At 40.5% G+C, this 143,686-nt stretch overlaps 10 protein-coding genes, 2 long non-coding RNA genes and 1 pseudogene across 16 annotated transcripts; 8 read left to right on the top strand and 5 right to left on the bottom strand.

Moving 5' to 3' along the window:
* Positions 1-23,015: 23,015 nt before the first annotated feature.
* On the bottom strand, positions 23,016-38,549 carry LOC311501350 (major histocompatibility complex class I-related gene protein-like). Its single transcript, XM_084563113.1, has 6 exons — positions 38,422-38,549; positions 25,294-25,572; positions 24,758-25,081; positions 24,482-24,583; positions 24,355-24,372; positions 23,016-24,229 (listed from the first exon to the last, which is right to left on the bottom strand). Exons 1-6 carry the CDS (start codon positions 38,546-38,548, stop codon positions 24,147-24,149), a joined length of 933 nt encoding a protein of 310 aa, XP_084419239.1. The 5' UTR covers position 38,549; the 3' UTR covers positions 23,016-24,146.
* Positions 38,550-47,558: 9,009 nt separating this feature from the next.
* Positions 47,559-59,174, bottom strand: LOC311500953 (class I histocompatibility antigen, F10 alpha chain-like). Its single transcript, XM_084562588.1, has 10 exons — positions 58,769-59,174; positions 56,887-57,152; positions 56,297-56,575; positions 55,809-56,080; positions 52,368-52,701; positions 48,978-49,256; positions 48,410-48,733; positions 48,130-48,231; positions 48,003-48,020; positions 47,559-47,903 (listed from the first exon to the last, which is right to left on the bottom strand). The coding sequence occupies exons 2-10, from the start codon at positions 56,975-56,977 to the stop codon at positions 47,827-47,829; spliced, it is 1,776 nt and encodes a 591-aa protein (XP_084418714.1). The 5' UTR covers positions 56,978-57,152; positions 58,769-59,174; the 3' UTR covers positions 47,559-47,826.
* A 1,472-nt stretch (positions 59,175-60,646) lies between these two features.
* On the bottom strand, positions 60,647-63,704 carry LOC311500952 (major histocompatibility complex class I-related gene protein-like; the record flags this gene model as incomplete). Its single annotated transcript, XM_084562587.1, has 7 exons — positions 60,647-60,741; positions 60,843-60,860; positions 60,970-61,074; positions 61,167-61,490; positions 61,715-61,993; positions 62,951-63,217; positions 63,656-63,704. 7 exons carry the CDS (start codon positions 63,702-63,704, stop codon positions 60,647-60,649), a joined length of 1,137 nt encoding a protein of 378 aa, XP_084418713.1.
* Positions 63,705-64,871: 1,167 nt separating this feature from the next.
* On the bottom strand, positions 64,872-66,183 carry LOC311501367. The gene is made up of 3 exons (XR_014699511.1): positions 65,837-66,183; positions 65,714-65,731; positions 64,872-65,628 (listed from the first exon to the last, which is right to left on the bottom strand). It is a non-coding gene; the product is annotated as an uncharacterized lncRNA (long non-coding RNA).
* A 5,329-nt stretch (positions 66,184-71,512) lies between these two features.
* LOC311501321 (major histocompatibility complex class I-related gene protein-like) lies at positions 71,513-75,161 on the top strand. 2 transcript variants are annotated; one of them, XM_084563070.1, is made up of 7 exons: positions 71,513-71,931; positions 72,035-72,307; positions 72,842-73,120; positions 73,485-73,787; positions 74,006-74,176; positions 74,474-74,491; positions 74,588-75,161. In XM_084563070.1, exons 1-7 carry the CDS (start codon positions 71,880-71,882, stop codon positions 74,659-74,661), a joined length of 1,170 nt encoding a protein of 389 aa, XP_084419196.1. In that variant the 5' UTR covers positions 71,513-71,879; the 3' UTR covers positions 74,662-75,161. The 2 variants fall into 2 exon arrangements, with proteins under 2 accessions (XP_084419196.1, XP_084419195.1); XM_084563069.1 differs by having other exon boundaries at positions 71,513-72,307.
* Positions 75,162-75,700: 539 nt separating this feature from the next.
* On the bottom strand, positions 75,701-77,538 carry LOC311501366. Its single transcript, XR_014699510.1, has 2 exons — positions 77,439-77,538; positions 75,701-76,877 (listed from the first exon to the last, which is right to left on the bottom strand). It is a non-coding gene; the product is annotated as an uncharacterized lncRNA (long non-coding RNA).
* Positions 77,539-77,652: 114 nt separating this feature from the next.
* On the top strand, positions 77,653-80,120 carry LOC311501339 (hereditary hemochromatosis protein-like). 2 transcript variants are annotated; one of them, XM_084563102.1, is made up of 5 exons: positions 77,653-77,763; positions 77,867-78,139; positions 78,809-79,084; positions 79,250-79,552; positions 79,772-80,120. In XM_084563102.1, exons 1-5 carry the CDS (start codon positions 77,712-77,714, stop codon positions 79,906-79,908), a joined length of 1,041 nt encoding a protein of 346 aa, XP_084419228.1. In that variant the 5' UTR covers positions 77,653-77,711; the 3' UTR covers positions 79,909-80,120. The 2 variants fall into 2 exon arrangements, with proteins under 2 accessions (XP_084419228.1, XP_084419227.1); XM_084563101.1 differs by having other exon boundaries at positions 77,751-78,139.
* Positions 80,121-82,689: 2,569 nt separating this feature from the next.
* Positions 82,690-86,443, top strand: LOC311500951 (uncharacterized protein; the record flags this gene model as incomplete). Its single annotated transcript, XM_084562586.1, has 6 exons — positions 82,690-82,693; positions 83,844-84,116; positions 85,335-85,637; positions 85,857-85,961; positions 86,259-86,276; positions 86,382-86,443. 6 exons carry the CDS (start codon positions 82,690-82,692, stop codon positions 86,426-86,428), a joined length of 750 nt encoding a protein of 249 aa, XP_084418712.1. The 3' UTR covers positions 86,429-86,443.
* Positions 86,444-89,147: 2,704 nt separating this feature from the next.
* On the top strand, positions 89,148-109,274 carry LOC311501348 (major histocompatibility complex class I-related gene protein-like; the record flags this gene model as incomplete). The annotated part of the gene is made up of 7 exons (XM_084563111.1): positions 89,148-89,196; positions 89,332-89,601; positions 90,199-90,477; positions 90,893-91,195; positions 101,092-101,202; positions 108,918-108,935; positions 109,041-109,274. 7 exons carry the CDS (start codon positions 89,148-89,150, stop codon positions 109,088-109,090), a joined length of 1,080 nt encoding a protein of 359 aa, XP_084419237.1. The 3' UTR covers positions 109,091-109,274.
* A 2,820-nt stretch (positions 109,275-112,094) lies between these two features.
* LOC311501353 (major histocompatibility complex class I-related gene protein-like) lies at positions 112,095-117,306 on the top strand. The gene is made up of 4 exons (XM_084563116.1): positions 112,095-112,186; positions 113,325-113,589; positions 116,051-116,329; positions 116,854-117,306. The coding sequence occupies exons 1-4, from the start codon at positions 112,172-112,174 to the stop codon at positions 117,186-117,188; spliced, it is 894 nt and encodes a 297-aa protein (XP_084419242.1). The 5' UTR covers positions 112,095-112,171; the 3' UTR covers positions 117,189-117,306.
* Positions 117,307-119,728: 2,422 nt separating this feature from the next.
* Positions 119,729-123,637, top strand: LOC311501324 (major histocompatibility complex class I-related gene protein-like). Of its 2 annotated transcripts, none has more exons than XM_084563074.1 (7): positions 119,729-120,187; positions 120,344-120,613; positions 121,379-121,657; positions 122,065-122,367; positions 122,670-122,789; positions 123,079-123,096; positions 123,193-123,637. In XM_084563074.1, exons 1-7 carry the CDS (start codon positions 120,139-120,141, stop codon positions 123,249-123,251), a joined length of 1,098 nt encoding a protein of 365 aa, XP_084419200.1. In that variant the 5' UTR covers positions 119,729-120,138; the 3' UTR covers positions 123,252-123,637. The 2 variants fall into 2 exon arrangements, with proteins under 2 accessions (XP_084419200.1, XP_084419199.1); XM_084563073.1 differs by having other exon boundaries at positions 119,729-120,241.
* Positions 123,638-130,622: 6,985 nt separating this feature from the next.
* LOC311500950 lies at positions 130,623-142,290 on the top strand (annotated as a pseudogene). Its single transcript, XR_014699996.1, has 11 exons — positions 130,623-130,759; positions 131,527-131,793; positions 132,051-132,329; positions 132,438-132,591; positions 133,402-133,568; positions 139,615-139,649; positions 139,821-139,881; positions 140,013-140,282; positions 140,868-141,146; positions 141,561-141,863; positions 142,163-142,290. The product of XR_014699996.1 is annotated as an uncharacterized misc_RNA (transcript).
* On the top strand, positions 135,791-139,238 carry LOC311501344 (major histocompatibility complex class I-related gene protein-like; the record flags this gene model as incomplete). Its single annotated transcript, XM_084563108.1, has 7 exons — positions 135,791-135,839; positions 135,978-136,247; positions 136,859-137,137; positions 137,212-137,514; positions 137,728-137,832; positions 138,130-138,147; positions 138,253-139,238. 7 exons carry the CDS (start codon positions 135,791-135,793, stop codon positions 138,300-138,302), a joined length of 1,074 nt encoding a protein of 357 aa, XP_084419234.1. The 3' UTR covers positions 138,303-139,238.
* Positions 142,291-143,686: the final 1,396 nt, after the last annotated feature.

Raw genomic sequence — 143,686 nt, 5'->3', positions numbered from 1 at the left:
TGGAATTCATTTTGATTCATTTATTTGCTGCAACACTGATTCTTAAATTGGAAATAAACTCCTCCATGAAAAAATAGCAATTATAATCAGTCAAGCTTCCTTTTGCAACCTTTCAATCACTGGTCCTTGCTCAACTTTTCTCACCAAAAGCCCAATGCCGAGCCTTCTCACGTGCAAAATCACTTATCAATCATGGGCCCCTAGAATCCGTCTCCTTCCTGTTTTTCAAAACATTGCACATACCAGATATTCAACAGAATATTCACATACAATAAAACATTAATTTATTCATTTTCTGTAACTGCTTGTGTTCTGGAGGGCGGCGGGGGGCTGGAGCCTATCCCAGCTGTCATTGGGGCAAGAGGCGGGACAGGTCTCCAGTCTATCACAGGGCTAACACAGAAAGACACTCACACCTATGGCCAATTTAGAATCACCAATGAACCTAACCAGCATGTCTTTGGAGAGTGGGAGGAAGCTGGAGAACCTGGAGAGAACCCACGCAGACACAGGGAGAACATGCAAACTCCACACAGAAAGGAACCAGTCGCCCGATGGATTCAAACCTGGAACCTTCTTGCTGTGAGGCATCAGCACTAACCACCACACCACTGTGCCACCTCAAGTATATCAGATATAATAAACTGAAAGGTAAATTACTTTACCTGAACATCTGAGCAATCCTTTCAACTGTGAAACTAGGGAAAGTTCACAAGAACTATTTAAATAAGTCTGATGAGTATTCATAAATCAGCTGAAACCACAAACCTATATTATATATTTGTATATTGAGAGATTCTTGTAGAACGAACTGATGTATTTACTTATTCATGTGTGTATGACTTCTATCAGAGTTCAACGTACTACCAACGGTTTGTGTTCAACATTCATCTGAAGCTGCTTCATTCTCATGTCATGTCTTCACAGTGTTAATATAATTTACAGGGAAGAACTAAACCGCCTCCTTTTCTCTGAGCTGCTTTAACTGGAGGTTTGAATACTTGACTTCATCGTGGGCTGGGTGCCGTCTCTGTCTGGATTCAGTCTTTCAGAGAGCTCAGTGATGTTGTCTGGAGCTGTAAGGTTCGAAAAACACAGTTAGACTAGAACTAGAACTGGAATAATATAGATGAAGCTTTTATTTGTTCAAGTTCTACTTACTGGAGTTAGAGCAACTGGCTGAAATGAAAAGGAAAGATAAATATTTTTAATGTTATACTTACAAGTAGGGGACTTTTTATTTTCCCTCCTGAATCTCTCATTCAACTCATTTTTATATAATCTGATAAAAGTAGAAATTCTCACCTTTCTTCTTTTTGTAAACAGTAAATCCTACGACGGCAACGAGGACGAGAACAAGAGCAACTACACCAGAAGTGATGGGGATGATCATGTCAGAGGGTTTCTCTGCTCAGAACAAACACACAAGACAAGACAACACGTCTGTTAGAGCAGAAGTACGTGAACTGATCATAGTTTCATCAAATGATTTGATAAATCCTAGATTGGTCACTGCTCACACACATGGTACAGTCTGTGCGATGAGTTTACATTTTCAGTAACTTAAATGATTGTTCCGACGTACAGAGCTTCTGATTCATGCAGTGACCTCGTTACACTGTTATTCAAACATTAGAAAAATGAGATTGTGTTTCTTAGAATAGAATAGAATAGAATAGAAAGTCTTTATTGTCATTATACACAGTACAATGAGATTTAAGCAGCTCCTTAAAAGTGCACCCAGCACAATATAAATACGTAAATAAAAAACTATAACTATCAAACACTACTACAGTACCCAGACAGACAAATAAAAACAGAGGTAGTATAGAGGCAATTTCAGTGCAAATAATTATGTCAGATTTCAGTGCAAGTTTGAGTTCAGAATGGTGACAGCTTTGGGGAGGAAACTGTCCCTGAGTCTGTTTGTTCTGGCAGATATGGACCACCTTCTTCATTAAATATACTTTTATTTTCCCCCAGTTGGTTCTGATCTGTTCTTCATCCAGTTTGGCGATGATGTCGTCCTCCACACCAGAGAGATGAAACACACAGTCGTACCTCCTCCAGTCTTCAGGTGAGACTGATGAAATGTTCAGGTCAACACTCATCTGGAAGGATCCATCATGGTTGGGGAGGATCTCTCCATGTTCCACTCCTTCATGAATCTCCTCTCCATCTTTCCTCCAGAACATCATGGCTCTGTCAGGGTAGAAACCTGTAGCGTGGCAGCTGACTGGAGAGGAGGGAGTCTTCTGGAGGAGAGACACTGAGGGGAGGTCTGGAGAGAGAGAAAGAGAGACTGTTCAAGATTCAAGATTCAAGATTTCTTTATTATCAATTTCTCAATACGTTCACAACATACAGAAAAATCGAAAAAACGTTTCTCTAACTCTGTCACATAAGAATAATAAAACAAAAATGAAATGTGAAGGAATTTGGCAGTGAAACAGTTACAAAGTAAACATTCTGGATATACAGCTCTGGAAAAAATTAAGAGACCACTGCATTTTTTTTCTGAAAACAGCATCTCTACATGTATAACAGCCATTCCATTCCAGCGTCTGTTGAATTCCAACACAAGCACACCTCATTCTGCGTAATGAGGTACTGATTAGGTGATCACCAGAACCAAATCTTATTTAAGGAGGAAAAGTATAAAAACCACTGCTGTGATCATCACTATCCTGTTGCAATAGGACCAGCTGGATGGCAAAAACAATGCTATTAGTACCTCAAAAATAATTGGAATCAAATAATAACTATTGACCATGCTAAAAGAGTTAAAAAGAAAAGTTTTGAGTGAGGAAAAGAAAGGTTCAATTCTGGCTTAACTGGCAGAGGGATACAGTGAGGATACAGGTTGCTTCCATCCTTAAAATTTCTAAGACGGCGGTTCATAAGAACAAGGTCAAGCAGCAGACACTGGGGACAACAAAGCTACAGAGTGGCAGGGGGCGGAAACAACTCTCCACTGACCGGGATGACCGTCAACTCATTCGAATGTCACTCAGAAACCGTAGGATGACATCAAGTGACCTACAAAAAGAATGGCAAATGGCAGCTGGGGTGAAGTGCACAGCAAGAACGGTTCAAAACAGGCTCCTAGGGGCAGGGCTCAAGTCGTGTAGAGCTAGAAAAAAGCCCTTCATCAATGAGAAGCAAAGAAGAGCCAGGCTGAGGTTTGTAAAAGACCATAAGGATTGGACCGTCGAGGACTGGAGTAAGGTCATCTTCTCTGATGAGTCCAATTTTCAGCTTTGCCCAACACCTGGTGTTAGACGGAGACCTGGAGAGGCCTACAAGCCACAGTGTCTTGCACCTACTGTGATTTTTGGTGGAGGATCGGTGATGAGCTGGAGGTGCTTCAGCAAGGCTGGAATTGGGCAGATTCATCTTTGCGAAGGACGCATGAATCAACCCACAGCAAGAAAACTTGCTTCCTTCTGCTCTGACAATGTTCCCCAACTCTGAGGATTGGTTTTTCCAGCACGACAATGCTCCATGCCGCACAGCTAGGTCAATCAAGGTGTGGATGAAGGACCACCAGATCAAGACCCTGTCATGGCCAGCCCAATCTCCAGACCTGAACCCCATTGAAAACCTCTGGAATGTGATCAAGAGGAAGATGGTGGGTCACAAGCCATCAAACAAAGCTGAGCTACTTGAATTCTTGCGCCAGAAGTGGAATAAAGTCACCCAAGAACAATGTGAAAGACTGGTGGAGAGCATGCCAAGACGTGTGACAGCTGTGATTAAAAATCAGGGTTATTCCACCAAATATTGATTTCTGAACTCTTCCTAAGTTAAAACATTATTATTGTGTTGTTTTAAAATGAATATGATCTTGTTTTCTTTGCATTATTTGAGGTCTGAAAACATTGCATCTTTTTTGTTATTTTGACCATTTGTCATTTTCTGCAAATAAAGGCTCTAAATGACAATATTTTTATTTGGAATTTGGGAGAAATGTTGTCAGTAGTTTATAGAATGAAACAAAAATGTTAATTTTACTCAAACACATACCTATAAGTAGTAAAATCAGAGAAACTGATAATTTTGCAGTGGTCTCTTAATTTTTTCCAGAGCTGTACATAAATATAGTGAATAAATAGAAATGTGTCTATGTACCACAGTGCAATGTATGGTTACAGTTGATGTCATTATTAGGTTGGATGTCATGTGTTTTGAATACATACTGGAGTCAACTTTTCATTATTTACTAAATTAATAAGTAGTCACATTAATACTCCACTAAATAAATAAAATAATACTAACTAGAAATGTAATGGAGTAGAAGTAGCATGTCATCTATGTACCATGATATGTAAACACTATGCTAGAGATATGTTTACTTTACCTTTTCTATTCAGAAAATCCTTCCATTGGCTCAAATACATCTTCAACAAATTAGGATAAACCTCTGTGAAGAGGTTCTTCCTTAACCTATTATTGTCTTTATTTTTGTTCTTCTCCTGTTTAATGAGTTCAGCCAGTGGGTTTAAAGAGATCCAAGTCTCCGTCTTCACATCAAATTCAAGGAAGTCTTCTCCATTCAAACCGTACTTTGTTAAACTGTCAAATATGTCAGTCTCATCATCCCATTCCCAGCCGACAAACTTCTGGACAATGTAAGGACCTGAGAGAGAGAGAGAGAGACAGAGAGAGAGAGAGAGAGACAGAGAGAGAGAGAAAGAGAGAGACAGAGAGAGAGAGAGAGAGAGAGACAGAGAGAGAGATTTTTTTGATTTTTAAAAAACCTTTATTAAAATTTTATTTACAGACAATCATTGTGCAACAATAAGTAACAACGTTCATCATTTCATGAGCAGAATCTACGTGAACACAGTATTAAAGATCAGAACGTCTCCAGACACAGAGCAGATCACATCATTATAGCACCACCTCTGGATAAAATCAGTCATGTTATTTACTGCTTTAAAGAACCTAAAATCAATCCATACTCTGGTTTTCACTAATGACATAAAAATAGGAAGTATTTCCTGCCCAGTTCTGTCCTCCACTTTATTTCTCCTGCTACAATAAATAGACATTTTTGCCACTCCTATCAAAAAGTTTAACAGTTCCCACTTCGAGGCATCAGACTTTTTAAAACCAGCTCCTATAATGAAAGCAGTTTTTGACCATGGCACATTAAAACAGTTAAAAACCATTTCTAAAGTGTTAAAAATGTCTTTGAGTCTGTTGCAGTCATAAAAACAGTGAATCACAGTCTCTGTTTGTCGACAGAAAGGACATTCGCTGGACACTGATGGATTGATCTTGGAGATAAAAGCATTGACTGCAACAGCTCCATGTAAAATCCGCCACTGTAAATCTGCTGATCTCTTGTTTAGAGGTGGTTTATATAAAACTTTCCACGCTGGCTTCACTCCTCTGTCCATTTCCAGTTTCTTCCTCCACACTGTGTCGTCTCGACCAGACAATTTACATCCATTTAATACTTTTACAAAGCAGTTGTACACTGCCTTCCCTTTAGCAGTGTACAACTCTAATGCACATGAGACTGAAGCGTCGTCCTCCTTCTGTGTGAAGCCCAGCTCAGGAAATGGGTCGTCCTCGTCAGGAGTTTCAACCCCATCCTTATACTCCTCTAGCATCTCCAGTTCTTCCTCTGTTAGCCTTCTTCTCCATATTTTTAAGAAGTTGCTGGTCTGTCGGATAGACTTCTGTCCCAGGTGTAGAGCTAGCGCTGGCGCTTCCCTCAGACCGGGTCCAGCTACATCCACTAGTTTTCTTAGTGTCAAGACTCCACAGGAACTCAGCATCCTGGACAGACCCGGTGTTGTGGAGTCCTCTATGTCCAGCCTGGCTCCTTTAATGAGAGGCTCTACTAGGAGCCAGTGAAGAGAACTTGTCTGTTCAATTTTTCCCCAGGGTAAAATACTCCATGTTTTAAAAAGTGCTTGATAAAAAGGAGGTAAAAAAGACACATTTAAAACCTTTGGATCCATTAAAAACAGTGCTCTGTCCAGCCCCAGTCCTTCTGTCTTTTTTAAAATGCAGTTTGCCACGTCTCTCCAGACCAGATCTTTTGGGCCTAAAAGGTATTTCTGTACAAACTGCAATCTGAATGCTGTTAGCCTGCTCTGTATGTGTACAATACCATGTCCTCCTTCACATTTTGGTAAAAATAAAACACTCTGAGGCACCCAGTGCAACTTATCCCAGAAAAAATCAACTAGAACAGCTTGTAGTTTTGCTGTCAGACCTTTAGGTGGCTCTAAAACAGCTAGCCTGTGCCAGAGGGCCGACGCAACCAGGTTATTAACAATTAACACTCTGCCTCTAAAAGAAAGTTTTGGTTTTAACCAATTCCATTTAATTAATTTGGTTTTCATATTTTCTATAGCACCGTCCCAATTTTTCTGTACTGTGTTCTCATCTCCCAAATATACTCCAAGATATTTGAAACCATCTTTTTTCCATTTTAATTGTCCTGGTAGACTTGGTAGTCCTCCCTTCCAGTTTCCAATTATCAGTGCTTCGCTTTTCTCCCAATTTACTTTTGCAGCTGATATCACACCAAAATTTTTAACAATCTTTTCTAGTTTACTAATCTCTTCCTGATTCTGAATAAAAATAATAAGATCATCAGCATATGCAGATAAAACATGTCTCTCATTAAAACCTTTTAAAAACAACCCTCCCATGGTGGCTCTTATTTTGCACAGCAAAGGTTCAATAGACAATGTGTATAACATACCTGAGAGAGAGCAGCCCTGTCTCACCCCCCTACCCACTCTAAAGGGGGCGCTTAGACCTCCATTAATCTTCAGTACACTTTCAATGTCTTGGTACAACACCTTGATCATAGCTATGAGACCAGGGCTGAGGCCAAACCTCTCTAGGATCTTCCAGAGGTAATGGTGCTCAACCCGGTCAAAAGCCTTTTCCTGGTCCAAAGAAATAAGACCAGTCTTGATGCCCAAAGACCCAGAGATGTCCAAAAGGTCCCGAATTAAAGAAACATTATCAATAATAGACCTACCAGGCACACAGTACGTCTGATCCCTCTGGATGATGAGATCCATTACCTCTTTTAATCTGTTGGCTAGCGCTTTGGACAAGATCTTATAATCAGAACAGAGGAGAGAGACGGGACGCCAGTTCTTTATCTCATGCAGATCTCCTTTCTTTGGCAGGAGAGTTATTACTGCCCTCCTGCAGCTCAGTGGTAGCAGCATGTCGTTGAAACTCTCGTTGAAAACAGTCAGGAGATCCTCACCCATCTCTCTCCAGAAGACCTTGTAAAACTCCACAGGTATCCCGTCGATCCCGGGGGCCTTTCCTCCCTCCATGCTCTGCAGGGCTGTGAAGAGTTCCTCCGGTGTTATTGGACTCCCCAGCTCAGCACTGACGTCCTCAGGAACCTGGGGAAGCCCTTCACTGAACGAACTAAACAGTTCTTCATCGTCTCTATATTCAGAGCTAAACAACTCTGAATAAAATGCTGTAGCTCGTCTCCTGATGTCGTTTGAGTCTCTCAGTTCCTGTCCTGAGGGAGAACGCAGAGCATGGATGAGTCGACTCTGTCCGTTCTTCTTCTCTAAACCAAAGAAATATTTGGTTGGCGCGTCCATCAGTGTGGTGCTCTGGTAACGTGAGCGAACCAGTGCTCCTTGGGCTTTCGTGCCCAGTAGGTCTCTAAGAGCTAACTTTTTAGACTTGAGGTCTTCAATATGACCTCGATTTCCAGTGGAATCTATTAAACATTGTAATTCCACAACTTCAGTCTCCAGGTCATTCATAGATCTGGTGATGTCCCGTGTGACATTGAATGTGTACTGTTGACAGAGCTGCTTTATTTCCACCTTCCCACAATCCCACCACTGCCTCAGAGATTTAAAATCAGATTTTCTGTTCTTAAAATAATTCCAAAAGAATCTAAAAACATCTTTAAAATGGAAATCTTCCAACAGAGCAGTGTTAAAATGCCAATAAGCACTCCTGGACTTCAGATTAGAAATTAAAACATGGCTAGTAACTAAAAAGTGATCAGTAAAACCAACAGGCATCATTCTGCAGTCTTTAAAAACATTAAAATGATGTTTAAAACAATAAAACCGATCAAGTCTAGCTAGCGAAATGACATTATCTCTTGCGTGGGTCCATGTGTACTGTCTTTTGTCTCCATTTCTTCTTCTCCACACATCCACCATTTCATGTGTTTTCAGTACATTTTGTAAAGCAACCTGTGATGCAGCATGTGGTTCTGGATGGTTCCTGTCTAGTAAGTGGTTTTCTGTGCAGTTAAAATCTCCTCCCAAAAATAAAAAATCCTCAACATTGACTTTATCTAAAACTGAACTTAAAACCTTTAAAAATAAAACTCTATCAGGTCCTGCAGTCGGAGCATAAACATTTATAAAAACTACATTTAAAAGGTCCACCTTTCGTCTGACCACCAGTAGTCTGCCCTCCACCACCTGCTCCACCTCCATAGACATACCTGAGAGACTTTTAGAAAATAAGATAGCCACCCCCCCACTAGTGGAGGTCTTATGGCTCAGCACTGTGTCCCCCTCCCATTCTCTTTTCCAGTCAGACTCGTTGGAAATGTCACTATGAGTCTCCTGAACAAACATCACATCTGACTTTTTAAGTTTTATCAGCTCGTATAGCAGAGATCTTTTTTCAGCCTCTCTTGCTCCGTTTATATTTAAAGTGCAAAGTGCAAAGTGACTCATAATAAAAAATAATAAAAGTAGACAGAAGAGTTCTAATCTACTAGCTCTATTCATCATCATTATCATAATCAGGGATTAGTTCTTGTCTGATCTTCTGAACTATCTTCTTCATCCTGTATATGTCTTGGTCAGTTAACCCTCCTCTTCCTTTACTGCTCAGGTGCAGTCGATATGAGTTACAGAGCAGCTCCTTGTCTGAGAAATAATCCTCTATCTTCACCCCTTTCATATTTTTAGTTCTCTGTAGAAAATTTTTAATTTTGCCAGCGCTGTAAGCTCTCCTGTTTCCTCGACTCCCGACCACTTTTTCCTCAGTGTTACTATCGCTGTCCATTTCACAGTCCTCTGCAGACACCTCCCTGTTCACTGCTCCTTTCTTAGCTTGAGAACTTCCACTACTGCTCTTGGTTTTTCTTTTTAACCGAGGAACCTTCATGTCCTCTTCATCTCCTTCCATCTCTACTTCACTTTCAAACAACATTTCACTCGTTCTATCCTCTTTGTTACCTTTTTGTTTTATTCCTCTCTGTCCATTAACTGTCTTCTCCTGATTCTCATCTGTTGTCTTACCTGTTCTACTTTGATCCCCTTCACTCACCTGGCTATTCTGTTGAATCTCACTTGTCTCCTCCTGTCCTTCCTCACTCTTCTGACTGTCCCGTTGACTTCCTTCTGACTCCTTCTGTCCTCCCTCATTCACCTGGCTGTTTTGTTGACCCTCACTTGTGTCTACCTGTCCTCTCTCGCTTACCTGGCTATTCAGTTGGCCTTCACCTGGGTCTGCCTGTCCCCCCTCACTCACCTGGCTGTCCTGCTGTCCCTCACCTGCCTCCTCTCCTTCCACACTATCCTGATTGCCTTCAGGACTCTTGTCAGCTGTTTCAGTTCCTCCATTTTGTCTTGTTGTGGACGATGTCTCTGGACATGCTCTGATTAAATGTCCTTCCTTCCCACAGCTGAAACATTTCATGTTATCTGATGATACAAATATGACATAATCAAAGTCATCCACTCTGATTCTGAAAGCTAAATTCAGTTCTTCTTTCTTGTGAAGGATCATAAAGAGCTGTCTCCTGTGAGACACCACGTGCTTCAGAAGAGGAGACTTACAGCCAGAGTGAACTTTTTTCATCTGTGATACTATCTTTCCATGCCGAGATAGTTCTCTGATTAATGTCTCGTCTCTAATGAATGGGGGAACATTAGACAGCGTCACTTTTCTCGCTGGTGATGCGAGAGGTGAGACAGGAACGAACGTGTCCTTAATAACGATCCCGTTCTCCACCACCGTATCTGCTTTTTCCACGGTGTCCACAAAAATCACCACTGCACTATTCATTCTAGCAGCGGACTTCACGCTGTCATACCCGACAACTTTCCCCACTGCCAGACTGCAGTCCTCCACAGAACAAAGGAAAGCCGGCGCTACCTTGATGCCGTGCTTCCTGGTTAGTTTAACTAACTCCATGCTGACCAGCAAGATGCTGGCCAGCCACCAACAACACACACAAACCCCTAAAACCCTAAATATACACCACTGTGATACAAAAAAAAATACACTAATATATATAACAATAACCTGAAAAGATTCAGATAATCGCTCGATACGCTCTCCGCTCAGCGACCTCACTCCTTCCACTCAGAGAGAGAGAGAGAGAGAGAGACAGAGAGAGAGAGAGATTTGATTTTTCAACACATCTTTATTAAATCTGTGTGATTCGTATCATTTTACATCAGCAAAAAAAATGAAAAATAGAATAAAACACTGAAACTAATGGATCAGACCAGCTGATCTGAGAACACAAGTTCATTCTCCTGAACGGAGCACAGTACACCACCATGAGTCCATGTCATTGTAAAACGTTCTAGATCCTGCATCTCTCTGTAATAATTAAAATCAATCAGGATCCTCGCTTTAATCATTCTGCTCAACAACAGAACAATATCAGAGTCCACACTGTCCTCCACCTTCCTCTTCCTACTCACATACACAGCCATCTTTGATTGACCAAGAATAAAGTTCATCATTTGGCATTTGTCCTTTTGAGTCTTTTTATATCGAAAGCCAAGAATGAAGGCCCTGAGAGAGAAAACCTCTCCTGCCTTCCTGAACAAACAGTCCAACATGGCAAAGAGAGGAATGAGACGAGGACACTCTGCAAAACAGTGAAAAACAGTTTCTACTGCCTCACAGAAAGGACAGGTGTTTGGGACAGCAGAGTTCAGGACGGATATAAAAGCATTAACAGCTAAAATCCCATGCAGGAGTCTCCACTGGAGGTCCGCCACCCTCTTGGAGAGTGGAGGTTTGTAGAGACTCCTCCATTCAGGCCGGGCCTCCTCACCCAAGGCCAGATGAGCTCTCCACGGTAGCCGGGACCGGTACTGCAGCTTCTGTCTGTTCAGACACCTCACCATCACAGCAGACAGTTCTTTGCCCTTGGCCTCCTTCAGGCTCACCTCACACTGTTGGTCTGAACTGGGGCAAATGACGAGGGAGGGAAAAGGGTCATCAGAACAGGGGGCAGTTAAACCACGGCTATAGTCTCCCAGCAGGCGACGCTCCTGTCCCGTCAGACAAGCTCTCCAGTGACTCAGCAGTTGGCCGACGATCCTCTGCGATCTCCACCTCAGACCAGCTGCCAAACCTGCTGCCTCCTGTAGATCGGGCCCAGCGTACTCCAACATGACGCCAAGAGTGGAAATCCCTGCTGTTCTGAGGGCCTCCGCGACTGCTGCTCCTGCCCAGGAGGGGGCGCTCAGAAGGCCTCCATGACCCAGTGGCTCCTGCAGCAGCCAAAACAGAGACTCATGCCGAACCCTCTGCCTCCACAGCAGCTTCCACACGCTAAGAAGCCCACGATAAAAACCAGGAAGGGAGAAAAAGTTCACAGTCTTAAAAACCATTAAAAACACAGACTCCTGTAATCCTAGACCTCCAACACTCTGCAGGATCAGCCGAGCCAGAGGTCTCCACACCAGGTCCTGTGGTCCGTACAGCAGCCTCTGAATAAACTGCAGCCGGAAAGCCGCACACCTGCTGGCCAGGTGCACCAGCCCCTGTCCTCCCTCTTCTTTAGGGAGAAACAACACCGCCTGTGGAAGCCAGTGGAGTCTGTCCCAGAAAAAGTCTACAAGAACAGCCTGGATCCGTGAGAGCAGATTAGAGGGGGGGTCTACAACCGCCAGCCTGTGCCATAAAGAGGAGGACGCTAGGTTATTAACAATAAGGGTCCTACCTCTAAAAGACATGCAGGGTAACAGCCACCTCCACCTCTTCAGTCTGCCCTCAATGGACTCCAAAGCTCCTTCCCAGTTTCTCTTTATGTACAGTTCATCACCTAGAAACACCCCAAGGTACTTCAACCCCCCCACCTTCCAACTTAACCCTCCAGGTAAAACCAGCCCATTCAGAGAATCCTTTCTGGTTACAAAAGCTTCGCTCTTGTTCCAGTTGACCTTGGATGAAGACAGTTTATTAAAAAGCTCCACATTTCCCTCTAAAACCTTTATGTCCGCCTGTGTATTTAAAACCACCATGACATCATCAGCATAGGCCGACAGCTTTACAGCTGCAGGACACCCAGGAAAAAACACACCTGACAGTTCCTTTCTCAGTTTATGTAGCAGTGGTTCGATGGCTAGAGAGTACAGCATGCCTGACAATGAGCATCCCTGTCGTACTCCTCTCTGGACAGCAAAAGGCGCAGCCAGACCACCATTAATTTTCAATATACTCGCAACGTCACGATACAAAACCTGGATCCTGGCAATAAAACCAGGGCTGAACCCAAAAGCAGCGAGTGTCTTCCACAGGTACTGGTGTTCAACCCGGTCAAACGCCTTTTCCTGATCTATGGAAATAAGACCAGTGCTTATGCCCAAAGAGCCAGAGACGTCCAAAACATGCCGAATTAAGGTGATGTTATCACTAAGTAACCTGCCAGGCACACAGTAGGTCTGGTCAACGTGAACAACTTCAGCCATTACTTCCCTGAGTCTTAGAGCCAGAGCCTTCGATAGGACTTTGTAGTCCCCGCAGAGCAAAGAGACCGGTCTCCAGTTCTTCAAGTCCTGGAGGTCTCCTTTCTTTGGGAGCAGGGTGATCACTGCCCTCCGACAGCTCTGCGGTAAAAGTCCACTCCTGAAGCTCACCTGGAATACCTCAAACATGTCCTCACCCACCACCGGCCAGAAAGCTTTATAAAAGTCAACTGGAATCCCATCTATACCTGGAGCCTTGCCATTAGCCAGGCTCATGAGGGCCACACGAAGCTCATCCAGGGTCAGATCAGCTGACAACAGAGAATCAGATGATTCCCCAACTTGAGGTAAGTCAGACAGAAAGGCTGATTCCAGCTCTAGATCCTCCACCAACTCAGTTTTAAAAAGGTCTCTATAAAAACATGTGGCATGCCTTCGGATCTCAGTGGCTTCAGTGAGTGAAGATCCATTATCCGAGCGCAGGCAGTGAATAACCTTCCTCTGGCCATTCTTGCTCTCCAGGCTGAAAAAAAACTTGGAAGGGGCATCCATCATGGAGGCGTTCATAAAACGTGACCGGACCAAAGCTCCCTGTGCTGTGATGCCCAACAGGTTGGCTATAGCAGCCTTTTTACTTTTAAGAGCTTCAACATGCCCTTGATCTCCTGTACAGCTCAGTAAGTGCTGTACCTCAGTCTCCAGGTCCTGAAGGGATCTGGTAATTTGTTTGGTGACGTTGCGATTATATTGTTGACAAAATTGCTTTATGACAGTTTTTCCAAAGTCCCACCACTTCTGCACTGATGTGAACATGGACTTCTTCTCCCTGTGTGAAAACCATAAAAAACTAAAAGCCTCTCTAAAAGAACGGTCTTCTAAAAGAGCTGTGTTAAAATGCCAGTAGGCACTGGATGTCTTCACATTCTGAATAAAAATGCTGCACTGAACCAATGAATGATCCGACACACCCACTGGGACAATACGACAGCTTTTAAAAACACTAAAATGATGTTTAAAACAATAAAACTGATCTAGTCTGGCCAGAGACATTGTGTTGTCTCTGCAGTGAGACCAGGTATACTGTCTGTTCCTGCCATTTAAACCCCTCCACACATCCTTCAAATCATGTGTTTCAATGAGACGCCTGAGCCGAGCAGACGAGGCAAGATGAGGCTCCAGGTGATTTCTATCTAGTGACGCATCAGCAGTGCAGTTAAAATCACCCCCCAGGAATAAATACTCATCAGAAATACCACCAATAACATCACATAACATATTTAACAGAGTCATTCTGTTCACACTCAACACTGGGGCATATACACACAGGAAGACCATTTTCACATTTTCATAAAATGCTTTGACCATGAGGACATGTCCAGCCATGACGTGGTGCAGCTCCACAGACTGAGGACTGAAGGCTCTGGAGAACAGGATTCCCACCCCAGCACTGTTGGACTGTTTGTGACTGAGGAAAACCTGCCCTGACCACTCCCTCCTCCAGTCCCCCTCATTTTTACTGTCACTATGAGTCTCTTGGACAAACAGCACATCCAGCTTCTTCAGTTCACACAGTTTAAACAGAGAGGCTCTCTTTGCATCACTGCGTGCTCCATTAATGTTAATGGTCCCAATATTAATGTTCACCATGACCAAAAGACACACAGCAGAAACAGTGACAAAGAATAAAGTGCACATATTCATAAAATCAATCATCATCCTCAATCAAAGCAGCTCTGGCCTTAGTCACCAGCTTCTTGAGTCTGTAAATCTCCTGATCACTGAACACATCTTCTTTTCTGAGCTGATTCACAGACCTGATAAAACCATTTAGATCAGGGAAGAACTGCTCAGTCTTCACCGCCCTATGACCTTTAGTCTCAGCCAAGAACTTCCTGATCTTCTCCACAGAATAGGAGGTGATTCTCTCCTCCTGAGAGACGGTCAGCTCAGCCTCCTCTTCCTCATCAGAGAGGCTCTGCAGAGTCTTCCTAGTTTTACCTCCCCCCTGCCCTTTATCAGCTGATTTCTTTCTTTTACTTAAATTTATGCTGAGACACCGTTCATCAGATATTTCTTCCATCAACTCATCATTCACCAGGTTATCATTGATAGGCCTACTGCTCACTATGTTTCCTGTTTCCCCCCCGTCTATTGTTTTTTCCATTTAACTGTTGTCATGTTCATCCTCAACCGTAGCCGATCCCGAGGTGTCCGCATCCTCCACCGGCCGCCCCGAGCCCGAGGCGCCGGCGTCCTCCGCCGGCCGCCCCGAGCCCGAGGCGCCGGCGTTATCAGCCGGCCGCCCCGCTCCCGAAGCGTCGGCGTCATCAGCCGGCCGCCCCGAGCCCGAGGCGCCGGCGTCTTCCTTCCTGGCCTCGGGACACGCTCGGATGAGATGCCCCTCGGCCCCACAACCAAAACACTTCATATTATCAGAAGTGACAAAGACAATGTAGTTGAAACCATCGATCTTAAACGTGAGTGTCAGATTGAGGTGACTGTCAGCGTCTTTGGGGATCATATAAAATTGTCTTCTGTGACAGACCACGTGTTTTAGTTTGGGAGACTTACATCCCAACAGCACCATCTTTATGGGGGACACTATCTGTCCATGCCTGGACAGAGCTTTGCGCAACTCATCGTTTTTTATGAATGGCGGGGCGTTTGAAATAGTGACCTTCTTTGACGGGTTAACGAGTGGATAGACCGGGGTAAACGTGTCCCTGAGGACGATACCAGACTCGACCACCTGCTCTACTTTACACACCTCATCTAAAAAGATCACTACAGCACTGTTCATGCGAGACGCTGACTTGATGCTGTTAAACCCCACCACCTCTCCTACAGCATAACCGACCTCCTCCACTGAACAGCCGGCCTGCGGTAAAACTTTCACCGCATGCCGGCGAGTGAGCTTCTCCAGCTCCTCCTGACTACCCACAACGGGCATAATGCCCAACTACCCCCCCACCACCACCCCGAAAAAACAAATAAAGAACCCACTAACTTACAAAACAAATCAACAAAGAAAACACATATAAATAAAGAGAAAAAAGATTGAAATCAGAGTCGTTCACTCACCACGCTCACTCCACACTCACCACGCTCACGCATGCGCTCAGAGAGAGAGAGAGAGAGAGAGAGAGAGAGAGAGAGAGAGAGAGAGAAAGAGAGCTTGATTATATGGAGAGAAGAATGGGACAATATTCTAAGTTAAGTTTTGTATTGTTATTATTATCCTGAACATTACAGCACTAGTTGAAGTCTGGTCTAATCTAGGGTTGAAATAAATATAAGAAAAAAATATGTTCAGTAACATACCTCCAGTTTGGTTTGAGTGTTGCATAAATCTGGCACTTCGATGTTTGAGGGTGTGATAATAGTCCAGGCAGCGCTGCATGAGAATTCCCCATTGTTGTGGATCTTCTTCAATAAATTTTATCATTATCTCTTGTCTGAGTTCTGGTGCTTTCATGGTGGTGTCGTAGTAAGCTATGATAATACTGTCAAGACTTCCCACTACCACATAATCTGGGACGTCTGGGACTCCAGAAGACATCATGAAATACAACATCAAAGAGTGTTTCTCTGCAGGGAAAACAGAACTTAAGTCATTTAAATGTATCATTTTATAACATTATTCAGTTGTCCCTGGTATTTTTATTTTTGCTCAATCTCTGCACTCCAGAGCAAAGAGAAAACACAACCAACCTGATTTATTAGTTTTGTCCTGTTGAACATTCGATGTATTTCCTTGTAGCAAAATGAGTTTTAACAGCATTATGATAGTACACAGCTTATGATGGAATTAGAATGTGTTTTAATATCTTAATGAATATGTCTGAAAAGCCACATTGACAATGAACACATCATCTAGACTAGGGTCCATGAGACAGCTGACACATATTTATCTGTGAATACATGCAGTCCCATTAGTTTCCTTTTAGCTCTAGAACACAAACAGCTGCATGTTCAGTATACCTTACTATAATCAAACTAATTAGAAAATATAAATATATGTCTGTACTTATCACGGTCTTACCTGCAGATGCAGCGTGACAGAGGAGGAGCAGAATCATTAGCTTCTTCATCTTGTCCAGACAGCTGGTGACGAGCTGAGAGGAAGAACTGAGATGAAAAGTCAGATGATTTTATCCTCTACGCCCTTGTTGTGTTTACAAGGAAGTGAATATTTGAGGGATGTTCACCTTCCAAATGGGGAACAAGGCCTTTAACCAGAACACATTAAAATGAACTTCCACAATTTATAATCTTTTAGTTTCTTGTTCTACAATATGTTCAGAGGGAAGTCTGTGTCTCTGCTGCTTCATCTAAAGCTGTCTGTCTCTACTTGTCTGCTGCTAGGTACAGGTAACACACAGAACAAGTCTAGCAGGGTTCACTATAGGAGAACAGTTCCATAACACATTACTGCAGTTTTAGCGGTTTGTTTGTGGATTCAATTAAAAATTCTTTTATCTGTTTTTAAATGTGTTCATGGCCTCGCTCCGCAGTATCTGTCCGACCTGCTCCAGCTTTACATTCCCTCACGCTATTCATAAGTCATGCACAAAAAAGCTGGCTCTAAGAGCTGATTCAAGTGAGAGCTGGCTACTCACTATTTTTTTCCTTTTACTCGTTCATCACTGCTTATTAATAAAGACTCTGTGGCTGACAGCAGAGAACAGGGCAGATACTCATGATGAGAAGAAATCTTATCAGCCCATCAGAGCTAAGGTATCTGATTTGAAGGACATTTATACCGTTTGTTCATGGAGTTTGGTTCTGTTTTTGCTTGTGTGGATTTGATTGCAGTGTTTTATTCATTTGTTTGCACAATTGCACAAGTTTTATTGAAATATTACACAAAAGTAAGAATGCTTTTGTAACAGGACAACTGCACAAAATTAGACAATTATCAGGCTTCTCATAAAAACATTGAATGCAAAAGGGCTTGTCAACAGACAAACCATATTTATTTGCTGTGTTGGGTTAAAGTATTAGGCTATAAACGATACTAAATAAAGAGCTGTTCAGGAGCCGAAAGCTGGCTCTTCTTTGGGAGCTGTGTCAAAAGAGACGTCTCTAAGAAAAGAGTCAAACTACCCGTCACTACCTCAGGCTGTCTCAGGTCAGCAGATAAGTCATTGTTGGTTGTCCCTAAGACAAAGAGGAAGTCGAGAGGTGACCTCGCATCAAACGAAACGACCTGCTTTTGACTCACTTCTTCTTTTTAAATTCTCTCTTAAAACACAGTTTTCTCTTTGGCTCTTAACTCAGTTTGCAATGTTGGTTCTTATTGTTTTTATTATTTGATTGTTTTATGATTTCAATTTTGTTTCTAATTCTTCTGTGTGTTTTATCTGTTCTCATGTCTGTGTACTGTGTACTAATGTTTACATCATCTTCATCTTTAGTCATAGTAATCACAATAAAAAAAATAAATAAATAAATCAGTTCAGCAGATGTTATGGCCATTTTATTTCCACTTCAGTAACTTTTAACCACAGCTATAATGAGTTTACGGTTGATTCTGCCCTCTAGTGGAACGTTACTGAAATACAACCTTTACAATAGGTCCAATCAGACTTCCTGATTTTCCAAACATTGCTCATACCAGATACTCAACAGAATATTCACATACAATAAAACATTCATTCATTTCCTGTAACCGCTTGTCCTGTGAAGGGTCGTGGGGGGGCTGGAGCCTATCCCAGCTGTCATAGGGCGAGAGGTCTCCAGTCTATCACAGAGCTAACACAGAGAGACAGACAACCATAACCAGCATGTCTTTGGACGGTGGGAGGAAGCTGGAGTACCTGGAGGGAACCCACGCAGACACAGGGAGAACATGCAAACTCCACACAGAAAGGATTCTAAGACATTTTCTCCACCAATCTAAACTCAAGAAGACAAGTTGTTTCCAGTCATCTTAACACTTTCTGGATCCATTTTCACACAAACCACATCAGATTCATGTGGTTTCTGTATTGTGTTAATCATGGGTCACATTTTGAGATTTGGACACGTGGAGATAAAGCTTTCTATGTTTACATGTTCAAACTAATCAATGCACTTAACAGTCACAGAGACTAAATCCTAAAGAAGACTTTGTAATGTTTATTGTTTTTATTGTTTTAAAATGTAGCTCTATGACCATGACACTCAAGCTTGAGCGTTGAACTGACTTTCCATTGATATAACTCCATAACTCCCTGTCCTTAACCCCAAACTTAAAGTTCCTTACTTAATTTTCTACTGCACTATAGTGTAACTGGAGATGTGAATACTTGACTTCAGTGTGTGCTGGGAGCTGTGTTAATCTGGATTCAGCCTCTTTGAGACTTCAGTGCTGTCAGCAGCTATAATGTCAGAAACACACAGTTAGTCTGTTGATCCTGGGAATATGTCACCAGTAAGAAAACTAAAGAACAAAAACAAGTTCTACTTACGAGATTTCAGGAAATTGTCTGAAATTAAAAAAAGAAAGATAATATAAATATAATTTCAGATTACAGTTAAAATGGATAGATCAAAAAGTCAAATCTGGTCAATTTAATCTGGACAAATTCATCATCTCTGCTTCTTTGATTCTCTCACCTTTCTTCTTTTTGTAAACAGAAAACCCGATGGCAGCAATGAGGACAAGAACAAGAGCAACTACTGCAGCAGTGATGGGGATGATAGTGTCAGAGGGTTTCTCTGCTCAGAAAATAAACAACATGAGAAGATAGAGAAGGTTAAGAAAATGAGTACAGATAATCTGACATCAGTCATCACGTGTACAGTGATTCAGTTTAAGTTGTTGAGGGTTAGGGTTAGGGTCTTAATATCCATAGTAGCAGTGACAGTTCACACATTCAGAAAAAAAGGAAAAACCATATTATTAAAAATAATTTCAAAAACGAACATGGGGATATTATTTTGTGTTTCTCACCATCATCAATTTTAACTCTTACCTCTGTTGGTTCTGATCTGTTCTTCCTCCAGTTTGGTGATGATGTCGTCCTCCACACCAGAGAGATGAAACACACAGTCGTACCTCCTCCAGTCTTCAGCTGAGACTGATGAAATGTTCAAGTCAACATTCATCTGGAAGGATCCATCATGGTTGGGGAGGATCTCTCCATGTTCCACTCCTTCATGAATCTTCTCCATCTTTCCTCCAGAACATCATGGCTCTGTCAGGGTAGAAACCTGTAGCGTGGCATCTGACTGGAGAGGAGGGAGTCTTCTGGAGGAGAGACACTGAGGGGAGAACTGGAGAGAGAGAGAGAGAGAGATGATGTCATTATTAGAGTGAATGTCATGTGTTTCTCGTGTTAGAAATAAATCCAGCACCACTAGTGGGTGCCCACATTCATATTTAATGCCTCTGGTTGTGCTACACATAGACATATATAGATAGACGCGACATTGAGTGCTGCCGTCTACTAGAGCGGCGTGCCTACAGGGCGGCCATCTTGGAACAGGGCCACTCGCTCCTACAGTGCATTACATCTATGGAGGAATGGGGTTTCTACACAATAAAAGTGATCATAAATCGCTCAGTTGAAGTCCGGCATCTTTTCTTTACAATCCTCTGTCAGAAGCTAGTCTGCTGATAACATTAAGTAAAAATTGTATTTGGGTAGTAAAACCATATTTTTATCATAGCTACATGTGTGACGTTTTTAACAGTTCAATACGTTTTGAAATCGGTCCAAAATTCAGCGAATAATTCTACTTTGAGATTGAGGAGTACCTCTTTCCTTCGTATGTTCATGCACCGCTGCTTCTGCGAGCCCTGTACCAAGATGGCGGCGCTTTAGGCACGTCCCTCCACAGTCAATGACGCGTCTATCTATATATGTCTATGGTGCTGCACCTCATAGACTCTGACTAGCCTCTCTAACTAGTTAAAATTCTTGAGGCTGTTTATCTTCATAACCAGAATCATCAGGACATCTGACTTTACCTTTTCTGAGCTGAAAACTCTTATAATACTTTAAAAACTTCTTCAGCCATGCGGGACAAATGGATGTGAGGTAGTTCTTCCAAAAATCATTATTGTCTTTATTTCCGTCCCACTCCTGTTTAGTGGTTTCAGCCTCTGGGTGTGAAGCGATCCAAGTCTCCGTCCTAAAATCAAACGCAATGTAGTCCTCTCCGTTCAAACCGTACTGTTTAGAAGCAACAATGTTTTCGCTCTCGTCATCCCATTCACAGCCCATGATCTGCTGGACAATGAGAGCACCTGAGAGAGAGGAAACAAGAGTCAGATCCAGGATCTATTTTATCCACGAGGAGAATTCATTTCCATACTAATCCATCTTTCATAGTGACACGTGGCAGCTCGGATGAGGAAACTCTGAGGCTGGACATGAGCAAGTTAGCATGCTAACAGTTGTTTACTTACAACTACAACAGATGGGTAAAATTCTTTCAAAGCTTTGTTTAAATATTTAGTTGTTGACATATATTACTATACCACAACCTTTAATCTGGGGCTGAAGTCAGAAGGATTGCTGTGTGTTATAAATCCATTCTCCTATCTGTAACCTACCTCCAGTTTGGTTTGCGTGCAGCTTGATACTGTCGCTTTTGTCTTTGAAGAGGTGCTGATAATGTATGCACTCCTGGGTGATCCTTTCCCATTGCTGTGGGTCATCTTCAATTAAGCGTACAACCCAGTCTTGCCTGGGCTCTCGTGCTTGTTATGTTTACATTCCATGAATATTTCACCTTCCAACAGGTGAACAAGGGCTTTAACCAATTATTATTTATAATCCTTTACAATGTTTTAGCTTCTTTTTCTACAATATGTTCAGAGGGATGTCTGTGTCTCTGCTGCTTCATCTATAGCTGTCTGTCTCTACTTGTCTGCTGCTAAAGTCTAAAACACACCAGCTCCGGTAACACACAGAACAAGTCTAGCAGGGTTCACTGGAGGAGAGCAGTTCCATAACACATTACTGCAATTTTAGTGGTTTGTTTCTGGATTCAATTCAAACTGTATCTGTCCGACCTGCTCCAGCCGTTCACTCCCTCAGCCCATCAAAGCTGAGGCATCTGATTTTTCTCAATGCCAACATACACCAACGATGTGTATACCATTTGTTTACTGAGTGTGGTTCTGTTTTTGCTTGTGTGGATTTGATTGCAGTCTACATTGTGTCATAATTCATTGATTTACATAAAGACAACAGGCTGTAAAACAAGGATCTTCATTTCAAATACAAAACATCTAACAACAACAGAGGTGACACACCTGGTCAGTCTTGGCTTTTGTGTGAAAATGCCCAACAACAAGGATAACTAATAAAATCTGATAACAAAGTCAAAGAGCGAGACGTCACCTCAGCAGCTGATCAGCCAATGATAATGGGGGGGTCTTTGAGGGGAGGAGCCTCTGTGGATCATCCCACAGATACCTGATCAGTTTGGGATCTAGTGAATTTGGAGGCCAGGTCAACACCTTGTGCTGTTCTTCATGTTCTTTTTTTTAGTTGTTCCTAAAGTGTTTTTGTGTGTGTGTCTGTGTCAGGCTGCATCCTGCTGCCATCAAGGAGTGTCATTGCTATGGGGTGGGGGTGCCTGGTCTGGTCTAGGTGGGTGCTACATGTCTAAGTAACATCCACACCAATGAATGCATGATCTTATATGTAATATGGCACCAACAAATATTTTTTATTTTAAATAATTAATAAAATTGTACTACTACAACTACTGCTACTACTGAAGTCATGGTCTATCTTTTCCATCTTCTTTTTTTCTAAACTGCTATACTAACTGTCCTTCTTTGTTTATTTCTTTAATAATTCATGGTTCTTCACTGTAAATTTGCAGCTGAAGGACAAAGTCATCAAATTTAATTATCAACGTAACCTACTGAGAAATAAAAAATACATTTTACTTGGACATCTGAGTAATTGTTTTAATTTATTAACCCTTATATTGTGTTAGGGTCAAATTTGACCCGTTTACCATTTAAAATGTGTAAAAAGTACAGTTTCCTTGTTTTGATTGGAACAAGACTTCATGATATCCTCAGGAACATCTATCTTAACACAACAAAATAGTTTTTCACCATTTTAGTAAATTCTAAAAGCCTCTAAAAAAAAAAAGTGACATCTGTGGTGTTACGGGTCAAAAATGACCCGCCAAGAATATTGGTAGTTGCACGCATCCATGCATCATTTAAACAGTTTTGGGTTGTGTGGATCAAATTTGGCTCAATTTACACTCTCCCCACCACATACCACCCTACCAGACCCCCCACCACCCTTCCACACCCCCCACCATATCCCATCCCCTCCCCATTCCACTACACCTCTCTCCCCTTGGGGCAACTCATCCCATGGCAACACAACTTTCCTAACATGAGATTTAAGCATCTCTGGGGACACAGATGTTCAAAGAGAGGTCTTCAAATACAAAAATGATGACATTTCATCCCCCACTCCACAAACTGATGAAGACAGAAACCAAAGTGACATTGAGGAAGATGTGTCTGAGAATGAGGATGACGTTGAGTATGATGATGAAGAAGGGCCTACCAGATATGCTGTGTCACATGTTCAAGACATCAAGACCACATTTGAGCTGTTTATACCACCATATGTTGAGAACATCTTTCTTGAGATGACAAACACTGAAGGTAGAAGGGTGTTGTGCAACAGCTGGATTGGAAACGAACAAACTGGTCCCAGCTGGTCCCAGTGTAAATGACAAACTTGCCATACATATAACAAACCAGAGTCTATATTTGCATTTGCAATTTTGAGCAAAATAAAGCTTGGTTTAGTGAAACAGACTTTTTTTTTTTACCTCTATCCTAACATAAATATGTACGGGTCAGTTTTTACCCGTAACACAACAGATGTCACTATGGTTAATAATATTAAGTAAAGAAACTCCACATGAAATTTAGTTTTGGTGGTATGTTCTAATATTAATCTATGATAGTCAGGTGGAATATTTGTCCATTGTCTTCACTATAACAAAAATAACAAAATTTTTTCAAATTAAAACGAGTGGTGTATTCTAAGATAAAAGCTCTATTTGGCCAAAAAAAATAACATTTAATACAATGATTACATGGATATGAATGCAAAACAAGTTAGATATGAGGTGAAAAACAAAACTGGTTGACAAACAGTGTTCTTTGATGATTTTGGGCTGGATTAAGCCACGGGTCAATTTTGAACCGCTAACACCAAAGACGTGGGCAGCTTTCTAACACAATATGAGGACAACAACAAAAAATATGATTTTCTACAAAAAAAAAAGTTGGTACAACAAGAACTATACAAAAATGTACAGTAAAAGAAGAATAATAGTAAAACAGTGCAAAAAATGTCCCAGCTTTTCTTACTTATCTTCATAGAAAAATGAATTTTCACCCTCCAATATTGTCCTTGCAGTAGTAATGTTTTTTACAGTAAAGGAAAATGTCCGCCTCTGCTCTGATTAAGCGGAGTTGTGAATTCTTGGCTGGGTGTCGTCTTCATCTGGGTTCAGTCTCTCAGCGAGTCCAGTGCTGTTGTGTGGAGCTGTAAGGTTCAAAGAAACACTTAGATTATAGATATATTCAATAATTCAATAAAAGATTATGTTCACTCCACAGAGTACATGTCAGATTGTGAGGAGGGAAAAAAAGAAAACTAATTGTACTTACGAGACGCTGGGGAGTTATCTGAAATAAAAAGGAAAGTTTTCAGTGTCACAGTTAAAAATGGGGAAACATCATCATCTCCAGTTCATCTCAGTCTGAATAAATTCATCAACTCTTTAGATTCTCTCACCTTTCTTCTTTTTGTAAACAGTAAATCCTACGACAGCAATGAGGACGAGAACAAGAGCAACTACTGCAGCAGTGATGGGGATGATAGTGTCAGAGGGTTTCTCTGCTCAGAAAATAAACACGTGAAGATAGAGAAGGTTAAGAAAATGAGTACAGATAATCTGACATCAGTCATCACATGCAGCAGTGACAGTTCACACATTCAGAAGAAAAAACGAAAAACTATATTATTAATGATAATTTAAAAATGAACGTGTGTGTCATTTGTGTTTCTCACCTTCATCATTTTTATTTTTCCTCCAGTTGGTTCTGATCTGTTCTTCATCCAGTTTGGTGATGATGTCCTTCTCCACACCAGAGAGATGAAACACACAGTCGTACCTCCTCCAGTCTTCAGGTGAGACTGATGAAATGTTCAGGTCAACATTCATCTGGAAGGATCCATCATGGTTGGGGAGGATCTCTCCATGTTCCACTCCTTCATGAATCTCCTCTCCATCTTTCCTCCAGAACATCATGGCTCTGTCAGGGTAGAAACCTGTAGCGTGGCAGCTGACTGGAGAGGAGGGAGTCTTCTGGAGGAGAGACACTGAGGGGAGGTCTGGAGAGACAGAGACAGTTGATGTCATTATTAGGCTGGATGTCATGTGTTTTGAGTCAACTTTTCATTATTTACAAAATTAATAAGCAGACACATTAATACTCCACTAAATACACAAAATAATAATAACTAGAAATGTAATGGAGTAGAAGTAGCATGTCATCTATGTACCATGATATGTAAATGCTATGATAGAGATATGTTTACTTTACCTTTTCTATTCAGAAAATTCTTCTTATGGTTAAAAAACATCTTCAACAAATTAAGATAAACCACTGTGATGATGTTCTTCCATAACCTATTATTGTCTTTATTTCTGTTCCACTCCTGTTTAGTGATTTCAGCCAGTGGGTTTGAAGAGATCCAAGTCTCTGTCTTCACATCAAATTCAAGGAAGTCTTCTCCATTCAAACCATACTTTGTTAAACTGTCAACTATGTCAGTCTCATCATCCCATTCCCAACCGACGATCTCCTGGACAATGTAAGGACCTGAGAGAGAGAGAGAGAGAGAGAGAGAGAGAGAGAGAGAGAGAGAGAGAGAGAGAGAGAGAAAGAGAGAGAGAGAGAGACTGATGTAAACTAGACCGAGATCCAGGATCAAGGACAGTCAGCTGAACTGGTTCATGTCACATCTTCACCAGAGAGGGGCGCTGTTTAAACATACAGTAAGTAGTGCATGACTTCACACAAAACCAAATCCTGTGCTTGATTATATTATATTATATTATATTATATTAAATTATATTATATTATATTATATTATATTATAATGATACACAGGAGAGGCTGCAGAGTGCCTGTTTGCTGCTTGAGAACTCCTGTTACAGAGATATGGTGTACCCCAGTCTCCTGTAGACATTTGCTAAAATGTGTTATGGTCTGATGAGAGACTTAACTTTTCATCCACCAATCAGGAAAGGAAGACCATACCCAGGGGCAGACTTGGGGGGGAAAGTGGCCCGGGAGTTATTGACAGACCGGACCACTTCATGCGCGGTGTGGGGAGCCAGCCAGCCAGCTGGCAACACAAGTTTCATGTACCTTGATGAAAAAAACTGCATTTGATGTTGTTTTGGAACATAATCATATAGTTATAATTAACCTGAACCCTTAAGTAGCCTACAGTAAAATGATTACAGCAGTAGCCTATAGTGATTTTACAGCATGTAGTGATTTTAAACAGGTCATTGATACAATAAAATTTGGCCAACCAATTTGCCAGGCTGTTAGAACTTAATGATACTGACTGTCTATACCAGGGATGGGCAATTGTTTTTCCCAAGGGGCCACATGAGAAACTGTAAATATCTTGGAGAGGCATGCCAATAGGCTGAACTCAATTCTGTGCCCGCAGCATTGGTATGTTTTATTTTGTGCTGGTGGTTTTAGTAAAGGGATGATCAAGAAAGCATTATACACAACTGCCCACTGTGCACTTGTGTCTGCACGCTTAGTCATATTCTGACAGGTTGTAAGGTTAGTCTTTCCCAAGGACGTTACACCTAGCGTCACAATCAGGTACTGAAATGTTTAGCAGCTGCAACTGAGGAAAAATGGGTGAATGTAAATTCCATGGCCATTAACAGAGGGAATAGATGTATTAAGTTTGTACGGGAGGGAGAAAAGACTAGACTAGCAGGCATCAGGCATAACATGGGCCAGCTAAGAGCAGGAGGAGCCTGGGAGATGAGGGCGGATTTTAATGGACAGCTGGTTATTCCAACTGAGATAGCTAGCACCCGTCTATGGTCAGATCTGCTGTTGTGGTCTGAGCCAGAGAAAGTAGTCTATTTCATAGAGCTGACTGTCCCGTGGGAAGATAGAAATGAGGAGGCTAACAAGCATAAGAGAGCTAAGTATGCAGAGTTAGCAGCAGACACAGAACAGAATGGCTGGAGGGCTTTTGTCCAAAATCAGTGATTGCCCTTCTGAGCGAGCTGGGCATACGGGAAAAAGCCAGAGGACTGCGAGTATGTAACATGTCTCGGGCAGCACAGAGAGCGAGTGAGTGGCTCTGGACACGTAGGAAGCATGCTAGCTGGGGAGCACACTAAAGGTAAGGATGGCTATGTAATTTTAGTGTGTTTGCAAATCATTATAGATGTGGTTGATTTGTCCGTGGTTCAGTTTGCATCATCGGGGCGAACCATGGTAGATTTGTTTGTTTCGTGGTTTAGTCCACATCAACGGGGCGAACCACGATAGATTTGTTTGTGTCGTGATTCATAAAAGGACAAGGCTAATTATTGAGATATTAGTTGTTGTCTAATATTAATGGTAAGAAATGGTGACAAAAACAGGTTTTGCAGTGGCAGTGTGGAGGGGGGTGACTCCAGGACGCTGGAATTCACTGTTAAGCCTTCTCGAGGTGTTGTGGGCCTAACTTAACGAAACATCAGTGAAGGGAGGTGCCCACTTGAAAACCCCAATGACATGCTGCATACTGCTGTTGTTTAGGCCAGGTTCCTGATGTCTTCATGTTGCTTGGTAGCTATAGTTAGCTGCTGAGCGGGCCATATAAGCCAGCAGCGTTAAGTTAGCTTATATTTCACAAGGTTTGAATTATCCTCTGCTGCTCTGTGGGCCTATAAGCCAGCAGCATTTACTTAGTTCATTTAGATTGTAGGTTAAGCTAGCCAGCAGCATTTGGTTAGCTTATATTTCACATGGTTTGAGTTAGCGTCTGCTGCTGAGCAGGACATACAAGCCAGCAGCAGACGATTAGTATGATTAGTATGATTGGTTTTTTAAAATGACCATATATAATATTTACATTGGCTAATACTACTGTATATTAAATAAATGATCATTCATAAACCATGTATGTCTCAAGGCCCATAACTGTATCTGGCAAGATAATATTTTCTATCTATCAGAACTGACCCGCAGGTATTTTGTGTGAGTCAGGCAGGTACGTCATTGAGCTCCTCCTCCCAACAAAGACCTACTTCCTGAGGAAGCTTAGGTCTTTTAACATGCGCAGCAAGTTGCTGGAGTTTTTCTACCAGTTTGTTGTTGCGAGCGCCCTGTACTTTGCTGTGGTTTGTTGGGGGAGCAGCACCAGCAAAAAGGACATAAGTACGTTCGACAAATTGATCCAAAAGGCTGGTCATGTGATTGGTAGTAAGTTGGAGACGTTTGTCTCAGTGAGGGACAGAAGGACACTGGACAAACTGCTCTCCATCATGGACAATCAGTCACATCCACTACACCAGACCATAGAGGTGCAGCTGAGCTCATTCTCCAACAGACTGATCCAGCTCCGCTCCCACACTGAACGCTACAGGATGTCATTCATACCATTCTCTGTCCAGTTGTACAACAACTCACCTTTCTGTAACAGATAATCAATGTTATTAATGTTAATGGACACTATTGCACCTTACACCTTACCCTGTATATATAATTTATATTCTTCCTTCTCTATTTCTTGTACATTTGTACCATATGCTAATGTGCTAATTTGTACATTTTTGCTTATACTATTTTTATTTTATCTTACTAGATTTTATTTTACTTATTTTTTATTTCTATTTTATTTGGTTTGATCTTTTTTTATGTACAGCTAAGCTACTGTGACCAAGCAATTTCCTTTGTGGATGAATAAAGTTTATCTAAGTCTAAGGCCTAAATTATGCTTCCGCGTTGATACAGCGCAAGGGGGCGTACGGACCTATTACGGACCTATTACGGACCTATTACGTCCCTGCGGACCCCCGTGCGTCCTCCGCAAGGGCCAGACGTGCACCTCCCAAAAATCCTCGACGCACGTCGAGGCGACGCAACAGCAACGCAGCAGCAACGCAGCGGCATTGGCTGTGATTGGTCCGCTAACTACATCCGCTGGAGACCGCTTTTCCGGTTTCCACTCATAAACATCATTGTCTCCTTTGTCGTGCCCTAATTTGCAATAGAAATATTTCTTCCTCTGCTTGAATAATTTGGAGCTCCAACGCCAGTCTCTCTGTCTCGGTGTCCATCGTACACTGTGACTACGGCAAAAGCCGGAAGGTAAATAACTATACGAGGCGAGATACGTCACAAGAGTCTCGGTCGGTCGGTCACAAAAAATCATAGCACCCTCTACCGGTGTGGCATGCATTTCGACACGTAAACCCCACGCAGAACCATCACGGTCTCACGACTGCGTCCAAGCAACTGCGTGGCCATTGCGTGACCATTGCGTGATCACTACGCGGAAGCATAATCAAGCCTTAAGTCTAAGTCTAACTTTCTTGACAAACTCGTCAGTCTCGTGGTTGCCTTGGCAACCACTGAGCTCAGAAGTTCATAGATTCTGACACAAAGACGTAGTAGCTCTGTACCAGTTAGCAGCGTTACTACGTCTTTGTAACCAGTTAGCAGACCAGTTAGCAAACAACGGGCTAAATCTGTTAGCCTACTGTTCCACGGTAGCACACACCGCTAACAGAAAACTTACTATAAATGACAACACCACTGCAGTTAAACATCCGTCTGTTAACATACATGCTAACATACAGACACACTGAAAGTGACCGTTAGCCAAATAACAGCAGCATGTTTAACACGGCATTAGCATTAGCATGTTAACTTAGGACACCACGCAAAAAAAAAAATAAGTTCTGTCCGGATGATCTGTGGAGAACAAATGCCAAGTTTTACGCAGGCCGGTCAGAGTCAGCAAAAGGGCCGTATACGGCAACATAATTACAACAATAGGCCTATGTCACGCAACGTCTCACTTCCTGCTTCCGGAACGCGGAGTAGGGAAATAGAACTTCCGATCATTGCTAGTAACGCTACTGTAACGATAACAACAATGGCAGCCTCCACCTACATTGATGCACAAAAGACTACGAAAAGCGAGTTAAGCATGTAGTTGTGCATGGGTAGAGCATGATTACAGCCTGGGCATCCTAGCACTGTAACCTGTAGGGTATGAGGCTCCTCGTTTTTCCTCATAGAACAGCAGCAGTTCGCCCGGACTGCCACTTCCATATTAACTAAATCTGACACTGCAGTAATAGAGGGAAAGATTATCACACCATACAGCAACATCGCTGGGGATTGACAGCCAGCCATCTTTTCCCCCGAATAATAATTCTCAACTACAACTAACTCAACTAACAACTAACGTAACAACTTCACGTAGTGACCTGGAGCATGCTAGCGACATTTACACAGCTGCTACCTAACTATGCTAATCTTGGTGCTCGCCAGGCAAGGTTTCGGAGCCTCTGAGAAACTAAATATGTATTCCCACCAATGATTGTAAATAAAACATTCCGCTGACTCCCCTTCGTTAACGTTAGCTAGCTTGAATGTCAAAGTCAAGTGTATTTATATAGCAGAGATAAGTGTAATACATGTGTCAGATGAAACATCCTTTTTAATTAATGGAATTTTGTTTTATTTACAATCATTGGTGGGAATACATATTTAGTTTCTCAGTGGCTCCGAAACCTTGCCTGACGAGCCCCAAGATGGGTAGCATAGTTAGGTAGCAGCTGTACATGTAAATGTCGCTAGCATGTCAGAGAAGCTCCAAACGAAAAACGAGGAGCCTCATACCCTACAGGTTACAGTGCTAGGATGCCCAGGCTGTAATCATGCTCTATCCATGCACAACTACATGCTTGACTCGCTTTTCATAGTCTTTTGTGCATAAATGTAGGTGGAGGCTGCCATTGTTGTTATCGTTACAGTAGCGTTACTAGCATTGGCTATCAGCATAGGCAGTGAGACGTGAACACAGGTGTAGCCTATCACAACAATAGCCGCACGACCCAGCCCCCCAGCAGACCACAACACCGTTGTCCGTTGCGATAGACTTTTTACCCCTTTCTTTTTCTTTTTCTCATGGCCCGGCCCACCAGGGAAATCCCCGGTGTCCCCCGTACGCCAGTCCGCCCTGAAGCAAGGGTGGTGATGTAATGGGTAGAGAAAATGTCCTATTATATTTAATTAACACAGTTACCCCCTTCTATTTTTTTTATTTTATTACATTTAAGTGTTCCATTTATTCCACTTCATGCCGCTAGATGGCGCTGTTTCACTTCTATCACCATAGTGGGTTACTGTGGAGACGGTAGCTCGAGCGCTCAGAAATAAACGTCCAGCGCTTGAGAAAGATTAACTTTGTTCGTCTCCACTGCTTTCTAACCCACAGTGCTATTTAGCCTGTGGCCTTATACCTGCCCAGATTCCCCTAGGTCTGAGGCCGGTAATAATTGGGGGCTCGTCCGGGATAAAGTTTCGGAAAGTGAGCTGAGCAGTCACTGCGACGGTGAGACCAGGTGTCCAAGCTTCAGGGAAGGCTGCTGTGTTGAGCGTCATCCAGAGAGCAACAGCCACCGGTGAGACGTCACGATGACTACAGTAACCCCACGGCGAATGTTGACCTTCCAGATCATCAAACAGCTCCCAGCGCTGGGTTTCAGTCAATTGCAGTTGGTCGCCAGGTCAGTTGAAGATGGCAGCGAAAGCACTGAGGGCCTCAGTGAGCCAGAGCTGTATGACTTCATCATCGACTACACCAGGAGCGAGAGGTTGAAGGCGATGGAAGATGAAGGCATGGCTCAACTCCTCTCCCTCCAGGACCTGCTGCAGAAACTGACATCGACAGACCCCGGGTCTGGTGAGGTTGGTGTTTCTACCGTTCACATGGACGGCATACTGACGCCTACACACCAACTCTTACCTCCCTCCACAAGGGACATCCACACACGTTCATCAGTGGACATTCACACCCACCCGTCGTCCACGGACCTTCACACACACCCGTTGTCCACGGACACTGACACGCGTTTGTCATCAGTGGACATGCACACACACACGTCACTCATGGACAGAGACATTCATGCACCTGTTACTACATGGAGACCAGCCCAGCCGAGCGTCACTGGCACCCGTGGTGCCCACCATGGTAGGACAAGCCTATCCTCAACTGTAACAGACCAGGTAGTAAGACTGTCTGATGTTACGGCACTGCTTCCACGTAGAGAGTGTAAAATACATGGTGGTCAAGTATCTGACACAGGTTCTGACATTTGCTTTAATGGTTTCTGTAAGCAGATGGACGCTGCTTTACAAGAAGGGTTTAGCGAGGCTGAAATTATTAGGGCTGTCCTTAAGATAATTAAGCCAGATACATTCAGGGAAATGCTCACTAACCATGATGATTTAACATTGAGTGGGTTAAAAAGGTTTCTCCGCTCTCACATCAGGGATAAAAGTGTAACCGAGCTCTTTCAAGAGCTCAGTAATGCTAGACAACATGACAAGGAGGGTCCACAGCAGTTTCTCTACAGGCTCATGGGGTTAAAACAGAGAGTTATTTTTGAGTCACAGCAACCTGGTGTAGAGTTTAGCTATGACAAAAGGCTTGTACAGGGTACTTTTTTACACACACTCTACCAAGGTCTAAATGAGAGAAACACTTATGTTAGACATGACATCAAACCTTTTCTTTCTGACATGCAAGTTAGCGATGACTTTCTGTTAGTACAGATGACCAAGTCCATGACTGAGGAAGAGGGGAGGTTAAAACGCCTGGGTGCTGTAGCTAAGTCTAGACCTGTGACTGTAAACATTGCCCAATATGACCATGATGGACAGACTGACAAGACAAAACCGAGTCAAGTTGATGCTGAGTTACAGGCTAACCGTGAAGCTATCAGAGAGCTAACTGCCCAAGTGTCCTCACTGACTAGACACATGACACTCGTTGACAGGTCTGCAGAACGTGTACAGTCTGGCCGCCCTAGCACATCTGGTAGTCGTCCGCAGTCACTGTCAGCTGACAAAAAGGGTAGATGCCACAACTGCGTAGCAAGTGGAACCATGAGCTGTCCCCATTGTTTTGTCTGTGGCCAGGCAGGACACAGAGCTATTGGCTGTTTGCAGAGGAAGTCGTCGGGAAACGGGAAGAGGTCACTGGAGCAGGGCAGCCAGTGACTGTGAACAGCATTCAGCCCACTGTTAAGTTTAAGCCACCACCCATCCTATGCCAAGCAGATTCAAACAAACGCATTGCCCAGCTCATAGGGAAACGTTGTACTGTCTCTTGCAACATCAATGGTGTGCCAATTGAAATGCTTTTAAACTCAGGGGCTCAGGTAACAATGGTCAGCAAAACCTGGGTAGACAGAACATCACCCAATGTCAAAATCCAACCACTTCAGTCCCTCTTTGCCAATCAGCCTTTTGAAATATCAGCAGCAAATGGTACACAAGTTCCTCTTGATGGATGGGCTGAGGTCGACCTGCAGATTTGTAGTGAGCGCCATGGATCTGTGACAATTAGAGTGCCCCTCCTGGTCAGTCAAAATTGCCACTTTCCCCTGTTAGGTAGTAACGTCATAGCTGAGATCATCAAGGAGCATGACAACACTGTGAACGTGACTGCTATCCTGACTGACGCTTTAAGTGTCCCCGAGAATACAGTTGAGGCTTTGGTCTCTGCCCTTCAGATAACAACCACTGACGAGACAGCCCCGTGTACTGTACACACAGGAAAGAAAGGTGTCACTATCCCTGCTGGTAGAATCTATGAAGTCAGGTGCCGGGTTAGGGGGTTGCCAGGGACTCGTACCATGCTGTTCCAGCCTCTTATAGAAAACACCTGCCCTGAGGGTCTAGAACTGTTTCCTGCGTTAGTTGACATTCCTGGTGGATCCTCAAAATGCATTAAAATTCCCATCCAAAATGCAACCCGATATGCCATTTATTTGACCCAAAGAATCACTCTCGGCACTCTTGAGGAAATGGCTGACGTGGAACCTGTCTCGAGTTTGAGCACATGCCACATGATGTCCAAACCTTTTCAGCTCAGTTACGTACAGATCCATCGACTTACCTGAACAAAAAGCAAGACAGACAGACTAGGTCTAAAGCCGAAAACAAGTGGCACCCTCCCGTTGACGTATCACATCTAGCTGAGGATGAACAGAGATTAGTCAGAGAAATGTTGTTTGAGCAGTCTGATGTGTTTGCCAAAGACGATGCTGACATTGGTTGTATTCCTGACCTCCAGCTTAGAATCAACCTTACAGATGAAACACCAGTCCAAAAGTCTTACAATTCCATCCCCAAGCCCTTGTATCAAGAGGTAAAAGACTATGTTCAGAACTTGCTTGACCGTGGTTGGATCAGAAAATCCACCTCAGCATACTCTTCTCCTGTGGTCTGTGTGAGGAAAAAGGACATGAGCCTACGTCTCTGTGTTGACTTCCGGGGGCTGAACAGTAAAACCATCCCTGACCGCCACCCACTTCCACGCATCCAAGACCTGCTTGACAATTTAGGTGGCAACTCATGGTTTTCCATACTTGACCAGGGCAGTGCTTATCACCAAGGCTTTGTTGAAGAGAGCTGCCGGCACCTGACAGCTTTTAGCACTCCGTGGGGTTTTTACGAGTGGGTACGCCTCCCATTTGGCCTCACCAACGCTCCAGCAGCCTTCCAACGCTGCATGGAGGACGTGCTGGCCGGTTTAAGAGATGAATGCTGTTCGCCTTACTTGGATGATGTGCTCTGTTTTTCCAAGAATTTCCAGGGCCATGTTGAGGACTTAAGACAAGTTCTGTGTCGCTTAAGAGAGCACGGTGTGAAGCTGCGCCCGAAAAAGTGTGAGCTGTTCAAACGCCAAGTGAGATATGTTGGACGCCTGGTCACGAGTGACGGTGTTCAGGTAGATCCCAAAGACCTGGAAGCTGTGTTGCAGATGAAGGAGAGAAAGCCAAAGAACGTCGGAGAGGTCCGAGCTCTACTTGGTTTCTTGGGCTACTATCGCTCATTCATCCAGGATTTTTCCAGAATAGCCCGGCCACTGTTTAAGCTTCAAGAACATCCTGCCACGTCCAACAAGAGCCCTGTCGCAGCCAAGTCCACCCAAAAAGGCAAGAGCAGTGGTCAATTACCATCCAGGACACCAGTTCATTGGACCCCCGAACACAGTGCTGTTGTGTCCCGCCTTGTGGACATGTTGATCAAACCTCCCATCTTGGCCTACCCCGACTTCGATTTGCCATTCATCCTGCACACTGATGCATCCAATGAAGGTTTGGGGGCTGTGCTCTACCAGGAACAGAACAGCAAACTCCGGGTTATTGCATATGGGTCCAGGTCACTCACGCCTGCTGAAAAGAATTACCACCTCCATTCCAGTAAGCTTGAGTTTCTCGCTCTGAAGTGGGCCATATGCGATAAATTCCGTGATTATCTGTATTATGCAACAACATTCACTGTGTATACAGATAACAATCCCCTCACCTACGTCCTGAGCACGGCCAAGTTGAATGCTGTTGGACATCGCTGGGTCGGTGAATTAGCCGACTTCCACTTCAACATCAAGTACAGGCCAGGCAAGGTGAATGTTGATGCGGATACCCTGTCCAGGTTTCCAGTGAAGCTCCAAGACCACCTGAGGGAATACACTGAGACAATGCCACCCGAGGTTGTATCTGCCATCTGGCAGGGGAATAAAGCTCAGAGAGATGAGGATGTGTCCTGGGCTGCCGCCCTTCAGATCGCCGCTTGTGATGACAACCCTCCTCCAGTGAGTACGCACATGTTTACCCCAGAAGATATCAGGGCTGCCCAGAAAGGAGATGAGTCCATTTCCGAGGTGATCCAGTTGAAAGGGAGCGGATGGAATCCAAGAGACAAAGTCCAGAGTCCAATACAACCAGGAACACGACGGCTGATACATGAGTGGAACAGGCTCAAACTGGATAATGGAATTCTGTACAGACAGGCAGGAGAAAATCAACAACTGGTCCTTCCCAAAGCACTAAAGTCAACTGTGCTTAAACACCTGCACGATGACATGGGACACATTGGCGCTGATAAAGTCATCCACCTGGCAAGGCAACGGTTCTACTGGCCTTTTATGCAGCGCGAAATCGAGGACCACGTCATCCGTCAGTGCTCATGCATCAAGCAGAAGCGACCTGCCGTACATCAGAAAGCACCAATGGGCTCAATCACAACTAGTGCACCTTTTGAGCTGCTCTCTGTTGATTATCTTCACCTTGATCGCAGTAAAGGAGGCTACGAGTACGTCCTGGTGATAGTAGACCACTTTACCCGTTTTGCTCAGGCCTACCCAACTCGAAACAAGTCTGGTAAAACAGCAGCCGAAAAGATCTTCTACGATTTCATTCCACGCTTCGGGTACCCTCAAAAGCTCCACCATGACCAGGGCCGGGAATTCGAGAACACTCTGTTCCAAAGACTTCAGCAGCTGGCAGGAATCTCTCACTCCCGAACTACTCCTTACCATCCGCAGGGGAACCCTGTTGAACGCCTGAACAGAACACTTCTCCAGATGCTCAGGACGCTCCATGAGGAAAAGAAGGCAGAGTGGAAAGACCATCTCCCCAGCATAGTCCATGCCTACAACTGCACGAAGCATGAGTCTACAGGCTACTCACCATTCTTCCTCCTCTTCGGAAGACATCCACAGCTGCCCATTGACTTTATATTCAATCTGGACCCAGATCGGCTGGCACAGACACGGCAGGAATATGCACAGACCTGGGCTTCCCGGATGCAGGATGCATACCGGATTGCCTCTGAGAACAGCAAGAAGTCTTCAGAGAAAGGGAAAAGGCACTACGACCAAGGTGCCAGAGGAGCCTTGCTGCAACCTGGTGATCGTGTGCTTGTCAAGAACCTGTCTGAGAGAGGTGGCCCAGGCAAACTTCGATCTTATTGGGAACAAAAGATTCACCGTGTCATTGAGAGGCTGGGAGATGGACCTGTATATCGAATCCAAGCTGAAACAGGTGACAAGACCCTCCGGGTGCTCCACCGCAACCTCCTCTTGCCTGTCAGTGACTTGCCAGTCCGCCATGAGGAACGTGACACTGGTGTGGAGCTGAAGCCCCAAAGACAGAGACGCCATATGCCACCCAGAGAAGCAACCAAGTCGGATGGCAACACCTCAGATGATGAGGCGGAGTGCTCCTACAACCTCAGACCCTTGCCTGTGTATGAGAGGAGGACTGTCAGACACCACCTGCCTCAGTCAGAGCTACACAGTGAGCTGCGGGCTGTGGCTCCAGAATACAAACCGTCGAGCCGAGCACCTGAGTCTGAGGATGTGTGGCGGCCAGGATCATCTGACTCTTTGGTGACAGCAGAGCCAACTCCTGCACCAAGGAGTGCCCCAGCTGTGGAAGGACCGGAACAACAAAGGGATGATTCTGAGGAGAGTGGAAGTCCACAGGATCCTGAGCTAGATGTTGTGCCTGTTCCTCAACCAGTAAGAGAGGTAGATCAGCAACTGAGGAGGTCCACCCGACGAGTCAAACCCAGAAGCATCTTCATGTATGACCAGTCAGGAGAACCTTCCTACCAGCCTTGGAGAATGGGAACTAATGCTATGTACTGTACCCCTTCGTCCTTGCCTGCCTACCCAGTGTTTCATTAGATGTGCTACTATCCTCCCCCAGCTGTATGGACGTACGGTAGAACTGACATTGACCAGGACATAAAAGACCTTGACATTGACATACAACCTTACCTTCATACTACTTACCTGTGACTGACATACACGCTTACTTCCTGTTCAGACTGTTGACTGGTTACTTACCTGACCGTACTTACCATACCTGTGAGTACCACTGTAGTTAGTAGTCCAGTTTAGTTAGTTCTGGATGTCAGGGGACATCTTTTAAAGTAGGGGAGAGTGTAATGGGTAGAGAAAATGTCCTATTATATTTAATTAACACAGTTACCCCCTTCTATTTTTTTTATTTTATTACATTTAAGTGTTCCATTTATTCCACTTCATGCCGCTAGATGGCGCTGTTTCACTTCTATCACCATAGTGGGTTACTGTGGAGACGGTAGCTCGAGCGCTCAGAAATAAACGTCCAGCGCTTGAGAAAGATTAACTTTGTTCGTCTCCACTGCTTTCTAACCCACAGTGCTATTTAGCCTGTGGCCTTATACCTGCCCAGATTCCCCTAGGTCTGAGGCCGGTAATAGTGACAGTGTCATGCATTTCTTCACCTGGAACTTGGGCTATAGGAAAGTTGCAGGGAATCTTGAAGAGCTTCAGTTATTTTTAACACGCAACATTCTGACATGCATTAGGAAAATGAACAGAGATGCAACCTGCTGCTGCTGGTTTGAATCCTGTAGAAAATCTAGAAAATCTGAAGAGGGCAATGCACAAGATCACAATTTGACAGGTGAAGAATCTTTTTTTTTTTTTTTTGCAGAGAAGAATGGGAAAATATTCTAACTTTTTTTATTGTTATTATTATCCTGAACATTACAGCAGTTGAAGTCTGGTCTAATCTAGGACTAAAATAAATATAAGAAAAAATAAGTTCAGTAACATACCTCCAGTTTGGTTTGAGTGTTGCATAAAACTGGCACTTTGATGTTTGAAGATCTGATAATAGTCCAGGCAGCGCTGAACGAGAACTTCCCATTGTCGTGGATCTTCTTCAATTGATTCTATCATCATCTCTTGTCTAGGTTCTGGTGCTTCCATGGTGGTGTCGTAGTAAACCATAATAATCCTGTCAAGACTTCCCACAACCACATAATCTGGGACGTCTGGGTTTCCAGAAGACATTGTTAAATACAACATCAAAGAGTGTTTCTCTGTGGGGAAAAGAGAACTTAAGTCATTTAAATATATCATTTTATAACATTATTCAGTTGTCCCTGGTACAACATTTTTATTTTTGCTCAATCTCTGCACTCCAGAGTAAACAGAAAACACAGCCAACCTGTTCTATTAGTTTTCCTGTTGAACATTCGATGTATTTGATTGTACCGAAATGAGTTTTAACAGCATTATGATAGTACACACCTTATGATGGAATTAGAATGTGTTTTAATATCTTAATGAATATGTCTGAAAAGCCACATTGACAATGAACACATCATCTAGACTAATGTAGGGTCCATGAGACAGCTGACACATATTTATCTGTGAATACATGCAGTCCCATTAGTTTCCTTTTAGCTCTAGAACACAAACAGCTGCATGTTCAGTATACCTGAATATAATCAAACTAATTAGAAAATATAAATATATGTCTGTACTTATCACGGTCTTACCTGCAGATGCAGCGTGACAGAGGAGGAGCAGAATCATTAGCTTCTTCATCTTGTTGAGACAGCTGGTGACGAGCTGAGAGGAAGAACTGAGATGAAAAACTGAGATGAAAAGTCAGATCATTTTTCCCACTACACCCTTGTTACGTTTACATTCTGTGAATATTTGAGGGTTGTTCACCTTCCAACAGGCTTTAACCAGAACACATTCAAATGAACTTCCACAATTATTATTTATAATCTTTTATAATGTTTTAGCTTCTTTTTCTACAATATGTTCAGAGGGAAGTCTGTGTCTCTGCTGCTTCATCTAAAGCTGTCTGTCTCTACTTGTCTGCTGCTAAAGTCCAAAACACACCAGCTCCGGTAACACACAGAACAAGTCTAGCAGGTTTTACTATAGGAGAGCAGTATCATAACACATTACCCCAGTGTTAATGGTTCATTTCCGGATTCAATTCAAAATTCTTTTATTTGTTTTTAAATGTATTCATGGCTTCACTCCACAGTACCTGTCCGACCTGCTCCAGCCGTACACTCCCTCCCGCTAGTCATAAGTCATGCACAAAAGAGCTTGCTCCTCACTATTTTTTTCCTTTTACTCATTCATCACTGCTAATTAATAAAGACGCTGTGGCTGACAGCAGAGAACAGGGCAGATGAGAAGAAATCTTATCAGCCCATCAGAGCTAAGGCATCAGATTTTTTCTCAATGACAATATACACTGAGGAGATTTATATGGTTTGTTCATGGAGTTTAGTTCTGTTTCTGCTTGTGTGGATTTGATTGCAGTGTTTTATTCATTTGTTTGCACAATTGCACAAATTTTATTGAAATATTAAACAGAAGTAAGAATGCTTTTGTAACAGAACAACTGCACAAAATTAGACAATTATTAGGCTTCTCATAAAAACATTGATTGCAAAAGGGCTTGTCAACACACAAACCATATGTATTTGCTGTGTTGGGTTAAAGTGTTATTATAAACGATACTAAATAAAGAGCCGTTCAGGAGCCGAAAGAGCTGGCTCTTCTTTGGGAGCTGTGGCAAAAGAGACGACTCTAAGAAAAGAGTCAAACTACCCGTCACTACCTCACCCTGTCTCACGTCAGCAGATGAGTCATTGTTGGTTGTCCCTAAGACAAAGAGGAAGTCGAGAGGTGACCTCGCCTCAAACTGTGGAACGACCTGTCTTTGCACATCAGCCAGGCCGACTCACTTCTTCTTTTTAAATTCTCTCTTAAAACTTATTTCTTATTTTTCTCTTTGGCTTTTAACTCAGTTAGCAATGTTGGTTCTTGTTTTTATTATTTGATTGTTTTGTGATTTTAATTTATTTCTAATTCTTTTGTCAGTTTTATCTGTTCTCATGTCTGTGTACTGTGTACTAATGTTTACATCATCTTTATCTTTTAGTCATAGAAATCGCAATGTAAAAAAATAAATAAATAAATCAGTTCAGCAGATGTTATGGCCATTTTATTTCCACTTCAGTAACTTTTAACCACAGCTACAATCAGTTTACGGTTGATTCTGCCCTCTAGTGGAACGTTACTGAAATACAACCTTTACAATAGGTCCAATCAGACTTCCTGATTTTCCAAACATTGCTCATACCAGATACTCAACAGAATATTCACATACAATAAAACTTTCATTCATCTCCTGTAGCCCCCCTGTGAAGGGTCGCAGGGGGGCTACAGGAGCCTATCCCTTGAGCCTATCCCAGCTGTCATAGGGCGAGAAGTCTCCAGCCTATCACAGAGCTAACACAGAGAGACAGACAACCATAACCAGCATGTCTTTGGACGGTGGGAGGAAGCTGGAGAACCTGGAGAGAACCCACGCAGACACAGGGAGAACATGCAAACTCCACACAGAAAGGCCAGCCGGCCCATGGATTAGAACCGGTGACCTTCTTGCTGTGAGGCATCAGTGCTAACCACCTCGCTACTGTGCCGTATATTTCATAGATTAAAACATCTATGAAATATATATATATATATATATATATATAGATACACCAATAACATAAAGAACTAGGTGTTGATCGTGTACAAACTTTACTGTGTAATATATTAGATTCTAAGACATTTTCTCCACCAATCTAAACTCAAGAAGACAAGTTGTTTCCAGTCATCTTAACACTTTCTGGATCCATTTTCACATCAAACACATCAGATTTATGTGGTTTCTGTATTGTGTTATATTTAATCATGGGTCACATTTTGAGATTTGGACACGTGGAGATAAAGGTTTCTATGTTTACATGTTCAAACTAATCAATGCACTTTACAGTCACAGAGACTAAATCATGAAGAAGATTTTGTAATGTTTGTTTTTATTGTTTTAAAATGTAGCTCTGTGACCATGACACTCAAATTTGAGTGTTGAACTGACTTCCATTGATATAACTCCATAACTCCCTGTCCTTAACCCCAAACTTAAAGTTCCTTACTTAATTTTCTGCTGCACTATAGTGTAACTGGAGATGTGAATACTTGACTTCAGTGTGTGCTGGGAGCTGTGTTAATCTGGATTCAGCCTCTTTGAGACTTCCGTTCTGTCAGCAGCTATAATGTCAGAAACACACAGTTAGTCTGCTGATCCTGGGGATATGTCACCAGTAAGAAACCTAAAGAACAAAAACAAGTTCTACTCACGAGATGTCAGGAAATTGTCTGCAATTTAAAAAAAAAAAAGAAAGATGTATAATTTCAGATTAAAATGGAGAGACAAAAAAGTCAAATCTGGTCAATTTAATCCGGACAAATTCATCACCTCTGCTGCTTTGATTCTCTCACCTTTCTTCTTTTTGTAAACAGAAAACCCGATGGCAGCAATGAGGACGAGAACAAGAGCAACTACTGCAGCAGTGATGGGGATGATAGTGTCAGAGGGTTTCTCTGCTCAGAAAACAAACATACAGATAGGGAAGGTTAAGAAAATGTGTACAGATAATCTGACATCAGTCATCACATGTAGCAGTGACAGTTCACACATTCAGAAAAAAAAAGGAAAAAACATATTATTAAAAATAATTTCAAAAACGAACATGGGGATATTATTCTGTGTTTCTCACCATCATTAATTTTAACTCTTACCCCAGTTGGTTCTGATCTGTCCTTCATCCAGTTTGGTGATGATGTCGTCCTCCACACCAGAGAGATGAAACACACAGTCGTACCTCCTCCAGTCTTCGGGTGAGACTGATGAAATGTTCAGGTCAACATTCATCTGGAAGGATCCATCATGGTTGGGGAGGATCTCTCCATGTTCCACTCCTTCATGAATCTCCTCTCCATCTTTCCTCCAGAACATCATGGCTCTGTCAGGGTAGAAACCTGTAGCGTGGCAGCTGACTGAAGAGGAGGGAGTCTTCTGGAGGAGAGACACTGAGGGGAGGTCTGGAGAGAGAGAGAGAGACAGTTGATGTCATTATTAGAGTGGATGTCATGTGTTTCTTGTGTTAGAAATAAATCCAGCACCACTAGTGGGTGCCCACATTCATATTTAATGTCTCTGGTTCTCCTGCACCTCATAGACTCTGACTAGTTTCTCTAACTAGTTAAAATTCTTGAGGCTGTTTATCTTCATATTACCAGAATCATCAGGACATCTGACTTTACCTTTTCTGAGCTGAAAACTCTTATAATACTTTAAAAACTTCTTCAGCCATGCGGGACAAATGGATGTGAGGTAGTTCTTCCAAAAATCATTATTGTCTTTATTTCCGTCCCACTCCTGTTTAGTGGTTTCAGCCTCTGGGTGTGAAGCGATCCAAGTCTCCGTCCTAAAATCAAACGCAATGTAGTCCTCTCCGTTCAAACCGTACTGTTTAGAAGCAACAATGTTTTCGCTCTCGTCATCCCATTCACAGCCCATGATCTGCTGGACAATGAGAGCACCTGAGAGAGAGGAAACAAGAGTCAGATCCAGGATCTATTTTATCCACAAGGAAAACTCATTTCCATACTAATCCATCTTTCATAGTGACACATGTGGCAGCTCTGATGAGGAAACTCTGAGGCTGGACATGAGCAAGTTAGCATGCTAACAGTTGTCTACTTACAACTACAACAGATGGGTAAAATCCTTTCAATGCTTTGTTTAAATATTTAGTTATTGACATATATTACTATACCACAACCTTTAATCTGGGGCTGAAGTCAGAAGGATTGCTGTGTGTTATAAATCCATTCTCCTATCTGTAACCTACCTCCAGTTTGGTTTGCATGCAGCTTGATACTGTCGCTTTTGTCTTTGACGAGGTGCTGATAATGTATGTACTCCTGGGTGATCCTTTCCCATTGCTGTGGGTCATCTTCAATTAAGCGTACAACCCAGTCTTGCCTGGGCTCTCGTGCTTCCATCTTGCTGTTGTAGTAAGCCATCATGACTGCGTCCACTTTCCTAAAGGCCACGTAGTCTGGAACGTTTGGGACTCCAGAGGGTAACGCGAGGTAAAACATCAAGGAGTGTTCCACTGCAGGAGAAACACAGTCTCAGTGCGAAGCTGCGTCTCTAAAACATGTTTAGTTTCTGACTTCATGACTCCTTGTTATTGTAATCCTGAACTTTGACCTCACTTGCAGCAGCTTGCAGCGACAGTTCAAGAGTCTGTTGGGGCCTGAGGAAAACATTTCCAGGGAGCATTGATCTCCCCAACCAGCATTCATCACAACTATCTCATAAATAATCTGACTTTAGCTACTAACTTACTGACATTCTTTTAGCCTCCTAGCTAAGCTAACAAGTTGACTGGCGGTGGTGTCTGGACTTGTGGCGACTTGGACAACAGAGCTGGACACACTGATCTGTGAGCTGAGTGGACTAATGCTATCTGACGGAGAAAGAACAAATGAACACTGTGGAAATTTTGACTGTGCCAATGCTGCTGCCGTCCTGTTTAAAGTGTGCGTGGTAAATAATTTTTTAAGGAAAAAAATATTATATTACATTACTCAACTCAACTCTACTCAACTTTGTTTTACCTATATACAGCAATTTGTTTAAGCTGTGGTTGTTTTAAAGTGCTTTATAAAAAAAACTATTAAAAACAGCAAAACAATAAAGATAATAAAAACAATAAAACCACTAAACAAAAGCACAAAAACAGGGTCTCATGTCGGGTCGAAAGCCAAGGAATAAAAATGGGTTTTAAGACAAGTTTTAAAAATGGACAGTGAGGGTCTTGTCTGACGTGCAGTGGTAGATCGTTCCACAATTTGGAAGCAGCAACAGAGAAAGCTCTGTCCCCTCTGAGCTTCTGTTTAGACTTTGGTACCTCTCGGAGCAGCTGATCAGCTGACCTGAGACATCGAGCAGAAGTGAAAGGATGGAGAAGCTCAGAGAGGTAAAGAGAGAGACAATTTAAAGATTACGTCATCTTCTGTCTCCCTACTGTAGTGCTGTAATGGTGTGAGAGTCCCTAATGTTTGACATGACACCCAACGACACTGTCACAAAGGGTAACGGGGGTTGAGATTTAGGACCCAGATGCAGGACTTGAGGAGGCAGGAGTTGGCAAAAAGGGGTTTTAATTAATACAGAACAAACGTACAAAAACCAAGGTCGCTGCGGGTATGGCAGGAAATCCCAAAAAAACACAACTCAAAAACACTAACAAAACTATGACTTGGCATGGATCTATGGCATGAACAAAAACAATGGCAAGACACATGGATAACGTGAAACTCTATGACATGGAAACAAGCTGTATGACGCGACAGAGACAAAGGGGAAGGCAGGGCTATATATACACATGAGGAACAGGGGTGACGAGACACAGGTGAAGCAAATGAAGAATTAACACAAGGTGAAACCAATGATCTAATCAAAAGAAAACATGGAGTAACAAAACAGGAAATTCAGAACTTAACAAAATAAAACAGGAAACAGAAAACCTAAACACTAAACCATGACTATGAAAAACCAAGAACTTAACAAAATACAATAAACAGAAAACCCAAGAAACTAAAACTGTGAAAAGACATGACGAAAAGACCAAGAACGGAAGACATGACAGAAACTAAGACATGACAAAAGACATGACGAAGGACAAGACATGACAAAAGACGTGACAGACACCTAATGTTAATGAAAATCTGAAGAGGGCCATGCACAAGAGAACCCCCTCACATGTTTAATGTGATGTCTGGGTTCTGGTGCTTCCATGCTGCTGTCGTAGTAAATCATGATAACACTGTCAACACTTCCTACAGCCACATAATCTGGGATGGCTGGGTTTCCAGAAGATATTGTAAAATACCACATCAAAGAGTGTTTCACTGCAGGGAAATCATTTAAATGCATCATTTTATAACATTATTCAGTTGTCCCTGGTACAACATTTTTATTTTTGCTCAATCTCTGCACTCCAGAGCAAACAGAAAACACAACCAACCTGTTCTATTAGTTTTGTCCTGTTGAACATTCGATATATTTCCTTGTACCAAAATGAGTTTTAACAGCATTATGATAGTACACACCTTATGATGGAATTAGAATGTGTTTTAATATCTAAATGAATATGTCTGAAAAGCCACATTGACAATGAACACATCATCTAGACTAATGTAGGGTCCATGAGACGGCTGACACATATTTATCTGTGAATACATGCAGTCCCATTAGTTTCCTTTTAGCTCTAGAACACAAACAGCTGCATGTTCAGTATACCTGACTATAATCAAACTAATTAGAAAATATAAATATATGTCTGTACTTATCACGGTCTTACCTGCAGATGCAGCGTGACAGAGGAGGAGCAGAATCATTAGCTTCTTCATCTTGTTGAGACAGCTGGTGACGAGCTGAGAGGAAGAACTGAGATGAAAAGTCAGATGATTTTATCCTCTACGTCCTTTTTGTGTTTACATTCCATGAATATTTCACCTTCCAAAAGGTGAACAAGAGTTTTAACCAATTATTATTTATAATCCTTTACAATGTTTTAGCTTCTTGTTCTACAATATGTTCAGAGGGAAGTCTGTGTCTCTGCTTCATCTAAAGCTGTCTGTCTCTACTTGTCTGCTGCTAAAGTCTAAAACACACCAGCTCAGGTAACATACAGAACAAGTCTAGCAGGGTTCACTGGAGGAGAGCAGTTCCATAACACATTACTGCAATTTAGTGGTTTGTTTCTGGATTCAATTCAAACTGTATCTGTCCGACCTGCTCCAGCCGTTCACTCCCTCAGCCCATCAAAGCTGAAGCATCTGATTTTTCTCAATGCCAACATACACCAATGATGTTTATACCATTTATTTACTGAGTGTGGTTCTGTTTTTGCTTGTGTGGATTTGATTGCAGTCTACATTGTGTCATAATTCATTGATTTACATAAAGACAACAGGCTGTAAAACAAGGATCTTCATTTCAAATACAAAACATCCAACAACAACAGAGGTGACACACCTGGTCAACTTTGTGTGAAAATGCCCAACAACAAGGATAACTAATAAAATCTGATAACAAGGTCAAAGAGCGAGACGTCACCTCAGCAGCTGATCAGCCAATGATAAAGACGTAGGAACATCACATGACACGTTGGTTTGGATATTATATGAAGAGTCTGAGGGAAAAAGAGTGACTATACAAACAATACACTGATGACACAGTTCTGCTGTCTCTGCTGTCGGGCCCCTCACAACACCACGGATCAACTCTTCAGGAGCTTGTAGAATGGTGAGATAGAACTGAACAAAACCAAAGAGATGGTGGTGACCTTCTCTATAATAACATTATGACTAATATTGTGTAGGTCTCCCTTGTGGTGACTCATCAGAGAATGGACATGGGCCTTCTGAGGGTGTCCTGTGGTGTCTGGCAACACAATGTTGTTAGTGGTGGGGCCTGTGAGGGGAGGAGCCTCTGTGGATCATCCCACAGATACTTGATCAGTTTGGGATCTAGTGAATTTGGAGGCCAGGTCAACACCTTGTACTGTTCTTCATGTTTTTTTTTTAGTTGTTCCTAAAGTGTTTTTGTGTGTGTGTCTGTGTCAGGCTGCATCCTGCTGGGGATGGCTGCTGTCATCAAGGAGTGTCATTGCTATGGGGTGGGGGTGCCTGGTCTGGTCTAGGTGGGTGCTACATGTCTAAGTAACATCCACACCAATGAATGCATGATCTTATATGCAATATGACACCAACAAATATTTTTATTTTACATAATTAATTAATTAATAATTAATAAAATTGTAATACTACTACTGCTACTGAAGTCGTGGTCTATCTTTTCCATCTTCTTTTTTCCTAAACTACTATACTAACTGTCCTTCTTTGTTTATTTCTTTAATAATTCATGGTTCTTCACTGTAAATGTGCAACTGAAGGACAAACAAAGTCATCAAATTTAATTATCAATGTAACCTACTGAGAAATAAAAATACATTTTACTTGGACATCTGAGGAATTGTTTTAATTTATTAAAGGACAACAACAAAAAATATGATTTTATACAAAAAATGTGGATACAACAAGAACTATACAAAAACGTACAGTAAAAGGAGCATAATAGTAAAACAGTGCAAAAAGTGTCTCAGCTTTTCTTACTTCATAGAAAGATGCCAGTAAAATTAATTTTCACCCTCCAGTATTGTCCTTGCAGTAGTAATGTTTTTTACAGTAAAGAAAAATATCCGCCTTTGCTCTGATTAAGTGGAGTTGTGACCTCAGGACTTCACTGTCGGCTGGCTGTCGTCTTTGTCTGGATTCAGTCCCTCGGTGAGTTCAGTGCTGTTGTCTGGAGCTGTAAGGTTCAAAGAAACATTTGATTACTAATATTGAACTGGAGATAAAAATACAAACAGTCCAGAGTACATGTCAGAGGGAAACTAATTCTACTTACGAGACGTTGGGGAGTTATCTGAAATAAAAAGGAAAGTTTTCAGTGTCACAGTTAAAAATGGGCAAACATCATCATCTCCAGTTCATCTCAGTCTGAATAAATTCATCAACTCTTTAGATTCTCTCACCTTTCTTCTTTTTGTAAACAGTAAATCCTACGACAGCAACGAGGACGAGAACAAGAGCAACTACTGCAGCAGTGATGGGGATGATAGTGTCAGAGGGTTTCTCTGCTCAGAAAATAAACAACATGTGAAGATAGAGAAGGTTAAGAAAATTAGTACAGATCATCTGACATCAGTCATCACATGCAGCAGTGACAGTTCACACATTCATTAGAAAAAGGGAAAACAATATTATTAATGATAATTTAAAAATGAACGTGTGTATGTCATTTGTGTTTCTCACCTTCATCATTTTTATTTTTCCCTCTGTTGGTTCTGATCTGTTCTTCATCCAGTTTGGTGATGATGTCGTCCTCCACACCAGAGAGATGAAACACACAGTCGTACCTCCTCCAGTCTTCAGGTGAGACTGATGAAATGTTCAGGTCAACATTCATCTGGAAGGATCCATCATGGTTGGGGAGGATCTCTCCATGTTCCACTCCTTCATGAATCTCCTCTCCATCTTTCCTCCAGAACATCATGGCTCTGTCAGGGTAGAAACCTGTAGCGTGGCAGCTGACTGGAGAGGAGGGAGTCTTCTGGAGGAGAGACACTGAGAGGACGTCTGGAGAGAGAGACAGTTGATGTCATTATTAGGCTGGATGTCATGTGTTTTGAATACATACTGGAGTCAACTTTTCATTAGTTACTAAATTAGTAAGTAGGGAAAGATCAGTCCTTCTTAATAAACATTAATACCACAGTAAATAAACAAAATAATAGTAACTAGAAATGTAATGGAGTAGAAGTAGCATGTCATCTATGTACCATGATATGTAAACACTATGCTAGAGATATGTTTACTTTACCTTTTCTATTCAGAAAATTCTTCCATTGGTTCAAAAACATCTTCAAATAATTAGGATAACCCTCTGTGATGATGTTCTTCCATAACCTATTATTGTCTTTATTTCTGTTCCTCTCCTGTTTAATGATTTCAGCCAGTGGGTTTAAAGAGATCCAAGCCCCCGTCTTCACATCAAATTCAAGGAAGTCTTCTCCATTCAAACCGTACTTTGTTAAACTGTCAACTGTGTCAGTCTCATCGTCCCATTCACAACCCATGATCTGCTGGACAGTGTAAGGACCTGAGAGAGAGAGAGAGAGAGACAGAGAGAGAGAGAGATCTGATGAACTACATATCAACATATACTCAAAATCAATATGTCCCTACCAGAGATGGGGTAAACAAGGCCACTGATGATATCAATATGATATTTCATAAGGCAGCTATTAGGGCTGACCTCATAAAGCAAAGACGGAGACCTGTTAAAAGGTAAAATACTGACAAATGGTTTGATCAGGAATGCAAAGAAATCAGAAAAGAGCTGAGAAAAATAGCCAATGAGAAACATCGCCAACCGTACAACCCAGCCCTGCGCATTCGATACAGTGAAATTTTAAACACATATAAACACACAATTAGGATCAAAAAACAAAATTATACCCAATTGAAACTTGAAGATATTGATAATGCCATTAACCAAAATCAATTCTGGGATATGTGGAACAAGTTCAACACAAAGCAACAGCAGACATTACCCATCCAAAACGGTGACATCTGGAGATCACATTTTGAAAATTTATACAAAGACATACCAATCAATCAAATCAATTCAGATCAGTGTATTATGAAAGAAAAACTCCAAAAATTAGAAGAAACAATTAAAGACAACCAAAACCCCCTTGATTTCAAAATTACTTGGGAAGAAATAACCACACAGATAAAATGTCTGAAGCCAAGGAAAGCTTGTGGTCCAGACAGCATTAAAAATGAAATGCTCAAAAGCAGCACCCCAGAAATGCAGGGTGCAGTGTTACATTTGTTCAACTTTATACTACAGGCAGGATGTTTTCCCAACATCTGGTGCAAAGGGCTCATTTCCCCCATTCATAAGAGTGGGGACAAATCAGACCCTAATAACTACCGTGGCATCTGTGTCAGCAGCTGTCTGGGTAAACTATTCTGTAGTATTCTTAATACAAGAATACTAGATTTCCTTGAGGAACAGTCAATCTTAAGTAAAAGTCAGATTGGCTTCCTCCCAAAACACCGCACCACTGACCATGTATATACCCTTCACACTTTAATCAACAAACATGTACAACAAACTAAGAATGGAAAAATATTCGCCTGCTTTATTGATTTCAAGAAAGCTTTCGACTCTATTTGGCATGAAGGGCTCTATTACAGACTTTTAAAATGTGGCATAGGTGGCAAAATGTATGATCTGGTTAAATCGATGTATTTGGAAAACATGTGTGCTGTTAAAATTGGAGACAAATTAACTGACTTCTTCCCCCAGAGAAGAGGTGTTCGGCAGGGTTGCAACCTAAGTCCGACGTTATTTAATCTGTATATAAATGAACTGGCTGTTGGGTTGGATAAATGTGCTGCTCCGGGCCTCTCCCTCCTAGACAGAGAGGTGAAGTCTCTGTTCTATGCTGATGACCTTGTTCTACTGTCTCCTACTGAACAAGGACTACAGCTACAGCTGGACGTAGTAGAAAAGTACTGTCAGAACTGGGCCCTGGCAGTAAACATGAAGAAAACAAATGTCATGATCTTTCAAAAACGACCCAGGTGTCATGAGAACAAACACTAATTTACCATCAATAATCATGTCATTGAACACAGCATGAGTTATACCTACCTTGGTATAACCATAACAGCATCAGGGAGGTTCAACATGGCAGTGAATGCACTAAAAGAAAAAGCTCGAAGAGCTCTATATGCAATTAAGAGAAAATTTTATAATGTCCATATTCCAATAAAAATCTGGCTTAAAATATTTGATAGTGTCATCCAGCCCATTGCGCTGTACGGTAGTGAAGTATGGGGTCCACTCAGTCATCAGAGCTTTACCCGTTGGGACAAACATCCAACAGAATCTCTACATGCAGAATTCTGCAGATACATTTTACACGTACACAGAAACACACCAACAAATGCATGTAGAGCAGAATTAGGCAGATACCCACTGATAATCAACATTCAGAAGAGAACGCTCAACTTTTTTAACCACCTGAAATCCAGCCCCAGAGACACCCTCCACTCCAAAGCCCTCCAAACCCAAGAGCTGAGCCCAGAAAAGAGTCCCCTATGTCAGTTGGTACTGAGGCTAACTGCCCCCTCTCAGACACACTCTGACCAGCCTCACAACAACACTGCTCTACAAACAGTAATCAGGGTAAAGCAAATTATAGCATAATGTAAAGAAAGCTATCTGGACCATTGGGAAGAAACAACTAAAAGCCAAAGTAGATTGGAATGTTATCTTGCCCTTAAAAGAGATTATGAATTAGCAGAATATCTCTCTACTGTCAGAGATAGAAAGCAGAGACAGATCCTAACCAAGTACAGGCTCAGTGACCACAAACTGGCAATCTAAACAGGAAGACACAACAAATCAAGGCAACCAAAAGAAAACAGAAAATGTGGTCACTGTTCGACAGGTGAGGTTGAGACGGAGATGCACTTTCTCCTACAATGTACAAAATTAAATGACACTAGAGAAATTTATTGGAACAAGTTCAGCTCTTTGGTACCAGATTTCAAAGAGCTGGACGACCTCTCCAAATTAAAAATACTCCTCGGAGAAGGAGAGCGGGCACACCTTGCTGCCCAGTATGTGTTAACATGCCACACCCTGAGGGACAGTGAGTGATCGAGGCACACACACACACACACACACACACACACACACACACTGTATATAACTAATAGAATGTTCATAATGTATATATCTTTGATTTATTGTATTGTACTTTGATGCTTTGCTTTGGCAATATTGTTTTTTAAAAAAACTTTCATGCCAATAAAGGCCATTTTGAATTGAATTGAATTGAATTGAATTGAATTGAGAGAGAGAGAGAGAGAATGATGTAAACTAGACTGAGGAGGCCTTGAAGAGGGCAGTGCACAAGAGAACCCCCTCACAGTCTGACAGGTCAAGAATCTTTTTTTCAGAGAAGAGTGTGAAAATATGTCAAGTTGTGCCAAGCTGATACAAACAGATAAAACTAAAGATCTACTTTAACTAAGGATTAGATCAAGGCTGTCCAAACTCATGCAGTGAACTTATTCTACGTTAAGTTTTTTATTGTTATTATTATCCTGAACATTACAGCACTAGTTGAAGTCTGGTCTAATCTAGGGCTAAAATAAATATAAGAAAAACATAAGTCCAGTAACATACCTCCAGTTATGTTCAAGGGTAGCATAAAACTGGCAAGTTCACGTTTGAGGACCTGATAATGGTCCAAGCAGCGCTGAACAGCTGCTACCCATTGTTGTGGATCTTCTTCAATTAATTCTACCACCCAGTCTTGTCTGGGTTCCAGTGCTTCCACGGTGCTGTCGTAGTAACCTATGACAATCCCGTCAATACTTCCTACAGTCATATAATCTGGGATGCCTGAGTTTCCAGAAGATATTGTGAAATAGAACATCAAAGAGTGTTTCACTGTGGGGAAAACAGAACTTAAGTCATTCACCAGAGCAACAGAAACAGAAAACACAACCAACCTGTTCTATTAGTTTTGTCCTGTTGAACATTCGATGTATTTCCTTGTACCAAAATGAGTTTTAACAGCATTATGATAGTACACACCTTATGATGGAATTAGAATGTGTTTTAATATCTTAATGAATATGTCTGAAAAGCCACATTGACAATGAACACATCATCTAGACTAATGTAGGGTCCATGAGACAGCTGACACATATTTATCTGTGAATACATGCAGTCCCATTAGTTTCCTTTTAGCTCTAGAACACAAACAGCTGCATGTTCAGTATACCTGACTATAATCAAACTAATTAGAAAATATAAATATATGTCTGTACTTATCACGGTCTTACCTGCAGATGCAGCGTGACAGAGGAGGAGCAGAATCATTAGCTTCTTCATCTTGTTGAGACAGCTGGTGACGAGCTGAGAGGAAGAACTGAGATGAAAAGTCAGATGATTTTATCCTCTATGTCCTTGTTACGTTTACATTCCATGAATATTTGAGGGATGTTCACCTTCCAACAGGTGAACAAGGGCTTTAACCAGAACACATTAAAATGAACTATTTATAATATTTTAGCTTCTTTTTCTACAATATGTTCAGAGGGAAGTCTGTGTCTCTGCTGCTTCATCTAAAGCTGTCTGTCTCTACTTGTCTGCTGCTGAAGTCTAAAACACACCAGCTCCGGTAACACACAGAACAAGTCTAGCAGGGTTCACTGGAGGAGAACAGTTCCATAACACATTACTGCAATTTTAATGGTTCATTTCCGGATTCAATTAAAAATTCTCTTATTTGTTTTTAAATGTGTTCATGGCCTCTCTCCACAGTATCTGTCCGACCTGCTCCAGCTTTACATTCCCTCACACTAGTCATAAGTCATGCACAAAAGAGCTGGCTCTAAGAGCTGATTCCCATCAAGTGAGAGCTGGCTCCTCACTATTTTTTTCCTTTTACTCGTTCATCACTGCTTATTAATGAAGACTCTGTGGCTGACAGCAGAGAACAGGGCAGATACTCATGATGAGAAGAAATCTTATCAGCCCATCAGAGCTAAGGCATCTGATTTGAAGGACATTTATACCGTTTGTTCATGGAGTTTGGTTCTGTTTTTGCTTGTGTGGATTTGATTGCAGTGTTTTATTCATTTGTTTGCACAATTGCACAAGTTTTATTGAAATATTAAACAAAAGTAAGAATGCTTTTGTAACAGAACAACTGCACAAAATTAGACAGTTATTAGGCTTCTCATAAAAACATTGAATGCAAAAGGGCTTGTCAACAGACAAACCATATGTATTTGCTGTGTTGGGCTAAAGTATTAGGCTATAAACGATACTAAATAACTACCTCACGCTGTCTCAGGTCGGCAGATAAGTCATTGTTGGTTGTCCCTAAGACATAGAGGAAGTCGAGAGGTGACCTCGCCTCAAACGGAACGACCTGCTTTTGACTCACTTCTTCTTTTTAAATCCTCTCTTAAAACACATATTTTTCTCTTTGGCTTTTAACTCAGTTTGCAATGTTGGTTCTTATTGTTTTTATTATTTGATTGTTTTATGATTTTAATTTTATTTTTAATTCTTTTGTGAGTTTTATCTATTCTCATGTCTGTGTACTGTGTACTAATGTTTACATCATCGTCATCTTTAGTCATAGTAATCGCAATAAAAAAAAAAAAAACAGTTCAGCAAATGTTATGGTCATTTTATTTCCACTTCAGTAACTTTTAACCACAGCATATAATCAGTTTTCAGTTGATTCCGCCCTCTAGTGGAACGTTACTGAAATACAACCTTTACAATAGGTCCAATCAGACTTCCTGATTTTCCAAACATTGCACATACCAGATACTCAACAGAATATTCACATACAATAAAACATTCATTCATCTCCTGTAACCTCTTGTCCTGTGAAGGGTCGTGGGGGGCTCGAGCCTATCCCAGCTGTCATAGGGCGAGAGGTCTCCAGTCTATCACAGAGCTAACACAGAGAGACAGACAACCATAACCAGCATGTCTTTGGACGGTGGGAGGAAGCTGGAGAACCTGGACAGAACCCACGCAGACACAGGGAGAACATGCAGACTCCACACAGAAAGGATTCTAAGACATTTTCTCCACCGATCTAAACTCAAGAAGACAAGTTGTTTCCAGTCATCTTAACACTTTCTGGATCCATTTTCACATCAAACACACCAGATTTATGTGGTTTCTGTATTGTGTTATATTTAATCATGGGTCACATTTTGAGATTTGGACACGTGGAGATAAAGGTTTCTATGTTTACATGTTCAAACCAATCAATGCAAGTTTCCATCGTTGAACTGACTTTCCATTGATATAACTCCATAACTCCCTGTTCTTAACCCCAACATTAAAATTCCTTACTTAATTTACTACTGCACTATAGTGTAACTGGAGATGTGAATACTTGACTTCAGTGTGTGCTGGGAGCTGTGTTAATCTGGATTCAGCCTCTTTGAGACTTCCTAGCTGTCAGCAGCTATAATGTCAGAAACACACAGTTAGTCTGTTGATCCTGGGGATATGTCACCAGTAAGAAACCTAAAGAACGAAAACAAGTTCTACTTACGAGATGTCAGGAAATTGTCTGCAATTAAAAAAAAAAAAAGAAAGATGTATAATTTCAGATTAAAATGGAGGGACAATAAAGTCAAATCTGGTCAATTTAATCTGGACAAATTCATCATCTCTGCTTCTTTGATTCTCTCACCTTTCTTCTTTTTGTAAACAGAAAACCCGATGGCAGCAATGAGGACGAGAACAAGAGCAACTACTGCAGCAGTGATGGGGATGATAGTGTCAGAGGGTTTCTCTGCTCAGAAAATAAACAACATGTGAAGATAGAGAAGGTTAAGAAAATGAGTACAGATAATCTGACATCAGTCATCACGTGTACAGTGATTCAGTTTAACTTGTTGAGGGTTATGGTTAGGGTCTTAATATCCGTAGCAGCAGTGACAGTTCACACATTCAGAAAAAAAGAAATATCATATCATTAAAAATAATTTCAAAAACGAACATGGGGATATTATTCTGTGTTTCTCACTGTCATTAATTTTAACTCTTACCTCTGTTGGTTCTGATCTGTTCTTCATCCAGTTTGGTGATGATGTCGTCCTCCACACCAGAGAGCTGAAACACACAGTCGTACCTCCTCCAGTCTTCAGGTGAGACTGATGAAATGTTCAGGTCAACATTCATCTGGAAGGATCCATCATGGTTGGGGAGGATCTCTCCTTGTTCCACTCCTTCATGAATCTCCTCTCCATCTTTCCTCCAGAACATCATGGCTCTGTCAGGGTAGAAACCTGTAGCGTGGCAACTGACTGGAGAGGAGGGAGTCTTCTGGAGGAGAGACACTGAGGGGAGGTCTGGAGAGAGAGACAGTTGATGTCATTATTAGAGTGGATGTCATGTGTTTCTTGTGTTAGAAATAAATTCAGCACCCCTAGTGGGTGCCCACAGTCATATTCAATGCCTCTGGTTGTGCTACACCTCACAGACTCTGACTAGCGTCTCTAACTAGTTAAAATTCTTGAGGCTGTTTATCTTCATATTACCAGAATCATCAGGACATCTGACTTTACCTTTTCTGAGCTGAAAACTCTTATAATACTTTAAAAACTTCTTCAGCCATGCGGGACAAATGGATGTGAGGTAGTTCTTCCAAAAATCATTATTGTCTTTATTTCCGTCCCACTCCTGTTTAGTGGTTTCAGCCTGTGGGTGTGAAGCGATCCAAGTCTCCGTCCTAAAATCAAACGCAATGTAGTCCTCTCCGTTCAAACCGTACTGTTTAGAAGCAACAACGTTTTCGCTCTCGTCATCCCATTCACAGCCCATGATCTGCTGGACAATGAGAGCACCTGAGAGAGAGGAAACAAGAGTCAGATCCAGGATCTATTTTATCCACAAGGAAAACTCATTTCCATACTAATCCATCTTTCATAGTGACACATGTGGCAGCTCTGATGAGGAAACTCTGAGGCTGGACATGAGCAAGTTAGCATGCTAACAGTTGTCTACTTACAACTACAACAGATGGGTAAAATCCTTTCAATGCTTTGTTTAAATATTTAGTTGTTGACATATATTACTATACCACAACCTTTAATCTGGGGCTGAAGTCAGAAGGATTGCTGTGTGTTATAAATCCATTCTGCTATCTGTAACCTACCTCCAGTTTGGTTTGCGTGCAGCTGGATATGTCGCTTTTGTCTTTGAAGAGGTGCTGATAATGTATGCACTCCTGGGTGATCCTTTCCCATTGCTGTGGGTCATCTTCAGTTAAGCATACAACCCAGTCTTGCCTGGGCTCTCGTGCTTCCATCTTGCTGTTGTAGTAAGCCATCATGACTGCGTCCACTTTCCTAAAGGCCACATAGTCTGGAACGTTTGGGAGTCCAGAGGGTAACGCGAGGTAAAACATCAAGGAGTGTTCCACTGCAGGAGAAACACAGTCTCAGTGTGAAGCTGCGTCTCTAAAACATGTTTAGTTTCTGACTTCATGACACCTTGTTATTGTAATCCTGAACTTTGACCTCACTTGCAGCAACTTGCAGCGACAGTACTAGAGTCTGTTGGGCCCTGAGGAAAACATTTCCAGGGAGCATTGATCTCCCCAAACAGCATTCATCACAACTATCTCAGAAATAATCTGACTTTAGCTACTAACTTACTGACATTCTTTTAGCCTCCTAGCTAAGCTAACAAGTTGACTGGTGGTGGTGTCTGGACTTGTGGCGACTTGGACAACAGAGCTGGACACACTGATCTGTGAGCTGAGTGGACTAATGCTATCTGACGGAGAAAGAACAAATGAACACTGTGGAAATCTTGACTGTGCCAATGCTGCTGCCGTCCTGTTTAAAGTGTGCGTGGTAAATCATTTTTTAAGGAAAAACATCATATTATTCATCATATAATTACATTACTCAACTCAACTCTACTCCACTTTGTCTTACCTATGTCCAGCACTTTGTTTAAGCTGTGGTTGTTTTAAAGTGCTTTATATATAAACTATTAAAAACAGCAAAACAATAAAAATAAAAACACTAAAAAAAAGCACAAAAACAGGGTCTCATGTTGGGTCGAAAGCCAAGGAATAAAAATGGGTTTTAAGACAAGTTTTAAAAATGGACAGTGAGGGTCTTGTCTGACGTGCAGTGGTAGCTCGTTCCACAATTTGGAAGCAGCAACAGAGAAAACTCTGTCCCCTCTGAGCTTCTTATTAGACTTTGGTACCTCTAGGAGCAGCTGATCAGCTGACCTGAGACATCGAGCACAAGTGATCGGATGGAGAAGCTCAGAGAGGTATGGATAGAGACCATTTAAAGATTACGTCATCTTCTGCCTCCCTACTGTAGTGCTGTAATGGTGTGAGAGTCCCCAATGTTTGACATGACACCTAATGTTAATGAAAATCTGAAGAGGGCAATGCACAAGAGAACCCCCTCACATGTTTAATGTGATGTCTGGGTTCTGGTGCTTCCATGCTGCTGTCGTAGTAAAACATGATAACACTGTCAACACTTCCTACAGCCACATAATCTGGGATGGCTGGGTTTCCAGAAGATATTGTAAAATACCACATCAAAGAGTGTTTCTCTGCAAGGAAATCATTTAAATGTATCACTTTATAACATTATTCAGTTGTCCCTGGTACAACATTTTTATTTTTGCTCAATCTCTGCACTCCAGAGCAAACAGAAAACACAACCAACCTGTTCTATTAGTTTTGTCCTGTTGAACATTCGATGTATTTCCTTGTACCAAAATGAGTTTTAACAGCATTATGATAGTACACACCTTATGATGGAATTAGAATGTGTTTTAATATCTTAATGAATATGTCTGAAAAGCCACATTGACAATGAACACGTCATCTAGACTAATGTAGGGTCCATGAGACGGCTGACACATATTTATCTGTGAATACATGCACTCCCATTAGTTTCCTTTTAGCTCTAGAACACAAACAGCTGCATGTTCAGTATACCTGACTATAATCAAACTAATTAGAAAATATAAATATATGTCTGTACTTATCACGGTCTTACCTGCAGATGCAGCGTGACAGAGGAGGAGCAGAATCATTAGCTTCTTCATCTTGTTGAGACAGCTGGTGACGAGCTGAGAGGAAGAACTGAGATGAAAAGTCAGATGATGTTACGCTCCACGTCCTTTTTGTGTTTACATTCCATGAATATTTCACCTTCCAAAAGGTGAACAAGAGTTTTAACCAATTATTATTTATAATCCTTTACAATGTTTTAGCTTCTTGTTCTACAATATGTTCAGAGGGAAGTCTGTGTCTCTGCTGCTTCATCTAAAGCTGTCTGTCTCTACTTGTCTGCTGCTAAAGTCTAAAACACACCAGCTCAGGTAACACACAGAACAAGTCTAGCAGTGTTCACTGTAGGAGAGCAGTTCCATAACACATTACTGCAACTTTAGCGGTTTGTTTCTGGATTCAATTCAAACTGTATCTGTCCGACCTGCTCCAGCCGTTCACTCCCTCAGCCCATCAAAGCTGAAGCATCTGATTTTTCTCAATGCCAACATACACCAATGATGTTTATACCATTTATTTACTGAGTGTGGTTCTGTTTTTGATTGTGTGGATTTGATTGCAGTCTACATTGTGTCATAATTCATTGATTTACATAAAGACAACAGGCTGTAAAACAAGGATCTTCATTTCAAATACAAAACATCCAACAACAACAGAGGGTCAACTTTGTGTGAAAATGCCCAACAACAAGGATAACTAATAAAATCTGATAACAAGGTCAAAGAGCGAGACGTCACCTCAGCAGCTGATCAGCCAATGATAAAGACGTAGGAACATCACATGACACGTTGGTTTGGATATTATATGAAGAGTCTGAGGGAAAAAGAGTGACTATACAAACAATACACTGATGACACAGTTCTGCTGTCTCTGCTGTCGGGCCCCTCACAACACCACGGATCAACTCTTCAGGAGCTTGTAGAATGGTGAGATAGAACTGAACAAAACCAAAGAGATGGTGGTGACCTTCTCTATAATAACATTATGACTAATATTGTGTAGGTCTCCCTTGTGGTGACTCATCAGAGAATGGACATGGGCCTTCTGAGGGTGTCCTGTGGTGTCTGGCAACACAATGTTGTTAGTGGGGGGGGCCTGTGAGGGGAGGAGCCTCTGTGGATCATCCCACAGATACTTGATTAGTTTGGGATCTAGTGAATTTGGCGGCCAGGTTTAGTTGTTCCTAAAGTGTTTTTGTGTGTGTGTCTGTGTCAGGCTGCATCCTGCTGGGGATGTCTGCTGACATCAAGGAGTGTCATTGCTATGGGGTGGGGGTGCCTGGTCTGGTCTAGGTGGGTGCTACATGTCTAAGTAACATCCACACCAATGAATGCATGATCTTATATGCAATATGACACCAACAAATATTTTTATTTTACATAATTAATTAATTAATAATTAATAAAATTGTAATACTACTACTACTACTGAAGTCGTGGTCTATCTTTTCCATCTTCTTTTTTCCTAAACTGCTATACTAACTGTCCTTCTTTGTTTATTTCTTTAATAATTCATGGTTCTTCACTGGAAATGTGCAACTGAAGGACAAACAAAGTCGTCAAATTGAATTATCAATGTAACCTACTGAGAAATAAAAATACATTTTACTTGGACATCTGAGGAATTGTTTTATTTATTAAAGGACAACAACAAAAAATATGATTTTATACAAAAAATGTGGATACAACAAGAACTATACAAAAACGTACAGTAAAAGGAGCATAATAGTAAAACAGTGCAAAAAGTGTCTCAGCTTTTCTTACTTCATAGATAGATGCCAGTAAAATTAATTTTCGCCCCCTAAGATTGTCCTTGCAGTAGTAATGTTTTTTACAGTAAAGAAAAATATCCACCTTTGCTCTGATTAAGTGGAGTTGTGACCTCTGGACTTCACTGTCGGCTGGGTGTCATCTTTGTCTGGATTCAGTCCCTTGGTGAGTTCAGTGCTGTTGTCTGGAGCTGTAAGGTTCAAAGAAACGTTTGATTACTAATATTGAACTGGAGATAAAAATACAAACAGTCCACAGAGTACATGTCAGAGGGAAACTAATTCTACTTACGAGACGTTGGGGAGTTATCTGAAATAAAAAGGAGAGTTTTCAGTGTCACAGTTAAAAATGGGGAAACATCATCATCTCCAGTTCATCTCAGTCTGAATAAATTCATCAACTCTTTAGATTCTCTCACCTTTCTTCTTTTTGTAAACAGTAAATCCTACGACAGCAACGAGGACGAGAACAAGAGCAACTACTGCAGTAGTGATGGGGATGATAGTGTCAGAGGGTTTCTCTGCTGAGAAAATAAACAACATGTGAAGATAGAGAAGGTTAAGAAAATGAGTACAGATAATCTGACATCATGTGTATGTCATTTGTGTTTCTCACCTTTATCATTATCAGTTTTCCCTCTGTTGGTTCTGATCTGTTCTTCATCCAGTTTGGTGATGATGTCCTTCTCCACACCAGAGAGATGAAACACACAGTCGTACCTCCTCCAGTCTTCAGGTGAGACTGATGAAATGTTCAGGTCAACATTCATCTGGAAGGATCCATCATGGTTGGGGAGGATCTCTCCATGTTCCACTCCTTCATGAATCTCCTCTCCATCTTTCCTCCAGAACATCATGGCTCTGTCAGGGTAGAAACCTGTAGCGTGGCAGCTGACTGGAGAGGAGGGAGTCTTCTGGAGGAGAGACACTGAGGGGAGGTCTGGAGAGAGAGACAGTTGATGTCATTATTAGACTGGATGTCATATGTTTTGAATACATACTGGAGTCAAGTTTATTTATGAAATTAGTAGACAGAAACTAGACACATTAATACTCCACTAAATGAATAAAATAATAGTAACTAGAAATGTAATGGAGTAGAAGTAGCATGTCATCTATGTACCATGATATGTAAACACTATGCTAGAGATATGTTTACTTTACCTTTTCTATTCAGAATATTCTTCCATTGGTTCAAATACATCTTCAGCACATTAGGATAAACCACTGTGAGGAGGTTCTTCCATAACCTATTATTGTCTTTATTTCTGTTCCTCTCCTGTTTAGTGAGTTCAGCCTGTGGGTTTGAAGAGATCCAAGTCTCCGTCTTCACATCAAATGCAAGGAAGTCTTCTCCATTCAAACCGTACTTTGTAAAACCGTCAACTATGTCAGTCTCATCATCCCATTCCCAGCCGATGATCTGCTGGACAATATAAGGACCTGAGAGAGAGAGAGAGAGAGAGAGAGAGAGAGAGAGAGAGAGAGAGAGAGAGAGAGAGAGAGAGAGAGAGAGAGAGAGAGAGAGAGAGAGAGACTGACTGACTGACTGACTGACTGATGTAAACTAGACTGAGACCCAGGATCAAGGACAGTCAGCTGAACTGGTTCATGTCACATCTTCACCAGAGAGGGGCACTGTTTAAACATACAGTAAGTAGTGCATGACTTCACACAAAACTAAATCCTGTGCTTGATTATATTATATTATATTATATTATATTATACTGATAAACAGGAGAGGCTGCAGAGTGCCTGTTTGCTGCTTGAGAACTCCTGTTACAGAGATACGGTGTACCCCAGTCTCCTGTAGAGAGTAGGTAAAATGTGTCATGGTCTGATGAGAGGTTGAGCTTTTCGTCCCAAATAGTAGAGGCATAAAAAGGCATAAAAACAGCCCACCAATCAGTAAACACCATACACACAGTGTAGCATGGGGGTGGCAGTATCATGCATTTCTTCAGCTGGAACTAGGGCTATAGGAAAGTTTGAGGGAATCCTGAAGAGCTTCAGTTATTTTTAACACACAACATTCTGACATCCATTAGAAAGATGAAAATGAAGAGAGATGCAACCTGCTGCTGCTGGTTTGAATCCTATAGAAAATCTAGAAAATCTGAAGAGGGCAATGCACAAGAGAACACCCTCACAGTCTGACAGGTCAAGAATCTTTTTGCAGAGAAGAGTGTGAAAATATGTCAAGTCATGCCAAGCTGATACAAACAGATAAAACTAAGGATCTACTTTAACTGAGGATTAGATCAAGGCTGTCCAAACTCATGCAGTGAACTTATCCTAAGTTAAGTTTTTTTATTGTTATTATTATCCTGAACATTACAGCACTAGTTGAAGTCTGGTCTAATCTAGGGCTAAAATAAAAAAATAAGTTCAGTAACATACCTCCAGTTTGGTTTGAGTGTTGCATAAAACTGGCACTTTGATGTTTGAGGTTCTGATAATAGTCCAGGCAGGTCTGAATGACAAATTCCCATTGTTGTGGATCTTCTTCAATTGATTCTACCACCATCTCTTGTCTGGGTTCTGGTGCTTCCATGGTGGTGTCATAGTAACCCAAGATAATCCCATCAAGAGTTCCCACAACCACATAATCTGGGATGTCTGGGTTTCCAGAAGATATTGTAAAACACAACATCAAAGAGTGTTTCTCTGCAGGGAAAACAGAACTTAAGTCATTTAAATGTATCATTTTATAACATTATTCAGTTGTCCCTGGTACAACATTTTTATTTTTGCTCAATCTCTGCACAGAAAACACAACCAACCTGTTCTATTAGTTTTGTCCTGTTGAACATTCGATGTATTTCCTTGTACCAAAATGAGTTTTAACAGCATTATGATAGTACACACCTTATGATGGAATTAGAACGTGTTTTAATATCTTAATGAATATGTCTGAAATGAACACATCATCTAGACTAATGTAGGGTCCATGAGACGGCTGACACATATTTATCTGTGAATACATGCAGTCCCATTAGTTTCCTTTTAGCTCTAGAACACAAACAGCTGCATGTTCAGTATACCTGACTATAATCAAACTAATTAGAAAATATAAATATATGTCTGTACTTATCACGGTCTTACCTGCAGATGCAGCGTGACAGAGGAGGAGCAGAATCATTAGCTTCTTCATCTTGTTGAGACAGCTGGTGACGAGCTGAGAGGAAGAACTGAGATGAAAAGTCAGATGATTTTATCCTCTACGTCCTTGTTGTGTTTACATTCTGTGAATATTTGAGGGATGTTCACCTTCCAACAGGTGAACAAGGGCTTTAACCAACACAAATAAACTTCCACAACACAATTATTATTTATAATGTTTTAGCTTCTTTTTCTACAATATGTTCAGAGGGAAGTCTGTGTCTCTGCTGCTTCATCTAAAGCTGTCTGTCTCTACTTGTCTGCTGCTAAAGTCCAAAACACACCAGCTCAGGTAACATACAGAACTTTAAACATTGGACCTTGTTTGTCTCATCTGTCCTGCAACGAGTTTCCCCTTTTACTCTGTGACAGCTGAATACAAGAAGAACTACAGTTTCAGTCGCCTTAATCGAGGTACACACAAGCAATCATTTTCAAAATCAAAAAATTTGATTTCTATCTCTGTCTCATAGCTTTCCTTGCAGCAAAACCTGCTAGACTCACTTCTCCTGTAAATGATTACAAACATTTTTTGGGTAGTTTTGTTGTCTAAAGCATATGTGTTCTATCCTCCGAACAAAGGATTTAGGTTCTATGTTTTCATTATTATTATATTCATACACTATCTATCCTTTTCTCCAGTGTCTTTTGAAAAGGATCAGACAAGCATCTCTTTCATATGTTGCATTCAACATCCCACAGGTGTCTGAATAATGTGTTTTCTGAGCTGCTGCAGACATTATGGGTGCAGGGGTTGTTGCAGAGTGGTGGTTAGAAAATCAAGCTGCTGCTCATGTCAGCAGGAAGTTGACTTTTTACATGTTTTTTTGTGAAACTTTGTAATTTTTTTTTTACATCATCATCTTTTAGTTTCTAAGTTACAATAATGTAAAAAAAAAAAAAAGAAAAATTATAATCAGTTCAGCAAATGTTATGGCCATTTTAATTCCACTTCAGTAACTTTTAACCACAGCATATAATCAGTTTTCAGTTGATTTTGTCCTGTAGTGGAACCTTTACAGTCGGTCCAATCAGACCAAGAATTCCTGTTTTTCCAAAACATTGCACATACCAGATATTCAACAGAATATTCACATACAATAAAACATTCATTTATTAATTTTCTGTAACTGCTTGTGCTTTGGAGGATCGCAGGGGGACTGGAGCCTATCCCAGCTGTCATTGGGACGAGAGGTGGGGTCCACCCTGGACAGGTCTCCAGTCTATCACAGGGCTAACACAGAGAGACAGACAACCATTCACACTCACAGCTACGGCCAATTTAGAATCACCAATGAACCTAACCAGCATGTCTTTGGACGGTGGGAGGAAGCTGGAGTACCTGGAGAGAACCCACACAGAAAGAATTCAAACCCAGAACCTTCTTGCTGTGAGGCGTCAGCACTAACCACCACACCACTGTGCCACCTCAAGTATATCAAATATAATAAGCTGAAGGGTAAATTACTTTACCTGAACGTCTGAGCAGTCCTTTCAACTGTGAAACTAGAGAAAGTTCACAAGAACTATTTAAATAAGTCTGATGAGTATTCATAAATCAGCTGAAACCACAAACCTACATTATATATTTGTATATTGAGAGACTCTCGTAGAATGAATCAATGTATTTACTTATTCGTGTGTATGACTTCTATCAGAGTTCAATGTACTTCCAAGGGTTTGTGTTCAACGTTCAGGTCAGATGTGAGGACTTCTAATCGTCTCAGTTCATCTGAAGCTGCTTCATTCTCATGTTTGTCTTCACAGTGTTAATATAATTTACAGTGAAGAACTAAACCGTCTCCTTTTCTCTGAGCTGCTTTAACTGGAGGTTTGAATACTTGACTTCATCGTGGGCTGGGTGCCGTCTCTGTCTGGATTCAGTCTTTCACAGAGCTCAGTGATGTTGTCTGGAGCTGTAAGGTTCAAAACACACAGTTAGACTAGAACTAGAGCTGGAATAATATAGATAAAGCTTTTATTTGTACAAGTTCTACTTACTGGAGTTAGAGCAACTGGCTGAAATGAAAAGGAAATATAAATATTTTTAATTTTATACTTACAAGTAGAGGATCTCTCATTCAACTCATTTTCATATAATCTGATAAAAGTAGAAATTCTCACCTTTCTTCTTTTTGTAAACAGTAAATACTACGACGGCAACGAGGACGAGAACAAGAGCAACTACTGCAGCAGTGATGGGGATGATAGTGTCAGAGGGTTTCTCTGCTCAGAACAAACACACAAGACAAGACAACACGTCTGTTAGAGCAGAAGTACGTGAACTGATCATAGTTTCATCAAATGATTTGATAAATCCTAGATTGGTCACTGCTCTCACACATGGTACAGTCTGTGTGATGAGTTTAAACTTTCAGTAACTTAAATGATCGTTATGACGTATAGAGCTTCTGATTCATGCAGTGATCTCGTTATTCAAACATTAGAAAAACTAAATCATTCAGATTGTGTTTCTTACCTTCTTCACTGAATATATTTTTATTTTTCCTCCAGTTGGTTCTGATCTGTTCTTCATCCAGTTTGGTGGTGATGATGTCCTCCACACCAGAGAGATGAAACACACAGTCGTACCTCCTCCAGTCTTCAGGTGAGACTGATGAAATGTTCAGGTCAACATTCATCTGGAAGGATCCATCATGGTTGGGGAGGATCTCTCCATGTTCCACTCCTTCATGAATCTCCTCTCCATCTTTCCTCCAGAACATCATGGCTCTGTCAGGGTAGAAACCTGTAGCGTGGCAGCTGACTGGAGAGGAGGGAGTCTTCTGGAGGAGAGACACTGAGGGGAGGTCTGGAGAGAGAGAGAGAGACAGTTGATGTCATTATTAGAGTGGATGTCATGTGTTTCTCGTGTAAGAAATAAATCCAGCACCACTAGTGGGTGCCAACATTCATATTTAATGTCTCTGGTTGTGCTGCCAACACCTCACTGACTTCTGATAAGCGTCTCCAACTAGTTAAAATAACTGAGACTGTTTATCTTCATATTACCAGAAGCATCAGGACATCTGACTTTACCTTTTCTCAGCAGAAAACTCTTCCAGTACTTAAAATACATCTTCATCCACGCAGGACAAATGGTTGTGAGGAAGTTCTTCCAGAACCCGTTACTGGCTTTATTTATGTCCCACTCCTGTTTATTGATTTCAGCCTGCGGGTTTAAAGAGATCCAAGTCTCCGTCTCCGTCTTCCAATCAAATGTGATGTAGTCGTCTCCTTTGTAACCGTACTGTTTAGATGCAGCAGTCTCTCCTGTCTCGTCGTCCCATTCACAGCCCATGATCTGTTGGACAATGTGAACACCTGAGAGAGAGGAAACAAGAGTCAGGTCAAGGATCTGTTTACTGCACAACAATAATTCATTTCAGTGTTAATTTCTGATGAGGGAACGTTAAAGTCAAAGTCTGCAGGGAACAGAATGACTCAGGTCACTGCCATGCTTGCAGGTCTCTGACAACATGTCCCATATTCACATTAAAGGTCAGATGAAAACAGAAGTCAGAAGGATTTATCCTCCTTCAGCTGTGCGTTGTAAATCCATTCTCCTATCATTAACCTACCTTCAGTTTGGTTTGTGTGCAGCTTGATGCGGTCACTTTTATCTTTTAAGCACTTCTGAATATACATGCAGTCCTGCGTGAGCCTTTGCCACTGCTGTGGATTAAATCGAAGACCCAGTCTTGCCTGGGCTCCGGTGCGTTCATGCTGCTGTCGTAGTAAGCCATGAGAACGTCCTCAATATTTCCCATCACATGTAGTCTGGAAGGTTTGGGACCTCAGAGGAGGTCACAAACTATAACGTCAAGGAGTGTTTGACTGCAGAACAAGCACAACTTATGTTACAAGCTGCATCTCTAACAGGTATATTAATTTAAATGACTGTGTGGAAATAGCCAGCAATAAGTAATAAAACCTAACAAAGGTTTTTAAATGCTGCTGTAAACAATTTCAAGTCTGTGTGATTTGATCCAACTCTGCTGCAGTTATCTGGGTTAATACAAGCTACAAATAAGATATGTAATCAGTCTAAACAATTAATCAATTAGAAAATACCTGGACATGATCTTACCTGCAGACGCAGCACGAGAAAGGAGAAGCAGCATCAGCAGCGTCAGATGCATCTTCATTTTTTCACTTGTCGTTTTGAAAGAGTTGAAAAACTGAGAGTCGGACGGTTTTACTTTTAGTTTTTTTGTTTTTTCGAGCCCAAAGACACTTTCTTAGCTTAGTTCACATTCTTTACATATTTAAGGTGTGTTCACCATCTCCTCATCTGAACAACCCATAATACTGAGAATTATTATTATTATAACTTAGGAAGCACTCATGCAAATTGCTCAATACAGATTACTTTTTAATTTTCTTTCCATAAGGCCTGTCATTAGTACCTGCACACATGAAACAAAAATGTTTGTTGTTATTCTCCACTTTTGATTTTTATCTCAGTCTCATAGCTGCTTTGTCACAAACCTGTTGGTCCTGTCACATTACCAATAATAATAAAAAAAATCTGATCTGTGTCAGGTTTCACACCTTTACCTGTGTTTATCTTATCAGACAGGTCTGAACGCAGAGCTTTCTGAACAGCTGCAGGGTCACATGGTTTAATTCTAAACTCAGATCTACAGCTGATGCTGATCCAAGTTGTCACTGTTCCTTTTCAAAACAGATCTGACCAAGAGTGAACTGGAACAAGGGTGCACGCCAGAGTCAGGGAAAAGAGCAGCAAACCACTTCCTGTTTTTATAGTGACTCTGCAGCTGATTGGCTGAAGGCAGACCAATCAAAAACACACAGGGACGGACAAAGATAGAGATGTCCCTGCTGCTACAGGTTAAAAAGTTAATAACAAATCCAGAACAATTGAATTTTATTTTTCAATTTCAATCACAAACAAAAACAACAAAGCAGCTGCTGATTTCACTTTGAAATTAAAACACGATGAAAACGTTGATTTTATTTCTTCTCTTTTGTCATGTTTCATCAGCAGGTAAGATCACCTTCTTTACAGTCTTCTCTTTAAAAGCTTCACCGGGTCATCAGGATCTGTTTTAACTGAGTCCATTGTGTTTCTGACTATGTATATTTTATTTCTTTATTCACTGCTCTCACACATTATGGAGTAGGATTAACTGAAATCATTTTTAATCATTATATCTGCCTGATAAATTTCTTCCTCTTTGTCCTCTTTCTCTCTCTCTCTCCAGACCTCCCCTCAGTGTCTCTCCTCCAGAAGACTCCCTCCTCTCCAGTCAGCTGCCACGCTACAGGTTTCTACCCTGACAGAGCCATGATGTTCTGGAGGAAAGATGGAGAGGAGACCTTACAGATCCTGACAACAACTCTGAGCTCTCTGAGAGACTGGAACCAGAAACCTGACTGACATGAGCTACTTTACATGATGTAAAATATATAACAGCCGGACAAGGATTTTATAATGAACAGGAAAAAGATTTGTTTGCATGATCTTTATTTTTTTAGACAATAAATAAATAATGTACACCAGACTTGTTTTATTTTGCTGAGTCTCTGCATGTCAAAACAAGAAATCATTTGTGAATGAATGTTATTCAGGAACAGAGACATAGCACGGATATGTTTAAATCAGTGGTGGTGGGTCGTCAGGGTCAGCAAAGCCTTCTCTGCTGACATAAACTTTATCAAAATCACTGACTTATGATTTAATATTTTCCCATTAATCTTTTTAATTATTCCCAATAGCATATTCTTTACATGTTATGTCTTCTCTGTCTCTCAGCTGTGGTGATTCCTGCAGTGTAACTTTACATTAGAGCTTTTATCCAATCATATTTCAGCCGTCATGTGTTGCTGGAGTCAAAAAAATCTGCCTGAGCCTTCACGATTAAAACTGCAGGAGGCTGAAGCTTATTACATCAGACACATATGTCCAGTCTGCAGAGGTTTCTTCTGAAGGTCTCTGTAGCTCTCCAGGCCCCACGCTGGACAAACATGTCACCAATGATCCACACTGTAATAAATACTTACAGTAATGAAAAATATAAAGGCAATACTATTCTGTCACATCTGTGGGCTAAAAGAAAACAAGACCTTGAAATATAGGTGACATTTTTCAAATATAATTAGTTGGATTAAGATAACGTTCATACCAGCTGTCTGTTGCTGGAGCAGGTGCTGGTACAGTGTGGCAGACACGGAGGAGGCATCACAGGAGGGCATCAGAAATAATAAAGAGTTAACGTAGCTGACAGCAGTTTAATTCCTCTGCAGATTCAGAGTCAACATCATAAATATGTGCTCTATTTACTGTAGTATCTTTAATAGGAGCAGTTATACATATAGAAATAAACCAGCATCAATAACTAGTTTATAGTATTAACTATAAATAACAACCATCACATGTAACAAAGCTTATTAAGAACTACTGAATAAAATCAAGTGATCCAGATCAACTACTCTGCTCTACTAAAGTAAAGATTAACTAAGGTATTTTTAGACATGTAATAAATGTTATGCTGCTGTAGAGAACTCCAGACAAAGCTCTGCAACACTTTAAACTGAACACAGTTACAACAATACCGTTTTTATTTTAAAGCGTTAAAGTAATTATTGTAGTATAATGTCAATCAAACATCATCATATATAGTGGTATAGTTTAGGTTAACTGATCTCAAGTCAGGGGCGCCGCTAGGGATTTTGGGCCCCATTAAAAGAATCTTTACAGGGCCCCCCAACACAGAGGGGAATTTTTTTGATGCTATTTTACATACAATTATGCATTTTAATGGTATTTTTGACTATCATTACCATATTTGTGAAAGAAGAACAACATGACAGTTGACATGTACAGTAGGGGAAGAACTGAGCACTCTCTCTGAGAAAAGTGAGCTAGCTTATAGACAAGAGACAGGGACAAAGTTAATATTCCATAACTTTCCACCACAACTAACAAACCCACCTTCTTTTTTTTTAAATACTGGGTGACATATTGTCGACCCTTCAACTCCTTCTCCTCTCTTAATTTCTTTTCTTTTCTTTTTTGGCTGCCTGATTTTTGAGGCATACTGCCGTCTCCTCCTCCTTGCCCGCTGTGGCTCTGTGTGACAAACCGCCGGTGCGCTACCTGCAGCTGATCCAGTCGGACTGAACCATTTTACATAAATAGAGGGGGGAGGAGGGGCTGCAGGCGTTGATGTTTCCAAGACAAATAAGTTATTGTTACCAGGATACTGAAAATAAAACATTTGTGATTGTATGTTAGTTAATAACTTAGTGTCATTATTTTTTCTGTATTATAATTTCATCATCATTAGGGGCCTCTCTGGGCCCCCCTCAATCATGGGCCCCTAGAATCCGTCTCTTTTACCCCCCCCTTTTCGGCGCCCCTGCATGTCACTGCCACCTCAGAGGATGAGGAGGATGTTCAGAGCTGCCCTTCCTCACAGGGAGTAGGAAAAGAAGAGGAGAAAGCTTTTCCATCAACGTTCACTCCAGTCAAACATCAGACACACTGAATCATCTAGTAATAAATATAAATACAACCTTCATTCATATCAGAAATAATAAAGAGTTAACGTAGCTGACAGCAGTTTAATTCCTCTGCAGATTCAGAGTCAACATCGTAAATATTTGCTCTATTTACTGTAGTATCTTTAATAGGAGCAGTTATACACATATAAATAAACCAGTATCAATAACTAGTTTATAGTATTAACTATAAATAACAACCATCACATGTAACAAAGCTTATTAAGAACTACTGAATAAAATCAAGTGATCCAGATCAACTACTCTGCTCTACTAGAGTAAAGATTAACTAAGGTATTTTTAGACATGTAACACCGTTTTGAATAAACGGGGTCCGTCACTTTTTAGGGTCCTCTGGAAACATTTTAGTTCCTTGAAGTTCCTTCTGTGTTTACTGGTGTTGTGAGTCTATGTGCTTGTATTTTACTGAAGTCGCAGTGCGTTCAGCTCTCTCGGCCACCGTACCCACGTGACACTATGACGCTCAGACAGACAGCGAATGAAACGGACAGGAGCGAATATATGAATCTGAGCGCTAGAGCAACTGAAACGCGCTTTCAGAAGGGTATTTATTATGTTGCCTGTCATGAATTTACTCACCGAACATTCTCTCGATTAATTACAATTAAATTCAATTAAAATGAAAACGTTACTTTTGTTGCTGCTTCTTTCTACTCACGCGTCAGCACTAGGTAAGATTATATTCATTGTTTCTATCCTGTATAATGATCAGTTGTTCCAGTTGTTGCAGGTCTTTTATTTATTGTCATTGTGTTAACGTTGTTTGTTCCACAGTGAAACACTCACTGAAATATTACAGCTTTGGATCATCTGGGCTGCCAAACCTCTCAGAGGTTGTGTTTTCTGCATCGGTGGATGACATCCAGACTGTTTACTGCGACCACAGAGAGACAGAGACATTAAAACCAAAGCAGGACTGGATGAAGAAAGTCTTAGAAAATGACACTCAACAAATGACCTGGTACACTAGACAGTGTTCTGAGAAAAAACCCAACTTCTTCAAAGCTACGATGTTTACTTTGAAGCAGCTCTTCAACCACAGTGAAGGTACCTACTGTATGCTGATCACACTATATATAAACCAAACTGTCTTATGTAGAATCCAGTCTTCTTGAGTTTCTGAGATGATCAGAACAGAAAATATATTAATATACCGATCTCAGCAGTAATCACTACATGGCAACATCATACAAAGGACTCTCCTTAGTGTTTTAGAAAGCTGCATCCTTCCATGAGTTTACCTCTACAATCAATGAATAATCACCATTCAGCAGCTTTGGGTGGAAATACAACTACTTTAGTAAAGCTGAAAAGTAAATTCACTCATTTTAATCATAAGATTCAGTTCATCATATTTCATTTTAGTTGCAGAAAATACATTTCAACAATTCAAACATGTATTATTCAGCTAATGCAGCTAATAATTATACAATAGTTCATTAAACCACATAACTCATTATTTAAATGATGTCTGTATGTAGGTGCACTAATTATATGCTGTGGAATCAAAGACAACAAACGTCTTGGAAAGTGGATGAACAATGAAATGAACAATGTTGTTTTAATTTATCTGTTTCTCAGGTGTTCACATTTTACAGCTTATTGAAGGCTGTGAATGGGATGAAACAACTGGAGAGGTTACTGGTGTTATGAAGTTTGGTTATGATGGAGAAGACTTCATTGAAATGGATATGAAGACATGGACATGGACCGCTATGAAACCAGAGGCTGACTTCACCAAACAGATATGGGATACTGAGACAGTTAGAATAAAACAAAATGAGAAGTTCCTTACTCATGTTTGTCCTGAGCAGCTGAAGATGAATCTTTGCTATGGGAAGAGCTCTCTGATGAGAACAGGTAGAGTCACATGATGATGTTTGATGGACACGATAGTCTTGGACTATTTTATGTGGAAGGTAAAGACTGACTTAAAGTCAGTGCTGGGACTATTATAAACAGTGAAAGTTAGAAATAGAAAAGTTGTTGACTGAATATTGACACTGACTGACTGCTTTGCTGTGAAAGAGAAAAGTGGAAGTTCTTTCTTCTTTGACTGAGTTCAAGTTATTAAACCCAAATATTAATAAAATTACAGTCACACAATGTCAGTGTCAGTTCCAGTTCCAGTATGATCAGCTGCAAACTTGAACGTGCTGGTATTATCATATCATGTTAGTCAATATATAGAATGCTGTAACTGATTCCTCCTCCCTCTCTCCAGACCTCCCCTCAGTGTCTCTCCTCCAGAAGACTCCCTCCTCTCCAGTCAGCTGCCACGCTACAGGTTTCTACCCTGACAGAGCCATGATGTTCTGGAGGAAAGATGGAGAGGAGATTCATGAAGAAGTGGAACATGGAGAGATCCTCCCCAACCATGATGGATCCTTCCAGATGAATGTTGACCTGAACATTTCATCAGTCTCACCTGAAGACTGGAGGAGGTACGACTGTGTGTTTCATCTCTCTGGTGTGGAGGACGACATCATCACCAAAGTGGATGAAGAACAGATCAGAACCAACTGGGGTAAGAGTGACTGTGGTTTGTTGGATATTTCAGGCCTTGTCCTGCAGGTTAGTTGGTAATTTATCTAACCAGACTGTAATGAGGCTTTGAGCCACAGAAAATGTTAGAAGAAGAGTTTCATTTTATACAGATGGAAAGTAAATGAGGTGGAATGTACCTCTGTTCTAACCTTCTTTATCTGGACTGTTCTTAATCTTTTATTGTTCTTTGTTCAACAGAGAAGCCCAGTAACATGACCACCACCACCATCATCATCATCATCATCATCATTGTCATCATCATCATCGTCATCATCATCATCGTCATCATCATCATCATCACTGCAGTGGTTGTTCATGTTGTCGTCTCTGCAGCATCTGCTGGATTCATATTTCATAAAAAGAAACAAGGTGAGCTACTTTGATTTAGTCTTTGAGTTGAATCCTACAATTTGAAGCATCCAGCAGTAAAAGCTGAGTAAGTCTCAGAGTCAGGAGAAGTCAGGAGAACATGACTATACTATGATGATGAGGGAGAGAAGTGATGAAGAAAGAAACAAAGTGAGAACTAAACAGAAGAGCAGAGTGGATTTATTCTTCAGGTTGAGTGAGTAGAAGAGGATCATATTCACTGGAGATAAGATGATGAAAGATATTCTGACATTAACAACTGGAACTGAAATGACCTGTCTTTACTTTTCATTTCAGACCAAAAGGCTCCACCTGGTAAGTAAAACTGATTTTATTCTGTTTCTACTGATCTAACAAACTGTTGATGATTTCTCCAGACTATGAGTTGACTTTTAACTCTGTTTGTTTCAGACCTTACAGATAGTGAAGTCAGCTCTGAGCTCTCTGAGAGACTGATCCAGAAACCTGGCTGTGTTGATTCATAACTGGTTAGTCTGTGAAACCAAACTCAGCATCTAACCATCATGTCGAGGAAGCTGGAGAACCTGGAGAGAACCCACGCAGATACAGGAAGAACATGCAAACTCCACACAGAAAGGCCCCAGTCGGCCTGGATTAGAACCCAGAACCTTCTGGCTGTGAGGCATCTATCACTACTATTGTTCTTTTGGTTAACTTTAAAGATAATCAACAGTATATTTGTGCAATTACAGTCTTGTCTGTTAAATCTATGTCTGTCTCTTTGTGTCTGTGATTCTGTTGTTTGTTGGTTGAAGCTGGATTCTGCAGCTTATTTCAACATTTTAATGTTGTGTATATATATACAGTTATTTGTGGAATATACTGCTGTAGCATTTGTTTGTTAGAAATGTGGCACTTTATGGACTTAATTTTATTCTTATTGATGGCGATCCTTGATAGTTGCTGTCTCACGTGGCTTGATGTAAAGGTTTTAATTCAGCATTAAAAAACTGATTCTTAACTGTATTTGTGTGTGTCTGATTGATTTTATTTTATTTATTAACATTGTCTTATGACAGTTTTTTCTTATTTAGAACATTTTATCCAGCCTCAGTGCTACACTTTCTATTTATTCCACTTGATCCTAAAAACAATCAAACCTTCACTAAAACCATCAAGAGCTGAGTCGTTCCACCTGTTTTTAAATTTGCATATTTTTATATTATTATTACTATTGTGCTCTACCTCCACAGGTTACAAAGACATTTTAAATCATACACTGTACTATTTAATTTTCCCAACCCTTCCTGTCCTACGGAGCGGTTGGCATGGTAACTGGTAGTCATCATGATGTCACATCCTGTTTCTATAGCGTCAAATAACAAACTAAAGCAAAACTTATCAGGAAAATTTACGCTTGAACATTCATCTGTATTATATTAACTAACTAAAATGACAGAAACCATCCCTGAAATAAAAAGCCAAGCCCCGCCCACTAACATGGAGGGGGCGGAGCTTATGGCCTATACAGCAACCAGACACCAGGGGGAGCTCTACTTGCGCTGGCTTCACTTTAGAGGAGCTGTTCATCTGTCCATCTTTATTTACAGTCTGTGGTTTCAACTGATCTAACAGCTGCTTTTTAGACTGTTTCCTTAATTTACTGTAGGCAGACATTTAACACAGTTTGTTTCTGACCTTACAGATCCTGACAACAACTCTGAGCTCTCTGAGAGACTGGAACCAGAAACCTGACTGACAAACATTATGAGTTACCTTACATGACATATTTATTTATTTATAATATATTCTTTCACATCTCAAAGTTTACAGTAACTTAACTGAATTCCAGTAGTGGTTAGAGATGCAGCTTTGAGACCGAAGGGTCCCAGGTTTGCTCCTCCCCGTATCCATGACTGAGATGTCTTAAGCAAACACCCAGTACTCTGTCTTGGGTGATGAACCATTTAAATTAAACTTAAAAATATATAATGTAAGAGGTTAGAGAATCCTGTTACTTGTCTGCTGCTACATGATGGTGCACATTGATAGCATTTTTCTACGAGAACATCCAAACTGGACAAGTTTTCTTGTCATAGTGAATATGAATATCTTTATTTGTAAACCACTGACTTACATTTTAATATTTTCCATTAATCTTATTTTTCCAATTAACCTATTCTTTTCATTTTATGTCTTGTCTGTCTCTCAGCTGCAGTGATTCCTGGAGTGTAACTTTACATTAGAAAACACGTGAAAATAGACTCACAACACCAGTAAATACAAAAACACACTGCAAACACAGAAACACTCTGAACGCACTGGAATTATTTTTGTTATTAAAATTATTACGATTAATGATCAATTAATATGATTTGCTTGTACTTTCAGTTGACAGACATTTTAATATAAATGTTAACATTTACATTCAGCACTAAAGACCTAAGGAGAGTAAATAGAAATAGACCTATAACGTCTGACTGTATCAGAACTTAAATACAAAACATTAAACACAAAGTGGTGACTGTATTTCAGACTAGAAAATATAAAAGTAAACGTGTAGTCAAACAAGGTTTGTAGCAGTCTCAGTGGCTTAAGGCTGGGGTTATAGGAATGAGGAAGAGCAGAGGTGGAAGTGGGTGCATGTCCTCCTTCATCATGATGACCAGCTTGATGTCACTGACCTCTCACATGTCACTGCCACCTCAGAGGATGAGGAGGATGTTCAGAGCTGCCCTTCCTCACAGGGAGTAGGAAAAGAAGAGGAGAAAGCTTTTCCATCAACGTTCACTCCAGTCAAACATCAGACACACTGAATCATCTAGTAATAAATATAAATACAACCTTCATTCACATCAGAAATAATAAAGAGTTAACGTAGCTGACAGCAGTTTAATTCCTCTGCAGATTCAGAGTCAACATCATAAATATGTGCTCTATTTACTGTAGTATCTTTAATAGGAGCAGTTATACACATAGAAATAAACCAGTATCAATAACTAGTTTATAGTATTAACTATAAATAACAACCATCAAATGTAACAAAGCTTATTAAGAACTACTGAATAAAATCAAGTGATCCAGATCAACTACTCTGCTCTACTAAAGTAAAGATTAGGTATTTGTAGACATGTAATAAATGTTATGCTGCTGTAGAGAACTCCAGACAAAGCTCTGCAACACTTTAAACTGAACACAGTTACAACAATACCGTTTTTAATTTAAAGCGTTAAACTAATTATTGTAGTATAATGTCAATCAAACATCATCATATATAGTGGTATAGTTTAGGTTAACTGACCTCAAGTACCAGTAGCATCATACCAGGAGAAAGTAACGAGGACACCACGTTAGCCTGCTGCTAGCACCATGGGTTTGTTTTGAATAAACGGGGTCCGTCACTTTTTCTCACAAGCCTGGTTGCTTATTTGTCTCGCGAGATCTGGCAACACTGCCACGTGACACCAGAGTTGGCGGTAAGACCGGGTAAGACAGCAAAACAAGCGCGATTTACCTACCGGACAGTTCATACATTTAATTTATTTCATTAATTTCATTAATTACAATTAGTAAAATGAAAACGTTACTTTTGTTGCTGCTTCTTTCTACTCACGCGTCAGCACTAGGTAAGATTATATTCATTGTTTCTATCCTGTATAATGATCAGTTGTTCCAGTTGTTGCAGGTCTTTTATTTATTGTCATTGTGTTAACGTTGTTTGTTCCACAGTGAAACACTCACTGAAATATTACAGCTTTGGATCATCTGGGCTGCCAAACCTCTCAGAGGTTGTGTTTTCTGCATCGGTGGATGACATCCAGACTGTTTACTGCGACCACAGAGAGACAGAGACATTAAAACCAAAGCAGGACTGGATGAAGAAAGTCTTAGAAAATGACACTCAACAAATGACCTGGTACACTAGACAGTGTTCTGAGAAAAAACCCAACTTCTTCAGAGCTACGATGTTTACTTTGAAGCAGCTCTTCAACCACAGTGAAGGTACCTACTGTATGCTGATCACACTATATATAAACCAAACTGTCTTATGTAGAATCCAGTCTTCTTCTTGAGTTTCTGAGATGATCAGAAATGAAATTATATTTATACCGATGTAAATCCTTCCACGTCTCTGTTAAATAATGTTAAATATTTTGTTCGTGCCCCGTGATCCTTAACAGGACTAAGCGGGTATAGAAGATGAATGAATGAATGAATTTTGTTCATGTTCATGTCAGGTAGCAATCTCAGCAGTAGCCACTAGATGAGAACATCATACAAAGGACTCTCCTTAGTGTTTTAGAAAGCTGCATCCTTCCATGAGTTTACCTCTACAATCAATGAATAATCACCATTCAGCAGCTTTGGGTGGAAATACAACTACTTTAGTAAAGCTGAAAAGTAAATTCACTCATTTTAATCATAAGATTCAGTTCATCAAATTTCATTTTAGTTGCAGAAAATACATTTCAACAATTCAAACATGTATTATTCAGCTAATGCAGCTAATAATTATACAATAGTTCATTAAACCACATACCTCATTATTTAAATGATGTCTGTATGTAGGTGTACTAATTATATGCTGTGGAATCAAAGACAACAAACGTCTTGGAAAGTGGATGAACAATGAAATGAACAATGTTGTTTTAATTTATCTCTGTTTCTCAGGTGTTCACATTTTACAGCTTATTGAAGGCTGTGAATGGGATGAAACAACTGGAGAGGTTACTGGTGTTATGAAGTTTGGTTATGATGGAGAAGACTTCATTGAAATGGATCTGAAGACATGGACGTGGACCGCTATGAAACCAGAGGCTGACTTCACCAAACAGAGATGGGATACTGATAAAAATAGAATAAAACAAAATGAGGTGTTCCTTACTCATGTTTGTCCTGAGTTCCTGAAGATGTATTTTTGCTGCAAGAGCTCTCTGATGAGAACAGGTAGAGTCACATGATGATGTTTGATGGACACGATAGTCTTGGACTATTTTATGTGGAAGATAAAGACTGACTTAAAGTCAGTGCTGGGACTATGATAAACAGTGAAAGTTAGAAATAGAAAGTTGTTGACTGAATATTGACACTGACTGGCTGCTTCCCCTCCAGACCTCCCCTCAGTGTCTCTCCTCCAGAAGACTCCCTCCTCTCCAGTCAGCTGCCACGCTACAGGTTTCTACCCTGACAGAGCCATGATGTTCTGGAGGAAAGATGGAGAGGAGATTCATGAAGGAGTGGAACATGGAGAGATCCTCCCCAACCATGATGGATCCTTCCAGATGAATGTTGACCTGAACATTTCATCAGTCTCACCTGAAGACTGGAGGAGGTACGACTGTGTGTTTCATCTCTCTGGTGTGGAGGACGACATCATCACCAAACTGGATGAAGAACTGATCAGAACCAACTGGGGTAAGAGTGACTGTGGTTTGTTGGATATTTCAGGCCTTGTCCTGCAGGTTAGTTGGTAATTTATCTAACCAGACTGTAATGAGGCTTTGAGACACAGAAAATGTTATAAGAAGAGTTTCATTTTATACAGATGGAAAGTAAATGAGGTGGAATGTACCTCTGTTCTAACCTTCTTTATCTGGACTGTTCTTAATCTTTAGTTTGTTCTTTGTTCAACAGAGAAGCCCAGTAACATGACCACCACCACCATCATCATCATCATCATCATCATCACTGCAGTGGTTGTTCTTGTTGTCATCTTTGCAGCAGCTGCTGGATTCATGGTTCCTAAAAAGAAACAACGTGAGCTACTTTGATTTAGTCTTTGAGTTGAATCCTACAATTTGAAGCATCCAGCAGTAAAAGCTGAGTAAGTCTCAGAGTCAGGAGAAGTCAGGAGAACATGACTATACTATGATGATGAGGGAGAGAAGTGATGAAGAAAGAAACAAAGTGAGAACTAAACAGAGGAGCAGAGCTCTACTTGTTTTTTTTTTACTTTACATGATGTAAAATATATAACAGCTGGACAAGGATTTTATAATGAATATGAAAAATATTTGCTTGCATAATCTTTATTTTTTTAGACAATAAAAAAAAAATAACGTACACCAAACTCGTTTTACTGTGCTGAGTGTCTGCATGTCAAAACACAAAATCATTTGTGAATGAATGTTATTCAGGAACAGAGACATAGCACATTGATGGATATGTTTAAATCAGTGGTGGTGGGTCGTCAGGGTCAGCAAAGCCTTCTCTACTGACATAAACTTTATCAAAATCACTGACTTACGTTTTAATATTTTCCCATTAATCTTATTAAATTATTCCCAATAGCCTATTCTTTACATGTCATGTCTTGTCTGTCTCTCAGCTGTGGTGATTCCTGCAGTGTAACTTTGCATTAGAGCTTTTATCCAATCATATTTCAGCTGTCATGTGTTGCTGGAGTCAAAGAAATCTGCCTGAGCCTTCACGATTAAAACTGAAGCTTGAAACATATCGTAATGACGCCGTTCCTTCAACTAATCACATTTCAAGTTGGTATTCATAGGTAGCCCATGGTAGCGTCAGCGTTATCATGTCCTCCTCGTGTCCTGTCAGACAGCCTGTGCCTATGGTGGCTGAGAAAGCTCAACGCACTGCAACTTGAGAAAACACGTGCAAATAGACTCACAACACCAGTAAATACAAAAACGCACTGCAGACACAGAAACAATCGGAACGCTCTTTAATAGCAGTAATTATTTCTCTTATTTGTGATTTGCTTGTACTTTCAGTTGACAGAGACAGTTTAAAGGTGCAGTAGGCAGGATTGCGAAGATCCAGGACTTAGCCAGAAAATTTGAACATCGACAACTTCTCAGTCCCTCCCCACTTTCCGCTAAAGCCCAAAACGGTCTCCCAAGCCCCTCCCCCCACAAGGGAGAGCTGTGCACGATAGAGCGCGTGCATATTGGCCCTGGAATACTGTGCACGAGCAGAGAACCGAGAGAGAGCGAGTAAACAAACTAGCATGGAACACACCGACGTAACAACAACAAAATAGTTTTTATAATACCCTTCGTTATTGCTAAATAATTTTAGGTCAAAATATTTAGCAATAGTCAACTTTAGGACAAAACCAAGGTTAGGATGTTTCTGAAAGTAGCCTACATCGGTGATGTTTGCTATCAGTAACAGTTAGAAGCATTCATGGTGGCGTTTTATTCCACAGTTTAGATTTATCAATTTGCTATGTGGTAGATATATGACCGCTACCTGTTGATGTGGTTAGACGTTTGAGAGTGAAGCTGAGGCACAGGCCTCGGAGGAGGATTACGTCCCGGCTCCTTCTACACGCCCGCGGACAAGTGGTGCGAGGTGGTGGAGGGAGGGGAGGGCGCTATGAAATGCGTGTCCATGAGCAGTGATTGACACTCTGTTAGATACACCCCTGGACGTGATTGGTGCATCTGAATGTGGAGCGGTGGATGTCTTGCAAATCGCGCTACAGGCTCTAGGAGGGGCCAGAGGAGCCGATTTTTTTTTTAAATGACCTGCTTTATGCAATTATACTTGAACATAGGGTCAGTTTCAGCAAATATGACAGAATGTTAGTTTTATAAGACTTGCCTACTGCACCTTTCAAAATAAATGTTAACATTTACAGTCAGTACTAAACACCTAAGGAGTGTAAATACAAATAGACCTATAACGTTTGACTGTATCAGAACTTAAATACAAGACATTAAACACAAAGTGGTGACTGTATTTCAGACTAGAAAATATAAAAGTAAACGTGTAGTCAAACAAGGTTTGTAGCAGTCTCAGTGGCTTAAGGCTGGGGTTATAGGAATGAGGAAGAGCAGAGGTGGAAGTGGGTGCATGTCCTCCTTCATCATGATGACCAGCTTGATGTCACTGACCTCTCACATGTCACTGCCACCTCAGAGGATGAGGAGGATGTTCAGAGCTGCCCTTCCTCACAGGGAGTAGGAAAAGAAGAGGAGAAAGCTTTTCCATCAACGTTCACTCCAGTCAAACATCAGACACACTGAATCATCTAGTAATAAATATAAATACAACCTTCATTCACATCAGAAATAATAAAGAGTTAACGTAGCTGACAGCAGTTTAATTCCTCTGCAGATTCAGAGTCAACATCATAAATATGTGCTCTATTTACTGTAGTATCTTTAATAGGAGCAGTTATACATATAGAAATAAACCAGTATCAATAACTAGTTTATAGTATTAACTATAAATAACAACCATCACATGTAACAAAGCTTATTAAGAACTACTGAATAAAATCAAGTGATCCAGATCAACTACTCTGCTCTACTAGAGTAAAGATTAACTAAGGTATTTGTAGACATGTAATAAATGTTATGCTGCTGTAGAGAACTCCAGACAAAGCTCTGCAACACTTTAAACTGAACACAGTTACGACAATACCGTTTTTAATCTAAAGCGTTAAAGTAATTATTGTAGTATAATGTCAATCAAACATCATCATATATAGTGGTATAGTTTAGGTTAACTGACCTCAAGTACTAGTAGCATCATACCAGGAGAAAGTAACGAGGACACCACGTTAGCCTGCTGCTAGCACCATGGGTTTGTTTATGTTTTCTGAAGTCGCAGTGCGTTGAGCTCTCTCGGCCACCGTACCCACGTGACACTATGACGCTCAGACAGACAGCGAATGAAACGACTGGAGGGAATATATGAATCTGTGAGCGTTCAGAGAAAATGAAACCACTGACTGGATATTTGTTTGAACCTATGAGCACTGACAGAGAAAAGAAGCGCGATTTATGAATTTACTTAGTTCATTTCATTCATTTAATTACAATTAAATTCAAGTAAAATGAAAACGTTACTTTTGATGCTTCTTTCTACTCACGCGTCAGCACTAGGTAAGATTATATTCATTGTTGAGGGGGAGTATTTTTAATAAAACTAATCTTTCAGTTCACTGTGTACAGCACAGCAATGTACAGGCATTTAACACTACACATAAATATAAAAAAAGCTAAAAATAAATCAACAATAAAAAAGAACAAAAATCTATACACAATATTTACAAACATGTAAGTTTAATGTGCCCTTTTTTTGGTTTGACTGGTTGTAAAGAATGTAGCAAAACATTATCACCCAATTCTGTGTTTCACCTTGTTAGTCAACTTCACTCCAACTCAGTTCCACCAATGTTACACGTATTTATGGATTATATGGTAAACAGAGTCCATTTACAAAGCACCACCCAGCGGTGGGCAGGTCAACCTGGCATCACAGGTGGAGAGAAATTGAACAAAATGTCGTCACGCACATGGACACCGATTCAAAGGTTAACGTAAATGAAACCTCTGATATTACAATCCTTGTAGCTGACGTGACCCAGGCAGAACAAAGGAACAATTTACAGTAGCAGGTTAACAAGGACTCCTGACCAAAGACTAGCAGACAGGTGTGACAGCAAGGTGGAGTGACAGCGGGGACGGCCAATCACACAAGAGACGGCAGAGCCAATGGAGGAGCTTGTGGGCGGGGCTAAACTAAGGGAAACAGGCTTCAGCTTGAGCGGCCGTTTTCCGCTTGGTCCTAGTGCTTGACCTGTCTCTGGTTACTATAGTAACATTGTTTTAGGACGGTAAAAAGTGCAGGGGACATGTCCCCTTTGCCCCCCCAAATTACGTCCGTGGTTGTTCCAGTTGTTGCAGGTCTTTTATTGATTGTCATTGTGTTAACGTTGTTTGTTCCACAGTGAAACACTCACTGAAATATTACAGCTTTGGATCATCTGGGCTGCCAAACCTCTCAGAGGTTGTGTTTTCTGCATCGGTGGATGACATCCAGACTGTTTACTGCGACCACAGAGAGACAGAGACAATAAAACCAAAGCAGGACTGGATGAAGAAAGTCTTAGAAAATGACACTCAACAAATGACCTGGTACACTAGACAGTGTTCTGAGAAAAAACCCAACTTCTTCAGAGCTACGATGTTTACTTTGAAGCAGCTCTTCAACCACAGTGAAGGTACCTACTGTATGCTGATCACACTATATATAAACCAAACTGTCTTATGAGATGATAACCAAACAGATATTATATCAATATACCAATTTAAATCCTGACACGTAATAATATTGAATACTTGGTTCTTCATGTTCATGTCAGGTAGCAATCTCACCAGTAACCACTAGATGGCAACATCATACAAAGGACTCTCCTCTACAATCAATGAATAATCACCATTCAGCAGCTTTGGGTGGAAATACAACTTCTTTAGTAAAACTGAAAAGTAAATTCACTCATTTTAATCATAAGATTCAGTTCATCAAATTTCATTTTAGTTGCAGCAAATACATTTCAACAATTCAAACATGTATTATTCAGCTAATGCAGCGAATAATTATACAATAGTTCATTAAACCACATAACTCATTATTTAAATGATGTCTGAATCAAAGACAACAAACATCTTGGAAAGTGGATGAACAATGAAATGAACAATGTTGTTTTAATTTATCTCTGTTTCTCAGGTGTTCACATTTTACAGCTTATTGAAGGCTGTGAATGGGATGAAAGAACTGGAGAGGTTACTGGTGTTATGAAGTTTGGTTATGATGGAGAAGACTTCATTGAACTGGATCTGAAGACATGGACATGGACCGCTATGAAACCAGACGCTGACTTCACCAAACAGAGATGGGATACTGATAAAAATAGAATAAAACAAAATGAGGTGTTCCTCACTCATGTTTGTCCTGAGTTCCTGAAGATGTAGTTTTGCTGGAAGAGCTCTCTGATGAGAATAGGTAGAGTCACATGATGATGTTTGATGGACAAGATAGTCTTTGACTATTTTATGTGGAAGATAAAGACTGACTTAAAGTCAGTGCTGGGACTATGATAAACAGTGAAAGTTAGAAATAGAAAGTTGTTGACTGAATATTGACACTGACTGACTGGTTTGCTGTGAAAGATAAAAGTGGAAGATCTTTCTTCTTTGACTGAGTTCATTTAGTGGTGGGTAACAAATTACTAAACCCAAATATTAATAAAATTACAGTCACACAATGTCAGCGTCAGTTCCAGTTCCAGTATGATCAGCTGCAAACTTTAACATGCTGCTATTATCATTATTATGTTAGAAAATATATAGTATGTATGTAACTGATTCTTTATATTTACCTGATTGATTTCTTCATCTTTGTTTCACCTTCCTCCTCACATCTCTCTCTCTCTCCCCAGCTCTCCCCTCAGTGTCTCTCCTCCAGAAGACTCCCTCCTCTCCAGTCAGCTGCCACGCTACAGGTTTCTACCCTGACAGAGCCATGATGTTCTGGAGGAAAGATGGAGAGGAGATTCATGAAGGAGTGGAACAAGGAGAGATCCTCCCCAACCATGATGGATCCTTCCAGATGAATGTTGACCTGGACATTTCATCAGTCTCACCTGAAGACTGGAGGAGGTACGACTGTGTGTTTCATCTCTCTGGTGTGGAGGACGACATCATCACCAAACTGGATAAAACAGAGATCAGAACAAACTGGGGTAAGAGTGACTGTGGTTTGTTGGATATTTCAGGCCTTGTCCTGCAGGTTAGTTGGTAATTTATCTAACCAGACTGTAATGAGGCTTTGAGCCACAGAAAATGTTAGAAGAAGAGTTTCATTTTATACAGATGCAAAGTAAATGAGGTGGAATGTACCTCTGTTCTAACCTTCTTTATCTGGACTGTTCTTAATCTGTAGTTTGTTCTTTGTTCAACAGAGAAGCCCAGTAACATGACCACCACCACCATCATCACCATCATCACCATCATCATCACTGCAGTGTTTGTTCTTGTTGTCGCCTTTGTTTATAAAAAGAAACAAGGTGAGCTACTTTGATTTAGTCTTTGAGTTGAATCCTACAATTTGAAGCATCCAGCAGTAAAAGCTGAGTAAGTCTCAGAGTCAGGAGAAGTCAGGAGAACATGACTATACTATGATGATGAGGGAGAGAAGTGATGAAGAAAGAAACAAAGTGAGAACTAAACAGAAGAGCAGAGTGGATTTATTCTTCAGGTTGAGTGAGTAGAAGAGGATCATATTCACTGGAGATAAGATGATGAAAGATATTCTGACATTAACAACTGGAACTGAAATGACCTGTCTTTACTTTTCATTTCAGACCAAAAGGCTCCACCTGGTAAGTAAAACTGATTTTATTCTGTTTCTACTGATCTAACAAACTGTTGATGATTTCTCCAGACTATGAGTTGACCTTTAACTCTGTTTGTTTCTGACCTTACAGATAGTGGAGACAGCGCCGCGATGCAGTTGAATCCTATCCCAGTGTGATCCAACAGGCCAGCATTAAATACAGGTGAGAACACAACCACCATGCGTTATCTCCTCTCAGACCCCTTTTGGAGGTAGTTTGTTACACATTTGAAGCCAGTAACATTAATTATCTGGTTATCATACCATCTGTCAGTGTTTAGGATACATCAGACAGCAAGTGAATATTTGTCCTCAAAGTTGACGTTAGAAGCAGGACACATGGACAAATGAAAGGATCTGAACGACTTTGACAGAAGTCACCTTGTGATGTCTTGTCGACTGAGTCAGAGCATTTCAGAAACCGACGCTCTTGTGTGATGTATGGCAGAGAGGGATGCAGGAAGTTGGAAGCAGAGGTTACACAACAGCAGGTTCAAGATCTCCACAGTGGGAGATGTAAAAAAAAAAAGGGTCTAGGCAGTAACTTTGAGACATGTGAGCTCAGTTATCTTATCAGATGATTTTATTTAACATGTATCAAAGCTGGAATCTCTGATCAAGTATTGTCCATGTGAATGTAGACACTGATGGCTGATATCTTACTGACCATAGGAAGTGGATGGCAGAGCGGAGCACTTCACGTCACCTGCTGCACTGCTGTGTCTCCAGTCCAGCAATGAAGCACACAAAGAAGACACTCAAGGAGACGGGAACAGAGGCAGAGAGGCTGCAGGCTAAGGAGAAGACACAGACTGGTCTTCACAGAAGGTCACATGACCTGCAGTTTGGTTCTGATGTCTACAACAGGTCCAACTCAATGAAACCACATTTCATTTCTACAGTATTCATGTCCGTTGTACTACCAAGTCGTTCGTTAAGGACTTTTTAAACCTCATTGAATCTTTTAATCAGGTGCTAGTCTGTGGCAGCTTCTACACATGAGTATGTTTACAAGTTTGTGATAACATTTTATTTTTTATACCTAAACTCAAGCTGTAACTGAGATTGAACCATGACTGAATGATGACACTCAGAGCTGTCAGACGAGGGTGCAGGAGAACAGAGAATTCCTCTTTTTAACACTATTAATCCTGTTTTAATACCTCCTTCAGTCTGATTGTCTCAACTTCAGAAACTGTTTACAGGATTAGGTGTCGGTGGATTTAAAACATGCAGTATTACATCCACTGATTTAAAAAAATCCAACCTGGACACCCCGGTCTTCTCAGACATTGGACCAACTTCTAACCCCTATTTCCTTTTAAGATGTTGGAGATAGCTTTGCTCTTACAGCTGCAATTATTTTTAGTCTCACATGGTTTCCTAGAGGTGTTCCATTCTGGTTTTAAGTCTCTTTTAAAAGTGTTTTAATGATCTTCTCTGTTAGCCTTAGTGACGCTGTTTCTACATCTGCACCCATTCCTTGTGGAGTCCCCCAGGGATCTATTCTTGGGCCGATTTTATTTTCCCTGTACATGCTCCCCTTAGGCCACATCCTCAGGAAGTACGCCGTCTCATTCCATTTTTATAAACATGATACACAACTTTACCTGAAACAGAACAACTATAACTCCCTAAACCGCTCCTGGACTGTCTCAAGGACATTAAAGATCAGATGGCCTTAAATTTCATAAATTTCAGCAAAAGTGAAACTGAGGTCATGACGGTGCCTGTGAGGCTGCTCATATATAAGTTCCCTCCTCCCATATGTCAAACTGGAGAAACAGATCAATTCACTGGTCTAGTTTTCTACCAGTTTCTTTCAGGGTTTTAAAACTAATGGTTATTCATTTGTATTTAATTCATTTTGAGGGCAGCTCTTTTTTATTGTGTTTAAATCTAATATTCTTGTATATTTTTACCTTTTTTGTACGTTGAGTATTTTTTACATGTCTTGACTACTACGAACACCACTTTGATCAACAGTTGCTGCTTTTAAATGTGCTTTATAAATAAATTGACACTGATAGTGACTTTGTTGTTGACTGTCATACTTTGTTATTCTTTCTCCCTCCTTCAACATTTCCTCTCTCTGTTCTTTTCCTCCTCTTTCTGAGCTCACCTGAACTCTCACAGCAGTTACTTGTTCTCTTGCAGCTCAGCGTATTGACTGAACTTTAATGTGGATGAAGATCCTAAATGATATGGTAGATAAACACATCATCTGAGCTGTTTTTAGTTCATACAGTGATTAAGGTTGACCTGACAGCTGACACATTTTTACCTTTGAACACATGCAGTACTATCAGCCTTTTATTTAGCTCTAATCAACAGTATATATGAGTAATTACAGTCTTGGCAATGAATCAAATCAGAAAATATAAATGTGTCTCTGCATCCTGTCATGTGTCTGTGTCTCTGCTGCTTCATCTAAAGCTGTCTGTCTCTACTTGTCTGCTGCTAAAGTCCAAAACACACCAGCTCAGGTAACACACACAATTATACACATTGAACATGATGCAGTTCCTCACATCAACAACTCAGAATACTGAGAATAACTTTAAGAAGAACCCATGGAAATCACTGAATAGTGATTAGTTTATGAAAGACATATCTGCAGCTCAGCAGTAGTTTCCTTGATGATTACTTTGTAATATTCTCTCTTTAAGGTCTGCATGGATGAAAAAGTGGAATTTCAAAGATGCTTTTTAATCCTCTGTCACACAAAACTTGTTTGACTTGATTCTATCTCTACTTTTGTTCGGGACAGCCAAATGCATGTGTTTCAGTCAAACACACTAATATCAGTTCAGCCAGCTGGTGACTTGGTCTAAAGTCTTTATAGAAACAAAACAAGATGAAAACTTTACTTTTGTTGCTTCTCTTCTGTCGTGTTTCATCAACCGGTAAGATCTCATTCACATTCTTCATCATCTTTTCTTCCTTTTCTAGTTTTCTTTTAACAGAAATCTACCATATTTGTGACCATAAGTCTATTTATGTTTCACTCACAAAATAAATAAATGTCATTTGTTCCACAGTGAAACACTCACTGAAATATTTGATCACTGGATTCTCTGGAGTCTCAAACCTTCCTGAACTTGTGGCTATTGCAACAGTTGATGATGTCCAGATTGGATACTGTGACAGCATCAACAAGACATTTGAACCAAAGGTGAACTGGGAGAAAGAAGTCTTTGAAAATGATCCTCAACAGTTAGAGCTGTACACTCACCAGTGTTTTGTGGGCTATCCTAACTTCTTCAGAACCACCATGTCCAGTCTGAAGCAGCTCTTCAACCAAACTGAAGGTACAGTATGTTGTGTGTTGTATGAGGGTACCTGACCTCAGATTATTATAGATCATAGAACATAAACTAAACTGACTCATGATCATAGCCACAGAGTTCAGGTGTTAGATGTAAAATGGATGGATCAGAATAGAAATTATCAACCTTATTCATGTATAAAACAATAAATATATTTATTATTCTTTAATGAATTAAATAGAACCATAAAGGTTTCATTCTACATCTCAGTGTTTTTATAGTCTGCAGATCTCTCTGTCAGCTGACTCCTGGTCTGATCCTGGATCAGTATCTGTTCTTGTTTTCGTTAATATGCACTAGAGCAAAAGAGACTAAGTTAAAAACAAGTGTAGGACATTCCCATGACTATGATCAGTAGCCTACATGACAATAAGGATCTCTGAGTTCAGATGTGAACCAGTTGCCTGGACACATGTAGCCTATACTCCAGCACATGTCTGATGGTCAGCATGTAAATGGTTGTTTGATTATAAACTCTGAGGGAGACAGATCCATGTAGTGTGTGATTTTAAAATCCTCTTCTTTATTTGTACATCATTGTTCATTATATATTATATCTCTGTTGTCTGTACCTTATAGGTGTTCACATCTTACAGCTCATGCAAGGCTGTGATTGGGATGAAAAGACTGGAGAGGTTACTGGTTTTGTACAGTATGGTTATGATGGAGAAGACTTCCTTGCTCTAGATATGAAGACATTGACATGGATCACTCCAAAACCTCAGGCCGTCTCCACCAAACTGAAATGGGATTCAGAGACAGCTAGAATAAAATCCATTGAGCAGTTCTACACTCAGACTTGTCCTGAGTGGTTGAAGATGTATTTACACTATGGGAAGAGCTCTCTGTTGAGAACAGGTACGTAGAATCATTACAAAATGTTGTTGATTCCACCTGAAATTCACAGGTTACTAAACACTAAATAAATGTAAACTGTCTGGACGAGAGGACACAGAGTGGAGGAGGAAACTGGACAGAGGCAGGAGATGAGAACACCAGGTTCTTCATGAACCACCTTCACAGAAAATAACTGCTGACTGACAACAGAGGATTTTACATGGAGCTGTAGCAGTGAAAGCTTTTATTTCTGTTATTAACCTGATGGTGTCCAGTGGTTGTCCTTCTCATGGACAAAAAGAGACTGTGTTTCAATGGTTTAATGACTGCAACAGACTCTGGAACATTTTAACACAGAGAATATTTTTAGCTGTTTTAGTGTGACATGGTCAAAAACTATCTTCATTAGTAGCTGATCCTCTCTCTTTCTCTCCAGACCTCCCCTCAGTGTCTCTCCTCCAGAAGACTCCCTCCTCTCCAGTCAGCTGCCACGCTACAGGTTTCTACCCTGACAGAGCCATGATGTTCTGGAGGAAAGATGGAGAGGAGATTCATGAAGGAGTGGAACATGGAGAGATCCTCCCCAACCATGATGGATCCTTCCAGATGAATGTTGACCTGAACATTTCATCAGTCTCACCTGAAGACTGGAGGAGGTACGACTGTGTGTTTCATCTCTCTGGTGTGAAGGACGACATCATCACCAAACTGGATGAAGAACAGATCAGAACCAACTGGGGTAAGAGGAAATTAATGTGGTTTGATGGATGTCATATAGCCTATATAGTGGTAGAATGGAAGCAGCACTCTCTCTCTCTCGCTACCAGTGTGGGATGCAAACCAGCTGTTGTGTACCCTCCACCCATCTGCATGTGGACCTTGAGTTGGGTGTCATTGGCGACATGGTCTGGGTGCTAGTTAAAATGTGACATCATAACAAACTGCTGGTCTGGGTGATAGTTAAAAATACCTGAAGGACTGTGTGCGGATTCAGAGTCTGTCACTGTTTTTTCCCTTCACAACAGTTTGTTTTAATTTTGGTCCTTTTTGTTTCTAATATTTGGTTTTCCTGTTTTTTTCTTTTCTTTTGATATTTATTTTTTTGCAATATATTTAGTGGGTATTGTGCAATTCAAGAATGATAACTGGTTTGTGGGGGAGCTGTAGGCCTAACATTTCGTGACCTCTTTGTTTGTGTTTTCATAGTATAGCTTTTTCCACAACAACATTGTGTGTATGTGTTTACCATTTGTCGTGACATTTTATCCTCCTTGAGTGTATTGGTCCTAAATGTATTGGTTGATTCTATATGCCCTTTCTTAGAGTTCTCCTATTTTAATGAAACCATGTGCCTCGCACAACAAATTGCAGTGTTGCAAAATTGTCACTGTGTAGCTACAGGTTCACATATGGTCTTTCTTTTTTTACTTTGGATTCTATTTTGTAATTAACTTTTATATTTATAAGTCGTCCGCCTCCTGTCCTGGGGCCTCATGTACAAAGGTTGCATAGATTACTTACTGAAACGTGGAGCGCGCTCAGATCCAGAAGCAGTGGCACATTTTCTTCCTACATCCCAATCAACGTGGAATTGAGCGCACATGTTGTACCCGACCCTTCCCTGCCCACACCCCCTTTAGATATGCAAATTATATTTAAATTGACCCTGCACCTGAGATTCCCCTCTCTGCATGATCAGAAAATGAAAACCTGAGAATGAGTAAGACGGGAGAAAAGAAGAACTTCACAGAAAGCGAACTGGAGACGCTATAGCTACTCACTGGAGTGGAGGTGTGCAAAAATGGCAGCTGTCCTCCACCCGCCAAAATGTTGGTTAATTGCATTAGTGCATCACAGATGATCTGTACATTGGTCGAATGAAAATGTTTCCTGTTGACAAATTCATCGTGTGACGAAGCTCTGACTACATTTGGAAAACCTGCACATTCGCAAATGTTGACCTCTTCACAGGGGCGTCACCAGCCGATTTTACCGGGGCTTCAGCCCGGGGAAAATTGAGCTCAGCCCGGGTAGCCAAAATTGTTATTTAACTTTTTTTTTCGTTGTGCGTTCTATCCCTCGTAGCCTGTTAGAACAAGGAATCCCGAACACTAAACTGACAAGGAGAAGCAGAACGGGCCGGGCGGGGCTGGGCTGGGCTGGGGGTGGGTGGAGAGGGCAGAGGCGCTTCGTGGTCTGGTCTGAGATCAGTGGATCTGTGCTCTCAAGTAACGTTACTGCTGTCAACTAGTCACTTGGTAGTTCAGCGTCTTCGGTTGCAGTAGGCTACGTTGAGAAAGCAGACGAGACATGGCAGAACATTTGCTTAATGATACATTACATGCAACCTCACACTTAAACGTGTATGGACCTAGTAATTCAATAATAAATAATTTGGGCAGTCTAATGTAGCCTGTCCTGTTGTCTACCAGTGTTTCCCATTAATTAACGAGACTGTGGCGGCCCGCTCATTTGACCATAAAAAAAAAAAAAAAAAAATCATAAAAAAAAATAAATAAATAAATAAATAATGATGATGATGATGATGATGATGGCTGCACCTGGTGCTATCCAGTCATACATCTGATGACAGCAGGACGGCGTTTGAAGAGAATTTGAGAATTTTTTGAGAAGAGAAACGAGGAGATGATCTATGCAGGGGTGCTCATTACGTCCATCGCGATCGACCGGTAGATCGCGAAGGTAGTGCGGGTAGATCGCGTGCCGCCGATTTTTTTTTTTTTTTAGATGGTAGTGTCACGGGGTGACTGTGTGTGGGTGTGTGTGGGTCTGCCGACCTGTGGAGGTGATTATCTGATCACCTGCACGTGTGTAATTAGGCAGCACTAGGGGGAGGGTCGTAGGTGCTTTTTCTTCTCATTCAGGAAGCAGAGACAGAGCAGGACGGAGCGGCTGAGCTGACGCGGGCAGGTGACACGGGGAGAATACGAGTACAGCCGTTGGTCACCACGACGGGTGAGGAGCGAGTCTGCCGAGGAACACGGGAAACGGCCATAAGACGACGGAAGCCGCTGCGGTACAAGAGAGAGGACGCCGTCGATGCGCCGGACCGACCCAGTAGACGCACGGTGCGAGAGGGGGAAGCTTTGGGAGACAGTGGAAGGGTGGGGACGCGTTCCACCCTTCCTCCAGCTAAGTACCCTTCTCATTTCGCTATTTGAACATAAGGAACATCTCCAGCATTATTATCAGTCATTATAGGACAGACGTCAGTCGTTGGATGGGATTTTTGTTTGATTTGCCGTGCTATTAATTTCTTCCAAATTGTGTGGATTGTTTGTTTATTTTTGACTTGCCCTGTGTTGGCCTTTGTTTGATTACTTTTGAGATTAATTGATTTTATCCCATCAACACTGACTTCTGTTTCCTAAAAGAAAAAAGAACCAAATAACTGAAGACTGATTAGGCTGAACATTCTGACGGTCACCTGGTGTTTTCTTCTGTGTCTCCTACAAAGTGATCTTCAGCCAATCGTGGATAGTGAGGCCTGCTGCCCAGGAGCTCGCCACGTCCGGAGTAACTCTACATTGTGGACTCTTTTTAGAAAAGGACTTTTAGGAGTATATTATTTTAAATTTGTAATAAAAGTGTATATTTTTTATAAAAAATCCCCCGTGGACTTTGTTGTTGTGGTAGTCGCTCCCCCGACAGAATACGGTGGTTTTGCACCCTGCCCCGGTCGCGTCCACTCGGCGACATTTTGGCGTTGTCGGCAGGATTTTGTGGGGTTTGAGCGACTACACCTTACAACATGCCCGGGGAGGGACAGGCAGCCACAGGACAAGCTATTAATCAGCCAGCTACAATGATGCCTTTTATGATGGGAATGTCCTGGGTACAGAGGTTTGGTGGGTTGGGCTCAGAAGTAAAATTGGGAGATTGGCAGGCACAAATGGAGACAATGCTAAGCTTCCAGCCAATCAGTGACGCTCAAAAGGCCGACTTGGTAATGGGGTTCTTAGATGGGGAGGCAAAAAGAGAAATCATGACATTAGAGAAAACAGGTAGAGATACTCCACGGAAAATCTTTGCTGTATTGTCTGCACTGTATGGAGACTCCACTCATGTATCTGTCTTAAGAGCCCAATTTTTTAATTGCAGACAGGAACCCAACCAGTCCCTTAGATCCTTTTCCCTTCGCCTCAGGGAATTGTTTCTGAGGTTGAAGCGCAAAGATGCTACAGGCCTGGAACACAGTGACATACTTCTGCGTGACCAGTTCATTATGGGACTACGAGAAGGGCCAATAAAGCAAGAGCTGAGGCGTCAAGTAAGGAAACAGCGAGCCCTGTCATTTGATGAGGTAAAGTTAGAAGCGCTTGCTTTAGAGGAAGAACAGGAGGATAACTGGTCAGCAGCACCTTCGTGCTTAGCCATAAATAGGCCTAACCCCTCTCCCCAAAATGGTGTTGCTGACTGGAAACAAGAATTTCGTAGAGAAGTACTTAAAGAGGTTAAAGAACAATTGGCAGAAACAGCAAAAGTACTTGTAAACGAGTTGCGAGCGGAGATTAATGGTCCCCCGTGTCCTCCTTTACCCACAGCTCGGCCTCGGGCCTATTCAGACGATCCTGGTAGGCCAAGACAGAAGTTTAGAACCTCCTCAAATAATCAGGATTTTAAGTGGGATCCCCGTGGCCGCCCCATTTGTAACCAGTGTGGGGAGCCAGGCCATATTAGGCGCCACTGCCCCCATAGAGAGGCTCAGTCGGGTTTTTAGCTGGACCGGCCACTGTGGGTCAAGTGGCCGGCCCCCCCAACTGCGACCCTATCCACAAGCTTGCAGAAGCCACCATTGCTAGAGCATGCCCTGTAGCAGAGGTCAAAGTAGACAACATAGATGTTAAATGCTTGGTAGACACAGGCTCTCAGGTCACCTTATTCAGTGAAAACCTTTGCAAAGAACTCTTTAGGGGTAAACAGACCAATAATGGAGATCTTCCATGGTTAACCTTACGGGCTGCTAACGGACTTGAAATTCCTTATGTTGGATATATGGTTGCAGATTTTATTGTTGGGGGGGTGAAAGTGCCATCACGTGGGATTGTAATTGTGAAAGATGACTGTCTGAAAGGACATAAAGCCCTTATGGGGATGAATGTAATCTTGGGCTGTTGGGAACAACTTTTCCAGAACCCAGGCAGACTGTGCAATCCCCAGTTACAGAATTTTGGGAAAGAGTGGGACAATGTGTTCACAGATTGTCGAAGGGTCCAAGCGACAGTGACGAAGGAACAGTGGGAGGGCACCGCCCGGGTGGCCTGCCGCTATGCAGTGACTGTTCCAGCCCAGAGTGAGGCCCTCCTGTGGGCCAGAGTGTCAGCCCCATCACAGCTCAAGAATCCTTGTGCCCTAGTGGAGCCTTTTGGGGGGGACATCGGAGTTGAGGTATCAAGGGCCTTGGTAACAGTGAAAGGGGGAAGGGTCCCTGTGAGGGTGCGTAACGTTAACCCCTATCCAGTCTCCTTGTACAGACTCCAAAAGTTGGCCACAGTTTCTGTGGTTGATCCACTAAGTGTGAGAGGGAGTACTGACGTCTCCCTCATGGAAGTGAGTCCCGGGGTGGTAGAGGTGGGGGCTGTCCAGGTTGGCCAGGAGGCTGACAAGCTGACCATTCCTCTACCCCAGAGTGACCACCTGAGCGAGGAACAGCAACATCAGTTCCACCAACTCGTGGCTAAATGGCAACATGTATTCTCTGTTCATGAGGAAGACTATGGCCGGACTGACATTGCTAAACATCATATTCCCACAGGTGATGCTGCCCCTATCCGAGAGAGGTTCAGACCCCTACCCCCTACCCTCTACAAAGAGATGCACACCCTGTTACAAGGTATGTTGGACAAAGGGGTTATCAAGGAGAGCTGCAGCCCCTGGGCGGCACCAATTGTCCTAGTACAAAAAAAATGTGGTGCCTGGCGGTTCTGCGTAGATTACCGAAAGCTTAATAGTGTGACGCACAAGGATGCATTTCCCCTCCCACGCATCGAAGACTCCCTTACCAGTCTGACCGGAGCTGAATGGTACACTACATTAGATCTTGCAAGCGGCTACTGGCAGGTGGAACTGGAAGAGAAAGACAAGGAAAAGACGGCCTTCACAACACCACTTGGTCTCTTCCAGTTCGAACGGATGCCATTTGGGCTATGTAATGCACCAGCAACATTCCAGAGACTAATGCAAAGGTGTCTGGGTAACCAACTAACTGAATCTGCCTTGGTTTATCTTGATGATGTAGTGATCTTTTCTCCTGATTTTACAACACATCTTCAAAATCTGGAGGCAGTTTTCCAGTCCCTGGCACGTTATGGCCTCAAGTTGAGACCAGAAAAGTGCCACTTCTTTCAGAAGGAAGTGAAGTTCCTGGGGCACGTGGTGAGTGGACAAGGTGTTTCACCTGACCCCGAGAAGGTGACGGCAGTCCAAGAATGGAGCCCACCAACAACAGCAAAGCAGGTACACTCCTTTCTTGGGTTTGTAGGCTATTACCGGCGCTTCATTAAAGACTTTTCTAAGATCGCTAAACCCCTTCATGAACTTTTGGTGGGTAGAGGGCGTAAACAAAGGGGTGGGTCTTTGCCCATTAACTGGACTAATGAGTGTGAGACAGCTTTCCAGTTATTAAAACAAGAACTGCTTAGGGCCCCAATATTGGCTTATGCTGATTTCACACTTCCTTTCACCCTTTACACTGATGCCAGCCATCAAGGTTTGGGGGCAGTTCTGGCACAGGAACAAAATGGGCAGGAAAAAGTCATAGCTTATGCAAGCCGCAGCTTACGCCCAGCAGAACGTAACGACTCCAACTACAGTTCATTTAAGCTTGAATTTCTTGCAATGAAATGGGCTGTTGTGGAAAAGTTCAAAGACTATCTATGGGGGGCCAAAGTGACTGTGATAACTGACAACAACCCACTAGTACACTTGCAAACGGCAAAACTGGGGGCTGTCGAACAGAGGTGGGCTGCCCAATTGGCAAACTTCGATTATACCCTAAAGTATAGACCAGGGAGGGACCACACTAATGCAGATGTGCTGTCTAGGCTGCCTCTCTCACACCCAGAACAAGATCCAGCTGAACCAGTACCAGAGGAGTACTTGCTGGTTGGTGTAGTGACTGCTCCGGGAACCCCAGCGGAGGCTGCGCCCCCAGGTTGGGGGTGGGACCCGAGTCGCTGGAAGGAGCTACAAGGGAAGGATGTCACACTCCGAACAGTGAGGGAGTATCTTCATAGAGGTTGGTTACCTAGAGGCGCTGAGCGTGCCACACTCCCTGAAACGGTAAAGAGACTTTTGAACCATTGGAGGCGGCTGAGCCTGAGAGATGGAGTGGTATGCCGTAATATAAAAGACTCGTTAACTCATGAGACTCTCCAGCAGGTGGTTGTGCCTTCGGACCAGACAAAGGCCCTGTGGGACGTTTACCACTCAGAAATGGGCCACCAAGGCGTGGAGAGGACGATGTCGCTTCTCCGAAGGAAATTCTACTGGTCTGGTATGGAAGAGACTGTAAGTTCTTGGACTCAAACTTGCCCACGGTGCGTATTGCGAAAGGCTAAGCCAGAGGTCAAGGCCCCATTAGTACCCATTGTGCCTAAAGCACCATTGAATATTGTTTCTATGGATTTCCTAACTCTGAGCCGTCCCACCGATCGTTATCAGAACATCCTAGTTATAACAGACCTATTCACTAAATACGCCTGGGCTATTCCCACATCTGACCAAACAGCCATCACTACTGCCCGTGCCCTGTGGAACCATGTCATACAGCCCTTTGGCTGTCCAGAAACATTGCACTCAGATCAAGGCCCAAATTTTGAGTCCAAAGTGATCTTAGAATTGTGTAACATTTATGGCTGTCGTAAGAGTCACACCACCCCTTACCATCCTCAGGGGAATGGGGGATGTGAACGATTCAACCAGACCCTGTTAAACTTGCTTGGCACCCTTGAAGCGGAAAAGCAGAATAGGTGGCCCGAATACTTACCTGGGCTAGTTCATGCCTATAATAACAGTATTCATAGCTCTACGGGGTATGCACCAACATACCTGATGTTCGGCCGTCATACTAGGCTACCCATCGAGATGATAACCAGTACACCAGGGGTGCAGGCAACGATGACTACTGCTGAGTGGGTGGTGAAGCATGCAGAACAGCTATCGTATGCCTATAACAAGGCCTCGGAGAACCTCAAACAGGCAGCGGAGAAAAATAAGAGACTGTATGATAAGACTGCTCGTGACACCCCACTACTACCTGGTGAACGGGTCCTAGTAGTGGACCACAGAAGACGAAATAAGGGGAAGTTGAGTGACCGGTGGGAAAAGCAAATTTATGTGGTGGTTGGACGTCATCATGCAAGCCTCCCAGTCTACAAGATCAGACCAGAGGGAAAGGACGGGCTGGAGCGCACCCTCCATCGCAACCACCTCCGCCCCTGCCTACTGTACCCCGCAACAGAGCCGTCTCAACCTGCCAGCCCAGGAGCAATTCGGGCCCCTTTGTTAAACTGGGGGCTGATGTTCCAGACAGGTCGAGGTGAAGCAGCAGAGGAGGCAGAACCCGGGCCGGTACCAAGACGTTCCCAGAGGTCCAATCTGGGTAACCCCCCTCTTAGGTATAGATGATGAATGCATAGCCGAATGGTTCTCGGGACTAGAACCTTTTGGTTTGGGGGAGTGTCACGGGGTGACTGTGTGTGGGTGTGTGTGGGTCTGCCGACCTGTGGAGGTGATTATCTGATCACCTGCACGTGTGTAATTAGGCAGCACTAGGGGGAGGGTCGTAGGTGCTTTTTCTTCTCATTCAGGAAGCAGAGACAGAGCAGGACGGAGCGGCTGAGCTGACGCGGGCAGGTGACACGGGGAGAATACGAGTACAGCCGTTGGTCACCACGACGGGTGAGGAGCGAGTCTGCCGAGGAACACGGGAAACGGCCATAAGACGACGGAAGCCGCTGCGGTACAAGAGAGAGGACGCCGTCGATGCGCCGGACCGACCCAGTAGACGCACGGTGCGAGAGGGGGAAGCTTTGGGAGACAGTGGAAGGGTGGGGACGCGTTCCACCCTTCCTCCAGCTAAGTACCCTTCTCATTTCGCTATTTGAACATAAGGAACATCTCCAGCATTATTATCAGTCATTATAGGACAGACGTCAGTCGTTGGATGGGATTTTTGTTTGATTTGCCGTGCTATTAATTTCTTCCAAATTGTGTGGATTGTTTGTTTATTTTTGACTTGCCCTGTGTTGGCCTTTGTTTGATTACTTTTGAGATTAATTGATTTTATCCCATCAACACTGACTTCTGTTTCCTAAAAGAAAAAAGAACCAAATAACTGAAGACTGATTAGGCTGAACATTCTGACGGTCACCTGGTGTTTTCTTCTGTGTCTCCTACAAAGTGATCTTCAGCCAATCGTGGATAGTGAGGCCTGCTGCCCAGGAGCTCGCCACGTCCGGAGTAACTCTACATTGTGGACTCTTTTTAGAAAAGGACTTTTAGGAGTATATTATTTTAAATTTGTAATAAAAGTGTATATTTTTTATAAAAAATCCCCCGTGGACTTTGTTGTTGTGGTAGTCGCTCCCCCGACAGAATACGGTGGTTTTGCACCCTGCCCCGGTCGCGTCCACTCGGCGACAGTAGTTTAAAACATTTATCTGTTGCAACTCCAAAACAAACAGCAAGACAAACGTTCATCTTTATTTTTACTTTATATTTGCAACATGCCCACAGTTCAGCGGCACACATCCACAGCCACGCACAACTTCAACAACTCAAGACTACCGTCTTTCTTAAAGAGACAGCGCTATTTTTGTAAAGGTGCAGTGCACCAACTTTTCTTGATAAAAATAAAACCCTGCCACCACAGTCTCATAAAATCCTGTGGGAAACACTGCCTACTATAATAACACCTTTTATGTACTGTATATATATTAAAAAAATCCTCAGTTAATCTTTAAATTTACATACGGTCCAGCCGGGCTAAGCCCAGGTTGTCCTTAAAGTCTAGAAACGCCCCTGCCTCTTCAGATGCATTGTATTGGAATATGATATACCTGGCTGACATAATTCCGTCCCACACGGCTGGCATGGCTCGGCTCAGGGTCGACAGTCCAGATCGGTCGGATTAATTGTTTTCACATTTATGAAAAGCATCACCTCTAAATGTTGCTAAAGGATCAACATCTATAGAAGCCAGCGTACGCCAGCCACGGCGTTGGCTTGAGGCACGGACAAGTTCGCGGTCATTTCACTCTTGATACATCTGAGCTTTTCTGTGAACAAGTACGTACGGAACATTTTTGTGTGCACGCAGCCTTCGTACATGAGGTCCCTGCTTATTCTGGACACCTACCTGTCTGTAGTGACTAAAATTGTGAAGCCATAATTATATTAACGGTAACAAGCTATTTCAATCACTACATGTCTTGCAGGTCTCATTTGATTTCAAATTTTTCACTCTAGAATTTCTCGTGAGCATAACCAGATTGTCAGCAAATCATTAAAGAATGATTTTTAGTCTTATTGCCTCGATAGATGAATGTACCGCTGTTCTAACCTTCTTTATCTGGACTGTTCTTAATCTGTAGTTTGTTCTTTGTTCAACAGAGAAGCCCAGTAACATGACCACCACCACCATCATTATCATCACTACAGTGGTTGTTCTTGTTGTCATCTTTGCAGCAGCTGCTGGATTCATGGTTCATAAAAAGAAACAAGGTGAGCTACTTTGATTTAGTATTTGAGTTGAATCCTACAATTTGAAGCATCCAGCAGTAAAAGCTGAGTAAGTCTCAGAGTCAGGAGAAGTCAGGAGAACATGACTATACTATGATGATGAGGGAGAGAAGTGATGAAGAAAGAAACAAAGTGAGAACTAAACAGAAGAGCAGAGTGGATTTATTCTTCAGGTTGAGTGAGTAGAAGAGGATCATATTCACTGGAGATAAGATGATGAAAGATATTCTGACATTAACAAATGGAACTGAAATGATCTGTCTTTACTTTTCATTTCAGACCAACGTAGTTCATCTCGTAAATGAAACTGATTTTATTCTGTTTCAACTGATTTAACAAACTGTTGATGATTTCTCCAGACTATGAGTTGACCTTTAACTCTGTTTGTTTCTGACCTTACAGATAGTGGAGACAGCTCTGAACTCACTGAGAGACTGAATCCAGAAACCTGACTGAGTTGATTCATAACTCGTTAGTCTGTCAAACCAAACTCAGCATCATTTTCTGCTCTATAATGTTTTGAAGTCATAGTTGAGAAGATGTTTTTCTTGAGCCACATTGTGTTCATCTCTCTGGGTTAACATACAAATGTATGCAAGTCGACTGGAGCTTTGGAACTGATTCACTAGTTGTCAGTTCCCTGAGCACAAAATACATGTTTTCATTTATTTTTTTCAATCTCTACACAAACTTATTAGCTGCTTTCTAGTAGGTATCAAGGACAGTCCACACCTTATGATGATGATCTTTAAATCTGAGCTCACCTGAACTCCCACAGCAGTTACTTGTTCTCTTGCAGCTCAGCGTATTGATTGAACTTTAATGTGGATGAAGATCCTAATGAATATGTTTAAATGCTGAACCAATCATCTGAGCTGGTTTTAGTTCATACTGTGATTTAGGTTGACCTGACAGCTGACTCTGAGCTGAATCGGGTTTTGCTTCCTGCAGCAAATGCTTTCCTTGTCCATCTTGCGTCACATATAATGCTATGGGCTTGTTGTGTTGAACATAAATACTACAAACCTCTAAGCTAAGAAGTTGAAGAGATGTCCTTCAACATTTAACATCAAATTGGCCATGTTAGAAACTCTTTTTTTTTCTAATTCATATAGGAAGACTACTATTCATTTGTTTCTCATGGTTTTCACCCTGTTGTTTCAATGATGATTATTCTTGAGTTGAAGTGATAGAAAACAATTTGTTTCACTTTTAGTGAACACAGAAATCACACGAACAAGAAAGTAAGACACACACACAGAAGTCACTACAGTATTGTTGTTTTTATTCATGATATTCATGAATGTCAACATATATATATATATATATATATATATATATATATATATATATATATTTAACCTCCTTAACACTTTAACTCCTCAATCCACACAAATTGGTTGTTTCAACTCAGACTAGACACTGTGAATCTCTTTGATGCAATATGTAAATATTTTTTGTACATAGCGTATTTGTCTGCTGTATTCTATTCTATTGTTTTTTTGTATCTTGTAACATTTGTATCTTACACTGTTGTTTCTTGCCGCTGTAACACCCTAATTTCCCCACGGGGATGAATAAAGTCTTATCTTTTCTCTTATCTAATTTACAGATTAACTGTGTTCTAAACACTTGAATCCAATGCATCCATTAAGTACATGATATTATTATAGTAAATGTAGATGTAAGCTCAAAGGAAACCAGGCTGTGAGCCTAATATACTCTGCCTGGCCAAATAAAAAATCACCACCAATTAAAAAGTAATATTTCGTTGGACCTCCTTTAGCTTTGATTACAGCACACATTCTCTGTGGCATTGTTTCACTAAGCTTCTGCAATGTCACCAGATTTATTTCCATCCAGTGTTTCATTCATTTTCCACCAAGATCTTGTATTGATGATGGGAGAGTCTGACTACTGCACAAAGCCTTCTCCAGCACATCCCAAAGATTCTCAATGGGGTTAAGGTCTGGACTCTGTGGTGGCCAATCCATGTGTGAAAATGATGTCTCATGCTCCCTGAACCACTCTTTCACAATCTGAACCCCATGAATCCTGACATTGTCATCTTGGAATATGATCCATTGATGGAATAACCTGGTCATTCAGTATATTCAGGTAGTCAGCTGACCTCATTCTTTGGACACATAATGTTGCTGAACCTAGACCTGGGCAACTGCAGCAACCCCAGATCATAGCACTGCCCCCACAGGCTTGTACAGTAGACACTAGGCATGATGGGTGCATCACTTCATCTGCCCCTCTTCTTACCCTGATGCCCCCATCACTCTGGAACAGGGTAAATCTGGACTCATCAGACCGCATGACCTTCTTCCATTGCTCCAGAGTACAATCTTTATGCTCCCTAGCAAATTGAAGCCTTTATTTCCAGTTAGCCTCACTGATTAGTGGTTTTCTTAAGGCTACACAGCTGTTCAGTCCCAATCCCTTGAGTTCCCTTCAAATTGTACGTGTGGAAATGCTTTTACTTTCACTATTAAACATAGCCCTGAGTTCTACTGGTGTTTTTCTTCCATTTGATTTCACCAAACGTTTAAGTGATCACTGATCACCATTAATCAGTTTTTAATAATGTGTTGGACAGTTCTTAACCCAGTTTTAGTAGTTTCTTCAATCTCCTCAGATGTTTTCTCTGCTTGATGCATGCCAATGATTTGACCCTTCTCATACAGACTAACATCTTTTCCACGACCACAGGATGTGTCTTTAGACATGGTTGTTTAAGAAATGAGAAGCTACTCATTGCATCAGTTGGGGTTAAATAACTTGTTGTCAGCTGAAAGATAATCATCCATGCAGTAATTATCCAATAGGAGGCTCCTACCTATTTGCTTAGTTAAATCCAGGTTGTGACTGTTTTTTGGCAGTGTATTTGTTGTTTTTCTCACAGTGAAACACTCACTGAAATATTCCCTCAGTGGATTCTCTGTAGATTTTCTGTTTGTTTCAACCACTGAGTTACTTAAGACATAAAAACTGTTTGCAAATATTCAGATTTCTTATGACTCATTGACTGAATTATGTCTTAGTTTTAAACATTGATTCAGTGTTTTTCTCATGTCACTGTGTTTGAATATATTTAGAATAACAGGTAGACCTTAAATACATGTCCCTGCAGACCAGTACTATATTATTGAAGCTACGTTGTTTTCTCCAGTGAGACAGGTGTGAATAGGTGAAATGAAGTCTAGAGGAACCAGGTATGTAGTGATGGTGGTTTGATTATTGAGCAGGAAATCACTGACACATAAAAATGCTCCTCAACCAGTTGGTTCAGTTAATTGTTGGTTAGTTCCAGTAGATACAGTGTTGATAAAACACGGGGAAATCACAGAGTATGTGACCTCAGGTCAACAAATACAGGTGTACAGGTCTCCAGTCTATCGCAGAGCTAACACAGAGAGACAGACAACCATTCACACTCACACCTACAGCCAATTTAGAATCACCAATGAACCTAACCATCATGTCTTTGGACGGTGGGAGGAAGCTGGAGAACCTGGAGAGAACCCACGCAGACACAGGACCTCACTGAGTTGTACAGTGACTTGTACCCTAACCTTTTCACTCAGCTTCACAGCTTTCATCATAAAAACAACATCAAGTTAAACTCTGTCTTCTCTCTGAGTTAGATGTAGTTTCTAAACGTCTTCCACATCTGATGCAGACGTGGTTCAAACACTGAATCCCTGTGACTCGTGCCTCTGACATTATTACAAATTTAAAATAAATATTATTAAATAGCCACAACCTTGTATCTTATAGGATTTTTCATGGTTGGTTTGGTTTTGTCTTGTGAATAAATTAAAGTCTCTCTGAAATATTGCAGATCAACGACTCCCCCTAGAGCTACCGAGTGGACGTAACAGAAACATGACCTGGTTTTTGGCCTTTATTCTCCTTCTCCTATCTTAAACGAGATACAAGTTGTTTCTATTTTTACATTAGTATTTCTTTTAATGGTTTATTTTTCATCATCATTGTGTTGATCGCAATCTCTTTGTCTCCAGGTTATTTTAATCACAGCGTATAAAAGAACAGCACAACATTAAAATATATTTTGACAGTGAGTTTCACCTCGGTGATCAGTTTATGGTTTTTGTCGCCCTCTAGTGGAAGGACACTGAATCACAGCTTTCACCATGAATCAAACGAAGACATCCAGGCTGAACACGAGATGGAGGACTATAGATTTATTTATTTATTTATTTTTTTTTTTTACATAGGAGTCATTTTAACACTGCTTACAACTGTTCCACTATTACATACCATTAAAAGAGTATTATGTGACATTTGATGAAGATTTAGTCTGAAAATAAATGAGACTGTTGTCATTCAGACATTGTGGACAGATGCTGATCACTCTTGATATATTTCACATCCACAAATCTAAATGATCTGCTTCCATAACCTGTTTAAACTCTTTTACTGAAGATGCAGCTCCACAATCAAAGACATAAATAATAAATAAATAAGACATATTCAGTATTTTTAACGGAGGTAAAGATGAATTGATAAATAAATGAAGCTTAATTTATATCTTTAATTATTGTGGAGGCCTTAACTGTAAATGATAAGAATCAGAGTGACATCTGGAGTAATGGCGACATTACAAACAGAAGACCTCAGTCTTTGTTTCATTGCATATGATAACACAAGTATAATACGTGTTTCATTTGAAATAACAATAATGATACCAAAAAAGTAAAAACTTGTTTTTATTTTATTATTGATAGTGTGGCAGTAAATAATTTTACCACTAGATGCTCATTAAATGTTGTACATGGTGCTTTCCCCTAAAATAAATAAACATGAATCATACAGCTACAGTGGAAGACTATCTGACCAGTTTTATGACCTTTTTATTTTTGATTCTTTGTTTTCATGCAGTTTAACATTAGACTTTAAAGAGCAACATTATTGTTGTGCAGAACTAAGAACATTATGAGATTACCATCCAGTGATGACACATAGCATATTGATTGAAATTGAATGTGTATGGATATCCTGATGTTGACAATAAACACATCATCTGAGCTGTTGTCTTGATGATTACTTTGTAATATTCTCTCTGTCTGGTCGGCATGGATGAGGAAGTGGGATTTCAAAGATCATCTGTCACATGTTAACTTGTGAGAAACCAACATTTTGACTTGATTTTATTTCCACTTTTTGGTTGGCACAACCAACCTAAATGCAGTCAGCAGGTTTCAGTCAAACACACTCATATCAGTTCAACCAGCTGGTGACTTGGTCTAAAGTCTTTATAGAAACAGAACAAGATGAAAACTTTACTTTTGTTGCTTCTCTTCTGTCGTGTTTCATCAACCGGTAAGATCTCATTCACATTCTTCATCATCTTTTCTTTCTTTTCTATTTTTTTTTTTAACAGAAATCTACCATATTTGTGACTATGTTGTGTTTTTTTTTAATTGTCAAATACTCTTTGACAGATGATAACAGAATAAAAAAAGATATCTGGCAAAATAAGATAAACATCTAGAAAAAGAATTAAGTGGAATTGTGCATGTGTGTGTATGCGAGGCAATTTAGCTGTTCATTAGCCTGATGGCTTGTGGATAAAAACTCTCTCTGAACCTAATGGTGTAAATAGTTTTATAGCATCCAGCAGTAAAAGCTGAGTAAGTCTCAGAGTCAGGAGAAGTCAGGAGAACATGACTATACTATGATGATGAGGGAGAGAAGTGATGAAGAAAGAAACAAAGTGAGAACTAAACAGAAGAGCAGAATGGATTTGTTTTTCATCTTCAACAAAACTACTTGAAAACTCTTCAAGTCCAGTTGACCTTTTTTTAAAAACGCTTTTTAGACTTCTCCAAGTTGTTTCCATTTCTCTATATTGTTTTATTTCTTTGAATGGTTCAGTGGAATTTAGTCATTTTCCATCATCATGTTGCTGATCACTATCTCTTTGTTTCCAGGTTATTTTAATATAAAAGAACAGCACAACATTAAAATATATTCTGACAGTGAGTTTCACCTCAGTGATCAGTTTACAGTTGTTGTCTGGTAAACAGAAAAAGCATTATTGTCAGCCAACATAAAGGTTTATTTCATTCAAAAGAAAACAAACAAAGACTGGTGAGACATGGTGAGCTTCTGCAGCTGGAAGATGTTCCCCTTAGGCTTCTTCAACAAGACTCTTTATTCAGTCTTCCTTGGTGTGACTGCAAGATGATTAAGAACAAGTCAAAGACATTTGCTCAGGCAGTGGAGGGGGTAGTGAAGTTTTACTTTCATTTCAGTCAACCACGCTCTCAGCAGCTCAGCCAGCTGGTGGTTTAGTCGTACATCTTTACAAAAATAAAGTCAAGATGAAAACTTTATTTCTGTTGCTTCTCTTCATGTTTCATGTTTCATCATCAGGCAAGATCACATTTCTATCCTTCATCATCTTTTCACTGACTTTATTTTTAACTGTGTCACAGTTCTGCTTCAACCTCAAAATTTAGTTTCACTTTCTCTACAACTTTATGAGAATCCAGTGTATTCATTTATTTACTGACATTATAAACCTTGTTTGTCCCACAGTGAAGCACAGCCTGAAAGGTTACACCACTGCATGTGACCTCATGTAGTTTAGTGAACACAGTATTTATTGTGTATTGCATCTCACCAGTCATACATGATCTTCTTTCTGGCTGTTATTTCTGCCAGATACCTCAAATACCTGCACCAACACATGATGGTAGTACATTAAATGTGGTACACACATTGAAAGAGGATGAACTGAATCCCTGACTTTTCATTTAGCACCATCTTCAGGTCAAAGGGTCAGTTTATCCAATACTTTCCTCATCTCTCTCACCTCTTTTACATTCTCTATCTCTCTGCAGACCTCCCTTCAGTGTCTCTCCTCCAGAAGACTCCCTCCTCTCCAGTCAGCTGCCACGCTACAGGTTTCTACCCTGACAGAGCCATGATGTTCTGGAGGAAAGATGGAGAGGAGATTAATGAAGGAGTGGAACAAGGAGAGATCCCCCCCAACCATGATGGATCCTTCCAGATGAATGTTGACCTGGACATTTCATCAGTCTCACCTGAAGACTGGAGGAGGTACGACTGTGTGTTTCATCTCTCTGGTGTGGAGGACGACATCATCACCAAACTGGATGAAGAACAGATCAGAACCAACAGAGGTAAGAGTGACTGTGGTTTGTTGGATATTTCAGTTTTTCTCCTGTAAAAAGTCAGTCATAATTTAAATAGTGTATCTTTTGCTCTTTGTTCAACAGAGAAGCCCAGTAACATGACCACCACCACCACCATCATCACCATCATCATCATCACTGCAGTGGTTGTTCTTGTTGTCATCTTTGCAGCAGCTGCTGGATTCATGGTTCCTAAAAAGAAACAAGGTGAGCTACTTTGATTTAGTCTTTGAGTTGAATCCTACAATTTGAAGCATCCAGCAGTAAAAGCTGAGTAAGTCTCAGAGTCAGGAGAAGTCAGGAGAACATGACTATACTATGATGATGAGGGAGAGAAGTGATGAAGAAAGAAACAAAGTGAGAACTAAACAGAAGAGCAGAGTGGATTTATTCTTCAGGTTGAGTGAGTAGAAGAGGATCATATTCACTGGAGATAAGATGATGAAAGATATTCTGACATTAACAACTGGAACTGAAATGATCTGTCTTTACTTTTCATTTCAGACCAAAAGGCTCCACCTGGTAAGTAAAACTGATTTTATTCTGTTTCTACTGATCTAACAAACTGTTTCTGATTTCTCCAGACTATGAGTTGACCTTTAACTCTGTTTGTTTCTGATCTTACAGATAGTGAAGACAGCTCTGAACTCACTGAGAGACTGAATCCAGAAACCTGACTGAGTTGATTCATAACTCGTTAGTCTGTCAAACCAAACTCAGCATCATTTTCTGCTCTATAATGTTTTGATGTCATAGTTGAGAAGATGTTTTTCTTGAGCCACATTGTGTTCATCTCTCTGGGTTAATATACAAATGGATGCAAGTAGACTGGAGCTTTGGAACTGATTCACTAGTTGTCACCTCCCTGGGTATGAAATATATTTTTTTAATTGCTGCATGCAAAACAGAATTTATAATTAAAAGCTTTTTATAATAACAAATATTTATTTCTCCAGTTTCCAGCAGCTTTCTAGTAGGTATCAAGGACAGTCCACACCTTATGTTGATCTTTAAATCTGAGCTCACCTGAACTCTCACAGCAGTTACTTGTTCTCTTGCAGCTCAGCGTATTGATTGAACGAATATGTTTAAATGCTGAACCAATCATCTGAGCTGGTTTTAGTTCATACTGTGATTTAGGTTGACCTGACAGCTGACTGAGAGCAGCACTATCACTACTATTGTTGTTTTGGTTAACTTTAAAGATAATCAATAGTATATATGTGTAAATACAGTCTTGTAAATAAAGCTAATCACAAAATATAAATCTATTTCTGGATCTTTTCTTGTGTCTGTCGCCCTGTTGCTTCAACTAAAGCTGTTTGTCTCTACTTATCTGCAGCTAAACTCAGCAGTAGTTTTCCTGACTTTTTCATCTTCTCTTTGGAAGGTCTGCATCATTTGTAGCTCACTGAGTTGTACAGTGACTTGTACCCTAACCCTTTCTCTCAGATTCACAGCTTTCATCATAAAAACTACATCAAGTTGAACTCTGCTCTTTTCTCTCTGAGTTAGATGTAGTTTCTAAACATCTTCCACATCTGATGCAGACATGGTTCAAACACTGACTCCCTGTGACTCTGACATTATTACACAATAAAATAAATATTATTAAAGGGCCACATGTATCTTATAGGACTTTTCATGGTTGGTTTGGTTTTGTCTTGTGAATAAATTAAAGTCTCTCTGAAATATTGCAGATCAACGACTCCCCCTAGAGCTACCGAGTGGACGTAACAGAAACATGACCTGGTTTTAGGCCTATATTCTCCTTCTCCTATCTTAAACAAGATACAAGTTGTTTCTGTTTTTTTTACATTAATCTTTCTTTTAATGGTTCGTTTTTCATCATGGTGTTGATCACAATCTCTTTGTTTCCAGGTTATTTTAATCACATCGTATAAAAGAACAGCACAACATTAAAATATATTCTGACAGTGAGTTTCACCTCGGTGAACAGCTTTCACCGTGAATCAAACTAAGACATCCAGGCTGAACACTAGATGGAGGACTTCAATAGATTTTTCACACATCAGTCATTTTAACAGTGCTTACAACTGTTCCACTATTACATACCATTAAAAGAGTATTATATGACATTTGATAAAAAATTTAGTCTGAAAATAAATGAGACTGTTGTCATTCAGACATTGTGGACAGATACTGATCACTCTTGATATATTTCACATCCACAAATGATCTAAATGATCTGCTTCCATAACCATTTAAACTCTTTTACTGAAGATGCAGCTCCACAATCAAAGACATAAATAATAAATAAATAAATAAGACATATTCAGTATTTTTAAACGAGGATAAGATAAATTGATAAATAAATTAAGCTTCAGTTTTATTTTTGATTATTGTGGAGGCCTTAACTGTATATGATAAGAATTAGAGCGACATCTGGAATAATGGTGATGTTACAAACAGAAGACCTCAGTCTTTGTTTCATTGCATATTATAACACAAGTATAATACGTGTTTCATTTGGAATAACAATAATGATACCAAAAAAGTAGTAAAAACACGTTTTTGTTTTGTTATCGATAGTGTGGCAGTAAATAATTTTACCACTGAAACTCACACCTTGTAAGTAAAACCTACTTTATTCTGTTTCAGTTGATCTAACAAACTGTTTAATGATTAATTTTCTATGATGTTTAATTTACAGATCCTGAGAACAACACAGAACTCTCTGAGCGACTGAATCGAGAAACCTGACAGATAAACACCATGAGTTACTTTATTTGGGATCATCTTTACTAAATTGATGTCAAAGTTGTTGAATAGATTTGTTCTATTTTAGAGTTCAATGTAACTTAAACACTTGATTCTGGATCATCTCATCATACCAGTGGAGTTTACAGTTAGAGACCAGATCAAATGAAATCTAATGGAACGAGGTAGTGATGGTGGTTTGATTACTGAGCAGGAAATCACATTCATATAAAAGTGTTTCTTTAGTCAACTGGGCCAGTGACTAGTTTAGTCCCTGAAGATAAAGTGTAGAGATTAGATAGAGACAAGTAAGTTAATGTGCTCTATTGTTTGTGATACTCATGAACAGAATATCAAGCTAATGCTCATGTCACACAAACTAGTTTTTCTCTTTCTTTATAGTTTTTACATTTTCACAGTGTAAAAAGAACCGTGACCTTCTCTGAGGTGATCAGTTTCCTGTTGTTGTCGCCCTCTGGTGGACAGATGGTGGACCTGATTGTGGCTTTCACTCCAAACATTGAACACATCAGTCATTTAAATGCTCTTTAAATGTTGTACATGGTGCTTTTCCCTGAAATAAATAAACATGAAACAAACAGCTACAGTGGAAGACTATTTGACCAGTTTTATGACCTTTTTAATTATGAATATCTTTTTTCTTCTTTGTTTTCATGCAGTTTAACATTAGACTTTAAAGAGCAACATAAACAAATCACTGAATAGTGATTAGTTTATGAAAGACATATCTGCAGCTCAGCAGTAGTTTCATTGATGATTACTTTGGGATATTCTCTGTAAGGTCTGCATGGATGAAGAAGTGGAATTTCAAAGATCATTTTTAATGCTCTGTCACACAAACAAAACCTGTTTGTCTTGATTCCGTCTCCACTTTGGTTTGGACAAGCAACCCAAATCCAGTCAGCAGGTTTTAGTTACACACATTCAAATCATTTCAACCAGCTAATGACTTGGTCTAAAGTCTTTATAGAAACAGAACAAGATGAAAACTTTACTTTTGTTGCTTCTCTTCTGTTATGTTTCATCAACCGGTAAGATCTCATTCACATTCTTCATTATTTTAACAGAAATCTACCATATTTGTGACCATGTCTATTTATGTTTCTTTTTTTTTTTTATTATTGTGAAATACTCTGTAACAATGCACTTTCTCTATATTTCTCTATGTTGTTTTAATCTTTCTTTTAATAGTTCAATGTAATTTAGTCATTGTTCATCATTGTGGTGTTGATCACCGTCTCTTTGTTTCCAGGTTATTTTAATCACAGTGTATAAAAGAACAGCATAACATTAAAATATATTCTGACAGTGAGTTTCACCTCAGTGATCAGTTTATGGCTGTTGTCTGGTAAACAGAAAAAGTATTATTGTCACCCAGTCACACCTGAAGAATCTTGTGTTGGATGAAATCCCACATGTTCGCCTCATTTTTCAGGCAATGAAATCTCCATGAAATTGACAAAAAATAGAGAAAGAAGCTCCAATTAATAGCAATGATTGATTGAATATTTATCATGAACTCATGGGCTCCTCTGACTTGCAGGCTACATGGGTTGTTTTACAGTTGTTGTATCTCTACTTGTAAATCAAGAAAGTTAAAAAGAAGGAAGTTGTTTCAACCCGGCTCTAGGGTAACAACATAAATTGGAGACACATGACAGAGTTACAAAAACAAGGGTTTATTTCATTCAAAAGAAAACAAAAAGGCGACAGGTGAGACATGGTGAGCTTCTGCAGCTGGAAAGTATTCCCTTATGCTTCTTCAACAAGGCTCTTTATTCAGTCTTCTCAGGTGTGACTGGTTAAGGTGATTAAGCACAAGCCAAAGACACTTGCTCAGTCAGTGGAGGTGTAGAGGGGTTAGAGCATCTTTACTTTCATTTCAGTAAACCACACTCTAAGCAGCTCAGCCAGCTGGTGGTTTAATCGTACATCTTTACAAAAATAAAATAAAATGAAAACTTTCTCTTGCTTCTCTTCTTTCATGTTTCATCATCAGGACAGATCACATTTCTATCCTTCATCATCTTTTCACTGACTTTATTTTTAACTGTGTCACAGTTCTGCTTCAACCTCAATATGTAGTTTCACTTTCTCTACAACTTTATGAGAATCCAGTGTATTCATTTATTTACTGACATTATAAACCTTGTTTGTCCCACAATGAAGCACACCCTGAAAATGTACATCACTGGCTCCTCTGGACTCACAAACCTACCAGAATATTTTTCTGTGACAGTGGTTGATGAAATTCAGGTGATCTACTACGACGGCACCAACAAGATTTTTGAGCCGAAACAGGACTGGATGAAAAACGTCTTTGAGAACCATCCTGAACAATCAAAGGTGAACAAAGACTGGTGTTTTTCACTGTGTCCTAGCCTGTTCCAATCCTGGATTTATAGTCTGAAGGAGCGCTTCAACCAAAGTGAAGGTACAGTATGTCCTGACCTCAGATCATTATAGATTATAAAATACATGTCCAAACAGAACTTTTGTGGGGGGCTACAGGGCTGACCTAAGAAGTGTGAGTTCAAATTATGTGTGTGACCTTTGTGCACTGACATTCATAAAGCAAAAAAAATAAAAATAAAAAATAACAGCTCTCAGAACTACACAGAGTCTACATAAAGTAAATAAAACCAAAGTGTAAGTGTCTTTATGCACCTGCTGGCCTTTTGATCTTGAGAAGAGTAGCCCTGGCACTCAGAACTACAGAGAGTCTACATAGAGTAAACACAAACAAATGAAGTCTATATAAGGTCAAGGCCATTTGCTCGTGATAAGAGCAAGAGGAAATATGAAGAGGAACTTCAGCCCTACCTCAGTGGGTAGGTAATAAAAAAATTGTCACACGTGACAGTCACGCCCTGGAGCCCCTCTGTCATCTCCAGGACAGCACGCTGACCCTGGCCCACTTCTGCCTCATCACCAGTCTTTCCCAGGTAGACATCACACCTCCAGGCATATGAGGTGGTGACATCAGCAACTACCCAAACCTTCAGTCCATATTTCTTTGTTTTTTTTGGCATATATTGTTTGAACTTGCATCTCCCTTTGAATGGCATGAGTTGCTCATCCACGGTGACATCTCTGCCAGGGTTGAAGAGGAGGGAAAGGCGATGTCTCCATATTTCCCACAGGGACCAGATTGGGGCAAGCTTGTCCTCCCTAAGACAAGCTGGTCTCTGGAGCTTGTCATCAAAGCGCAGAGCATGTCATGTTGATGTCATGAAACCTATGGCGTGACATGGTGGCTCTGAAGATGGCACGACTGTTGCGCTCATCCCACAGGGAGCGTAAGGACTCTCTTTTTGACTTGAAGATGCCGGCCAAAATCAGGATGTAAGCACGAAGTTCTGTGGAGTCCATGTCAGTCCAGTCCTTCAGCGAGCGGTGCCCATTAAGATTAGTCATTCCCACAATCAGGTCAATCATTTCTTTTGTAAAAAACAGGACAAATGCAGACTCTACATTGTGGACCCTCACCACGGCATAATGTGTTGGCCCTGGACTCACACTTCTGGCAGGCAGGGGCAAATATGTTGTCTCCATGTTGGTGGGAGACCACACTACTCCATTTCTCCATCTCTCCCAACTCACACTTCTGAGGTCAGCCCTTCAGCACCCCAGCCCCCACCACCACCACCACTCCCGACACACCCACACACACTAATATTCTCATAAACTCCATATATCAAATACAGAAACTAATCTTGTGATACAACAGGCCTATGTAATGAGTAAATGGTGCGATTTGGTGGTCAACAGTAAAATTGCCAAATTTGAGCCCTTTTGAACAGGGGGAATCACCAAGATTGTAAAATGCATTGTTATTTAGTGTCTGTGCATTCAAATAATGTGGTTATAATGGGAGTCTATGGGGCAAAAACAGCCACTAACCGTATGAAAGGGAGTTTTAATGAAAATCTGATGCTGCACAAAAACTAAATATGCATAAACATCAATGATGTTACTAAACTTTGACATATCCAAGAGTGCAATAACAGGTAAAAAATCTCCCGTCTCCGATCATTTTTTATATTGAATATAGGTCATTATGTGTGTATTTTTCCCCATATCAGTGACTTTATTTTCTAAACTGGCATTTAAAGGGTTAAGATTTAGATTTTTTTTTTTGTTTTTTTTTTGTTTGTTTTTTTTTAATATTTAGTAGTTCTGATCAGGACTGAAGTTGAGTAACAGATTTAAGCAAAAAAAGTTGAAAAAAAATTTTCAGCTGCCAACGGTATGAAAGGGTAGTAAATTTGCCCACAGTGTATTATTGACCTACTGAAAATTTTGAGATCATATTTTCAAAATTTAAGTAAAATTAAGGTTCCTCTGCAAAAATCATTTGCTGCAATAGAGTAAAAGTTATGGTCAAATTAAGAGCAAAAAGTGACTCCAAGTGGCTGTTTTCATCCCCAAGGGTACACAAGACACCACTCCTAAAAATCCATGATAAAAAGTACATTAATGTAAGACCTATTTACATGGGACTAATTTTACCTGGGGACCTCTAGTAATGTGTAATAACTGCTGAAGTCGTCTGTGATCTTAATCCCATGTGATTAAGGCTATGTCTGTAATTTGTAAAGTATAAATCACACCACAAATGTCCTATTAGCGCGGGATCAGTTTTACCTGGGGATGTCATGTGATTCAGAAATGACGCCCCCGTCTGTGTTTCATGTGGCACATTCACACGGGATACACAAACTTACTTACATTTACTATCCATAGTTATGTCTCTGCTACTTTCTTCACTCCACTGCATGTCAGAGGACATGTTACATCTTTTGGCAGCTTTAGTTACTTTGCAAATTCTAATTGATAATAAAAAAAATATATTGATTGTTTCTTGAAGTCTCTGGTGTCTGTTTGTCGTTCAGGTGTCCACATCTTACAGAATGTGTATGGCTGTGAATGGGAAGAAGAGACTGGAGAAGCTACTGGCTTTCTGCAGTACGGCTATAATGGAGAAGACTTCATTTCATGTGATCTGAAGGCAGAGACATGGATCGCTTCAAAACCACAGGCTGTCTCCACCAAACTAAAATGGGATACTGAGACAGCTGGAATGAAAGACGACGCGAGGTTGCTCACTCAGACTTTTCCTGAATGGCTGAAGATGTATGTGGAGTATGGGAAGAGCTCTCTGCTGAGGAAAGGTAGAATCATGTGACCTCATGTAGTTTAGTAAACACAGTATTTCTTGTGTACAGCATCTTATCAGTCTTACATGATCTTCTTTCTGGCTGTTATTTCTGCCCTCTGGCCTTTTCTTCTTTGGCATCACAGGCAGATTTACATGTTTTGTTAAGATTCAAATACCTGCACCAACACTTGATGGTAGTCCATGAAATGTGGTACAAACATTCAAAGAGGATGAACTGAATCCCTGACTTTTCATTTAGCACCATCTTCAGGTCAAAAGGTCAGTTTATCCAATACTTAATGACCTCAGATCAGCCTCATGTGTCCTTTGTTCTTTGAGTTAATCCACAAAGACCGTCATGAAAACAGGCGGAAATAAGACGGTATTTAACTTGTTGACCTGCTGACATTTACATGAAGAATAAACACTGAATGTGTCTGAATGTAGACTGACAGAGCTGATGTAGTAGTTGACTGTAGATTGTTAGTATTTACTTCCTCCTCTCTCTCACCTCCTTAACATTCTCATTCTCTCCAGACCTCCCATCAGTGTCTCTCCTCCAGAAGACTCCCTCCTCTCCAGTCAGCTGCCACGCTACAGGTTTCTACCCTGACAGAGCCATGATGTTCTGGAGGAAAGATGGAGAGGAGATTCATGAAGGAGTGGAACAAGGAGAGATCCTCCCCAACCATGATGGATCCTTCCAGATGAATGTTGACCTGAACATTTCATCAGTCTCACCTGAAGACTGGAGGAGGTACGACTGTGTGTTTCATCTCTCTGGTGTGGAGGATGACATCATCACCAAACTGGATGAAGAACAGATCAGAACCAACAGAGGTAAGAGTGAGTGTGGTTTGTTGGATATTTAATATTTTGTCCTGCAACTCAGTTTGTAATTTAACTATCAAATAAATCACTTAAATGACTAAATAAATGTTCATTGCTCTAGGATCACTCAAGTATGTTATAACGTGATACAGATACGTTTTTTATTTTTCCTGGAGTGGTGCTTCTGTACTCGTGATCATCTTACACAATGAAAATAACGTCATTCAATAATTATGTTTAGGTTTTATAATAGGGGCTACTTATGATGTGCTGCCATCTGCCCAGAACTATGGTGGGTAGGTGAGGATCCTGCCTGCCCACTGTATTCTTGTGTATGTGCACTGACAGGTTGCAGGGCTAGTCTTTCCCTGGCATCTCAACCAGGTTCTGAAATGTTTAGCAGCTGCAATTTAGGAAAAACAATTAAGTAAATTCCTTAGCTGCTAACAAAGAGAATAGACACATCGTGTTTGTATGGGAGGGAGAAAAGGCTAGACCATTGAGGATCAGGCATAACGCAGGGCAGCTAAGTATAGGAGGTGCCTGGGGGATTATCTGCTATTGTGGTCTGAGCCAGAGAAGGTAGTCCATTTCATTGAATTTACTGTCCCGTGGGAAGATGGAGTTAAGGAGGCTAATGAGCACAAGAGGGCCCGTGTGTGGCTGGTGGAGGTGGGCTGCAGTGGATTTGTGGCAAAATCCACCATTGCTCTCCTAAGAGAGAGCGATAAACATGTTCCTGGCAGCAGAGTGAGCAAGCGCATGGCTTGGAGGAAACATCTAGCTGGGGAGCTCGCTAAAGGTAAGGCTGGCCAGGTAACTTAGTATTTGGGTCATGGTTTCACTCCGCGTGAAAAGGGCGAATTACAAGACTGTAATGGTTTGTTAGATTAATTTTGTGTTTGGGTCGTAATGGAGTTATGATTGGTATGTAACGTGGGCCTAACTTAATGAAACATCATTGAAGGGAGGTGCCCACTTGAAAACCCCAATGACATGTGTGGCAGGGCAGTGGGATGGTTGGTTGTGGCAACGCCACCCAGGGGAATTTCACCACCAGGAAACTGGTTTGATCAAGGTTGAATTCCACTCTCAAGGACACAGGTTTGAGGGAAATTCCACTCGGCCAGAGACGTGTTAAATTGAATGATTTATTTCTAGCAAAGTACACAGATATACATAAGAAACAGTTAAAAGATCAGCCACCAGGGGTTATGCAAAACTAGTATTAACTCAAAAGGGAATAACGACAGGGCTGAGGCTTACCATGACAGCAGGAAACGAAACCGGGGAAGGGGTCCACCACTAAAATCACCTGTGACACTGCAAGTGCAAAGAAACCCACCACCTGGGGAGTGAACTGCTGTCAGTGCCCACAGCACCTGTCGAAAGGGAGAAAGAAAAATTAACACATTAAAAAAAAACAAAAAAAAAAAACAATACAAAAACCCTGGTGGTGAGAATAAAATCTGATGAATCCTTCATATGCACAAAAATATTCACAAAACCAAGAAACAGAACAAACAATTCTTTTTATTCTTAACACAAAATAAAGTAAAAATAACATCGGAGGTGGGCCCAGCCCTTAAAGCAGGCGAACGATCAGAGCTGCAGAACACCATCGAGAAAGCAGCAGCCATAACTGGGGGCAGTGGCTGATGAACAACCATGCACCTCTGCAACCTCTACAAAAAGTCACAAGTATTGCAATTAATAATTTATCTAATTATTTAAATGTGGGTCTCATTCAAAAAAGATTGTAACATAACAGCAAACACAGGTACAGCCTCACCGGCGACAGGAGGGTGAGGGCAACATGCAGCTCAAACCCACTGCAACAAAAAGTTATCAAAAAGTCAGTCAACTGAGAGTAGAGTGCCAGCCAAAATGGATAGGCAAGCAACGCCGACCTACCACGAAGACCAGGGTAACAGCTGAACAGGGCTCCAAGCGGGGCAATCCGTCTCCCGCAACAGCCAGATGCACACAGCAAACGCCGGCGTCACCAAAGCACACATCGCGCCAATTATGCACTTGAATGGAGAGGAGAAAACAGCCGAGCAGATTACCTGCAGAAGTGAACAATAGGACACGCTGGTGGCCAACACTTCAGCCACCACCACGATGAGAGAGGGAAGAGGAGTGGCAAAGCACCCGATTATAAAGGTACGTATGGCACCACCCAGAAATGAGGACAGAGACCTACATTTGGCAACACATGCTGCATACTTGTTTACAGACTAGGACTTAGACAGATCTTTTAACACAACTTCTAACATTGAATGTAGCATTTAAAGGAAGCTTAAACATGTTTAAGGTGAGAGGTTAGAAAATGGTGACGTGACAGTTTGATAACTGTAGAGTCCAGCGATGGCTCAAATAAATAAATAAACTGTGAACAACAACTCTGCTCCTAAACTTTAATGTAATAAAAATACATGAATATCAGTGTTTAGTCTGTTGAGCTTTATTTTTGTACTGAAGTCTCACTTCTCAATAAAGTTCCCATATTTTAAAAGACATTCATGTTTGCACTGATTATATTTTATGTATTCATTTTTACTATGTGCAGCACCTTTTCTGTTTAAAACAAGTTCTTAAATACGTTTCTTCTTAAAGTTGATTAATCCGTTGAACCAGATTTAAGAATGTTTCTACATTTTAAAGTTTTTATATTGTGCTGTTAAAGTTGACTAGATGTGGATTCACATCCACAAATAAAAATGTTCTGCTGTAAAAGCTGCAAAATGACTAATAATAAAAAAACATTTCCAGTGTAATTTATTGTAAAGAAAGAAAAAAAAATCAGCCTGTAGGCCCCACCTCTTTTGTGGTTGTCAATAAAGAAAGTTGAAAAAAAAAAAAAAAACATCCAGAAGGATTAACTTTCTACTTCAGCCTCACCCAAACAAGTTGAACGCTTTCTGGATAAGCCACAACCAAAAGAAACAAAGCAGCTGCTGATTTCACCATAATTTAAATTAAAACACGATGAAGACGCTGATTTTATTTCTTCTCTTTTGTCATGTTTCATCAGCAGGTAAGATCACCTTCTTTACAATCTTCTCTTTAAAAGGTTTCTATCACATGACAGGTCAGGATCTGTTTTAACTGAGTCCATCGTGTTACTGATGATGTATATTTTATTTCTTTATTCACTTATTTACTGATAGTTTACGTGTCGTTTGTTCCACAGTGAAACACTCACTGAAATATTTCATCACTGGATTCTCTGGAGTCTCAAACCTTCCACAACTTGTGGCTGTTGCAGTGGTTGATGACATCCAGGCTGGATACTGTGACGGAAGCAAAAAGAAAATAGAACAAAAACTGGACTGGGAAAAAAAATTCTTTGAAAATGATCCTGATCAATTAGAGTTCTACATGCACCAATGTTTTGTGTTTTATCCTAATTTCTTCAAAACCACGATGTCCAGTCTGAAGCAGGTCTTCAACCAAAGTGAAGGTACAGTATGTTGTGTGTTGTATGTGGGTACCTGACCTCAGATCATTATAGATCATAGAACATAAACTAAACTGACTCATGATCATAGACACAGAGTTCAGGTGTTAGATGTAAAATGGATGGATCAGAACAGAAATGATCAACCATATTCATGCGTCCCTTGGACACATGTATCAGACATGTAGCCTGTACTCCAGCACATGTCTGATGGTTGTTTGATTCTAAACTTTATGGGGACAGTCTCTTGTAGTGTGGTTCCTGTTGGTGAGGCTGGGACAGAGCAGGGTCAGAGGTCAGACCATGTAGCCGGTACAGTCCAGCTTCTGGTCATGACCTGCCCTCAATAATCAGTCTGTTCTAGTAGCTTATCACATTACCACACTACAAATGTAACACCAGTTTCTGTTGATAGTTTGTGATTGCTCAGATTAATATTTATTTATTTTCCTCCTCTGAAATGTGAAAGTGTGGAGAAATGACATTTAATGGAAAAGTAATGGAGCCATACTGTCACTGCAGGAATTAACACAAACACTCAGTTTGATTAGAATGGAGGACAGAACTGATATCAGAGCAATCAATCCAACTTTTACTCTCTACACTGAGGATAAGAAAAGCTTCACTGATTATATGTCCTTGACTCAGGAGAACACAAGACTTGGAGAATAGCAGTGGATCACAATAAGAAATGATTTTAAAATCCTCTTCTTTATTTGTACGTCATTGTTCATTATACATTATATCTCTGTTGTCTGTATCTTATAGGTGTTCACATTTTACAGCGTATGCAAGGCTGTGAATGGGATGATAAGACTGGAGAGGTTACTGGCTTTGTGCAGTATGGTTATGATGGAGAAGACTTCATTGCTCTGGATCTGAAGACATTGACATGGATCGCTCCAAAACCTCAGGCAGTCTCCACCAAACTGAAATGGAATTCAGACGTAGATAGACTAAGAGACTACAAACAGTTCCACTTTCATACTTGTCCTGAGTGGCTGAAGATGTATTTACACTTTGGGAAGAGCTCTCTGTTGAGAACAGGTAGGTAGAATCATTGATCGTTGATTCCACTTGAAATTCACAGGTTACTAAACACTAAATAAATGTAAACTGTCTGGACGAGAGGACACAGAGTGGAGGAAGAAACTGGACAGAGGCAGGAGATGAGAACACCAGGTTCTTCATGAACCACCTTCACAGAAAATAACTGCTGACTGACAACAGAGGATTTTACATGGAGCTGTAGCAGTGAAAGCTTTTATTTCTGTTATTAACCTGGCAGTGTCCAGTGGTTGTCCTTCTCATGGACAAAAAGAGACTGTGTTTCAATGGTTTAATGACTGCACAGACTCTGGAACATTTTTAACAGAGAATATTTTTAGCTGTTTTAGTGTGACATGGTCAAAAACTACCTTCATTAGGAGCTGATCCTCTTTCTCTCTCTCCAGACCTCCCCTCAGTGTCTCTCCTCCAGAAGACTCCCTCCTCTCCAGTCAGCTGCCACGCTACAGGTTTCTACCCTGACAGAGCCATGATGTTCTGGAGGAAAGATGGAGAGGAGATTCATGAAGGAGTGGAACAAGGAGAGATCCTCCCCAACCATGATGAATCCTTCCAGATGAATGTTGACCTGGACATTTCATCAGTCTCACCTGAAGACTGGAGGAGGTACGACTGTGTGTTTCATCTCTCTGGTGTGGAGGACGACATCATCACCAAACTGGATGAAGAACAGATCAGAACCAACTGGGGTAAGAGTGACTGTGGTTTGTTGGATATTATGTCTTATGTTCTCCAAAATAAGGTCTCAATTCATTTCACATTTTTCACTCAAGAATTGCTCGTGAGCAAAACAAGATTGTCAGCAATTCAGTAGAGATAGATTTTGAGTCATAGTGCCCAGATAGATGTGATTTACAGTAACAGTAAATGTGAGGGAAGAGAGCAGTCTTAGTTGATGATGGCAAACCCACGTTTAAGGAAGAATGTACCTCTGTTCTAACCTTCTTCATCTGTACTATTCTTAATCTTAAGTTTGTTCTTTGTTCAACAGAGAAGCCCAGTAACATGACCACCACCACCATCATCATCATCATCATCATCACTGCAGTGGTTGTTCTTGTTGTCGTCTTTGCAGCAGCTGCTGGATTCATGGTTCATAAAAAGAAACAAGGTGAGCTACTTTGATTTAGTTGAATCCTACAATTTGAAGCATCCAGCAGTAAAAGCTGAGTAAGTCTCAGAGTCAGGAGAAGTCAGGAGAACATGACTATACTATGATGATGAGGGAGAGAAGTGATGAAGAAAGAAACAAAGTGAGAACTAAACAGAAGAGCAGAGTGGATTTATTCTTCAGGTTGAGTGAGTAGAAGAGGATCATATTCACTGGAGATAAGATGATGAAAGATATTCTGACATTAACAACTGGAACTGAAATGACCTGTCTTTACTTTTCATTTCAGACCAAAAGGCTCCACCTGGTAAGTAAAACTGATTTTATTCTGTTTCAACTGATCTAACAAACTGTTTCTGATTTCTCCAGACTATGAGTTGACCTTTAACTCTGTTTGTTTCAGATCTTATGGATAGTGAAGACAGCTCTGAGCTCTCTGAGAGACTGAATCCAGAAACCTAGCTGACAATATATTTTTCTTATATTTTAATGTTTACAATAACTTACATGAATTACAGCTGAACACTAAATACACTGTCCTACACTTACTGGAGATCACAAAAGATACTGGATAACTGAAACCATGTTCTTTTCTTTTGTGAGGCAGATTCATCATAATTGTGACATTTACAGTTAGAGATCAGATTAAATGAAGTCTAGTGGAACCAGGTAGTGATGATGTGGTGGTCTGATTACAGAGCAGGAAATTACTGTCACATGAAGTTATCTTTTAAGGTTGTTGGGCCGGTTAAGTGTGTAGTGTGATATTTTCTTAGGTCAACATATGTAAGGTCAGGGGAAATGTCTCTTTCACCACTGTGAGATAAATAAAGGATGATCTCATCTCATCTTAATTACTGGTTCCCAAATCTCTGTCTCTCATTCACCTGTCAGTCTAATAACCCTCTGTAGAGACAACAGCTTCAAAATAGACTAATGTGTAAAAAAGCATGTGTAGCCCAATTACAAGATACGGGACAGAACACAGGACAAATTTCTTTTTCGTGGGTATTTTATTCCCCGACTGCACTCAGTAGAGAACAGCATTAAATGGTTCACAGTTTTGGGAGCGTGTTATACTAATGGAAAATGAAATGGTACAGCTTCACGTCTTCAGCAAGTAGAATGAATGTTTACAATAAAAAAAAAAAAAAAACAAGAAACCAAGAATGCCTCCTATGGATGCTCCTCTCTGCAATGCTAGCAAGAAAATTAGGAGTAACTCAAACCGCACACCGTGGTGTGGAAAACTAAGACATGGGTAGATTACTCAAGCACATCTAAATAAATGAAATTCCTTTATAGCTCATTATACCATGGTCAGGGTGAATACTCGATTCTGATTGGCTGGAGGATGTAGGTTAAAAAGTGATAATGTACACCTAGGAAAGACAAATTGCCTGATGACAGTTCTAAATTATTGCGCTGGCTCAAACATTAGATGGTAACCATGGCAACGGAGACTCAACGTTATTTCACAGTTTATTCATCGCAACAGCAAGACAGACAAAACATGAGTGATTTTATCATTTCTTTTAACTTATTTGGTGAGTTTGACAACTTTGTAGACTGGGATGCAGCAGAAGAAAAAGAGAGAAGAGAATATGAAAAGAAAAAGGAGAAGCGACACAAGCAGGTGACACCGGAGGAATTGAACGAATTAGAGGATGACAAGGACGAGATGAACACAAAGAAAACCACGAAATGGGCAGTTAAAACATTAAGAGACTTCCTGGCTGACAAAAACATGGACATCAACTTTGACAGCGACACTGCCGCTACTCTCAACGACATTTTGCGACTGTTTTATGCGTCTGTCCAGTCGACCAAGGAAGGAGGAGAATACAGTGTTGCCAGTTTGAGGAGTCTGAGAGTCGGCATTAACCGCCATTTAAGTGATGTCAACATCATTAGTGACACTGTGTTCAAGACCAGTAATGTGGTTTTTAAGGCGATACTGAAGCATTACAGAAAGAGTGGAAGGACACCAGCTTCCACCATCCTCGGATCACTGAGTCGGATCTTCAAAGAATCACATGTTCATCTGCACTGTGTCCTGATACGCCCCTCGGCCTCGTCAAAAAAGGTGTGGTTTGACATCCAGCTGTGTTTTGCTCGGCGTGGCAGGGAGGGGAGCCGAGAGCTGACCATGACATCTTTTATCATCCAAAGAGACAAGCATGGCGTTGAATACGTCAGTTTAGCTCATAATCCTCAGACAAAAAAAACATAAAGATCTGAATGACCCACACAAGGAAAACCTACAAGGCTTCATGCTCGTCAGGCCCGGGGATCCTCTGTGTCCAGTAAAAAGTTTTAAAAAGTACATCTCCAAGTGTCCACCAGATGCAAAATCGTTTTATCTCCACCCGAAGCGCTCCATCACTGTGGCATCTGATGTGTGGTACTCCAGGGAGCCGATGGGTGTCCACTACCTGGGGAACATGCTGAAAAAAATCAGCGAGGAGGTCTGTACACTAGCTACATTCTAATAATAATGAAGCCGTATAACCCCTCTTCTGTCCTCATTAATATAGCCTGTTTATTATTGTTTCTTTCAGGTGGGTCTGTCGTGGGTTTACACCAACCACAGCCTCCGGAGCACAGCTGTCAGTCGTCTCTCTGACGCCGGGCTGGAAACTCGCAGATCATGTCGGTGACGGGGCATCGTTGTGAGAGCAGCCTGCAGGCTTACTGGGCTCCATCAGTACAGGACAGACGAGAATGGAGCAACATTTTGTCATCTCCCAATGTCCCAAGCAGTGGTCGGGAGGACGGTTGCTTCGCGGAGGCCCAAATGGTGTCCATTTCTGTTAATGGACACCTCGTCAGGCATTATCCCTTACATATCTCCTGCCTATAGTTCAACTTAGAAGCCCTTTTTAAATCTGAACACATAGACAACAGTAGTGGCCTACTTCACACCTAAAGAAAGAAAATAAAAATACAGAAGAAAATCTCAATACATTTGTCACACAGTATAGCTTGTATCATTTCCTAGCAGTGAAGTGCTTTAGTTCACCAAACAGTAAACAATCGTAAAGAAAATACATTTTTCCAGCACTCTTGTAGGAATACAAAATGCGTAAGTGAAAATATTGAAAATATGAACATTATGAGCATTTCCGTGTACAGCCTGCACACTTGGATACACCCATCCGAAACTCAGGATAGCGCTGTAACTCCCCTCTAAATCACATGGAAACATACACAGTAAACACCGCTGTTTAACAGCTCCATCACCACTTACGTCGTCCTGACATTCAATGTCACTCACAGCGTGGTGGTGGTGGGGGGGGGGGGGGGGGGGGTTCGCAGGTTCAGCACAGACAATCTACAGAAATCTTCGGTAATGCAAAATCATCATTAATCTGCTGTACTTATTAGCTTAATCACACTCTCCTACTAACCATTATTATGTTCTTATTGATCCATTAAATTAAAAGAAGAACAAAATAACACACCTGAGCAGCCTGTGTCCCTCCACTACTGCCTCTCCCTCACTTCCGATACCTCGAAGAACTCACATATTCGCGCGGCTTCTTCTTCTTCTTCTTCTTGTTTTATTGGCAGTTGGCAACTATTGCTTGTGCATTACCGCCACCACTGGACTGGAGTAAGGAACGGGAGTTACTGGCTATTCTGTACTGTTTTAAATAAGCAAACAAATAAACAAACAAAACAAACAGATAAAATAAAGTTTATATTCTTTTAAAAAGGCCTGTTGGTAAGAAAGTAAGAAACCAAAAATTTCCCCTGATCTTTTTTCCAATAAGGTCTTGATATCTAGAGACACTTTCTTTGCTTCCAGCTGAGTAACAAGCCTTTGCCTAGCCTGATTGTATTTATGACAGTGAAGTAATACATGCTCTACTGTTTCAGGTGTATGGCTCTGGCAATATTCACAACTTCCATCCCCATGCTTTCTCATTAAGAACGGTGTGCTATTCAATTTTGTATGACCCAACCTCATCCTAGTCAGCACAATTTCTTCCTGTCTAGACCTGGTTGTGTGTGTGTCCTTTCCCACTTTCCCTTGTATCCTATATAGATGTTTTCCTGTGCACCCATTGTCCCAGATATGCTGCCACTTTTGAATGGTTTTAGCCTTGACTATACTTTTTATCTCTGCTTTACTGTATTTCACATCTATATCTATATTGTTTTTCTCTGCCGCTCTCTTTGCATGCTCATCGGCCAGTTCGTTCCCCTCCACTCCTATATGTGCTGGAACCCACAAGAATGTCTCTATTCGCGCGGCTCACACTTTGCCTGCCTTAAAGGGACAGCACCCCTAGCGGGAGGAGGCAAAACTACTGCACCTATACTCTTATGAAATCATGAGTATTTATTCCTGAAACAATCCAGAGTAAGTAAGTAAAATAAAATGCTCCTCCCCTTGTTCACCTGGCTACACATGAGTATAGTAAATACACTGCAGTCTTCATGTTAATGTTGTACATGGGTTTCTCCTCATTATGTCTCCAACAATAAACCACTACTACTACTACTACTATGTGTCAAACTTCCGTTTTTTCAGTTTATATTAAGTTGGGCCTAATTCTGTAGTGTTTCTCTTTTTCATTCTAATGTTTTCATGTTGTGATGTTAAAGCTAAGGAGTTTTTTATATTTATTTTTTAGGACATATTTATTTTTATATTATATTTTTTTTTTCTTCAGAAAGTATAGTTTAAAAAGTGTCTAATCGTTACGACTCCAGAGCACTAAAAATAGTTTTATGTTGCTCAGTGTCTAAATGCCAAAACAGAATTAATGACACCAGGACCGTACACACCTTATAATGGTATTCTAGAAATCTGAGCTCACCTGAACTCTCACAGCAGTAACTTGTTCTCTTGCAGCTCAGCTTATTGATTGAACTTTAATGTGGATGAAGATCCTAATGAATATGTTTAAATGCTGAACCAATCATCGGAGCTGGTTTTAGTTCATACTGTGATTTAGGTTGAAAGCTGGCACATTTATACCTGTGGATTAATAATTACAGTATTTCCAATAAAGCAAATCAGAAAATATGAATCTATCTCTAGATCTTATCATGTGTTTATCTTCCTGCTGCTTCATCTAAAGCTGCTTGTCTCTACTTGTCTTCTGCTAAAGTCCAAAACACACCAGCTCAGGTAACACGTAGAACTTGACCCACTGGACATGATACAGTTCTTCACATGTCGCGTGCTCCCAATAAACTCTCTAATATGGAGGACAGAGTGAGTTTATTTTTCTAGCAGTGTTTCCTGGTGAGTCAGTTTTCTTGTTGTTGCTTGTTTTTTTTTTTCTTAAACCAGTATTTTTTCAGGAGCCACTCCTCTCTCACATGGACTAAAACATTTGGCTGGTGTTCAGCAAAATCTGTTGTTATTGTTGTATCCTACCTTTTATTAGTCAAGCACCCAATTCTACCTTTGGATTTTAAATTTGTGACTCACAAATCATCTGAAAAAATCTTCTTATTCTCACAAAAGATCTTTCTTTCTGTACTTTCATTTAATGCTTAATGAAACTGAGTCTTTTTCCATTATCATCATCATCATCATCATCATTGTTTTGTTTCTAAGTTATTATAATTATACCTGAGAATAAGAAAATGTCCTGACAGTGAGTTTTACCTTGGACGGTTTTTGAAACACAGCTTTCACTGAGAGTCTAATCAAACCAAGACATCCAGGCTGGATTGTGGTCTTCAATAGATTTTTTTCACACAAGAGTCATTTTAACAGTGCTTACAACTGCTTCAACTATAAAAAGAAACAAAAAAAATAATAATTGTGAAAGTAGAAGCTTACAAGCTACACTTCTATATTTACATTAATCATCCATGCAGTCTTGTATTGACTGTTGTAATGTTTACATCACTTAGTAAGTCATCCAGCAGTCGCTTGGAGGTTAATTGAGAATGCTACTGGTAGACTACAAACTGGATCAAATAGACCTTCTCATATCAGCCCTCTTTCTTTTCACTGGCTCCTTGAGGCTTTCAGAATACTGCTAAAAGTTTTCTTTATGAGATCAATTAATGACTGTACAGCCAGATACACTGCAGAGTCCAGTGATGGGTCATAACAACACTGAACACGAACAACGAGCCTCCACGGGATTGCTCCAAAACTTTTTATCGTACTAACAAAGACGACATCTTAATTGATGAAATAAGTTTATTGGTAAACAGGTCGTGACAGAAATGGATGGAGGGATGAGATGGGTCAAGAGGATGGGATGACACCCAGGGATTGAGACTCAGGGTGGGGGCACATCTCAGGAAGTCTCAGATCCTTGTCCCCCTGGTTCCTGTTATGAAAGATGGAAGAGGAAGAAAAGAAAATAGAGGGATGGGTAGGGTGGGGGTTGAGAACTGAGACAAACGAAGAGAGAAAGAGGGTTAAGGCACACTTTTATAGGTAAGTGTGTCAAATAGAATGATATAGGGTCTGGTCTAGTTCCTGAACTTAAATAACTTAATTTACTGATAATAATACTTGAATATCAGTGTCAAATGTGTTCCTAACATTTCAAAAATGTCCCATATTTTCAAAACATTTAAATATGTGTCAGATGTATTGATCTTTTTATACTGATGTCTGACTTTTTAATAAAGTCTCCAATTTTCAAAAGTTTGTCACATTTATTCACATTCAGGTTAGTACACATTATATTTCTGACAGTAAACAATGGTCAAAACTACATTTACAGTTCAAAACTAGCTTATACATATTGTTAAACTTGCTAATAAGCCAAATTCTAAGGAGAATAAAATATGGTTTAATGTGTATTAATTAGATCGATGCAGAATAGGAACCAGCAAACATGATTTATTTGAAAAGACAGTAGTGACTTCTCAGATCTTCTTCTGACTAGTCTACAATAAATGCTGTTGTCCACTGCAGAACAAAAGTACACACCAGATCCACTTTCTATTACCTGTAATGCTGGTGTCTCAGAGGAGGAGGACAAATGGTGAAATCAAATGGAATGTGAAATACATGTCATAGCATGTTTCTTTATTTTAGAAGGCTTGATTGTATCGTTAAAAAAAAAAAGTGGACAAGTACAGACACATCAGAATGAGCCATAGTTGAAGCAGTAAGGAACAGATGCAGCAACACAAGGCAAACATTTAGAGTAAACTCACTGAATCAGAAAGGACAAACATGTTAGAGCCAGAAAAAATTATGATGAAAGAAAAGCTCAAAGTTTAAGGCTTTTATTTCTCCTGAAGATCTCAGTGTGCTTTAACATTGGACCATAACTAAAATCTCTCTCTAATAATACATAGTAGATGAACTATTTAACATATAAAACAAAATAAACCAAAAAAATAAAAAAAAAATATATTATTTCTAATGATTTTAAAGGAAACAAAAGGTATTATCCAAAATCTCATGAGATTATTCATAGTGTTTAAACTGCCACACATTCAGTCATAATCATGACTTGAAAGACTATGAAGAACTTTTCAATCATTAATTCACTCTGCATAAAAACATAACATTTAAAAAAGACGTCTTTAAATACTGTTAGGACACCTCTTAGGGATCTCAGCCAGGAAATATGTGGAATTTCAAAATAAAAGCACATCAAAAGGTCTTAAAATGAAAACTATTCCCGATAGAAATAAAAACGAAAATCTCTGTCTCCACAAACTAATTCCACTTCAGAATGTACACTCACCATATACATATTGGCAGAGTGACTGAATGATTGAATGAATGATTGCGAAATTACTCTCGTCACTCTTATTTTGAAAAGCTGTTCTTGCATGTGATCTGAACAGATTCATACTACAAAAGAAAGTGTGGGCTCATGGGTTACCTCAGTCAACCTTCAGTATGGGATTCAGTCTCCCAGCTCTTTACCAGCTGATGGCCGAGTGACTTCATCAAAATAAAAATGAAAAAATCAGGATGACAACCTTGTTCTTGCTGCTTTTCTTGTGTCATGTTTCATCATCAGGTAAGATCACATTCACATTCTTTATCATCTTCTCTTTAAACTCTTTCCACTCGATCTTGCATGTTGCTCTGACCCGTGAAAAGTAGGGATATCTATATTTACAAATGAGTTGATTTAGTTGAATTCCTGCAGGATCGATGTCATGTGATTATATTTATCAGTGAAAACGATGTTTTACATCAAAGTTCAATTGTTAAAAACATCTGATACAGATATAGGCTGAAAATAACTTAAGTTCAGGAACAACACCACGCCTGTGTCCAGTGGCAGTTCTACATTGAATTATGCCCCGGGAGACCCCCTCCCCCCATTGCATCCATGAATTGCAAATTCAAATAAACATGCCCTTACACGCTAAGTGTCTGTCAGTAGACGCTACATTAATCTATCGTTCAGGGAGGAACAATTAGCTCCTTGGTTACTGCCTCGAATTCTATGCTTATTTTGAAGGGCTGTTTTTGCATGTGTTTGGTGGAGGCGCAGTTCCCTACTGTACAAGAAATCTCAGGACAGCTGATCATATCTGTTGGGCTTCAGTTTTTAATGAATGCAAGATGAACAAATCGTTTGTTTTTCCCTCTTGTGTCACTTTGCATCTCCAGGTAAAATGATTTTAAATGTTTCTTTGTGACATGTTTATGCAACAAGTTTGCATATCAGTGACAGTACTAGAAGAAAACTAGTAGTAATTTTTGTTTTCATCATTTCTGCTTTTGCTGATGGTGTTATATCATAATTAAAGCAGTTACACCGTGTTTGTCCAACAGTGAAACACTCCCTGCAATATTTCATCACTGCATCTTCCGGGATACCAAACTTCCCAGAGTTTGTGGGAGCAGCAGTAGTTGATGATGTTCAGGTGGGTTACTGTGACAGCAACATACAGAGAGCTGAACCCAAACAAGACTGGATGGAGAAATAAATAAAAGATGAACCACAGCACTTGGAGTGGTACACTCACGAGTGTTTAGGGAATCAGCACTTCTTCAGAGTCAACATTGATGCTTTGAAGCAACGCTTAAACCAAACTGGAGGTAATGTCACAATTATCTGCTCAAATACTTTAAACTCATCTGCTGTAGATGTTGATTGAATCTCTTAGTTTGTCAGTGTTTATATATGCAACAGCCTGAAACAATTATGAGAAAAGCTGGTTTTCTTTCTGTTGTGTAATTTGGGCATTGCTTAATTGTTTCTATGGTAAATACTGAGTGTTCAGTTTTTCCAGCAGTCTCTGCCCTCCTGTCTGTTTCTATCTGTCCAGGTGACTCTAGTTCTGTCTCTTTTTCAGATGTTCATGTTCTTCAGAGGATGAATGGCTGTGAATGGGATGATGAGACTGGAGATGTCAAAGGTTATAATCAGTATGGTTATGATGGAGAAGACTTCATTGCACTGGACCTGAAGACGCTAACTTGGACTGCAAGAAAACCACAAACTCTCACCACCAAACTGAGATGGGATACTGATAAAGATAGACTAGAATTCAACAAAAACTATTGCATCCACACATGCCCTGACTTACTGAAGAAGTATGTGCTCTATTGGAGGAGCTTTCTGCAGAGAACAGGTAATTACCCGATATATTGTTTATACACTCTGCAACTACACTTTCAGTGTCTAACCAATTGTTCACAGGAAACAGTCCAAAGGTTTATTAAAAGATCTCTCTTTCCAGACCTCCCCTCAGTGTCTCTCCTCCAGAAGACTCCCTCCTCTCCAGTCAGCTGCCACGCTACAGGTTTCTACCCTGACAGAGCCATGATGTTCTGGAGGAAAGATGGAGAGGAGATTCATGAAGGAGTGGAAAATATGCAAAAACTCCACTTTAGGTAAACTAATTGTAGTACAATGCATGCAAAATTAGATCCGTGGGTGTGTTTGTGAAGCTTCCTTTAAATCCAATGTAAACGTAGAAGGCCAAGTCCATTTCCTTCGTTAACGTTCACCAGGATCTGGCTTTGTAATCTTGGCGCACGTGCCAGGTACATTGCACTTAATGACTACATAATAAACCTGAGGGCAGAAGAGTTATTGGAAATGATAAGTAATCTTAAGAGGTTAATAATTTTTTTTTTTTGATCAAATTTTTATTTAACAAGAATACAAGTTACAACCAAGAAACATGACTCATTAATGACAATAGAGACAGTACAAAAATTGACTGTAACAACTAAATCAAGTAAAGTAAAAAAAAAAAAAATAGACAGAAAAAAAAAGGAAAAGGAAAAGGAAAAGGAAAATGAAAATGAAAAATGGGCACCACCCACCCCCCACCCCCCACCCCAACAGCACACTCACAGTGGTACGCTCTCTAGCACCCTATGGAGTATAGATCTGACGTGACACACACGCAAACAAACCCATTCAGGAAAAACAAGGTTAGAGTCTCATTGAGCTTATCTTATAAATTCTTTCAGTGCGTCAGCTGCTGCACGCCAGTTGTTTATGGAAGCCTCACTAGCGCCATTAATTCTAGCAGTTGACAGTTCTAGATAAATTACATCTAGGAAAGTAAGTGCCCAGTGTCTGATGGTGAGAGAATGGGGAGGTTTCCATCTTAAGGCTATCAACTTCTTGGCAGCTGTTAAGCCAGCTAGTACAGTGCGCTTTTTAAGTTTAGTAATATTAACTTGTGACAGATCAATTAGCAAAAGGACAGGTATAGTCACTGGTATGGTCACTGATACTAATTCAGAAAGCTTGGCTGCCACCTTGGACCAGAACTGTGAAACCGGAGGGCAGTTCCACATCATATGCAAAAAAGTTCCAGAGGCCTTCATAGAACATAGGCCACACAAGGGATCAGGTATCAACTTCATACAATGGAGTTTGCGAGGGGTCAAATATGTTCTGTGTAAGAGGTTAATAATTGAAGACAAGTCCAAAAAAATAAAGTCAAAACCATGAGGTAGCTGTTGAGTTGTTTGAGTTTGTCTCCTTCAGTTCTAAATGACTGGTTTGGAGTGGAGGATTGTATTAGGGATATCTATGAGTGAACTCTAAGGTCTGTCAACAACCACATATGGGTGAGTACCTTAGACATGTAACCCAGATGCTCACTGGTATCAATTTATTATATACTTGTTCTCTGTGTTTCCTCGATCTCCATATACGATGACAGTTAAATTGACAAAGCTGCTTGTTCACAACCTGAATAATCTCATCAGGTCTATTTATCTTTTATTTTGAAATGTTACAGCATCAGGTTTCACCACTCATAGTAAGAAAAAATGTTGATCATCGGCTCTTGAATAGTGAACACAACGAAACACTGGAGAATATCAGTGCAGCACACAGTGAAGAATTATAAAATTATATTAAGATACAGTATATGTCATTGTTTATTATTAATTTTCTTTCTTTCTTTCTTTCTTAATGGTTTAATGCAGTATGGTTATAATAGAGAGGACTTCATTGAATTTGATGTGAAGACACGGACATGGACTCAGAAACCACAGGCTCACTCCACCAAACTGAATGGGATGCTGAGACAGATAGAATAAATGAAATTATTATTATTATTATATAATTATAAAGGTTTTTATTTTTTTTTTATTTTTTTCATTTTCCACACCAACGGTCCACACCTTATGATGAATATGTTTAAATGCTGAACCAATCATCTGAGCTGGTTTTAGTTCATACTGTGATTTAGGTTGACCTGGCAGCTGAATGTGAGCAGCACTATCACTACTATTGTTTTTTTGGTTAACTTTAAAGATAATCAACAGTATATCTGTGTAATTACAGTATTGTATAAAAAAAAAAAAAAAAGCTAATCAGCAAATATAAATCTGTTTCTGGATCTATTCTTGTGTCTGTGATCCTGCTGCTTCAAATAAAGTCTGCACTTATCTGCAACTAGACTCAGCAGTAGTTTTCTTGACTTTTTCATATTCTCTTTGGAAGGTCTGCATCATTTGTAGCTCACTGAGTTGTACAGTGACTTGTACCCTAACCCTTTCTCTCAGATTCAGCTTTCATTATAAAAACAACAACTCTGTCTTCTCTCTGAGTTAGATGTAGTTTCTAAACGTCTTCCACATCTGATGCAGACATGGTTCAAACACTGACTCCCTGTGACTGGTGTCTCTGACATTATTACACAACAAAATAAATATTCTTAAACAGCCACAATCTTGTATCTTACAGGACTTTTCATGGTTGGTTTGTTTTTGTCTTGTGAACAAATCAAAGTCTCTGTGAAATATTCCAGCTACCAAGTGGATGTAACAGAAACATGACGTGGCTTTTGGCCTATATTCCCCTTTCCTATTTTAAACCAGATACAAGTTGTTTTTATTTTATTTTTTTTACATTGGTATTTGTTTTAATGGTTCATTTTTCATCATCATTGCGTTGCTCACAATCTCTTTGTTTCCAGGTTACTTTAATCACAGCGTATAAAAGAATAGCACAACATTAAAATATATTCTGACAGTGAGTTTCACCTCGGTGATCAGTTTATGGTTTTTTTGTCGTCCTCTAGTGGAAGGACACTGAATCACAGCTTTCACCGTGAATCAAACTAAGACATCCAGGCTGAACACTAGATGGAGGACTTCAATAGATTTTTCACACATCAGTCATTTTAACAGTGCTTACAACTGTTCCACTATTACATACCATTATAAGAGTATTATCTAAGATTTGATAAAGATTTAGTCTGAAAATAAATGAGACTGTTCGCCCTCCTCTCCCCCACCTGCTCCACTGAGTCCAGAGGACAACCATGGAAATGAGTGAATAGTGATTAGTTTATGAAAGACATATCTGCAGCTCAGCAGTAGTTTCACTGATGATTACTTCGTAATATTCTCTCTGTAAGGTCTGCATGGATGAGGAAGTGGAATTTCAAAGATCCATTTTCTTTAGTCTTCTGTCACATGTTTACTTGTGAGAAACCAAAACTGTTTGATTTCATTCTCATGAAGTTGTTGCTGTAGTCAGCAGGTTTCAGTCAAACACATTCATTTTTGTTCAACCAGCTGGTGACTTGGTCTAAAGTCTTTATAGAAATAGAACAAGATGAAAACTTTACTTTTGTTGCTTCTCTTCTGTCGTGTTTCATCAACCGGTAAGATCTCATTCATATTCTTCATCATCTTTTCTTCCTTTTCCTTTTCTTTCTTTTGTTTTAACAGAAATCTATCATATTTGTGACCATGAGTCTATTTATGTTTCATTCACATTATAAATGTTGTTTTTTCCACAGTGAAACACTCACTGAAATATTACTCCACTGGATTATCTGGAGTCTCAAACCTTCCAGATCTTGTAGCTGTTGCAGTTATAGATGACATCCAGGCTGGTTACTGCGACAGCAGCAACAAGAAAATAGAACAAAAACTGGACTGGGAGAAAAAAGTCTTTGAAAATGATCCTGATCAATTGAAGTTGTACACTTACCGATGTTTTGTGGATTATCCTGACTTCTTCAAAACCACGATTTCCAGTCTGAAGCAGGTCTTCAACCAAAGTGAAGGTACAGTATGTTGTGTGTTGTATGTGGGTACCTGACCTCAGATCATTATAGATCATAGAACATAAACTAAACTGACTCATGATCATAGCCACAGAGTTCAGGTGTTAGATGTAAAATGGATGGATCAGAACAGAAATTATCTACCTTATTCATGTTAAAACAATAAATATATTTATTATTCTTTGATGAATTAAACTAGTCCTTCAAAAATGAGACAATAAAGGTTTCATTCTACATCTCAGTGTTTTTATAATCTGCAGATCTCTCTGTCAGCTGACTCCTGGTCTGATCCTGGATCAGTATCTGTTCTTGTTTTCCTTAATATGCACTAGAGCAAAAGAGACTAAGTTAAAGAGAAGTGTAGGACATTCCCATGGCTATGATCAGTAGCCTACATGACAATAAGGATCTCTGGGTTCAGATGTGAACCAGTTGCCTGGACACATGTAGCCTATACTCCAGCACATGTTGGATGGTCAGCATGTAAATGGTTGTTTGATTATAAACTCTGAGGGAGACAGATCCTTGTTGTGTGTGATTTTAAAATCCTCTTCTTTATTTGTACATCATTGTTCATTATACATTATATCTCTGTTGTCTGTATCTTATAGGTGTTCACATTTTACAGCTTACGCATGGCTGTGAATGGGATGAAAAGACTAGAGAGGTTAGTGGCTTCATGCAGTATGGTTATGATGGAGAAGACTTCCTTGCTCTGGACATGAAGACATTGACATGGATCACTCCAAAACCACAGGCCGTCTCCACCAAACTGAGATGGGATTCAGACATAGCTAATATAAAAGCTAACAAACAGTTCTACACTCAGACTTGTCCTGAGTGGTTGAAGATGTATTTACACTACGGGAAGAGCTCTCTGTTGAGAACAGGTACGTAGAAAACAACATTTTAGAGTTTTAAGCTTAAAAATCTCTCTCACCTCCTTTACATTCACTCTCTCCAGTTCTCCCCTCAGTGTCTCTCCTCCAGAAGACTCCCTCCTCTCCAGTCAGCTGCCACGCTACAGGTTTCTACCCTGACAGAGCCATGATGTTCTGGAGGAAAGATGGAGAGGAGATTCATGAAGGAGTGGAACATGGAGAGATCCTCCCCAACCATGATGGATCCTTCCAGATGAATGTTGACCTGAACATTTCATCAGTCTCACCTGAAGACTGGAGGAGGTACGACTGTGTGTTTCATCTCTCTGGTGTGGAGGACGACATCATCACCAAACTGGATGAAGAACAGATCAGAACCAACAGAGGTAAGAGTGACTGTGGTTTGTTGGATATTTCAGACCTTGTCCTGCAGGTTAGTTGGTAATTTATCTAACCAGACTGTAATGAGGCTTTGAGCCACAGAAAATGTTATAAGAAGAGTTTCATTTTATACAGATGCAAAGTAAATGAGGTGGAATGTACCTCTGTTCTAACCTTCTTTATCTGGACTGTTCCTAAGTTTGTTCTTTGTTCAACAGAGAAGCCCAGTAACAAGACCTCCATCATCATCATCACTGCAGTGGTTGTTCTTGTTCTCATCTTTGCAGCAGCTGCTGGATTCATGGTTCATAAAAAGAAACAAGGTGAGCTACTTTGATTTAGTCTTTGAGTTGAATCCTACAATTTGAAGCATCCAGCAGTAAAAGCTGAGTAAGTCTCAGAGTCAGGAGAAGTCAGGAGAACATGACTATACTATGATGATGAGGGAGAGAAGTGATGAAGAAAGAAACAAAGTGAGAACTAAACAGAAGAGCAGAGTGGATTTATTCTTCAGGTTGAGTGAGTAGAAGAGGATCATATTCACTGGAGATAAGATGATGAAAGATATTCTGACATTAACAACTGGAACTGAAATGACCTGTCTTTACTTTTCATTTCAGACCAAAAGGCTCCACCTGGTAAGTAAAACTGATTTTATTCTGTTTCTACTGATCTAACAAACTGTTGATGATTTCTCCAGACTATGAGTTGACCTTTAACTCTGTTTGTTTCTGACCTTACAGATAATGAAGACAGCTCTGAGCTCTCTGAGAGACTGAATCCAGAAACCTGATTGAGATGATTCATAACTTGTTAGTCTGTCAAACCAAACTCAGCATCATTTTCTGCTCTATAATGTTTTGATGTCATAGTTGAGAAGATGTTTTTCTTGAGCCACATTGTGTTCATCTCTCTAGGTTAACATACAAATGGATGCAAGTAGACTGGAGCTTTGGAAGTGATTCAGTAGTTGTCACCTCCCTGAGCACAAATTATACATTTGTAATCATTGCAAGCAAAAGAGAATATATAACAGTAATATAAATTTATTTAATTAAAAGCTTTTTCTAAATATTTATTTCTTGAAGTAGGTATCAAGAACAGTCCACACCTTATGATGTTGATCTTTAAATCTGAGCTCACCCGAACTCTCACAGCAGTTACTTGTTCTCTTGCAGCTCAGCGTATTGATTGAACTTTCAGTGTGGATGAAGATCCTAATGAATATGTTCACATTCATATAAAAGTGTTTGTTTAGTCATCTGGGCCAGTGACTGTAGTTTAGTCCCTGTCCCTGAAGATAAAGAGTAAATATACGATAGAGACAAGTAAGTTAATGTTCTCTATTGTTTGTGATACTCATGAACAGAATATCAAGCTAATGATCATGTCACACAAACTAGTTTTTCTCTTTCTTTATAGTTTTTACATTTTCACAGTGTAAAAAGAACCGTGAGCTTCACTGAGGTGATCAGTTTCCTGTTGTTGTCGCCCTCTGGTGGACAGATGGTGGACCTGATTGTGGCTTTCACTCTAAGCAGTTTTTTGAATATATTTTTGTTTTTTTTTTTGTTTTCATGCAGTTTAACATTAGACTTTAAAGAGCAACATTATTGTTGTGCAGAACTAAGAACATTATGAGATTACCATCCAGTGATGACACATAGCATATTGATTGAAATTGAATGTGTATGGATATCCTAATGTTGACAATAAACACATCATCTGAGCTGTTGTCTTGATGATTACTTTGTAATATTCTCTTTGTCTGGTCTGCATGGATGAGGAAGTGAAATTTCAAAGATCCTCTGTCACATGTTTTTTTTTTTTTTCCACAATATGTTTATTATCATTTTTCAAGTTTTACAAACATACAACATTTACCAATACAATACACAGACACACACCTACACCTTTCTTGCACCATTTTCAAAAATATAGTTATATCAAATCAACCAACTAGGGGGGAAAATAAAATACATAAATGAAATGTATATAAAAAAAAATGTATTTAAATATTTAAAAAAAAAAAAAAAAAAAAAACCACATATTTTCAGATAAATCTTGCACTTTTATCCGTCATAATGTTCATATATGGTTCCCAGAGTTCGACAAAGTCATTTTGTTTGCCCTTGGCAATGTACGTTAGTCTCTCTGTCACATGTTAACTTGTGAGAAACCAAAACTGTTTGACCTGATTTTATTTCCACTTTTTGGTCGGCACAGCCAACACAAATGCAGTCAGCAGGTTTCAGTCAAACACACTCATATCAGTCCAACCAGCTGGTGACTTGGTCTAAAGTCTTTACAGAAACAGAACAAGATGAAAACTTTACTTTTGTTGCTTCTCTTCTGTCGTGTTTCATCAACCGGTAAGATCTCATTCACATTCTTCATCATCTTTTCTTCCTTTTCTGGTTTTATTTTAACAGAAATCTACCATATTTGTGACCATGAGTCTATTTATGTTTCACTCACATTATAAATGTTGTTTGTTCCACAGTGAAACACTCACTGAAATATTTCATCACTGGATTCTCTGGAGTCTCAAACCTTCCAGAACTTGTGGTTGTTGCATCGATTAATGGCATCCAGGCTGGATACTGTGACGGAAGCAACAAGAAATTAGATCGAAAACTGGACTGGGTCAAAAAAGTCTTTGAAAATGATCCTGATCACTTAAAGTTGTACACTCACTGTTGTTTTGTGGATTATCCTCACCTCTTCAAAACCACAATTTCCAGTCTGAAGCAGGTCTTCAACCAAAGTGAAGGTACAGTATGTTGTGTGTTGTATGTGGGTACCTGACCTCAGATCATTATAGATCATAGAACATGAACTAAACTGACTCATGATCATAGCCACAGAGTTCAGGTGTTAGATGTAAAATGGATGGATCAGAACAGAAATGATCAACCTTATTTATGTATAAAACAATAAATATATTTATTATTCTTTGATGAATTAAACTAGTCCTTCAAAAAATTAGACCATAAAGGTTTCATTCTACATCTCACTGTTTTTATAGTCTGCAGATCTCTCTGTCAGCTGACTCCTGGTCTGATCCTGGATCAGTATCTGTTCTTGTTTTCCTTAATATGCACTAGAGCAAAAGAGACTAAGTTAAAGAGAAGTGTAGGACATTCCCATGACTATGATCAGTAGCCTACATGACAATAAGGATCTCTGAGTTTAGATGTGAACCAGTTGCCTGGACACATGTAGCCTATACTCCAGCACATGTCTGATGGTCAGCATGTAAATGGTTGTTTGATTATAAACTCGGAGGGAGACGGATCAGTGTGTGATTTTAAAATCCATCATTGTTCATTACACATATTATCTCTGTATCTTATAGGTGTTCACATTTTACAGCTTATGCAAGGCTGTGAATGGGACGATAAGACTGGAAAGGTTACTGGTTTTAAACAGTATGGTTATGATGGAGAAGACTTCATTGCAATGGATATGAAGACACTGACATGGATCGCTCCAAAACCTCAGGCCGTCTCCACCAAACTGAAATGGGATTCAGAGAGAAATAACATAAGAAACAATGAGCAGTTCTTCACTCAGACTTGTCCTGAGTGGCTGAAGATGTTCTTACACTATGGAAAGACCTCTCTATTGAGAACAGGTACGTAGAATCATTACAAAATGTTGTTGATTCCACTTGAAATTCACAGGTTACTAAACACTAAATAAATGTAAACTGTCTGGACGAGAGGACACAGAGTGGAGGAAGAAACTGGACAGAGGCAGGAGATGAGAACACCAGGTTCTCCGTGAACCACCTTCACAGAAAATAACTGCTGACTGACAACAGAGGATTTTACATGGAGCTGTAGCAGTGAAAGCTTTTATTTCTGTTATTAACCTGACGGTGTCCAGTGGTTGTCCTTCTCATGGACAAAAAGAGACTGTGTTTCAATGGTTTAATGACTGCAACAGACTCTGGAACATTTTTAACACAGAGAATATTTTTAGCTGTTTTAGTGTGACATGGTCAAAAACTACCTTCATTAGGAGCTGATCCTCTCTCTCCCTCCAGCTCTCCCCTCAGTGTCTCTCCTCCAGAAGACTCCCTCCTCTCCAGTCAGCTGCCACGCTACAGGTTTCTACCCTGACAGAGCCATGATGTTCTGGAGGAAAGATGGAGAGGAGATTCATGAAGGAGTGGAACATGGAGAGATCCTCCCCAACCATGATGGATCCTTCCAGATGAATGTTGACCTGAACATTTCATCAGTCTCACCTGAAGACTGGAGGAGGTACGACTGTGTGTTTCATCTCTCTGGTGTGGAGGACGACATCATCACCAAACTGGATGAAGAACAGATCAGAACCAACAGAGGTAAGAGTGACTGTGGTTTGTTGGATATTATGTCTTGTGTTCTCCAAAATAAGGTCTCAATTCATTTTACATTTTTCACTCTAGAATTGCTCGTGAGCATAACCAGATTGTCAGCAAATCAGTAAAGAAAGATTTTGAGTCATGGTGCCCAGACTGATGTGGTTCAACAGTAAATGTGAGGGAAGAGAGCAGTCCTAGTTCATGATAACAAGCCTGCATTTATGGATGAATGTACCTCTGTTCTAACCTTCTTTATCTGGACTGTTCTTAATCTTCTGTCATTGTTCTATGTTCAACAGAGAAGCCCAGTAACATGACCACCATCATCATCATCATCATCATCACTGCAGTGGTTGTTCTTGTTCTCATCTTTGCAGCAGCTGCTGGATTCATGGTTCATAAAAAGAAACAAGGTGAGCTACTTTGATTTAGTCTTTGAGTTGAATCCTACAATTTGAAGCATCCAGCAGTAAAAGCTGAGTAAGTCTCAGAGTCAGGAGAAGTCAGGAGAACATGACTATACTATGATGATGAGGGAGAGAAGTGATGAAGAAAGAAACAAAGTGAGAACTAAACAGAAGAGCAGAGTGGATTTATTCTTCAGGTTGAGTGAGTAGAAGAGGATCATATTCACTGGAGATAAGATGATGAAAGATATTCTGACATTAACAACTGGAACTGAAATGACCTGTCTTTACTTTTCATTTCAGACGAAAAGGCTCCACCTGGTAAGTAAAACTGATTTTATTCTGTTTCAACTGATCTAACAAACTGTTGATGATTTCTCCAGACTATGAGTTGACCTTTAACTCTGTTTGTTTCTGACCTTACAGATAGTGAAGTCAGCTCTGAGGTCTCTGAGAAACTGAATCCAGAAACCTGATTGAGATGATTCATAACTTGTTAGTCTGTCAAACCAAACTCAGCATCATTTTCTGCTCTATAATGTTTTGATGTCATGGTTAAGAAGATGTTTTTCTTGAGCCACATTGTGTTCATAACATACAAATGGATGCAAGTAGACTGGAGCTACGGAAGTGATTCACTAGTTGTCACCTCCCTGAGTACGAAATATATTTGAATATATAACAGTAATATATTTATTTAATTAAAAGTTTCATCTTAGAAATTTTAGAAAAAAAAAATTCTAATAGCCTGTGATGGACTGGCGACCTGTCCAGGGTGTACCCCTGTCTCTTGCCCGATGACAGCTGGGATATAAGTATATATATATATATATATATATATGTATATATATATATATATATATATATATATATATATATATAATAGGAGTAAGTGGGTATGGAAAATAAATGAATGAAAATTCTAATAGCAAATATTTATTTCTCCAGTTTCCAGCAGCTTTCTAGTAGAACAGTCCACACCTTATGATGATGATCTTTAAATCTGAACTCACCTGAACTCTCACAGCAGTTACTTGTCCTCTTGCAGCTCAGCGTATTCATTCATCCATCTTCTATACCCGTTTTGTCCTGTTAAGGGTCACGGGGGTCTGCTGGAGCCTATCCCAGCTGTCATCAGGCGAGAGGCAGGGGTACACCCTGGACAGGTCGCCAGTCCATCGCAGGGCCACACACAGAGACAGACAACCATTCACACAACCATTTAGAGTCACCAATTAACCTAACCAGCATGTCTTTGGACGGTGGGAGGAAGCTGGAGAACCTGGAGAGAACCCACGCAGACACAGGGAGAACATGCAAACTCCACACAGAAAGGAACCAGTATTTATTCAAAACATCTGCAAAGTGCAGTCACACAAAGCAGAACATGTATGGTCTTAAATATGCAAATTACAT

The sequence above is a fragment of the Chelon labrosus genome (genome assembly GCF_963514085.1).
Source record: "Chelon labrosus genome assembly, chromosome: 16".
NCBI classification, from domain to species: Eukaryota; Metazoa; Chordata; class Actinopteri; order Mugiliformes; family Mugilidae; genus Chelon; species Chelon labrosus.
Note: the sequence above shows the minus strand (reverse complement) of the source record. Positions and strands in the feature narration are given on the sequence as shown.

Coding starts and splice junctions, on each gene's coding strand:
- LOC311501350 (XM_084563113.1), bottom strand. CDS start 38,548: ATGATGATAGAATCAATTGAAGAAGATCCACGACAATGGGAAGTTCTC. Junction 25,573..38,421: donor ACACTCAAACCAAACTGGAG/GTATGTTACTGA, acceptor TCTCTCTCTCAG/GTCCTTACATTGTCCAGGAG. Junction 25,082..25,293: donor GAATTTTCTGAATAGAAAAG/GTAAAGTAAACA, acceptor CTGTCTCTCCAG/ACCTCCCCTCAGTGTCTCTC.
- LOC311500953 (XM_084562588.1), bottom strand. CDS start 56,977: ATGGGAAAGGATCACCCAGGAGTGCATACATTATCAGCACCTCTTCAA. Junction 48,734..48,977: donor GAATTTTCTGAATAGAAAAG/GTAAAGTAAACA, acceptor CTCTCTCTCCAG/ACGTCCTCTCAGTGTCTCTC. Junction 48,232..48,409: donor GAAAAATAAAAATGATGAAG/GTGAGAAACACA, acceptor TTTTCTGAGCAG/AGAAACCCTCTGACACTATC.
- LOC311501321 (XM_084563069.1), top strand. CDS start 71,965: ATGATCAGTTGTTCCAGTTGTTGCAGGTCTTTTATTTATTGTCATTGT. Junction 73,121..73,484: donor GAGCTCTCTGATGAGAACAG/GTAGAGTCACAT, acceptor CCCTCTCTCCAG/ACCTCCCCTCAGTGTCTCTC. Junction 73,788..74,005: donor ACAGATCAGAACCAACTGGG/GTAAGAGTGACT, acceptor TTTGTTCAACAG/AGAAGCCCAGTAACATGACC.
- LOC311501339 (XM_084563101.1), top strand. CDS start 77,797: ATGATCAGTTGTTCCAGTTGTTGCAGGTCTTTTATTTATTGTCATTGT. Junction 78,140..78,808: donor GCTCTTCAACCACAGTGAAG/GTACCTACTGTA, acceptor TCTGTTTCTCAG/GTGTTCACATTTTACAGCTT. Junction 79,085..79,249: donor GAGCTCTCTGATGAGAACAG/GTAGAGTCACAT, acceptor CTTCCCCTCCAG/ACCTCCCCTCAGTGTCTCTC.
- LOC311501353 (XM_084563116.1), top strand. Junction 113,590..116,050: donor GCGCTTCAACCAAAGTGAAG/GTACAGTATGTC, acceptor TTTGTCGTTCAG/GTGTCCACATCTTACAGAAT. Junction 116,330..116,853: donor GAGCTCTCTGCTGAGGAAAG/GTAGAATCATGT, acceptor CATTCTCTCCAG/ACCTCCCATCAGTGTCTCTC.
- LOC311501324 (XM_084563073.1), top strand. CDS start 120,139: ATGAAGACGCTGATTTTATTTCTTCTCTTTTGTCATGTTTCATCAGCA. Junction 120,242..120,343: donor AGGTTTCTATCACATGACAG/GTCAGGATCTGT, acceptor TTTGTTCCACAG/TGAAACACTCACTGAAATAT. Junction 122,368..122,669: donor ACAGATCAGAACCAACTGGG/GTAAGAGTGACT, acceptor TTTGTTCAACAG/AGAAGCCCAGTAACATGACC.